Source organism: Botryllus schlosseri, chromosome 16 (genome assembly GCF_051294905.1).
Source record: "Botryllus schlosseri isolate E-star chromosome 16, Bs_hap1, whole genome shotgun sequence".
NCBI lineage: Eukaryota > Metazoa > Chordata > Ascidiacea > Stolidobranchia > Styelidae > Botryllus > Botryllus schlosseri.
Genome location: NC_137251.1, coordinates 10,684,102 through 10,828,280, shown reverse-complemented (window position 1 = coordinate 10,828,280; position 144,179 = coordinate 10,684,102). Strand labels below are relative to the sequence as shown.

At 39.8% G+C, this 144,179-nt stretch overlaps 7 protein-coding genes and 2 pseudogenes across 18 annotated transcripts; 3 read left to right on the top strand and 6 right to left on the bottom strand.

Annotated features, from left to right (window-relative positions):
• Window positions 1-10,260: 10,260 nt before the first annotated feature.
• On the bottom strand, window positions 10,261-14,572 carry LOC145458415 (putative helicase mov-10-B.1; annotated as a pseudogene).
• An 8,854-nt stretch (window positions 14,573-23,426) lies between these two features.
• Window positions 23,427-31,385, top strand: LOC145458425 (beta-1,3-galactosyltransferase 5-like). Of its 2 annotated transcripts, XM_080336789.1 has the most exons (4): window positions 23,428-23,647; window positions 25,892-26,103; window positions 28,284-28,512; window positions 29,972-31,385. In XM_080336789.1, exons 2-4 carry the CDS (start codon window positions 26,022-26,024, stop codon window positions 30,645-30,647), a joined length of 987 nt encoding a protein of 328 aa, XP_080192915.1. In that variant the 5' UTR covers window positions 23,428-23,647; window positions 25,892-26,021; the 3' UTR covers window positions 30,648-31,385. The 2 variants fall into 2 exon arrangements, with proteins under 2 accessions (XP_080192914.1, XP_080192915.1); XM_080336788.1 differs by having other exon boundaries at window positions 23,427-26,103.
• Window positions 31,386-37,535: 6,150 nt separating this feature from the next.
• Window positions 37,536-64,466, bottom strand: LOC145458426 (beta-1,3-galactosyltransferase 5-like). 3 transcript variants are annotated; one of them, XM_080336793.1, is made up of 4 exons: window positions 64,391-64,466; window positions 43,534-43,746; window positions 41,646-41,874; window positions 37,536-40,478 (listed from the first exon to the last, which is right to left on the bottom strand). In XM_080336793.1, exons 2-4 carry the CDS (start codon window positions 43,655-43,657, stop codon window positions 39,827-39,829), a joined length of 1,005 nt encoding a protein of 334 aa, XP_080192919.1. In that variant the 5' UTR covers window positions 43,658-43,746; window positions 64,391-64,466; the 3' UTR covers window positions 37,536-39,826. The 3 variants fall into 3 exon arrangements, with proteins under 3 accessions (XP_080192919.1, XP_080192918.1, XP_080192917.1); XM_080336792.1 differs by lacking the exon at window positions 64,391-64,466 and adding an exon at window positions 44,468-45,745 and having other exon boundaries at window positions 43,534-43,744; XM_080336791.1 differs by lacking the exon at window positions 64,391-64,466 and having other exon boundaries at window positions 43,534-44,444.
• On the bottom strand, window positions 45,902-63,985 carry LOC145458427 (lactosylceramide 1,3-N-acetyl-beta-D-glucosaminyltransferase A-like). The gene is made up of 3 exons (XM_080336794.1): window positions 63,109-63,985; window positions 61,299-61,527; window positions 45,902-60,203 (listed from the first exon to the last, which is right to left on the bottom strand). The coding sequence occupies exons 1-3, from the start codon at window positions 63,398-63,400 to the stop codon at window positions 59,552-59,554; spliced, it is 1,173 nt and encodes a 390-aa protein (XP_080192920.1). The 5' UTR covers window positions 63,401-63,985; the 3' UTR covers window positions 45,902-59,551.
• Window positions 64,467-82,803: 18,337 nt separating the features above from the next.
• LOC145459312 (aldose reductase-related protein 2 pseudogene) lies at window positions 82,804-83,956 on the bottom strand (annotated as a pseudogene). The gene has a single exon (XR_013921344.1). The product of XR_013921344.1 is annotated as an aldose reductase-related protein 2 pseudogene (transcript).
• Window positions 83,957-103,655: 19,699 nt separating this feature from the next.
• On the bottom strand, window positions 103,656-107,777 carry LOC145459090 (uncharacterized). 4 transcript variants are annotated; one of them, XM_080337687.1, is made up of 6 exons: window positions 106,671-107,777; window positions 106,292-106,450; window positions 106,187-106,232; window positions 106,068-106,126; window positions 105,498-105,665; window positions 103,656-105,399 (listed from the first exon to the last, which is right to left on the bottom strand). In XM_080337687.1, exons 2-6 carry the CDS (start codon window positions 106,403-106,405, stop codon window positions 105,205-105,207), a joined length of 582 nt encoding a protein of 193 aa, XP_080193813.1. In that variant the 5' UTR covers window positions 106,406-106,450; window positions 106,671-107,777; the 3' UTR covers window positions 103,656-105,204. The 4 variants fall into 4 exon arrangements, with proteins under 4 accessions (XP_080193813.1, XP_080193811.1, XP_080193812.1 ...); XM_080337685.1 differs by having other exon boundaries at window positions 106,068-106,232; XM_080337686.1 differs by having other exon boundaries at window positions 106,068-106,232; window positions 106,549-106,687.
• Window positions 107,778-109,072: 1,295 nt separating this feature from the next.
• Window positions 109,073-113,223, top strand: LOC145459117 (uncharacterized). Of its 4 annotated transcripts, XM_080337734.1 has the most exons (6): window positions 109,073-110,207; window positions 110,428-110,586; window positions 110,646-110,691; window positions 110,752-110,810; window positions 111,214-111,381; window positions 111,480-113,223. In XM_080337734.1, the coding sequence occupies exons 2-6, from the start codon at window positions 110,473-110,475 to the stop codon at window positions 111,672-111,674; spliced, it is 582 nt and encodes a 193-aa protein (XP_080193860.1). In that variant the 5' UTR covers window positions 109,073-110,207; window positions 110,428-110,472; the 3' UTR covers window positions 111,675-113,223. The 4 variants fall into 4 exon arrangements, with proteins under 4 accessions (XP_080193860.1, XP_080193857.1, XP_080193861.1 ...); XM_080337731.1 differs by having other exon boundaries at window positions 109,080-110,207; window positions 110,646-110,810; XM_080337733.1 differs by having other exon boundaries at window positions 110,191-110,329; window positions 110,646-110,810.
• A 3,042-nt stretch (window positions 113,224-116,265) lies between these two features.
• On the bottom strand, window positions 116,266-128,678 carry LOC145458675 (uncharacterized). Of its 2 annotated transcripts, XM_080337117.1 has the most exons (7): window positions 128,455-128,674; window positions 128,321-128,380; window positions 122,245-122,345; window positions 121,545-121,590; window positions 117,789-117,869; window positions 117,173-117,256; window positions 116,266-116,756 (listed from the first exon to the last, which is right to left on the bottom strand). In XM_080337117.1, the coding sequence occupies exons 1-7, from the start codon at window positions 128,543-128,545 to the stop codon at window positions 116,716-116,718; spliced, it is 504 nt and encodes a 167-aa protein (XP_080193243.1). In that variant the 5' UTR covers window positions 128,546-128,674; the 3' UTR covers window positions 116,266-116,715. The 2 variants fall into 2 exon arrangements, with proteins under 2 accessions (XP_080193243.1, XP_080193244.1); XM_080337118.1 differs by lacking the exon at window positions 128,321-128,380 and having other exon boundaries at window positions 128,455-128,678.
• A 305-nt stretch (window positions 128,679-128,983) lies between these two features.
• On the top strand, window positions 128,984-143,534 carry LOC145458674 (solute carrier family 2, facilitated glucose transporter member 8-like). Its single transcript, XM_080337116.1, has 11 exons — window positions 128,984-129,247; window positions 130,169-130,331; window positions 131,693-131,809; window positions 136,667-136,756; window positions 138,080-138,179; window positions 138,745-138,905; window positions 138,978-139,166; window positions 140,082-140,187; window positions 140,902-141,036; window positions 141,343-141,542; window positions 142,290-143,534. Exons 1-11 carry the CDS (start codon window positions 129,150-129,152, stop codon window positions 142,488-142,490), a joined length of 1,560 nt encoding a protein of 519 aa, XP_080193242.1. The 5' UTR covers window positions 128,984-129,149; the 3' UTR covers window positions 142,491-143,534.
• Window positions 143,535-144,179: the final 645 nt, after the last annotated feature.

Sequence of the window (144,179 nt, the reverse complement as noted above, 5' to 3'; positions counted from 1 at the left end):
GTCTTTGAAGAACTAAGGACAGCAGCCTCGGAACTTCGGTCTCGGAACAACATAGTACATTTTGGCCTTGAAACTGGAGATTGTGACGCAACACATACGGCTTACTGTCTGCTGCCAAATCGCCGTTGGAAAATATATTAATCAATAAATACATGAATGAAAGCCGTAAACTTAGCATACTGTTACATGAAATCATCGAGAAGTAGCATTCGCAATCTCATAACCCATTCCGGCATGGTACACTGTCAAAATCAATACAAACAGACGAACACCGAACTTTGAGTAAAATAGATCGAGGAATAGGCTGATCGAATGATCAGCTGTTAGCCGACATCGAAAATGAAATAGCTATCGCATTTGACAGGGGATTGTAAGCAAATGGTTTGAAGGCCACAATTTCATAGTGAAATGCACATTGGCGAACATAAAATTATGTGAATATTTGAATGCAAACCGAGAATCTTAGTTAGCTGTTTCATGCGATCATCGAGATATACCATTGGAAATATCGAAACGAAATAACTGCCTCAATCATTGAGCGTCAACTTTATGACTTGGCACCGCGTTCGATACTAAAATCAAGACATACCGTGCAAAAGCTCATGACAGATCTAGGTATGGAACATCGTTAAAATCAATAGAGACCAATACCGGCTTTTGAGTAAAATCTGTTTGCTGTACAATGTACATGATAGATCAGCACACACTGAACTTCGAAAACGAAATTACCACCCTTATCTGTGAGTAGCAAGCCTGAAACTTGGAGCAGTGCTAAATACTACCTTCACAACATATCGTACCAAGTTTCAAGAATTATCATGGTGCGAAACACCGTCAAAATCGACATATACCAGCAAAGGTCGAGTCAACGCATATCACGGTAACCGAGTTCATATATAGATACGATTGTTACATCACACCTTAAGGGCGACAGGCATAGTTGCCCCACTTGCTCGGCCATTTTACGAATAGGAGAGAGTAAATCACCGTTTCTTTATTGTGCGCGGCTTTGAGAGAATAGATAGTGAAAGCTTGTTATGAGCGCTACCGGGGCAAGCCCCGGCTAGGCATTCACAAAGCGAAAACACAGAAGAGAATTCGATTTTCGCAGAGACTTCGCTATGTATGGGCATTTGTTAGCGAAAGCACAAGAATAATGCGGGTTTCGCCGTGATCTCGGTATATACTGATTGCTGTGCGTCTATAAATGGTTAAATTGTTATTGAACAGAATTTTAGGTGGGGCAATGCCCCAGTTGCCCTATAGGACGAGCCGCCACTGGTAGAGTGACAACGGTGTCAAACACCAAAAAGCCCGGTATAGTTTTCTGGTCACAAATCTGTATTCTAGCATAGAATTGTAACTTAATGGCGGTCACACGAGTGCCATACAGTATAGTTCTTTTCATCCGGTGTGCCGTGAGATCTTTGTATAAGACAGTGGTTCTTACCCTTGCCTCCAGCGCCCCCAAGGGGCGCTGGCGATTTTCAAGTGGGCGGAAACGCTCAGGGGGCGATATGGGGGGCGCTGGGCTCAATGGGGCGGTAAGGGGGGCGCTGGAGCAAAATGACTTCGCAGTAGAGGATGTGGTGGTAGGACATATATTCCTAATGAGTATTCAGAGTCATTAACACCGAAAACTTCGTTATATATAGCCTACAAAAGAAATATAGGTTTAATTATTCATTGGCGCCTGGCAGGGAAAAATTATATGCAAGTGAAGAAATACCACTCTGAAACCGTGTGCGTCTTTTAGTTTAGTACGATTGAGCGACAGGGATATCTAAAACTAGATATTCCTGTTGGGCGATATCCCAGTTGGGCGATTCTGTATTTTTTGATATAGCAAACAGGAGATCACGAATATAACATCATGCAACGGAGTCATACCAACGGTTTCGCCCGTCAAATATGTTAAACTATCAGTTACGGGCCCTACAGTTTCCAAGACACCTCACACTGTCTAAGTTTTGATGAGTCTGCGCACAGTTTGCGCTGACCCTTGGACAACAGTGCGTAACGACTAAAAAAAGGTCATAACTTCGGATCTGTTGTGCGCAACGTAGATTTTCTGTGCGCAGCTTAGAGGGAACGTTGCACCTCACTCAGCTCTACCGGTAAATCTGGTAACGTGAGCAGAGAGGACAAGAAATTGATAGCAATATATATGCAATTCCGGATCTTACTGAGCGATTTTATTATGAATTATCAAAAATTTTCGCGCTTCGCACTGGCTCGCTAAACAGTACAGCTGATTTCTGGCAAAAGCGAACGACGTGATGGGGGGCGGTCGGTTTATCATCCTATGGGATTCCAAGACCCAAGTTTTTTCGGGGGGCCTGACGAAGTGTCGTTTCGTTCCTGCAAACGGGTATACGCCCGAAGATCTATAATTATTATTGAGGGGTCCTACCTTTTTAATCACACATCACTCAGCTTTACCGGTAAATCTGTTTACGCGAGCAGAGAGAGGATTAAAATTGATCTTAATATACATGCAATTCGCGACCATATTGACCAATTCAATCATTAATTAGTGAAATTTTTCGCGCTTCGTGCGTCTAGGCGAGAGTAGCTGCCTCAGTAAGTGGACACCCAATGTAGATGACTGGTTTCAGCAAATAGAGGATAGCCGAAGGGGGGTCTGGGGGCGAAGCCCCCCGTAAGTTTGGTTTATCGCCCGATGGGGGCCCAAGACCAACGGTTTTCATTTTGGGGGGGGGGTGGGAGCTGACGAAGTGCTATTACGCCCTGGTAACGAATTAATTGTACCTACGAGCACGCCCAAATATGTTTAATTATTAATTACCTGCCCTTTATTTTCCCATACAACAGCTCACTCAGCGCTACTGGTATAAAAAGTTTATAGCGACTTATATATTATGTAATTACCACCTATTTATTCATGCATTATTGAAAATTTTGGTACCTAGGGCGACCAGGCCACACAAACTTTGCTGACCATCGAAATCACGCTACGGGGTTCTTGGGGGCAGAGCCTTCAGATGTTTGGTTTATCACGCTATGGGTGCGCAAGTTAATCGTTTTCAAGGGGGTTGACGAAGTGCTGTTACGGCCCTCCCTCTTACTCATTGTCTTTATTACATTCCTTACAATATGAGGTTGGGGGCGCTGGAGCACGATAATTTTTGAAAGGGGGCGCTGGAGGAAAAAAGGTTAAGAACCAGTGGTATAAGGTGTGTCGCGACGATCAATTACCAAAGAAGTTTTTTCAGTCATATTTTTATTAGGATGATAATTTTACAAAATGTGCGGGGCGATACTATCGCGTCATGCATAAGGTTCATCACTTCAGAAAAGAATGAAACCGATGGCATGATGCCGATGACAACTCCGATCTTTTCATTGCTATGCGTCCCTAAATAAAAATTATAGGTTGATATTGGTAGAGCAAGGAATTATGTGTGTCACGGTCCCCACGTTTCCCTGTGGGACGAGCCGCCACAGTCTAGATCAGTGGTTCGCAACCTTTTTGCCTTCGCGGACCCCTTTTAGACCATCACGGATCCCTGCGGACCCCGTCGAGTTTCAGTTGAAATTTAGCTCGACTATCATGTAACTGTCATCTGTCGAAAGGAAATAATATCCATAGGCGAGTGATAAACAGCAACAGCATTACTTTTTCGTGGAAATAACATCATACTATGTGTAAATATTCGGTATCAGTAGGCAGTCATGTCTTGGACATCCACGCCTTCAATTTGACATAAACGATTGTCGGAATCTATTTCCATAAAGACAGGTGGTGGGCTGATGGCGAATGCAGATTTTTAATGAACGTTAAGCCCAGCCATTTCCATGTTTGTTTGTTTGTTTGTGGTATTCATGGTGTTTGTCAGCTACAATTGTAACTTACACCAGGCCCATCTTCTTCAATTTTGTTTCGTATCTGCCGACTTGTAGCACGACCCACTCACTTCTAGGCTTTTTGTAGATGCCGCTTATGCGTATCGCCCAACGAGGATGAGCCTAGATTCTGGAGTCGAGCTCGGTCTGACCCCAACCCGCAACCCATCGGTGTTGCAGTCGTGGATTTTACCACTACGCTATCTCGCCACCACCTTTCCATGTACCAGCTCAGAGCTCACCTTGAATTTATTCTGCAGATTAGCCTACAGATGAAATTGGATTCGTTGGCGAGGTTTCAGTCCCACAACTGGGCCAGATTAGGAATATAAACTTCTAGAATTTTTATTTGAAACGACTGTTCACTAATTTGCTGACACTGGCAATTTCAAATCCAAGATGATAACCTTTTGAAGTCACCCTGTTCGACCTTACTACTGTAGCTTGCTATTTTTTCCACAAACTCCATCACAACACTCATCAAAAACAACATATTTGTATCAGTAGGCTATTGAGACTTTGACAATTAATATGCGTCCGCATAGTAGGATGTTTAATCTCAGACGGCCATGCTTTTAATGTGAATCCTGAAGTTTTTGCGGGTATGGAACGAAACTGCATCGTGATTTCCCTATAATTAAAATTTACAAATCAGGTTATAAATAATTTTTCAAATTTAGAAGTTTCGCGGACCCCTACGGGTCCGCGGACCGCCGGTTGAGAACCACTGGTCTAGATATCATGCCACAGCCACTATTGGGGCATAACTAATAATCACGTCACTCTTATTGAATAACAATTGTAACCGCAGGTCGAAACTTGCGTTACAGGATGGATTGTAATAGTTGGTTACTTATATCCCCTTTCGGCACAGACTCGCTTTGTCGGTGCGTGTTTTCTATTAAAAATGAAACACAATAAACATTGGCACATATATACATCCTAAACTAATTGAAGCAAAGGTAGTGTTACTTGCAATGTGTCTTCCTGGTTTCTTAGTCCAATATATTTATAGATTTATTTTGACTGTGACAAGATTTTCAGAACAGTGATACAACGAATGATTTAACCTGACTAATCCTGTTCTAATAACAACCAAACTAATATCAAACCGATCCTGCCACTGACGCATGTGCACTAACGAATGAATGGCGCCATTGTACGTCATACCTATAGTAGTATAGTTACCTCTGTGATGCAGCTATGACACTGAGTTCATCGTACGGCAGCTACAACTGTAGACAACTAAGGTTTAATTTAGATATCTATACTACAACAGTACTGCGTTTGAGCAGGGGGAAGGTTATTCTTTAGTCACCTGTTCGCCACCCTGCTTACTGTACTGTCGTTGAACAATCAAAATTCATCCTCGCTTCTGTGTTCTATATTCGTTGTACCCCTTCCTCGACAATATCTCAATCCTGTAACTGTGCGTACGAGACGATGACTTAAATCAGTGGTTCTAAACCTTTTTGTCTTCGCGGACCGCCTTTGGACCGTCACGGACTCCCGCGGACCCCAAAATCTTAGTTCAAATATTCCTACATTGTCGTCCAACCACCATCTTCATTGTGCAATTATTAACTGCAGGCTAGTTATAAACAACAGCAAAATGATATTTCTTGAAAATAACATCATACTATTTATGTAGACTATTGGAAGACTTTTTATAATTTCAAAGCGAATTTTATACCTGCATTTCTTAAAATACGGGGCCATATCTTGAAAATCTGCGCTGTCGATTTGGTATGAACGAATGCTGAAAACCTATTTCGACATGGATACATGGTGGCGAACGTAATAATAACGCGTAATGCTTCCGACGAAACCTTTGGCCATGATCGCAACATACATGGACTAAAATAACGTTCAGCCAGCCTAGTCCATTTCTCTCCAAAAGCTCATCTTGAAGTTATTCTGCAATAGCGGTTATGTATATCATTGGAGAAAATCGATCTCTGCAACCAAATTATATCCAGAAACCCAACAAAACATCCCTAAACAGCAATATGTTAGTTTAAATAGCAGATATAGGGTTGTCGTGATTAGTGATCGTAATCGATTACGACGATTACAGCATTTTGAAGTAATCTTAATCGTAATCGATTATTTCGCATATCTAATCGATTTCTTTTTGAAGTAACGATTACTTTTTACATGTACAAGAACTATGACATGAACTGAACATTTGTGAACAAGTACCGGTAATAGTGCGTTATTATCTCTGGTAATTGATAGGACAGGGGTTCTCAACTCGCGGCCCGCGGCATCTGTCATTATGAACGCAATTGCTATACTCTGCCACGGGACTGTTATGGAAGACCGATGTGTCATATTTGTCGAAGTACAGTTGTTGTAACGAAGCGTAGAAGCTTAAAATGATACCACGGTAGGTGCTTCTGGAGTTATACATATCGCGTGATCTTAGAGAAAACGTTGCTTGGTAGGTGTCAAGCCCAACAATCCATATTTCGAGGTATTGGTAAAATTGCCGACGACGTTACAGACGTATTGTTCAAAATTGTTTGGAATATCGCTAAACCTAAGAATCTGCTAGAGAAGGTGTGACTTCAATAATACTTTAACATACTATGCAAATATTCGCTATTTCCGGAGCTTAGCAGCAAGGCCAACATCACCTGACAAATTTCGAAGCTACAGTTGTCTGATTCAACCGTCACCAGAAGAGTACCAGCAGTGTCGGTCGATCTTTTATCGCATGTTCTGAAACAGGTCGTCACGTAGACTACTTTAGCCTAGCATTGGACGAATCCACCGACTTGTCACATATTGCATAGGTAATTATCCAGGTGTGTTTTATCAGACTGGACATATTTCCAGAGGAATTGCTGACGGGGCAAACGTGGGGATGGGATAATATGTGAAAAACATCAACTTGACATAGCTGACTTCTGTAACTATAAGTGCAGGGCTCCAGTCGTGGAAGGAAAGGCAGAAGGGTTGATTGGTTTGCTTAGAAATGACCCTGAACCGCTAGACTTCTTTTGATATCACTGAGATCTCAAAGTGACAATGGCCTCTGTAACGAAAAAGTTACCTTAATTTTATACTTGCTCATTCAGGCATTAAAACAGAGATTTTGATTCTCTGGTGAAGGGGTTTGAAGGTGCATATACCATCTTGGCACCGAATGCAATGCACGCTCCATGAAGGGATTTACTTGCACCGCTGGAAGATGGATATTCTCACAAAAAAACTGCAACTGCAAACTTGCGAACGCTGTCCATTATTGCTTTAAAATGCATAAAAATGTACTAAATTCCCGTATAATGCTGGTAAATAGGCTGTAGTAGCCTAAATTTATTAGTAGCCCATAAGTACATGATGATAATGTTCTGCGTTCCACCGCGGCGTCTTTTGCTGTTAAAATGCGGCCCGTTAAACGAGGGAAGTTGAGAACCCCTGTGATAGGAGAATCACTCCGATTTTCCAACTTCGCTACTAATTATCCGTTCACAAGGATCGGTTTTGCTTGGCATTGCTCAATGAATTAGTCGCACGTTGCGAATCGACCGGTGGTTCTTCAAGCTTAACCGTTCTCGCAGGAACCACACGAGTTCTCTGAGTCAGTCTCGGTGATTCGCTGTAGGTCGAGGCACACGCTGACACATACATATCTTTTGCGATGACACATCCGTCTTTGCCATCATTGGTAGCAGGCAATTAGGCCAGATCAGCAGTCGAAATATTACTATTGTGGTGGACTGGTGTTATATATGTCGCGTGCAGTGCCGTACGCACGGGATTCAAAATCGAAAGCCCGTCCTTCTGCAATGCGAATTCTGTCTGCCATATTTATAAGTTCATTTGTAAATGAGCAATTGGTATCACGCTGTTGCGCTTCGACCCAACAATGCGGTGGTACTTTCAAAGGCAAATCCTCGCATTTCTGAAATGGTATCTCATTATTGCAAATCACGCTGATTTCCACTAAATACTAATTATAATGTTTTCGCTCTGTGCGAAAGTCATATGGTAATGTATTTGTTCTTTTACCACTCTCTTGCTGCACACTTGCGATGTTCATTTTGTGTATCAGTAATCTATAGCTGCATTAGATGCAGTGACGTGGGATGATGTTCTTCGTCAGTGAGGCATTGACGCTTTTGTAGTCAGATTTACAAATAAATAAATCCAACATGGTAGCTGATTCAGTTGGCGAAATGTTTCTTATCACTAGGGCGATTTTTTAATGTCAGAAATTGTAGCGTTAGGTCAAAACATGTTAACAAATTTTACAAAGTTGAAACATTTTTGCAACCTGCATTTCGTTTGTACCGTAGACTTTGCACTGGCGGTGAACCTATCAATTGACATTTAACAGCTTGTAGCCTACTGCATAGACCTGCCGTTGTAGACGGCCCATGGTCTGCTCATTGTGAATCATAAACATTCAAATGAAACAACTGGTTTTGTATGCATGATTTGAGTCTATAAACTGAGAAATCTGCTGGTATTACGGAATACCGTGAAAATCGTTCGTTCACTTTTCTCGACGAAGGACTTCGTTCCCTAGTTTCAACCTTGGAGTCGGAATTTCCGCATTTAATTTATTGATTCCTGACGAAATGATCAAGTTCGTGTTGGTTACGAACAGGGTTGTAATGACTCGAGTCCGACTCGAGTCACGATGTTCTAATGACTCGACTTGACTCGAGTCAATTTTTTCAAAATACTGAAATGACTCGACTCGACTCGACTCGACTCGAGTAATCTGTGTATTGACTCGACTTGGACTCGATCATTGCGCATGACTCGAACCAAGTCATATGACTCTAGAATCAGATGACCAAGACCTACATTTCATTGTAATTTTGAAGAATAGTAAATTAACCACCCTATTGGGATTTCACCTATTGCTACTGGTACTTGAAAATGCGATCAGAAACTACTAAAAGTGAGGAAAATTAGTATATTATAAATGGGAACCATTCGATATCACCAAACAAAGTTATAACAAGTGGGCTTAACAAGACTTTATCTAGGAACTGAGCACTGAGCAGTCAACATAATGACTTGGACTCGGACTCAAGTCATAATACCATGACTCGGACTCGACCCTCTGCTTGATGACTTGGACTCGGACTTGACTCGGTGGTGAATTGAAAATGACTCGACTTGACTCGAGTCAAAACTATAAGTGACATTGACTTGTGACTCGGAGCCTTGTAACTTGGTTACAACCCTGGTTACGATTGTGTGATTTTGGATTTATAGCTATATGGGAGATGTTGAAGTCGTCATCAGAGTCAGTTTCTGTATCCTTAAGCTCTGTCGAGTCTTTTGGAGCTTTTTTGTCGGATAGTTTGGGCAGTGAAAATTTACTGCAATACGGAACAGGTGCTCAAGAGTAGATGTCATTTTTAGTTATTCTGAACCTTGGAATGTCAACCAGAAATAACAGTCATCTATAAGGTTTCTAATTTCCCTTCAGCTCCTTTAATAACAAATGACATTGAATGCCGCTCTCCCTTTGGACATCGGCTCATATTTCATCTGGATGTATTGCAGATAACATGAAATGCCCAGTTTTTATCTTTGTCCCCAATCTTCATGCCAAAGTAAAGTTAATAAGCATAAAAACCTTACTTCTATCTATATTTTACGTCTAACTTGTTTCAAACTGATAGACAGACCACAGATATATTAAAATCAGCCAGCAGGCAGATTACATTTGTGATGTTGACATTGATGGTGAGATTATACTAACTAGATCCACAATCAGAACAACACGAAAAGGAATTTGATCTTGCTTGCTGTAGTCAATACTGACTAACTGAGACTGAGAAGATGATTGTTGCTAACAACCAACTATTATGAATTGAATGATGGATCAATGCGACGTCACAGTTAATAGGAAATTCGATAAAGGAGCTTGAGAAACATGGTGCGGGCAGTTAAAAAAGCTTAAAATGACATTATTAAACGACTCTTGAGGCAAACAAATGCCAGAAACATGTTTTACCAAGGAATATAGTATAGGAAATATCAAAATATCGGCTCAACTAAATTTTAGTTACATGGTGTACTGCGTAATGTAACTACTGGAACTCTTCATGGGGCCAGAAGTTTTTTCATGAAAAATTTATCAGTTTTTAAGGTAAAAAAGTACCAACCAGAAATGAAGATAAGTAGTACAACTCTAATATTGGAAAACACCTAATTTGCATAGGCTAGGTCAAATGTGGTCAAGAGTAAGATTGATCACATCCATGAAGTATAATCACCCCATGTATGATAAGTAGGCTATTGGCAATTCACAATTAAAATGAGTTTGCACACTCGAACAGCACCATTTTGTGATGGTGCATACCAGTCACTTCCTGCACTGTATAAGGGCTTTCATTTGAACACAATCTAACCAAACCAGGATTTGGAATTTACACGGAATGTCGTAACTTTATTCGAAAACTCAAATTAATCTCGAAATACAGCTTAGGATCATCATTGAAGTAAAAAACAACACGAAAATATACAGTCACACGAATCGTCCCATGAAAATCCACCGTGTACGGCCGCCGCACAAGACGCAATAAAAATCGTTGCAACTAGGGTTTGTTTTAAAAGTCTTTCCAAAAACGTCTCTCTAAATCGAACAAAATTCTTTTGTTTTCATCAGTTCTATAATTATGCTCTAATTGTTTAATTACTTTCGAATAAATAGGTAGCATGTGCTTACGGCAATTTACACCCGATGTAGTCGACGTGCACGTCAGAACCCTCGAAATCGTCGTCGGTTCAACAGTTAATAAGACGTATAGTTATAGATCATTGGTGTGTAGTGGATCTTTAGATGATGATGACCGCCGATCGTAAAAATGCTGCACTACAATGTAGACCTAGTTAAAGACATTTTTCGATCCGTTCAAGACCGCATTCGTAATCCTTTTTCGACAAAGGAGCCATATTTCCCTTATATTTTAAACTGTTAATGTCATTCCACTTTGACGTCACAATGAAGGATTCGTGACGCCATGGCTAATAAAAAAACATTAAAACCATGTTTTAGACAACGGCAATGTCCGTTTAAATAGATTTTTTAAAATAACAACTTCTGTTGCAACAGTACAAAGTCATGGTATTGACAAGAAATGGAATATAAAACGTCAAGCATGTCGCCAACTTCGCGTCATAAAAAGTACGGCATGAAAATTTTCAGAAAATATCACGGATCCAATATCAACCAGGGCCAGGTGTGCTGCTGCTCCCGTACGTGTCATGTAACTATAGTCGCAGGTAATAATGAGTCTGTTATGAACTACGTAGTATTGGTAGGTTGGTATTGCTAGGTTACTATGCTTCAGTTATAGTCAATAGAGTACTACGCTACTATATTAGGCTGGATCGCGGTAAAAATGTTAGCATTAAATTCTGATCGTGGACACGACCGTCCAAAGTTATGATTGCTGAACACTAAGTTGTCTAATGCTCAGTCCTCCAGAATGGAGCTGTGAAATCATCATCGTTTTCGAATTCAACCGCAGGATCGATTTCCATTTTACTGAACAACCGTTCTATCTCCTCCATATCGCTGGCGCCTCTAAAGTCCGCACTGGTGAACTTTGCGCCGCGATACGACTTGTTTTCCATGCAGTAAACAAGTAAAGATTTCCAATATTTATCGAGGCTCAGAAGTCGAGGATTTCCGACAATTATCAACAGGCCTTGCGCTCTGGTCAACGCTACGTTGAATCTCTTGGGATCACACAGAAAACCCTAATGATGTTTCGCGTCGTCTGACAGGCCTTCTTTACTGCTCCGCACGGTGCTGATGATAATCACAGGCCGCTCCTGGCCTTGAAATACCTCCACACTGCCTACGTCGATGCCTGGATATTTTTGAACAGATCTCCTGATTTTCTCACACTGTTTGCGGTACGGAGTGACGATGCCGATATCAGCTGGACTTTGCAATTTATGATTACCTTTCTGCACCGCCATTAGCTTGTCAACGTAGCCTTTCACGACTTTAACTTCATCCGGGTTGTAGTAAGACGGACTTGATTCGTCACGCGTCTGCTTCCCTTCAATGCCGTGAAAGATGATAGGAAAATTGGGATTTGACAGCCCATCCCAACTGCACATTCTCGTTCGTTTTAGTTCATCCGCGCATACCCTCAAATCACCGTCGTAAAAATGCTGATTGGATATCTTGAGGATGGTTTCGTGAGAACGGTAATTGTTCACCAATTTCGTTACGCACTGCGGATTATACTGGCCTGTCGCTTCATTCTTTCGATAAATGTGACAGGTGTCCATCAATCTCTGCAACAAAGATATTTGAAGGCCGTGTCTTATTGCCAGTGGTGATCTCACGATTGGACCGAGTTGCTTAGGATCGCCTGCTAAAATTAGCTTACCGTCTTTCGCTAAAATCTTAGACACGGCGACCAAGCATTCGGGTTCGAATGCCTGACCCGACTCGTCGATGAAGATACGTTTGAAGTGGTCTTTGGGTACTCCCATCGAAGCAATGCGCCCGGCCGTTACGAAAGTGCAAACAATCACCCGGTAATTCAGCAGTTCTTCGGCTGGCGGCATGTAGATCTCTCCATCTATGAAATTGGTGTTGCCTTCCTTGATGTCCTTCGGTACGCTGCTCCAACTTCGCGAGGCCGCGTACAATCTGATCATTTTATTCTTGTCAATATACTTTGTTAACTTCGATGCCAGCATGTCACATGCGTTGTTACACAAGGCACAGACGAGTATGTTGTAATTATGCTCCTTGTGTGTTTGATATATCGATTCCACCATCGTCACAGTTTTTCCAGTTCCGGGCGGACCAAAAATAACGTAAATAGGAGGCGTGTTCCCTAACACGATATTTTCCACTGCTGTCCGTTGTTCTTTGTTGGATTCGATGTGTCTCGCCCTCATTATCAGTTTCTTTTTGGGAGTATACGGTTTGGGAAAGTTCTTCGGAAAAAGCATTTCGCATAAACGGGAACTTCCCAAGTCATCCAAAGCCCTATGCATTAGTCGCAGCGGCCGTCGATTGAACGTGAATCTAACACTGAATTTCATGTTATTCTGAAAAGACTTGAAAAGTTTATCATTGAGCCCCAGGCCAACGTGCTGCTGCTCAATGCAATGAACATAACCTTCATATTCATCTCCATATTCATCGCCGCTGCTGTCCAATTTTACGGCATAAACGCGGTCGCCGACGAGCAATGACGGTCTATTTTCGGCCAATCCGGGAACATTCAAGCGCAGCAATTTGCTGTGCGGTTTCTTCTGCATAGACGCCGACGTCATAGTGTAGCTTTCAATCTCGGTATTGTACCGGAGCTCTTCAATGTAAAGGAGCAAATGAAATTTTTCCACGTAAGTATCTACCGACAACTCTTGCAAAAGCATTTCTGTACGTTTTAGGCTTCTGGCTAAGTGCTTCATTTCTATTTCAGCCGGTACAGAGTAGTTTGGTAGGGGCACAGTAACTTTCCATCCACCGGACATAAATTTCGGTCTAATCCCTTCCACAACATTTTTGCTTTGGCGTGCAGATCGAGGTTTCTGTCGATTAGTGCCGTTGCCTTGTCTAGCTGCGCGAGTCTTTCGAGGAGAGTTTTGTTCTTCATCCTTGTGAATTTGTGCATTTCCAACAGACTTGCTTTGTGGACTCGGTCGTGCCTGTGCACAGTACAGTACAGGCACAGTATGCAATTGTTCTTGTCGTTCGGTGGATCTTTGAGCAGAATGCGTGTGATTTTGAACCAGGCTTCTCACCGAATCCAAACCTTTATGTTTCGTGATGCGTCTTTCGACGCGGATTCCGGCTGATGGTTTAGGAGTTGTTGATTCATCTCCTTTTCTTGAAGCAGAGCCAGTAGTATGAAACATTTTAGCCGAACCCTGATTTACGACTAAATTTTGGTTTGTTGGGGATAAACCAATTTTTTTCCGTGCCTTATGGATAATTGGTGTGGCACGTTGACTAGGTTTTGTTCTACTTCTTAGCGGTTTTCCATCTTCTGCAGATACACTTGGCATAAGACGATTCGCTTGACGCTGAGATGCCAGCAAAAGGCGAACTGTAGACTTGTTACACCGTACTAATGGCGGTTTCGTGCGGGAACCTTTGTAAAGAAACGCTCCAAAAGAAAGCTTCGCACCCTGCCTGTGTTCCTTGAACGACAGATACCTTTCACGAAGGACAGTACGCCGCCATGCCACATTGACGCTGTTACCGCTTTGCGACAAATATATCCTGAAGTCTCTGTTAACTTGCTGTAATAGATCCGCCATCGCTGCCGCGTGAATACCAACTAAACTCCCGTGTTCGGTTCAATCAAGTAATAATTTCATTGTCAACGGAAGATCGGAATGCCTCGATTAAGCTCGCTCTCTCAACGCTATATATGCAGCTCGCGTGTAGAGAGTTACACCTAACGATTGCAGGTTGAGCGCTAGTTCTCGTACCGGGGTATTTCCGTCGTTTGCTTGAACAATTCGAAATATTCTTTGTCACATGGGCACGGTTTTAAGCGAGGATGAGGATTTCTATTTTTGGATTTTGAAATTCGAACACACATGTGGGTGTGCGTTACACGGTCCTCACTCTGCCATGCGTCACTCTCTTTAAATTTGACGCCCCCAGCCACGATTCCAACTCGTGACTGTGATGCGTTTCTCCAAAGGCACTGGCCAATATATGCTGGCTTTATCACCTATCAGAATACTAAAATACCATTCAGTCTTTTGATGACTACACCGCATTAGCCCTCAGGAGCTGAACATGGTGAACTAGATACCAAATTTCGACATTATTTTCATTTCTTCATAAATTGTTACATGATATCTGCTTTATATGTATGATTTCGAATTGTACAGCATGTAGCCAAATTCATGTCGACCAAGCGGATACCTATAACGGATACCACAAAACGTAACAACGTCGAGCCCTGAGTAGGCCAATAAGTGTTATTTTCGCGACTGACTGTTAGCGTTATCAATGCAGGGTTATTTATGCACAAATCTCATTGAAAACTGCATACGAAATAGTTTAGGGGAAGGATGTGTACTATATTTTTATGAAATATATTTTGCTTGCTATACCATTGCAGATATATCGTAAAGCAGAGAATGCTTGTAGCTTCTGTAATTTCCTGGCAGGATGCCAGTGCGCGTGCCAGACTCCGTGCTGTCTCAGTTTGAATTACATCATTCATATGCATTTCGCAATGCAAATAAACCTACGCCATGTACTTTCTTAGACTGCGATCTGCAAAGTAAACATAATATGACATTCTCTGTGAACCAAGTCGGCAATATTGATATTTGAGGTCGCAGGAATTCGATACTGCGGTATTTAGTTTCATTGATCGATATGAGGAGATTGTACAACACGGCATACGATTTGGTCCTTCTTACGAGTCCCTACTCGCCCGCTGAAATTTCCTCCGTAATATTCAAGATACACCTATAAACCCGCACTGTATAATCTACTGTTTGTGTATTTTTTGTAGAGAATTTTTCGATCCGCCCCGCACTATCTCGTTGTCCCATCATTATAATTTATGCTGGCAAAATCGAGTACCTGGATGATTGGACCCCAAGTATCGAGCCGAAACGAGTTTTCGAGTTCCGCCTACTATAACTAGATCCAGGCACAATGAGACTAATCGAGAAGTGAGCGACAAAAATTCTTGGGTACTGAAAGTACACGGACCTTTCTAAAAGTTGGTGTTAGAAATTTCTGTGATTGCGACTCTATATAGCTCTGGACTGCAGCGGCTCCGTTATGTGAGTAATACCGAAGTGAGAGATGGTTTGCATTCATTCCCATTAGAACAGAGGTCTCAAACACGCGGCCCGCCAGACCATTTTGTGCGGCCCGCGACGATATTTTAGATTTTTAATAATTTGAAAATGTTTTAGTGTCACATCTATCTTTTCATGTTATAAAGTCAAAATCCCCTCTTAAATTGTCCCGAAAGCCTGAAACAATTCATCAAACTTTACTATCACATCAATTGCAAACGCTACCATGCAGTGGAAGATTCACTGTTTCGCTACATTTCCAATTCATGATGACGAAACCTGACCCTTAGACGATTCGTGACTGAAATTTGTGAGTTGGACTTGGACGCGACCTTTCTTAGAATTACTCAGACTCGGGCTAACTCGGTGGCAAAATTAAGATGACTCGAGTGGACTCGGAGTGACGGGGAATGCCGTGAATTTGTTATAACCGTGGACGCAACAAACTAATCGCGTATCAGGGGAATAGTTATAGATCAGAAGGTCGCAGCTTGGTATTTCGCTAACTAAGCAAGTAGTTATGGCAACCATTGGCAATCTGTCAGCTGCATCTTTAGTCGCTGAATCATGTTATTAAGGCCACTTACAGGAACCGAGTACCGTAGTGGTACCATGGTGTCCCATATGGTGTCGACACAGGCAAATCTCACGCCTCAGTGAAATTGTATGACGTCACAATTTTTCATTGTTATGGAGATTGGCATCGGGACGCAACAATGCTGTCTGGCGAAACGAGAAAGTAGCTCAAGAGAAAAAGAGCTAGACAGCATTGTTGCGTCCCAGTGTCAATCTCTGTAACAATGAAAAATTCGAGGCTGATTGTGGAAGTTCCAGGGCCACGAGCGGAATAAAATTTATATTTTCGTAATCAGTGTAGAGTCAGCTTTCGATTGATACCCGTTTTACCAAATTTTATGATCGGCAAGCCGGTCAAAAATGACCGTAAATTGCCTGTAGCCAAATGGAAATTGTGACGTGATACAATTTCACTGAGGCGTGTGGTTTGCCTGTGTCGACACCATATAGGACACTATGGTGGTACGCTCCAACGATGTATCAAAAATGGGCCGTTCGGCGTTCCGACATTTCAATCACTAGGACACATTCATATTCATTCACACACATTCATTCACATTAATATATTTATATTATATTTATATTTGTTTCTGCTCCTATATTCGAAGATATTTGGCCATGAGATTAATGGCCTACATATCAGAAGTGAAGTCGAATCCTGGATTGGAATTACAATGCTCAACCTAAAAATATTTTGATATCAGATCAGTCTCTATTATCAATCTGTTAAATTCAAAATATTCATAGTATAGCTGCAAAATTATAACCCGATAGTTTTTATGATGGCATCATACATTTGTCCGGCCATATGGTGTCTATATGTTATAATTAATATATATCAAGTAGGCCTACAACAACAATTCTATTCAAATAGTTATAAATGTGATGATTCTTTTCTTGCCAGGCCTAAATTTATACAAGAGTAAATCACATTTTGACGATGTGTGTTTACTGATAGTCTGCTTGATCGGCTCACTTTCAATAGGACATTTCATTCCCGCCAAATAAAGCCTACTTGGAAAGACATAGAATACCCCTATAAATGCTGCGGCCCGTGGCGTCGTCAAAACGGGAAAACTGGCCCGCGAGCACATTTGAGTTTGAGACCTCTGCATTAGAAACAAGACTCCGTTAAAAGGAATATAAACCGTGCTGTTTCTCCAAGCCAAGTAGATTTGTTCTTGCGAGCGGAACATTATACGAGGCACAAAGATAACCGCAGCTAGAACGGAAGCTGTCTTTATGCCTCGTGTGTTGACATCCGATTAAAGTATGCAAGAAATTGTCATATTGTCTCAACGCCACTTAAGTTTTGTGTTAGCATTGGTAGACGTCGATTCCTGGACGAGGTCCTGGTAACGTGACACAAAGTTTCATAGTGTGAGAATATTACCTAGATGTGAGGTCTCAAGCACGCGAGCCGCGAGTTCATTTTGTGCGACCCACGTCGGCATTTTGGATTTTCAAGTATTCGACATTATTTAACAGCCACATATATATTTTTAGATTTGAGAGCTTGAAATCCACTCCAAACTGCTCAAAAACCCTTAACTACTCGTCAAACTTCGATGTTGCAACACTTTCAAAGGCTACCGTGCAGTGGCAGACCAGCTATTATGCCACATTACCTGTTCATGATGATAAAACATGACGCGTTGATGATTTGTGACTGAAAATTGTGATTTCAACGTATCCGCGATTTTCCGTAGAATTACTTGTACTCAGACATGGACGCAACGAAGTATCAAACTGTCATGACGAATACTAATATATAGGCCTAAGGAGGTCGTAGCCGGCATTGCGTAGCGTAGCTGATTTCGTTAAGTATAAGCAGGTCGGTATGGCAACCATTGGCATTATGTTGCCTCCTTGATATGTAGTTAGTTTCATCTCGGATATATCTTGGATCTCTATCTATGTTATTATCGCTAATTAAATGTGGCGACTAACAAAATAGTAAGTTCGACAGCTGTAACACCAATGGATTGTTAGGCGATTGGACAATTCATTACTATGACACAATAATTTTATGTTATTTATTTGCTATCCACTAGCTTCAAAATTGTAACGCGGCAGCTTTCACGATGTCATGATGCATTTGTACTCTTGCACTGGGTGTGTCCGTATCTCAATATTTTGACAAGTTATGCCAAGTACACCAACAATTGTATTCAAATATTTAAAACTGTGATTTTTATTCGTGCCAGGCATGAATATTGCGATCGTACATCACATTTTCACGATGTGTGTGGAATGCCAGCAGTCTACAAGGTCCCGTCAGATGGGGAATACTTGAAAATACATTGAATACCCTATGATTGATGCTGCGACCAGCGGCATCATTAAAAAAAACAGGAAATTGGCCCGCGAGCACATTTGAGTTTGAGACCTCTGACCTAGATAGAGTTTCCGGGCGATAAAAAAATATGTCATGTAGCGACCATATATATTTTTATTGGTTGGTCTGAATATACATTGGCATAACAATTTAATTTTTCTAATTGTGAATGTGATGTATAGATCACCGCATACTGTGACAGTTAACATGAATTGTTCTACTGACTTTGCATTGCGCCAGTGGATCCAAACCTCGGATAATTTCCTTCCTGGGGAGAATTCTATGACTCCAAGGGAAAATTCACAAAAAATGGAGTTTTTATTTCATTTATATCATTCTATTTTATTGTATATCTTCACAGTTGTTCATAGTCATTTCTTATGAATCATGGAGTAATAGTCCCTGTGTGTACAATGTACTAAGTAGCATATATGCGCCACTCAAATCCAACATATTAGCTTATTCAGTTGCTGGTGATCGAATCCCAGTTTTGTTGGAAAAGTTGCGTGCCCGGTCAATACCGAGAATGATATTACCGAGAAATGGACAATGGACATTATACCGAAAATACTATTACCGAGAATGTATATTACCGAGAAAGACACTACAGAGAATGTCTATTACCGAGAATACTATTACTGAGAATGAACATTACCGAGAGAGACACTACCAATAATGGACATTACCGAGAAAATACTTAACTCATTCAGCGACATTCAAAATGATGCAATTTAGATCACTCGCAAGACGCGACGCACGGTCAGTGCTGTCAGTTATTGTTCCCCACATTATTGTTGCGCTATTGATCGAATATCAGAGCAAAATGTCGGGCAGACGTTACTCTTCCAATCGAACAGAATGATCCCAAAATGTATCACGATATGTCAGATGCCGCCTATTGGTATCCATGAAATCGGGTTTTGACTGGTATGATATCGAGCCGAGGTCGACGAGATCTCATGCTCCGCTGTTTGTATGTCTACTTCGTCGCAACATGCATTCTGTAATGGTATCAATCTATCAATCGTCAGATACTATTTCCATCTGCCCAAGACACAAACACAATGTACAATGCGATATACAAGACACGCAATGTGATGTAATGAACAGATAGGGGGATGCCGAACGACCAACCAGTTTGGGTCTCTCGAACTAGCATCCACCTCGACCTATAGTGTCCGATGTAACAGTCTTCTTAGGTGTTATTCTTTCTTCGTCGGTCCTTTTCAAAAAGCTATTTCTTGCTCTTTTTCTTTCTTTATCGGGTATTTTTTTCTGGGCTGGGTGTAAAACCAGTTACGTAGGACACTGAACATGTATGTTATTAAAAGTGGGTTATGTATATGCGCAGTGCGCACGTAGTCGTTTATACTAGCAATTGTGTTGTCGTTACTCGATTTCGGTAATTATTAGTTCAGGCTAGCGAAGACATCTTGCGCACTGGGCCTATTGTAAATGCGATTGTTCAGGCCAGCGATGATATTGTGCGCACCAGGCCAGCTAAATTCATTAAAGTCAGTACTATAACACTGGTCAACACATATTTTTAGGCAGACAAAGCAAGAGTGGTTTTGGGGTTCTGAAGGGCGCTGATTCCGAATATTACCTTGTTTTTTTTTCGAATTGGCTCTTGTTTTGGAGATAACCCATGGGGCTATTTGACCAAAATCTCCCAGTTCCGTTGAAATGGCTAGATCAGTGGTTCTCAACCGGGGGTCCGCGAAGCATTTTCAGGGGGTCCGCGAGACATCTAAATTTGCAAAATGATTGGAAACGAATTTTTACCTTTTTTTGTTAATAGGGAGTTCACGAAGCAGCTTCGCTTCAAACTGCTAATGCTTCAGTAAGCACATCTACAGAATGTCCGTATGAGATTAAATATCCTACTGTGTAAACTAGGGGTGGCAAACTCAAATTACGTCGCGGGACGGATTCAAACCTTCCAAATGCTCGCTTTGCTTTTCACTTGAACACCTTATTACCAAGCATATATAGATAACAGTATATTACAATTGTATCACGGATCATGGGGGCTTTATTCTAGCAAGTAGGAACACTTTGATCGCGAACAATGTAATTGACGATGATGAGTGGCTGGTTGAATGCACTTATGAACCGCTGCTAAAACAGTGGCGGTAACGACGATACAAGTTCACTTATTTCTATGCTCTATTTACTTAAATCATAATCTGGCGTTAGCCGTATGTATGCGTTGTGAGGAATACAAGAGATTAAACTGTAAACGCAGATTTTTGAATTTGCTGTATTTTATTTGTATTATTAAATCACGATTCAGGTTTCTCCAGATTCCGGGGACCTTTCGAGTCACAAATGATACAGCACCGCGACCATGCATTGATATTTGAATTATAGTTTTTTGTAAATAATATATTATAAATGTAAAAACTTCATATAACGGTCCGGCATTGTCGTTTTCGCTTGTGTGAATAACTCATTTTTGGCACATTATCAAACTCACCTCACTGGGCACTTTTTTGCCTTTTCTAAATTGGGTGTCAATGTCACTGATTTGTTCCTATAGTGGTAACAAGTGTGAAACGAAAATACCGTAGTCTGGCTATTATAATGTGACCTACGAACAGACTCGACATTTGCTGTCTTGTGAGACTATTTAACGGAAGTATTTTATTCCAAGCAAATCAGCATTTGTAACAAATATGCTGGATAATACAAGCATTTTTCTATTTACTCGGAATGGCTTCGCGGGCCGGATAAAATCGTCTGGCGGGCCGTATGCTTGACAATCCTGGTGTAAACTCATTTTAATTTCCAAGTTGCCAATAGCCTATACTGATACAAACATATTGCTGTTTAAAGATCTTTTGTTGAGGTTTGTTAAAAACACTTTTTTTCATGTCTGTCTCGAAAAGGGATTAAAACTTCATCACGGAATCCATTTTCTCCTGTGTATACATATACATTATTCCAGAATATCTTGAAGATGAGCTGCTATATAGCAAGGAGTAGTCTGGAAGTGATAACTTCATTGAAAAATCTGTTTCTCAATCTTGATGCCATATATGTTGCAATCGTGCTCAAAGGTGTCGTCGAGAGCGTCAGGTGTTGACATTACACTCCAAATGGATTTTCGGGCACTCGTTCATATCAAATCAAACGCGTGAATTTTCAAAACGCGAACACCTATTTCAAGAAATAAGAGATGCAGCTGCGGAAGTTTCTTGGAAATAATGAAAGTCTATCCATATTTCCACGTATAGCATGATATTGCTTTCGAGAATTGTCATTTTGTTGCTGTTTATCACTAGCCTAGAGTTGATATTCGCACAAGACAGATGACGGTTGTACAATAACTGAGCTAAATTTGAAATAAAACTTGAGGGGGTCCGCGGGGTCCGTCAAGGTACAAAAGGGGTCCGCGAAGACAAAAAGGTTGAGAACCACTGGGCTAGACAGAAAATCGGCTTAGTCGTACTTTAAAGTTTAGAAATTTAATCTACTTGTTATTTTTGCACACAGAAGACTCTCTAAAATCAAAATACAGCAACAGCACTATATTTAGGGGTGTTAGATTCATCATAGTTACAGACTTTCCCGTATAAGATGTACATAAATAAACTCCAGTCATGTATAAAAGTATTTATCTAGATCAATGGTTTCCAACCTTTTCTTACCCGCGTCATTTCGAGGTTTTATGCAGTGCCCGCGTACAATCTACATGAGTTACCTGCGCTGACGGCGGTCAGAAATGTTTCCACCGTGTTGGGCTGTTGAAGGCAGCGAAACAGAAAATTTTCTGCCCATTTTAAAGCGCAGTATATGATTTCTGTAGTAGATCCATCTATAGTAATTCTAGGGGTCAAATATATTAAAACGGAATTTGGTTTAGGTAAGAATCCCAATGTTTTACAACTAGATCTCTTCTCCGTAGGCCAATAGTTCTCAAACTGGGGGTCGCGCAAAGCCGCGGTAAACTGAGAGGCTCTTTTCGCGCTCCGCACGATTTACCTCCATTTCGTAGTTATTGCTCTGTGTATAGGCCGGATTTCCTATTTGAGAATTCTCTCATCAACAATAACCTTCCCTGCCACCAAATTATCCGTTGGGATTGCTAGCTTCTGGTTAGATATTTTGATATGACGATAAGGGGGACGCGAAATTTGTTACTATCATATAGGGGTGTGTGACTATTAATTGAAGGTTCTTCATAGTTAATTATGTATTTATGCGCTGTATAAAATTAGAAAAAAAATTTCTTCCTGTCAAGTGAAATATTCAAGAGTGAATACAGTAATTTTGGGCTTTTTAAATGGTGTAAATATCTTCTGAACAAGAGCCAATCTGGCAAAACTAATGTGACATTCGTAATCAGCAACCTCGAGAACCCCAGAAACGGCTCTTAAATGTTCTGCCAATTTCTTTTTTCATTTTGTAGACCAGTGTTATCAATGACGCAAGCTCCATCTCAGTTTTTTGTTATATTTACTACCACCGTAACACAAGAAGTGACAATAAGACGACATTCAAGGAATTTTGATCACCGATGTTGCGATTACCGAAACCCTATGTGGGTATATTCGCTGTCAAACCTCGGGTATTGATCTTGTTCTCGGTAATGTCCATTGTCCATTCACGGTAATGTCTTTCTCGGTAATGTCTGCTCGTCCGTCTTTCTCGGTAATGTCCGTGTCAGTAATGTCAGTGATATACATTCTCGGCAATGTCCATTCTCCGTAATAGTATTCTCGGTAATGAACATCTCGGTAATAGCATTTTTGGTATTGCTTGGTATTATTGGTATTGCTTATTCGCTTGAATGCGTCGATGCGTTGAGTAACGGATAGTAAAATGTGTGATGCATGAGTTCCCACTTCCACACGCATACCCTATAGCAGAGTGGAGAGTTGCTTTAAAATATTCCGTCTATCGATTGTATAGGTTGTATTTGTAAGGGGGGACATCGGTAATCAGAAAATTACAAGCTCGAGTTAAAATTGTTGACGCTTGTCATGGAAAGCTTGTGTGCAAAGGCGTGAATCGTGATACCAGACTGTTTTAAGTAGACACTAGAAAGAATGAGCGACGCGGAATTGCGAACAGGTACGGCAAAGCTGATTTTCGGTGACAAAATTGTGGGTATATTTACTGGGAAAAATAAAATCAGTGGCGCATATCACTTTTATGTGTTGCACACCATGACAATAACATATCAATGTTAACGAGTCACTGCTGACAATATTAATAATATGCAACCATTTTGGTTATTCCGTGAAATTTAAGTCATTTTATTGTTGAAATTTAGTCCTTTCCAAATAGTCAATCTGATTACGCTCATGTGAAAAGTGTATGTATATAGTATAAGTCACCATTCAGTATTTCATTTAAGAGGGTTGGTTTTGAATAATATATTCATATTGAAATAAACCCAAATGTTTTCGGCTGACACTATTGCTTACCCCTGACGAGTGTAAACCGGAAATATTCGGAGTTATCCCAATATGAATGCATTATTCAATCGTATGTCAAAGTTCTGCACCTCCAAAAAGGATTGATTTCATTCGACGTATATAATTGACAGGCAATTCTAACTTTCCAAAAATCTAGTTGACCACTAGTTTGGGAACCCCTGATCTAAACACTTATGTTGTGCGCGCGAGGAGAGAAGAGAGGGATAGGTATGATGACCACTCTTTGTCACGGAGAAGGATCAGCTATGGCGTTTCATCGCCAAATAGTTTTTAATTACTCACTAGTGTTTACGGGAGCTGCGAATGACCACTTCTGAAATTGAGAAGTCAGACAGAGAGCAAACTTTTAGTGTCTACTGCCCAGTACACTGCACAGTCCACAGTGCACAATGAACATATAAAGAAATCATAACGTTTATTCTTCGCGGGAAAAAATCACCACGTCAAACCGAGTCAGTGTCATTTGCATCTCGGAATCTGTTACCCTATTGGTTTTTGTATTGCGTCGCAATTTCAGTCGATCGGAAAATTCACATGCCAACATCAAATATGTTGGTGGCTCGGCCTCGGTGCATAACATACGTAACGTATTTAGTGCAATATGCAATTTGGAAAGCGAAGAAAATTTCGCCTATCGTAACAGAAAGTCCCTTTGTAATCTCTCAGCCAATCGTGTCCGTAACATGCCAAACTGAGCTTGCGACATATAGGCGTTCAGGGTTAGCGCGACTTGGCAGATCATTGCTCAGGAACGGCATCTGATCCGCCTAAGCGGTGTCTTACGCATGGCGTAGAGCTAAAATAGTAGATCATAAATCGTAAATATGAACATCGGCCTGGTGTAAAAAGTCAATGGTATTCGAAACGCCGTGATTGCTAAAAATACGGGGTAGGGTCATTTATGCGGGACTCGTTGTGCGCTAGTCAACTTTCAAATATATGAAATATAATAACCACCCATAGATGGCATTGTCGTGTAACCGTTTCGGTGGTACATTTTCCACGTAAGCCCCGTCTCAGATCACTACACCGCGAGCTACTATTAAAGTCTGTCAGCGAGTCGATCACGAAGGGGTATTGGTAGATCACATGACGTCAGCCTGTCACCAAACCCGTCTTTTTAACTTTGCATGACATTGTCTCCTGGACAGAGTATGATACATTTCCAATTATTCCTGTGAATGTCCGCCGACCGTAAAAATGCAGCATGACGATGTAGTCCTGGTTAATAATATTCTTGATCCGTATATGGCAGGGGTTAGAAGCCTATTTCATCAAAGGAGCTATATTAACCCTATATTTTTAACTGTCAATATCAATCTACTATGGCGTCACAGTTAAATATTCGCGACGTCATGGCTTTAAAAAAACATGTTTTAAACAAGGACTTTGTTTAAAACATATTTGCATTAAACATACTTTTGTTTTAAATGCAACCCTAGTGGTAGGAATGGTGTTATCAACAAGAACTATAGTTTCACTCAAATACTTTAATTACACCAATAATGGAGCTATAATTGCGATAAACCTCGAATTATCACTGCGATTGTCAAAGCTATTCTATACATTTTCTAACGATTTAGTCAAGGTTACGCCACATTGGTTCGTGGAATTCACATTATTGCTCCGAAGAGCAAACGTGTTCGACATTCGGGTGGCGTCAAATGACACAAAATTTATCAGAATAAATGCATTTCTCACATATTTCAGGATAATGAGCCATGTTAAATAGGGGATTATGCAGTTTAGTGTTTAGTGGTCGAATTCGCAGCATGGTTACGGGGTCAAAGCAGATAGATACGGCTCTAAAACGAAAAATGGGTGCTGCCGCAGTGCTTGCCGTTGTTCTGTTTGCAATGTTTCTGACCCTGCACAGTGCACCAAACGATGCGAAAAGCGTTCTTCGATCTGAGCTCGAAACGGATGAGGATCGCGATGCGGCCAAAGCATCCGAAACGGCTGATGTGTTACGTCTCGCCCTTGAAGTTATTGATGCACCGGAATTCATGAAAAATATGGACGAACCACGGCAGAAATTCGACTTTATTATTGAGCCTTCAATATTGGAAGAAGCGTCCTCCGACACCGGTAACATACCAGTAAATTACGAAATTGAGATAGCAGTACAGAGGTACGCTACAATGTTCCATTGGTTGATTTTTTGCATTCGATGTCCTTTCTAGCGCCTCATTCAGCCTAGGAATGTTTACTCGACCTACATGAATGTCATTCACAAAGCCGTTTGTAACACAAGTTTCTTGTTTTGTAGTAGGGGAGACCGGGGACAAATGTAACACGGGACAAATGTAACAATCGACCTCACCGCTAGTAGGATGAAGAAATCGCCTTCATATTTTGAGTGCACATGCGGTAGTTATGTTTTCTAATATGCCTGAAGTGACGTTGAGCTACGACGCGAATCCCCGGAATAATTTCAACAAAAACGAAATTTTGGACCCTTGAGTAAATATTTTCTGGTCTGGAATAATTTGTTCTGAAGAAGAAAACCTTAACTGGTTACAATGCAATATATGTAGCTGGAACAATGTTACCATAGTCTACCGTGATGATAGGGAAACTAGGACTAGCGTCGCCGGGAAGGCACCATCCTGAGACATTAATCATGGTCGAGCGTGTCAGGGGAAAATGAAACACTCTGTTACTTCTGCCCCGTTATAATATCTTTTCAATGCTGAATATCTGCGTTCATACGTTGGTACCACCATTATCTACTGCAGATGAATCTTGCAACAGCCAGAAATTCAATACCAGAACAGACTCTACCTGGTCACACTATTCCTAACATGATACTCTGTCGGAACGGCCATACAAAAGTGGTGACGTGAATCTTAGGGTCCGGTTATTTCCGTGATTCTACTACCCTATCTCATGTTGATCGACTTTTGCTTTGTCGACCTTCAATGGTCACTTAAGAACTTGCCCATGACTGAATCATCATCCCCTGACATGGCCCACTTACATTTTGTCAACTGGTGTGAACAATTTATTTTAATTTTGTACAGAACAGAAGAATACCACTAGCTTTGATGCCCCACAATGTTGTTTCCTCGTTTTGCTACACAATCATCGGCCCCTTCAACAAAGATATTTTAGCCAGGTCGGTTTCGGACCTTCGCAGGTGACCGAATGCCCAACCCATTATGCACGCTGAACTACAGCACCTTGGTAGAAGAGGCCGTATATGTGTTGGGAGATGATGGAATGAATGCGTTTCTTGTATAATTTGAGCTCATGCAGAAGGTGCGAAAGATGATGATTTCTCCAGATGCAAAAATGCGATGGGGCGTAGCCTAGAAGCGTTCAAACTTCTCTTTTTTAGTTTAATTCAATAGTACAATTTGTGCTCCCATTATTGTTGTTCATTTCTGTTTGCTTTTAGTTATAAATATAACACTGTTACAATTGCCCCGCATGTTTGTTACAATTGCCCCGGGTACGGGGGCGATTGTAAAATTTGAGCGACGATTTTCGCGACCCAAAATTTCTATGATTGATTGAGTTCCATTTTAGTTTTTATAGCAACAATCGAGTTGTTGGCTTCTTTATATAAAAGTTTGGAAATGAAATATCCACGAGAAAAACACGTATTGTTCGAAAATACAAAAACTTTTACAATTGTCTCCGGTCCCCCCTAGTCCCAATGCATCTTCGAGTATCCGGATCAGACCGATCCAAATACACTGCTGCCTATATATAGGATAGCATTTAAAACAAATAATGTTTTAAAACATTGTATAATTATGCCATTATTGTGTAAATACTTTCGATAAAACATGTAGTGTGAGCCTACGGCGATTTGCACCCCATATAGCCGACGAACAATATGGAATGGTTAGAACCCTCGAAATCGGTGTTCTGATGATGATAATGATGATGACTGCCGACCGTAAAAAATGTTGCAAAGCGATGTAGACCTGGTTACAGATATTCTTTGCCCGTTTAATACAGCGGCCAGAAGCCTTTTTCGTCAAGGGGACATATTCACCCCCATGTTTTAAACATGCTTGCTTCAAATTGATTTTTGTATAAATTTTACCCTACTTCTATCCGGTATTAAGTCAGGTTCATTTCAGTACCTGCCAAGACACTCGTCCCGTGCTGTGCTTAAGTCAAGCACCGTGTTCGGAATATCATCGTTGACAGGCGATGCTTTGCGCAGCGGTATAAGATTGCATGTTTTGCACAGGAGGGCACGTAACAGCAAAAAAACATCACTATTTCAATTCCAATCACGAATTCTATTTCAGCACGGTGGACATCGGTGGTGCTTGTGAAGTCGGCGCAAGAAAATGTAGACCGACGGAATGCCATTCGAGAAACATGGGCAGATCTAGTTACTTACGACGGCTCGACATTCTTCACTGTGTTCGTCGTAGGATTGAAGCCCAGTGACGAAGGGAAGGAACCAGATTCCATCGTCGAAGAGCACAACGCAAACGGAGACATCTTGCTTGTCGATATCCTCGACACGGACGAGTGAGTGAAACTTTACCAATCCGACAAATGCATGCGTTCCGAAGGTTTAAGTCACCTAAAACATAGCGCGGTTATGCTTTGCTAAGCGCGACCTGTACGAAAGAATCATATGGCGGCGATGGCGCAGACGTAATTTCTGTCGAGCGTTTCTTAGTGGAGTCGATGGTAATTTTCTAGACGTTTTATTTCAAATGGTTAGTGGTCCATTTAATTGACACTTGCATTGGTCTTCACAAAATTTAAGTCTGATTTCATCTGTTTTGTCGCTGATGTAAACGGAGTTGTGTCTACATTCAACTTCCACGGCCCTCATCGGCTATCATGAAAACATTTAGGTGTTTAAGATCAAGTTTTGCAAGAATATTATATCCAGCACCCAGCAGAGGTGTAAGAGGGTTCATATCAGCCAGATAGATTCTGACCCTGATACGGAGCCATAGTTTGACTACCTTCGGTATCTATAGTTTGACACTGCGGCCATATGCAAGCTCCACAAAAATTTGCTTTCGATTCTAACCAAACGGAAATGCCAGGAACATTCCCTCGCATCTATATGTAGAATTTAGCCACATGAGAATTAGAACCAAATGTCGTAAATAACGAGACTGTTTATTGTCACCAAGCAAAACAAAATTTGCACAGTGCATATGGTAATGTAAGCTAAAATCCATAGATGATATATCCTCGAAGATTCTTCCAACTCGAAAGACCTATATAGTTTGACATCAATAATCGTCAGATTATATTTTTACGCGATCAAGACACACACAATGTACAATGCGATACACAAGACACAATGTAATGAACAGACAGGAGGATGCCGAATCGATCAGTTGCGGTCTCTTAATCTGGCATCCACCTCGGCTCAAGGCCTAAAGTCTCTGCCCGATGTTACAGTTTTTTCGATGTTAATCTTTAATCAGCAGTTCTTTCAGACGCTCTTTTGCTGCTCTTTCCTTTCTTTATGAATATGTTATGTATCGGGTCTTTTGGTGGACATTTTTGTCGCCTTGAGAACGGCAACACGGGGAAGAGAAGCCCATGCAGAAAACCTCTGACGGTGGGAATCGAACCCAGACCGTCGGCGTAAATGGCGTTGAAGCTCACCACTACGCAAAATTAATTTCAGAAATAACCCTGACAGACTATAGATAACTAACTTACGTACCTACCGTAGGTTAGTCATCTATAGTTCGACTAAATAAACACACTTCAAAAGGCAGCTGAGTTAGAAAATCATTCAGCTTAAGCGACGAAGTTACCTGGCCAATCAGTCCACACATGCGTGCATTGTACTGAGAGTCATCGTAGTAGACAACGGGATTGCTAGCGATTGCGTCGTACGTCGTATAGATGCACATAACGGGAGATAAATCAAATAAGTACTCTGTAATGAAAATATGCGTCTGGGAGGCCGGAGTTACTAATAGATTTCACTTTGGCGTAAATCTTTTTTCAGACATATCCCAGAGAAAACTCTCGCCAGCATGCAGTGGGCGGCGGACTCTCTTCCGGGCGATTGGATTTTTTCAAGCGCTACCGACGACATGGCGTTACACGTGCCGAATTTTGCGCGATACATCGACAACAGCATCAGCGAAACACTCGTAAAGGTGCAGAGCGCACCGTCAACTCGACATCTTCCCATTATGTGCGTGTATAGCTACAAAGAACGTGACCCTCCGGCGAGACGTCCCACCAGCGAGTGGTACATGTCGAAACTGAGGTATTCACCGGAGTATTGGCCTCCCTATTGTAGGGGTGGATGGTACTCCATGCCAGTTGAGCTGGCTGGAAAGCTCTTCCGGACCTCACGGCGAATGGAATACCTGATCTTGGACGATGTCTGGATCACCGGGTTGATGAGGATAAAATATTTGGCTGGGGTGCGATTAATGGGAAATCACATTGCAGCAGAAGCCATATTAAGACTTGCCTTGCACGCGGCCCCGCTAGCGTTACGAACGGATTGGGAATTGGGTAAAAACATGAACGAATCGGCGGCCCAAGTCATCGTGAGCCACGCGTGGGGAAATGTTGAAAACCGGGAGGTGAATGTTCCGCAAATGTTGAGAAACAATTGGGAGAAATGGTCCTGCTCTTTTCCTGAAGAAAAGGTCGATTCGCTCATGTGACGAGGTAGCGGCGATATATAATATACTATGTACTATTGGTAGTGACGTGCAATCGGGGGACGCAAGTGAGGCAGTAGGCCAACCTAATCTGTTGTCAGGATTAATAAAAGAAATTACAAAACCATATTGGTATTTTCTATCGATCTTCTTGAATGGCTAATTTGGAACATTTTACACCCCAAATCAAGCAATTTTCATGTGTATTCTTCAATAATATAACGTGGCAGGAGAGGTGACGCACAGATGATTCTATAGCCTCGTCTGTGATGGCGCAATTCACCGTAAACATCTCAGAGTTATTAGTATCAGTCGAATGCTATTGTCGCACTGATTCTGAAAATTGCAATATCAACAATGTCATAGCACTGGAACGCGTGAAATCTCCGAAATCCCCAAGGAATTTGAAATTAGCCTTTGTTATGTACAATGACCGCGCAGAGAAACAATAACCGATGAATTTGCTTGCTTCACCGAGTGTGGCGGACCGACGGTGTGGCATGAATGGTGGAGTTGCGACGGCCAACCGGCATAGTGCAGAGCAAATACTTTCCTTTATTGATGTATATCTGGCATGCATTTTCCATCAATACCTACCTTCAATTGTAGATATGCAGCAGTGTTGGTTCAATTACATTAAATCAGTTCAATTAAAATTACTCCATGCTAGATATATCAAATTACAATTACGATTACATGAAAAATATAATTGATTACATTCAGCTCAATTACAAATTACAATAGTATTGCTTCTTCTTTTTCGACGTCATCTTCAATCCAGCTGTTTCTAAATCGTGGATCAAGAGGAGATGCAAGTCTGTTGTCAGGAGAATTTGTATATGGCAACAATCTTTTCAAAACAGGGTCTTTAAGATTAGCTGTCAGTTTCTGGCAATAGTGGAGATTAGAGTTTTTAGTTATTCCATTGCTTTCAGTAAGCCAAGCTCTGCCGCACAAATGCTAGAGGATGTTGCAATATTTTCTCCTTCAACTTGCTGCATTGGTTCCTTGAAAGGCAGTAGCACATTCATAAGCTCACTCAATTCCAAATAATCTTGATTTGTTATTTTTTCCGTGAATGGATCAAGGTGAGAGCCGCATTGACTTCTTCGTGATCCTTTAAGACAGGGTTGTAACCAAGTCACAAGGCTTCGAGTCACAAGTCAAACTCACTATTATAGTTTTGACTCGAGTCAAGTCGAGTCATTTTCAATTCATCATCGAGTCAAGTCCGAGTCCAAGTCATCGAGCAGAGGGTCAAGTCCGAGTCATGGTGTTATGACTCGAGTCCGAGTCCAAGTCATTGTGTTGACTCCTCAGTTACCAGTTAAAGTCTTATTAAACTCACTCTTTGGTGATATCGAATGGTTAGCATTTATAATATACTAATTTCCCTCACTTTTAGAAGATTTTGGTCGCATTTTCAAGTACCTGTACCAATACACCAAATCCCATTACTTTGGTTACTTTACGATTCTTCGAATTTATAATGAAATGTCGGTCTTGGCCGTTTGAATCTCGAGTCATATGACTTGGTGCGAGTCATGAGCAATGACTCGAGTCCAAGTCGAGTCAATACACAGATTGACTCAAGTCGAGTCGAGTCATTTCCGTATTTTGAGAAAATGACTCGAGTCAAGTCGAGTCATCAGAAAATCGTGACTCGAGTCGAGTCATGCATGACTCGAATCATTACAACCCTGCTTTAAGACACTTTGCAACATAACAAGCTGCGAATTACATCTAATTGCACATTCTGTGCTTTTACCAATATTTTTTTAAGTTGCAAATAAGAGGTAGCATTAACAGACTTTCTTACTGAATATACAATTTTGGCCCCTTTTCCAGCTGCTTCACAACGTAAGACTTAGCAAACTCTTCTTCCAATTATTGAATAAGCGTTGGTATGATGGGAATTTCTAAATATGGAGCGGCTTGGTATTACATATCTTGGTTCAGCAGTCAACAGAGGTAGTCAGTAACGAAGTGCTTCTACTTCTTGGAAGTACTCAAGTAGTTTTCCTCTACTTCTGGTACTTACTCAAGTAGATCTGATTTTCTCTACTTCTACTTCGTAATATGTTGTGGTCTACTTACTTATTTTTCGCTATTTTCAGTTAGTCAAGTAGAAGTAGCTTAATCCCCTAATACGAAAGATAGCCTGAGGAATTTCGGGGCTGTTTTCACGGAGCACCAACTTTTAATATTCATAAAAGTCAAGTAAAGCGCAGAAATTTTGTTGCGCTTCCCGCACAGTAGTTATATGGAGTGACAAATATGTTTTCATGAAAGTATCAGTGAATATCATTTAGTTACCGGATTGCTTGATTCCGCTCACACCGCATCGTCGCCCATACCAAATATTTAATCACAGTAAATATGGGCATAAGATTTGAAACTACCGATTCGCACTCTAGCAATTACATATCATATCGTAATCCAGCAGCACATGACGTGTCGTGCTAATCTGGAAAATACGGCTTTTTTTAACGTTACACCTGTTTTAGCAGATCACCTTTGACGCTTTATGGACAAAAGACATGAAATATATTTCCCGCTTTTTAGAAGTGGCATTTATATTTCACTTTCAATTCTGAGTATCATACTTTCAGTTCTAATTACTTTCAGTTCTTTTGTCTGCAGAACATACATGCTGAAGCATAAAAGCAAGCGTATTTTTCGAAAATAAGCTAAACTAAATATAAATTTTACGATCCACAATAATTGTTATTAACGTAAACTAATCGCGCAAAGTGTTGAAACCGTATCCGATACAACTTATCCGTATTGCTCTTCGCCTAAACTTGGGGCCTTATAATATGGGGTAGGGCGCCATGCCATGATATTCTCTAAAACGGGAAATTCTAGTAAACAAAGGGTTAGTATCGCATTTGCATATCAATACTATAGTTTGCATCCCATGATGCGAAAGAATGCATATTCTGTCAAACATTGATACCTTCTGGGATGCATCAATACAAATCAAGCTCTCTGCACCTTACGCATAGCTCAATTTGCAGCTGTTGACAGTCCATGAGAACGAATTAAGACTGTTTTCAAAACTACTTACTTACTTGGGTAAATTTAAAGTCAGTCAATTCTACTTCTACCTCAAGTAGTTTTAGGTGGCTTACGGAAGAAAGTACTTCTACTCGTCCTTGAGTAGATTTTTTCGCCGCTACTTCTACTTCTACTTGAGTAGCTTTCTTGTCTACTTTGACCACCTCTGACAGCCAACAACAGATTTCTGAATTATTGACTATCTACAATACTTAATCGTAACTGATCACAAGCTATTGATCTGAGCAGAGCTTTTGTTAAAGGTCAACTGCATCTTCAAAATGACTTCACCTTATTTCGTACATTATGTGGTTAGGAATATGAATAAAATAATGAAAATTGAAATTACCTGATAGTTTTCAAGTAATTTGAATTACAAATCGAAATTCCGGAAAACGGAAACGAAATCACCCAGCCGTGAAATGACGTCAAGTAGTTGACACAACAAAAGTCCTTGTTATTTCTGTTGGCTGCTAGGTGGGATTATTGCTTAGATTTGCTGTGGATTTGGGTCTTTGAGTGGGATCATGAAAGCTGTGAAGGAGATAATTCATAGAGTCAGATGTTATGTCGCGTATGGTTGGTCGAATACGCAATATGCCGTACCTACAATGCATTGACATCGCCGCCAAAACCCATCCATATACCGACAGGCGACCGGACGCCATTAAGACCAAAAGTGCGGACTTATAGACAACCAAAGGCAGAGTCATTTTCAAATGCGAATCACTAACAAGTATCTTGCTTCAATGAAGTATCCGAGATACGCATCACGCAAGAAAACTGACTACTGAACACGGGCAACTCTTGCCGACGTACTGCAGTAGTGCCGTTCATACTTTATTTCCACGCACCAGTGAAATTGTGGTAATGTCAGAGGAACGCACTTCTAAAGCTATACAAAGTGTCCGAAATCGGTAAGTGAAAATGTACTGTGTCAGCTATAGTTTTGTAAGAGTGTAACTAACCGCTTATAGTATAGTATTGACTGTGGTATGGTAGTCATCGAAGTATTATTATTGTTTACACTCACGTGCATGTGCAAATAACTGAAATATGTATGCCTTGAAAAACTTGTAAGTAGAAGTGTACGTAGTCTGAAATAAAAACACTTGAAAATCAATTAAGGAAAAAAGATCTATAAATGCATTAGTTACTATAAAGGGAGTTCATAACCTGCTGACTTCATGACGTATAATGGTTATATATCGCTGACCTCCTATTAATGGAAGAGTTGCTATTACTTTTGAAAATACACTTCTTTTTGTGTACGGTACATGTGCGGTCATGTCATCATATTAGTTACTTTAGTTATTGAATGAGGAGTGTCACTGTCAGATATCTGTGACTGAACCTATCAATATTGACCGCTCAGTAAAAGATGAAAACTTTTCACTATCATCATAATAGTCGTAAAGTTAGGTAGGATGCAGTTGGCAATCCTTCATTTTTATGATACTTCCGAACAGCATTTAATATAGGCCTACTGCCTTCGATTCGACTTTGTTATAAAACTCTGTGATATTTTTACTCCTGCTCTAGATTCCTGCAATGATGAAGTTGACGCATTCATTAAAGCAAGACCAGAAACGGCCGAGTCGACCAAGTCTATTGTGATGATTCATCCTCATTCGACTAACGGCATCGTCAAAATTAGTTGAAAGAAGCTATTGCTTGACACAAAACTCTATATTTCTCTCCCCGACACAGTATATAGTACTATTGATGGATTGGTTATGTTGCATTTATCATTTTCAATACAACTATTCCTTCACGAAGCATTGTAAAATTGAAATCCTTTGAAAGTACTGGATTTAATCGGATGCGCAGACAGGATTTTTCGTTGGCTTTTGTTGCAGAATCCCAGTCCCAAGCAAACAAAATTTCCGTGTACAGTTTTTCTCAGCTTCCTGAAAAGCGCAATTGTTGTGTTACTGACGGGTAATTATTTGACACCCGACTCAACATTTCATGTAAATGAGACCAATGTTCCCTCTAAGCTGCGCACGTGCGCAAATGCGCAGTGCTTTCACGGTCTCTGCGCACAAAAAATCTAAGTTGCGCACAAAAAATCCGAAGTGATGACCTTTTTTTTAGTCGTTACTCACTGTTTTCCAAGGGTCTGCGCAGTGAGTTGATGAGTGTGCGCAGACCCGTCAAAAATTAGAGGGAACATTGAATGAGACTCATTCGCTCATGCATCAAACTGGATGCTATAATTATATGACAATATTCCTGTTGATATCTATAGCGAGACAATCTCCAATACATACTGCTGATTGAAATCCTGATAATGCTGTGATGCACTAATAATTCATTCGTTGCTCGATGGACCTGTTTGCAGCACTTCAACTCTCCCCTGATAGTTTGCATAAGTTGGCAACCTCCATCCTCTCAACTGTAATTGATAACACCAAGATTAATAACTGGAAGGAGGTTCTCCACCAAAATACACGTACCGGTGTATTTCATTTGGTCTAGACAAGCGGCTTAAGCTGAACAAGCTAGGCTGATCATACTATATATCACTAACATCCTTAGGTTAGTCATCAATAATCATACTCAAACGACCCCTCGTTTTCGGAGCAGCAAGAAGTTCCACTGATATGGGATCGAGCACATCAACACTTGAAACGTGTCCTCGTTTCAACATTACTTTCGTAAGTGAGAGGAAAAAGCATACTTACATTCGACATCTGAGTACTCGGACTCGCCTGGTGAATCCATTACAAGCGAAACCTCCGCCATAACTAACCAAAATAAGCGCCCTGCTACTGCAAGACCGCCATACCGCCATACATCTGCAGCGGCCAGAAGAGATGTCAACTACATGACGTCACAATGAACATTCCGCTTTTTCTGTAAACATACCAATATTGGGACTTTCGGTCCAAATTACGGCAATTTCCGATTAGTTTGAAATACGGAAAGTCGGCAATTTCGGTATGAAAAAAAAATCTGAACATGATTCCGCAAAGTTGTCTATGAAGATGCAGTTGACCTTTAATGCTTTTTGAGTGGCATGATATGAAGCAAATATGCTGGGAAGAAGTTTGAAAAAATGACTCGATATGTGGTTGTGGTCGAGTCTGGTCTGCCTTTGTCTTCTTCGTGTTTTCCTGGTGTTTTCTTTTGAGCTTTATATATTTAGGATAAAGATTGGGAGAACATCTCTTCAAATGCGTGATCAAGTTTGATAAAGCCTTGGTTGAAAACTTGAATGCAATTGTTGCAATTGTTGCAGCAAGCCTCAGTACCGGTGAAACATTAAAAAAAAAACTCTGACAGTGATGTAGGAAATTGTTCAAAATTTTGAAATGGAGGGTTCCGAGTCCGTAAGAGGCCCTGGATATGCCACTCTTTGACCCCACAAAGACGTTGTTTCAGTTACCACAAGCATAAAAATTCCGGTCGTTATGAAAATTTACAAATTCAGCAATAATGATAAATAAGATGCGAATTAAGTGGCAAATTAGGAATTTATCAAAAAGTCATATTATATCATCAAAAGAGCCATATAGGCTCCCGACCCGTGATTTATAATATATTGTTATTTACCAAGTTTTCTGTTGCTACTGAAGTATGGGAAACAGTTTAGCATGGTTGAATTATCTAGTTAACGAGTCACACATAGCACACCTTTGTAAATATGCCTAATTCTTTTATGTTGTGCTTGTCAGGTATCACCGCTTTATCACCTGATGAAGAAGAGCTCCGAAAGCTCGTGTAACTATAATAAACTTATAATCATACAAGTGACGTTAAATAGGGTGAGGAAGCTATCAAGGTCTTACGTTTATATATACCGTCTGCTATCGGCACAACAACGTATTCAAAAATATATTGTAATTGAAACTGAACTTCGGCAATTTTTTTTTCAGATTACAATTACAATTACACAAAATAGAAATGCTTCAATTACAATTAAAATTACATGAAAAAATGTAATAATTACATTTAGCTCAATTACAAATTACACTTGATCCAACTCTGATATGCAGTACCTTCTTACGCAACGTGCGTGTGAAGGGTTCTGATGTGAAAAGAAAAAGTCGCTAACCCTTGGGTTCATATATTTGTAAATCGGACCCTAAAGTGGTCAGTGCATCAGCAACCACATATCTCACCACACGTCACTTTGTTGGTGTTGTCGTTGTCAGTCCTATTTACGAGATATTGTATCAACTATCGGCCAAACTTTAGGTGACGGGAAAGAGATGCGATGGTCATAGCGTAACAATTAATTTCCAACTCAAACATTCTTGGATGATAGAGCAGTGGTTCTCCTTCTTTTTCAGCTTGTGGACCGGTTGAATTTGCAGGCGAATTTTGCGCACCAATGAACTTTAAAAAAAATTAATCCAAAACCTAATTACTACAAATTTATGCAACTCACAACCAAATATTGTGAACTTAAACTTAATAAGAAATTTTCTAACATTGCATACGTTCTTTTATTGAATTTTCTGCTGTAGGCACATTCGTGTTAAAAATCACTATCTTGATTTTGATTGTTCGGTTTCATGTGAAACTGCGACTTTGCTATTTGGTAATCTTTATTGTACTGACAAATGTCGCTAAATTATACAATCGAAATATATTTTATTGTTAAATTAATGGACAAGAGTCCAAATTATTGAATTGTGCCTTTTAGATATAAAATTGTCATATATATGGCGGGCCGGCAAGGAAGATGGTACGGACCGGTGGTTGAGAACCCCTTTGATAGGGCATTCGATAAAAAATCAAATTGAGAAGTGAACACTGCGATGTGGCACGGGCATTTGGAGCGACTACCTATGAAAAACACGATATACTGTTTGCCGACAAGTTCATCATTTCATCTAACATTCATGTATATAGGTTCTGGCACCTACACCAGAGGACAAAGTTGTTCTAATATTCCCCTTGCTCTGATGTTCCGTCTCGAATGGTCGATGCAACTCAATTTATTGCATGAATTGTCACCATGAGAAGGAATTAAGGTTCCCTCGATAGGGTATATTTTTGGATTTACTCAACTATACGGTTTCGAAGGATAGCATTTTACCCTAGCGTCTCGACACCTCTACAGTATCAATAAGAAACTCTCAAAGGCCCCTCTAACATGACACAGGTTGAAAAGTACTGCTCTATAGGACTTGTGTAACAGCAATGGGATAGTCACATTTTGCTGTCGTAATAAGCCATTTTGACAAAGAAATTGGCGCGCGTACAGTAAGAGCAACAATCTCTCCGAACGCAATGGGGCATGACAGCTGCAAGCCACAATGTCCTCCGCTCGATGAAAAAGGCAAAGAGAGAGGGAGGTCGTTGGATTCAAACATTACCGGAGTGATCATAACTGGGCGACAACAAAATCGGCAAATTATTTTCGTTTTTTTGGCTGAAACGTATAGTGGACAATTCAAGATAAAAATGATCAATATTAGTCCTGTATACAGGAAAGTAAATGCACCTTATATTCATGGATTTAGAATTTGCTGAAATCAAAATGATTTCCTGGACAGAGAAATTACGAAAATCACTTTTATTGACGCATTACAAAACGGGAGAATATCCAAAATACGGGAGGGTTCCGTACAAAGTTGCATAAATACGCAGAGGCTAATTCGTAAGCCCGCAAGCAATATATTATTGCTTCACTCGAGTAGAAAAAAAACGAGTAAATGAATAGTATATATATATATAACATATTTCATAAGAACTGATAAATCTAGTGATATTGACAATTTAATATTATAATATAATAGTATATATATATATATAAATATAACATATTTCATATGAACTGATAAATCTAGTGATACTAACAATTTAATATTATAATATAATAGTATATATATATATAACATATTTCATATGAACTGATAAATCTAGTGGTACTGACAATTTAATATTATAATATAATAGTATATATATATATAACATATTTCATATGAACTGATAAATCTAGTGATACTAACAATTTTCTAGTGTGAGAGTCGTTGGAATTTCGAAACCTAACAACTTCAACCCGAAAGTCGAAATGCCATTCCAAACATCAGTTGACAATGCATACACATTTCGATTGGAAGTACTAGAATTGTATCAGACATGGGATGTCCGGGTTAGTATAGGATTTATCCCTGGTCGTTGACTTCGAATAAAGGTGACCATTCCTTCCAATTTTGCCGCAGTTTTTGCACCACGTCTACCTTTCTGCCCGCGATATTACCCCATGCGTGACTAACAATCACATTGGCGGGAGTTTCATTCACGTTTTTTACGAGTTCAGTATCGTTTCTTAACGACAGAGGCGCCGCATCTAGCAATGTACTTATCAGCGTGTCACGGTCCCTTGAAGCAGCGGCGTACTTAATTCTCATTAACCCAGTAATCCAAACATCGTCCAGATGTAAGTATTCCATCCACCTGGATATGGCGTATAAGTTCCCAGCAAGCTCAACGGGCATGGCGTACCACCCGCCTCGGCAGTAGGGAGGCCAGTAGCGAAGGGGGTATCTCTTTTTCGGCATGTGCCATTTGCTAGTCGGCTTTCTGGCTGGCGGGTCAGCGACTTGATAACTGTAGACGCACATAATCGGGATGCTTCGCACTACGTACTTGCGGTGCTCCGCGGCACGAAGCTTTCTTCTGACGACTGTATCGATGTAGCGTACAAAGTTTGGGACGTGTAGCGACATATCGTCGTCGGCTGTTGAATATATCCAGTCGAGGGGTAGCGAATCCGTGGCCCATTGCATACCGGCGAGGGTTTTCTCTGGAACATGTCTGGAACGATTTTGTTGACATTCTATTCTATGCACTGGGTCGTAAGTGTTGTACAGGAGTGGCCAATGTATTAGTTGCAATTGGCACTCAAAAAGTATAAGCAACATCGTACATCTTTACCCAAGTTCAAATGCAAGTAGCAATTTCCAAGTACATGAAAAAGTGAGCATTATTGGCCTATAGTTTTGCAAAGAAAGAACTAAAACTGGTATGGAACTACTCTAAAATCATGACACTCGAGCAGGTGGCAGGCAGTGCAAAAGGCAAAACCTAATTGAGTATTTCGAAAGGGTAGAAGTAATTCGTTACTGACCATCTCTATTGTCGCACCAATATAGTAATCACTGTGAGTCAGCTCATCAACATTACAACAGCAATGGGTTGCTATCCACTAGTGACATGAGTCAAACAAAGAACGACAAAAATATATGAAAGCACGACAACGTCTTGCTCCAAGTGAGTTGCAATTATTTTGCGTTTCCATAACCATGTTTACAGATCTCGGTTACAGTGTAATTCAAGTTGTTGTTGTTGTTGCTGCTATTGTTCATTAAACAAAAATTTAGGCGCTTATCGCCCGTTGGTCTTTTGCACCACAGTCAATAATGGTGTACGAAAATGGATTTGTAAGAATGAATATTTCAGCACCATAAGAACAAAACAAGGCTCAAAAATCATAAACGACGGTTATGGGACGGCATGAATTCAATGGGGAATGGGAAAATATTTTGGTCACTAAGGAGGCTCGTAAGACAAAAATTGAAATGCAATTAGGCACATTTTGCAATAAGGAATCTACGACGAAAATCACACATAAGGCAACGGAGTAAAACAAATTTATTGTTGGTTCTTTCGGTGTTTATGCATTCATGTTTTTACTATAAAAATGGACGTCTAAAAAGGTCAACTCAGCGGAAAGTAGACGCGGAAACCGGTTTTCTGGGAACCTACTCAAAAAAATGACCTTTTTTTCAGTTAATTCACCAGCGATCAAAGTTACGTGAATATATTTCCCGTCTATATGTCCTCTATTTCGAATCCGTTAAATTTGTGTCGAGCTTGATCAGGGGGAGATGAGTCGAAAAAGGCTGGGAACAACTGGGTTAGAATAAACGGGCAATGAAGCAGGTCGGGTTCGCAGCGTACAGTAGCATAAATCCGACTCACTCTCCGTCGTCCGGCATGTCCACCATGAGTATGTCTCTGTGCGCCTTGTGTTCGGCGCGAATCTTGTCGAAGCCTTGGGCAGGTGACTTCGGCGGTTGTCCGATAAGGAACACCGTTATGAATTGGGCACCATCAAATCTATCGCAGCTGCCCCAAGTGTCTCGAATTGCAGCCCGTCGATCTCTGTTACCGTAGGCTGACTTAACGATTGTTACTGAAGTCCAGCGGCCTAGAAAAGCGAATAACAACACTACAAAACAAGTTAACCTTGGTTGGGATTGTTACCTAGCTAATTACGAAAAGACGTCTCAAATTTCTCCGTTATAATAATGACAAGGGTACACGCGACAGACTCAGGATGGCGGATCTGTCCATGAACCATCTATCTATACCAGTGGGTAGTAACCTAAACCAATCTGCAAGCCTTCGACGAACCTCAAATTTTCGCTGAGTCATAAAAACCAAAACCTAGTACAATCGACATCAACTACACATCTGACACATCTAATACATTACTATATAGATTATAGCTGTACAACATAAACTGTGCATGTGCATCAACAGAGTGTTAAACGAACAAAACCATTAAACTATAATATTCACATGAAACGAAAAATTATTTGAATATCCATTGCAAATCAGTGTAGTGTGTTTTCTGTTGTTCCTTTTCAGTTAACAGTTCAGAAATGCGAGGCTTCACGTTGAAAGGTTCCATCGTATAATTTGGTCGGAAGGCAACAGCGTGATGATATAAACTGCTTGATTACAAATGAGCTTATAGATATTGGAGATTAAATTGACATTTCAGAGAGACGGGGTTTCGATTTCGAGCCCCCAACCTCCCCTGCGTAGGCCTACTCCCCTGCACACGACATAGGCTACCACTACAAGAGTCACAATCGAGTATACTGACCGGGTGATCATATATCCATGGGTGGAGTGTGGGTCTTGACCTCTAGGGTGACCCTGACACTGACTTAGGGAACCACTAGTGTTCCATGGAACCACTGACCGATATGATATACCTGTAAGTAAGATGACGTATTATCGAGTTCCGGCGACCACGCAACAGCCTAGACTGGTAAGTGCATCTGCTATCAGTCTGGATACCAGGTTAGTTTTCAGTGCACCCATTTACCCCTCTCCGAACCTCCCCAAAACTTATCGTTTCCTGATATTCGCCAGCAGGGTGCAACCAAGTCACAATGTTTCGAGTCACAAGTCAATCTCACTTTTATTGTTTTGACTCGATTCAAGTTGAGTCATTTTCAATCCACCACCCAGTCAAGTCCGAGTCCAAGTCGTCGTGTTGACTGTTCAGTCCAGAATTAATGTCATGTGAAACCCACTTTTTTCAACTCTGCTCGGTGATATCGAATGCTTTGCATTCATAATATACTAATTTTTTCACTTTTAACAGTTTCTGGTAGTATTTTCAAGTACCAGTACTTACAGAGGAAAAAATAATAGTGTGATAACTTCACTATTCTTCGAAATTACAATGAAATGCCTGTCTTTGTATACCCAGTCTCAAGTCATATGACTTGGTCCGAGTCATGCGCGATGATTCGAGTACAAGTCGAGTCAATACACAAATATACTCGAGTCGAGTCGAGTCATTTTTCATTTTTAAGAAAATGACTCGAGTCAAGTCTAGTCTCCAAAAAGTGCGACTTGAGTCATTACAAACCTGTTCACCAGGGTGTACATAATTGGTGATAGTGTTTAGGATAGGTCTACGTTCTACCAAACCTGAGGATCGGAAAAGGTTACAGATACCAGTGCAGCGAAAGCATTGGAAGTGTCGAAATATGCTCAAATGATCACCGTCGAAAAATCCATTTGATTAAGATGTTCTTATCAACCATGCCTCAGTCCGCCTTCTCACCTTCGCGCGAAGCGATTTGACGCTTTATCTTGTCAGCGATCGCGGGTTCCAGTACGAACTTGTACCGTGATCGCGGTTGAAGCATTACGTTCGCATAGGCGGGCGCTTTTTCTAGATTAGCCATCGCTAGTTTCTTGTTGTCCGTTATCGTGATTTCGCGAGGAGGCGATTGATCCAGCGATCGAATATCTTTCTTTATAATGCGTTGGCTCTCTTCATGTCGAAATATGAGTACGGTCAAGACTATGAATAGTAATCCGAAGACAAGAAGACTTCTTCCATTTCTGCGCATATTCTTGTCAATAATTCACTTAAGTCTATGAAAGCGAGATGTGTATGAGATCGGAACAGATATGATAATCTCCCATACTGCACATCTATGGATACCATACGTCCTCTTTTTTGAGAATTTGACCTCTTTTTTGAAAATTTTGGTTAAATGTATGTGAAAATTCGACTGAGATATAGGAACTTAATAATCAAGTAACGTTCCGGCGAGTATTACGGAAAGTTGACCTTTTTTTAGTCAACCAACTATACACACTCGGAATAAATTCACCACCTATTTTACTCCGGTATTGTAAGTCTGGAAATTTTGAAAAAGTGTCCTCTTATCAGATTCCCAAAATATGGTAACCCATTCACATCTAACTACATTACGGACGTGGATTCGATTCCGAACACCAACTTCGCATGCATATGACACCGCACACCGCGCACCACCGCCGCAGTAACGATTCGATTACTGCTCTGCCTAATTAGTAATTACCTGCAACCAATGATACGGACAAGACAAGCATGTGATAACAAATCAGCCTCGCGTATTGAGCTGTATCAGCACAATGATAACATAACTAGTTACAGACTTTCTACATGTGCACCACAATTTTTTGACCTGATTATGGCTTCCTGGTGCCAGTAGCAATTTGCCAACCTATAGGAGCTGTGTTGATCATTTTGGCGCAATAGTTCCGCGAACAATCCGGGGGTTCTAGGACGGCTCTGATGGACTGTCAGCACTAACTCTCTGCAAATATCATTACTATCTAAATAGTAAATATAAAAAATTGAATTCAGAGAAGAATTAAACCATATAGTTCAAATACTAATGATAGTGAATTACCCTAAGCAGCTATGGTAGTCGGACAAGGTGAACTAAATCATTCACAAAACTTTCGAGATTTGGACGTCCAGAATATTGTCAACGAGATATGCAGAATAATACCGAAACGGGAACTACGCGCGCGTGGTATGGGGTGGTAGATTCAAATATTGATTCTATATGCATATGTCGAAACACTGTTGCGATACACTTTGTTCAAAATAGCAAAAACATCGTCGCATGGGCTGGGCGATGACCGCGCGGATGCTGGCAAGAAAAATGTGGACATGGACATATATACATATGACCTGGGCCGTAAGAGCAATTTGTCCAACACCCTAACGCTGTTCTTGCCACCTCTCGCGGACGCCTTTGTTATACGGGTCTTTCCATCACCACCCGTCATGGATAGCATTTGATAGTATTTGATGCAGGAGTGGACAATTATTTTTCCTGGCGGGCCAAATGAGAAGAAAAATCAGTTTAGCGGGCCGAGCCGAAAGTTAAGCTATTATTGCGGTGCGGTATAGTTTTATTTTATTTTATTTTTTAATTGGAGGTAGTAAATAACTTTGTTAAGACAGGCGGCTAACTGGATGTCATATAGTAATGGGAAAGTAAGGGTTCATTTACAACAAATATTTATACAGTGTCTCATTACAAAATTACAAAATCTTTGATTATCACTAGGGCGATTTTCTCACCTAAAAAACAGAAGATTTTGACCTTAAAAATTAAAATTTTAACATTTTTTGACTTTAATAAACCTAATTTTGGCAAAATTTTGCGCTCGTGTATGTAAATTAGGCGTTTTCGCACATAATGTTAGAATGGTACTACGCCGTAGGCGCCGACTTTTAATTTTTTAGGAGGTGGCGAGGTCTTGTGCCGTCATAATTGTTCCATATCGATGACGTCATCGTCACACCAAAACGCACTTTACTACATGCCGCTGGTGTACGTGCAGTCGTGCAATTGTGCAGCGTTAGACCCTTCGTGTGACGTTTAAATAGGGTTACCATACGTCCTCTTTTAAGAGGATTTGTCCTCTTTTTTGACTTTTTTGAAAGTGTCCTCGGAGGACGCCCTTATGCCCTCTTTTTTGAAAATTTAGGTGACATTCAGAGCAAAATGCGAGTGATATGCCGTAAATTAGCACAGGAGTGACGCTCCGGCAGGTATTTCGGAGTGAAAAACGGTGATTTCAGCTCTGAGCGAAAATTTGACCTTTTTTTTTTAGTCAACCGATCACTAAGTGGGAAAAATTCACCTATTTTTGAGAATTCTTCTCCGGTTTTGCAAGTCTCAAATTTCTGAAAAAGTGTCCTCTTTTTAGATTTCCAAAATATGGTAAGCCTACGTTTAAAGCCTCGCCGCACTCATTAATATCAAACCGTGCAGCCGAGTTCTTAAATGGAATCTTAAGACGGCACGATTATTGCGCGCTACCAGTCTGTCCAACGGAATGCATCGAACAAAAATCAGAAATTACGTCACTGGGGATTTGGAGTTGCATCAATGTTATTCATGCGCAATGCGCCGTGTGAGTAACGAAGTACACTCCGCCTGGTCTGGCAAGTTCGCAAGTCGCACGACAACTCTTGAGTACGAAGTTTCAAGCGGCCTATAAGAATGATTACAAACTCGAAATCGCCAGACAATTAATAATTGCCTCTTGCGGTTTCTGGCTTCGCGTTGAGTAGCTCGCATCGCGGCAATTCTTTGCAGATTAAAACAGCGATTTTGCGGCATAGGTGCATTCCCCGTTATACGTTAGCGAAGCATTTTTGGAGTACATCGTTGTACATGCCGCAAAGAAAATTTTAAGATTAATTACCGTAAAATCTTTCAAATTCGGGAATCAATTCGTAAATTCAATTTGCATGTCGCCGGTCGCCAAAGCATACTAATTGAATTACGTGTTGACGGCCGGACAAATTTCCTTCTACGGCCGTAGGTTGACCACCCCTGGGCTAGAATTAATTCCACTTCAGGGCGCATGCCGCGATCTTATCAATAGAAATCCAGCCTCTACCAAATGCCGAACAGTTCAACATACGATATTGTTGTTCTCGATACAAGTACGTCCAGCAGTCAAGTTTATCGGAATATAGAAGGTTCCCCGTTCAAACGAATCGAATAAATTAAGAATTGGTGCCTCCCAGAATCTCGTGATGTATCAATATGTGATAATGGCATGACCTACTGCACGTTCATAACGAAAGGAAGACTGAAATTAACATTCTGCGACAATTTCGGAGTACGATTGTATCAAGCAGACAATAAGAAATATAGATGATGGTGAACGAGAAAGCGTGGTTTCTAATCAGTATCATTACGAACGGGTTTTGAGTCTGACACGGTGTTGAGTAGCTTGCGTCGCGACGATTGCTTTCTCATTATATCGATGCAGAAACCAATGCCGATCTACAGGGACGCGCCAACAGACCCTCCAATTTTGCGCTCCGATTACCTATACTGTCAAAAAGCTAGCTAGCTCAAGAATGGTTTTATAAATGAATATCAGCGCAAACAATTTAAATTCTAGGAAAGCAGAACGTCTAATTGGGTGCCAACTCGGGAGAAGAGATCCAGGATGGTGCTTCTCAGCACACGTTAGACGCGTTGCCAGTCGGAAAATAGAGGGCTAGGATGTTTTTCATATTTACCAATATAGCATCAAGTCAATTGGGGTTAAGTACATGTGTAAATGACTGTCATATAATATCTTCGTGTTGACGATTTTAGGTGTATGATAAGCTGGTCAAAGAGTCCGGAAGTGCTATCAATTAGCGAGTCCCTGACAGACTTGGACAACTAGAAAATTTTCAGCTTTTTCAAATTAGATTAGAATTAGAATTAGAGCTACACAGTTTTTTCAAATTTAGATTAGAATTAGAGCTACACATTTTTTCAAATTAGAATTAGAGTTACACAATTTTTCCCAAATTAGATTAGTATTAGAATTAGAGATACACAGTTCTTTCAAAATTAGATTAGAATTAGAATTAGAGTTACACATTTTTCCGAATTAGATTAGAATTAGAATTAGAGCTACAGTTTTTTTCCAAAATATATTAGAATTAGAATTTCTGAATTCGCAAAAACTTGGAAATCGAATGAAATTGTGAATGAAAAATAAATACAGCAAAAATCAAGCTAACTTCATATCAAATCACAGTGCATTCCTATAAGCATGAGAATAGTTAACGTCTGTACATCAAGCTTGTCTCGTTTTGCACTATACCAGGGGTCACCAACACGCAGCCACGGCCACATGCAACCGACGATCTGGTTTGTGATTTTGGAAGAATGTGATAAAGCATTTTGAAATCTGAAATCGATTGCAGTATGAAATTGGTGTAATTGTTTCAAAATAAGCTATTCGCCTGTAGGTACCCAACATCACTATTCCTCACCAGCTGAAAAGACTTCAGCCATGGAAACATCGATGAAGCGTAAGCTGGTATGAGCATATTGCCTTGACGTACAATGACCCAGACACTATCAGGGGCGAGGCGCATTGAAAACGGCCTAGGGATTTCCTACGAGATCAATCTTTAGGATGAGCTAGTCTTTCAGCTGTAGTAACATGTCTGCCTATCCCTAATATCGATTCGTTAGTCACTGAAAAGTCTGGTCAGGTATCGTGCGCAGCTCATAGTTCAAAATTTAAATGAAGTTTATGATCATGATATTTCGAGTTTTATATGTACTTACTTAATAGAATATTACTCCTTTTGTGGTAACCATGCCAATCGCCCATGTTGGTGAGCACGGCGTTGTACTAACGTAAAGTTTTGATAGCATGGTTGCGCAACTGTGTTGGCTATTTTGTTTCAATTATGCATGATCGAGGCCCGCGGCCTCTACGAAATTCCAAAAGTGGCCCGCGACCCGTTTTGAGTTGGCCACCCCTGCAGTTCTCTTGCATGGCTGAAAATTCGTTCCGACGGAGCTAATGTTGCAGTCATGCCTACGAGTTCTTGAGCAGATGCCTTAACATGAGGATAACGGTTTTCTCTTTTCCAGTAACTCAAAACATCGCAGTCCATGCTCTCACGCTCTGCTTCGATCTCTTTCCACTTCATTCTCTAATATATTTTCATTGGTTAGATCTAAAGCGATCATCCTCTTTTTTCTTGATGTAGTTAAGGGCATGAAAGTGAACAAGCCTGTGTTAACTCCTGTGTTAACTATCTCTTTTCCTTCGCTGCTGTTCTGTTTGTGATCGAAACTAGAATGATATTCGCAGACTACACGCTATACTATGCCAGCATGGCTATTATCCGTCACAATTACTCCTATGACTACGGTGTAGGCCAGGGGCGGGCAACTTCTCGAGTCGGCGGGCCGGATATAGGAAAATTAAGTACTTGGCGGGCCGGATTGCTGAATCGATACAATATTCGCCCATTCATCCACATTCCACATATACAAGGAATAAATCGCATTTAATGAATACATTTTAACGACAGCAATGTCACTTCAAAGCCATTTCTCGCCGATAATGACGAAGACAATGTGGATTTGAGAAGAGCATTGTCATACAGGCGCCGCCATGTCTGCTTCTATCTGATCAATCAACACACGGTGCAATCCTCAATTAAGATTTCAAGGAGTTTGATAACCCCGGTACCCCTAATTTACCAACACATATATTCGTTAGGGTTGAGTAGGTGACGAGATAGCATCGTTGTTCAACTGTGTGGCCTGAGAAATCTCGATAATGAATTCATGCGGTCCGCAACCTCTACGAAATTTGAAAAGTGGCCCGCGACCCGTTTTGAGTTGGCGACCCCTGGTATAAGCAGTGTTTTCGTCTTACAAAAGCCTAGAAGTGTGCCGTGCTACAAGTCGGCGGTTACAGAATGAAAAATAAGAAATATCAGCCTGGTGTAATTGACCATTGTAGTCGACAAACACCATGATTACCACAAACGACATTAGGGTTGAGTACATCGCAAATGCCGATAATGCAAGTCTTCTCGCTTCGACGAAATTACGCGTAAGCTCCACTCTAGCACGCTGCGCATATGCGTATATAATAACATGCATTATGCAGTCACTAAAATTTGACGTTGCAACCAAGCAGTGGGAAATCTCGGCAGACTAGGGCCGCGGGCCACATTATCATGTAAAACGGAAAACTGTCCGCGGGCCGGACAAAATCCCTTCGCGGGCCGGATCCGGCCCGCGGGCCGTATGTTGCCCACCCCTGGTGTAGGCGTATGTAAATAATGCTTTGGCTGCTTGGCACTGTATTTCCTTGTGTGAGACGGATATTCTTGTTAACTCGCTGCAAAATACCGCGGACTAAGAGGGATTTTCAGGAAAACAACAAATTAGATTAGAACTAAAATTAGAGCATAGGAACATTCGACAAATTATATAAGAATTAGAATTAGAGCATAGGAACATTTCACAAATTAGATTAGAATTAGATTACTGGCATTTCGCTCTAATTTAGTGAAATTAGACTACTAGAATTTTCTATGGGATTAGCAAATACGTTGCCGTTTCATGCTATGAAGCGACAACAAATCTGCGACTGTAGCAACACTCGGCCGTGAACCACGTGATGCGCATCTATCCGTTGGTTAGTTATCTATAGTAGGACCAGAGAATTTGTCGATCCACTTCGCACTAGCGACCGTGCGTCTGCTGGTTGACCACCTCTGTCTGGGCTGTTGAAATAAGTATGAGCAAGGCCGCAACGTATTGGAAATGCTAAATACTAATCAGGGCTCGATGTTACCGATCCACAATCTAGCACAATCGTTTTCAACCTCGAGCCCTCGAGACTACCTGGCATCGCCCCTGCAATTATGTACACTGCACTATTTATAAACATCTTGCAGAAAGTGCCGATGGAAAATGTCTGAGCTCTCGCGGCGGTTTCGTCAAGAATCATTATAGACAGATATTGCAAGCTTAACACATGTCAACTCCATCCTGCTCTACTCCAAAATGAACTAATAAGTGCATTACCCAACGTGTAAATGATGAGGAGAAGCATTTGCTTATGACTTTCAAAGGAATGTAATATACAAACTGCGTACAGTTGATATGAACATTGTACGATATTGCATACCCGGTGAACATGTTCTGTAGTATAAACGTGCTTATTTATTGTGATAGCTAGTCATCGGTCCATTGTAATGCGGATGTGGTAGACCCCTGTACACCCCATTTGGTACACCGTGGGGTGTACGATACACCCGGTTGAAGAGCCCTACGCTACATCACAATTTTTCATCACGCGATTCTTGAGATAAGAACCAATGCCCACGCAGTCTTGCTTCAGTTAGGATATTGCGATAATACATTCGATACATGATACATTCGATAATTTAAAAACACCATGTCAACCTATTTGTTTCATTTGACCGTTTATGATTCACAATGAGCAGACAATGGGTCGTTTACAACGGCAGACATGTGAAACGACATGTGAAATGTCAACTGATAAGTTCACCGACAGTGTATACATCTACGATACAAACGAAGCGCAGGTTGCAAAATAATTTTGACTTTGTAAACAATTTTGACAATTTTATGACCTAACGCTATGATTTTGATAAAATTTTGATTTTTTTGCTCTATCAAGAAAATCGCTATATAGTAGCCTAAATCACACTTTTTTCTACTTACTGAGACACCATAGGATGTATTTCAAATATCACGAACAAGATATATCAGATTTTAATTGTAAAATGTAAAGTAGACTGAAATGAAATCATATGTTGGTGTCCCCTTCGTTTTATTTTGGATGTGCTTCGAATCTGAATCACGCTCACGTAAGCCACTTACACAAGGTAGCCTACAAAAATAAACTCGCATCATGGAAACACATTTCCGGTTCAGTTTATACATGCTACGGGTTTAGTTCACCTTTTATCATTTAAAAGTATGCCTCATGTTCTAAATTCCAAGCAACTTGTTGCGGGCCGCTCAGAGTCCCGCCGCAGTTTGCCCATGCCTGATTTAATGTATAAATATTGCGCCTGCGTAAGTATTACTGATATTTCAAAGCGGAACCTTCATTTATCAACTCAGTACGTACTTGAGATTATGGAAAAGAAGGATACTTCAAGATGGAAAGTTGGCCGGTACAATTATAGATTCCGCAATAGTGACAATACATATTTCATCATATTCAGTTATTTTAATCGATTTAATACGGATTGCTCAACGAAAAGGATGAAAACGAAACCAAGAAATATTTTATTTATGGTCTTAATTTCGGTTTTATATTTTCTGTTGTCCTGTTCGCGTCTAAACTCGTTTTTAACAAGATCGAAACGGACACTGTATCAGCAAAACTAAATATGTCACTCACTAACATCAAACTTAAATGGTTCCAAATATCATTCAGACTGTGGAACATCAGGGTTATATCCAGGATTGGGGATGTAGATTGCCTTAGAATTGGATTCGCAAATATATAAACCTAAAAGGTTAGCTAATTAAGTTGGCGACCTGTTTCTTATCACATTAACCATCTTCACACGCAGACTATCTAGGCCCCTTCTCGCCATCTGATGAGCGTATAAGCTGTGCCTAACAAAATCGTAAAAGTGGGCCGTGCTACAAGTCGGCAGATATGGAACCAAATAGCATGGAATATAGACCTGGTGTAAACGACTCTTGATGTCGAAACACCATAAAGGCCACAAACAACGACAACGCAGGCTATATAACAGTGGTCGGGAACCTTTTTAGCCCGAAGAGCCATATTGGCCTTATTTATTTCGTTTTACCTCCCAAAGAGCCATACATGTCAATCAGCTGTTACGTCACAATTGAAAATTCCTAACGTCATGGTAGCACTAATTCGGACTCACTACACGGTACTCGTCGTGTGCGCCATATTTTCTCTGTAAAAACTCGAACTAATCATGCTGGTTGCCACTTGAGAATGCGAAACTTGAGCTACGAGAACGTAGGTTCGCCGTGATGCTCCCTTCAAATGCGAGAACCCATCATCACATACATAGGTGGAGCCAAACATGGTCACTACAATAATCTATGTAGGCCTTCCCACTCTAATCTGTTAACGAAAATTTTGAAACTTTCAATTATTATTGGTATTTTCTATCGATGTTCATGAATTACTAGATTTTGAACATTTTCTCACAAATTCACACAATATGCGTTTTATTGTTGAAATGAAGCGCGAAACGAGAGGTAAGGCACAGACGGGTCAAGCATCACCATTGATAACGCAATTCATCTTAAATAGCTTATAATTTATTATAGCTGATATTGATCCAATGTAAACGTCGCACTGATTCCGAAAATCTAAATACTGATCGACTTCTCAATTCTCAAAGTATTCGGCGGTAACATATAACGTTGCGCTACACGCCCATTTTAGCGCCGGTAGAGCTACTTACCAATCAAGAACAGGGATAACTATGGCGTTGTTAGTAGTTCGAGTTTGTAATTTGAATGTCACTTCCACGGCAGTTGATTTCGTGCCCTAGATCAGGAAGACAATGTGTATTTGAAAACTGCGTTGTCATATTGGTGTCGCCATGTCTGCTATTCTCTTTGATCTTTCGCGCAATCCAAGATTTCGAGTCGGGTTGGCCTACATCGAATTCGCGAATGATATAGGTCGCCGGTGCGACAATAACTTAAATTTGAGGATTTTGGAAAGAGTTATTCGGGTAGGCCTACATCGAATTCGCGAGTGATATTGGTTGCCGGCGCGACAGTAACTTAAATTTAAGGATTTTGAAAAGGGTTCGAGCCCCTAAACCTGAATACGGCATTGCCTTTACCTCTCAAAGACATGGGTATACTGCCACGAGAATAATTATTCTGTTCGTAATGAAAATCTACTAATAAGTCGCTGCAATATCGATCAATTCAGTACAAAAATAAAAATTTGGCAAAGAGCCATATCTTATACCCAAAAGAGCCATATATGGCTCGCGAGCCATAGGTTCCCGACCACTGCTATATAAGTAGCTATCACTTACCCAAATTTACGGTAGGTATGGATGGAATATATATAACAGCTACATTGGTAAGGAAATGCATTTGCTCCGCATTACGTATTGGCCGTTGCTACTATACAATTCATACAGCAGTGATTTCACGTGTCGTCATATTGCTAATTCCAACCCTACATTTCAGTGAAGTGATATATTAATGTACAACACGATACCTAGCGACGACTTGGCCACATTATGCCACAACGCTGAAATATATACTGACTTTTTAAACGTCGCCCAACGTATCTACTGGAGCAATCAAATGATATAATAATCCCATAAAATCAATATATTCCGTTGCTTTGCCAACAATCTCGACAAAGATTTGCAAGGGAATATAAGTTTACGATTTAACGGTCTAGGACAGACCGCAATACGTATTCGGCGTCTGAGTATCGTTACATTGATATTGAGCAGAGTGTAAAAAGAGTTTCTATACTTGCTACCGATATTATCCCATTAACAATTTATATCGGAGTAGCCAACACCCCAATCGCGAGGATATGGTTTTTTTTATGATACAGTAAATATCAAATTAAGGATGGACTCCGGTCGCCTTCTAGACTTTTTACATTAGATAACGATGTACGCTTATATGAATTTCATTGATTGGTTGAATAAGCATCATTCGCTGACTACCTACATGTAGCGTATTTCGCTCTTGATATTGTGTGAGTGCCGGTCAAGCTCACAGCAGAGACGCCTGAGAGTCACTAAATATTCACAAATGGAAAACTGGATATTTCGAGCAAACTTTTGTAACGAAGCATGTAAATTTTTTTAGATTGTCAAGGTGCATGCTCGTTTAGTGCTGATTTTTTTGAAGCCGCCAGAGTGGATAGAGTGGCCCGCAGTTGAAATGCAATGAATTTTAATTAAAGATGTTATAATGACGTGGAAAATTGTAATATATGAAAAAGGTTCACAGTGCAGAACCTACCAAGGTTCGCTTGTGAAAGTGAGCCTCTAAATTTCTGAGGTTCACACACAGAACGCAAACGTGAACTTCACGTTCACACCATCCCTAGACTTCCAATGCTCTACGATTGTTCATTTTCGGAATCGGTGCGGCAATGGCATTTGATTGGCACCAGTTATTACGAATTTTGATCTATTTATGGTGAATTGCATTGTCGCAGGTGAGGCACGACCCGCTTCGTATTGTGTCGTAAACTCCTGATAAGAGGCGCACGAAGTCTTCGAGTTAATACATTCTTCACTGCAATGAAGGTCGTTGTAAAAGCAATACTCCAGTTCAGTACCTCCACCCATATTTTCAAGTCTTAGATTAGTAAGATCATGATGTCGTGCAATGCACGTTAATCAGTTCGCCGTTGTCGATGGATTTCGCTGTTATTGTAAGTTGTAACGGCAGAGTCATAAGAGACTGTTCCACTATTAAAATGAGAGGCCTTCATTTAATACTGACTGCCAGGTCGCAGAAAGTTAGTTCATAGGGCAACTCATTGGAACTGTTGTCTTACAATTCTAAACGTTTTAGGACTTTAATGCTTTAATCAGTTGGTTATCATCAGCATCAGCACATTCGAATATACCCTAAAAGTCAGGATTGGCAGTCTATTTTTCGACTCAACATACCGGTCACATTATCCCATTCCCAGATAAAAGTGATTATCCCAGAATTAATCAATCGGAAGCTACTATCAATTTGGTCAGGTCACTGAAAATACCCGAAAATCACCCACAGACATGAGGATTGGAATTGTTCTGAGTATTGGCGAGCACCTATTGCGTTATAGCAACGCGTCGAGAGCAAATCGAGATATTATTGTTGGATTTGCATTGCTTACCGAGCAAAATCCATTTTTGGAACTGCGAGAATTTCAATATCAAGTGCTAAAACTTACTTCCATGACTGCAGGACTGTAATTAATGACTGTCAGTTTCCACTTTCACTGCTATTGCATAGAAATTTGAGTGAAATACAGGATCTGGATTTTCTGGGTTTATTTACGGCCATATCTGGTTTTTTCCGAAATACCCCAGCGGCATCCCTGCATGTAACCCTATACGACATTGCGTGACTGAAAGTAACTGCCTCGTCAAGTTTGCGATCAGCCTTGACACAGTGACTAAATTCGCTTAAAACGCTGGCATACCGGTACTGATGCTGTTGGTGGAAAATGGTGTGCAACAGCATTCACTCCGCATGTTCCCACATACTAATACATGCAGAAGAGCAATACACTACACTGAATTACGGACTACTAAATAATTTAAAATTCGCTGACTAGTTACGGCATCTAATTAATAGTATCTACCGATTCTAACCGAGACCTACCAGCATGAGATACACTGTGCTGATAAAGAACAATTGAAAGAACTTCATACATACGACACGGTTCACATTCGTACTTTATGACAGAATAATATCGTGTGACATCGAAATATACCATCGCAGTGGCACTTGAATTTGTTATTGTGCGATTGAGATATACAATAAAGATTCAATAATCAACAGTAATATTCCAAGGAGCTTCTCTGATCCTGCATGACTTCGCATTTCAGAGACACATTCAACGTACTAGTGGCGAGATAGCGTGGTGGTATAATCCACAGCTGCAACACCAATGGGTTGGGGGTTCGAGTCCGACTATAGATTACTAACCTCCGTAGGTTAGTAATCTATAGTCCGACGGAGGTCGACTCCAGAATTCCTACCTGAGTGTTGGAGGTTCATCTAGGCTCCTCCTCGCCATATTATCCGTGTAAGCGGTGTCTTATAAAGGCCTAGAAATGGGCCGTGATACAAAATTATATAACGCTGGCGGCACACCTATACACAGGAGGACAAAAGTTGCTCCAAAAACATATTTTAACGTGTTAATACAGTAGGCACGCTTGTTTTATTCCAGCAAATTTATACAAATTTTTAGGCGAAGTCAATATCTTACCCTAGCCCAGTGGTTGGGAACCTATGTCTCGCGAGCCATACATGGCTCTTTTGGGTATAATATATGGCTCTTTGCCAAATATTTATTTTTGGACTGAATTGATCAATATCGCAGAGACTTGTTGGTAAATTTTCATCACGGCCAGAATAATTAGTCTCGTGGCAGCATAAACATGTCTTTGAGAGGTAATGACAATGCCGTCTTCAGGTTTAGGGGCTCGGACCACCTCTTTTCAAAATCCTCAAATTTAAATTTCTGTCACGCCGGCGGCCAATATCACTCGCAAATTCTATGTAGGGCCTACTCGACTCGAAATCTTTAATTGTGCGATACGTCGATTAATCAAAGAGCATAGCATACATGGCGACGCCCATTTCAAAATGCAGTTTTCAAATACACATTGTCTTCCTGGTCTACGGCGCAAAATGAACTGTTGTGGATGTGTCATTCTTAATTACAAAATTGAATTACAAACAACTCCATAGCTATCCACGTTCTTGATTGGTAAGTAAAGCTCTGTGTATTATACCCTACCGGTAATAAAGTGTAGGCGTGTAGCGCAACGTTATGTTACCACCGAATACTTTGAGAAGTGAGAAGTCGATAAGTATTAAGATTTTCCGAATCATTGTGACAGTCACATTCGATTAATATCAGTTATAATAAATTCTAAGCTACTTACGATGGATTGCGTTATCAATGGCGAGGCTTGGCCCGTCAGTGCCTTACCTCTCGTTTCAAGCTTTATTTTCGAACAATATATACCAGTTTTTGCAGAGAAAAGATGGCGTACACGAGGAATCCCATATAGTGAGTTCGAATTAGTGCTACCATGACGTCATGAATTTTCAATTGTGACGTAACAGTTGATTGGAATGTATGGCTCTTTGGTAGTGGAGATGAAAAAAATAGGGGGAATATGGGTCTTCGGACAAAATGAAGGTTATTCCTTATGTGTCTGCCGGTACAATGAGTTTCTTGATAAGAATCGCCATGTTCTCTTTCGGATGGTCGATGCAATCCAATATATCGCAATCCCCTGATCGCAAAGGGGCATGAGATAGGGCTGGGCAAAATCGAGTGCCTGAGTGATTCGATTCTGAATCCCGTATTACGCTTCGAGTCGAGTCGAGTATTCGAGTATCACTCATTATGACGCCAGAACATAATGTACTATATCAAAGTTCAAATATGTTCCTTTTATGCCACCACAAAGAACATAATGCCTGTTATCAGTCACATTAAAGATACTTTGATATTTTTTCGACCATACCGATTTCCTTGCACTACTTAATAATCTGGTGGGATCCTAATGACTTCGTAAATGTGTTATTTCCAGTAACGTTCGTAGCTTTGTACTATATGTCTCGCAGGATGCAACGCGGCCAATCAAGGTTTCAATGGTTCCTCAGTGGAGAATAGTATCCTAACTATAATTCTCGTTGGTAAATTAACTTTCAGTTACGTGGAGCGTATAATGTCAGTACTCGAAAAAATCGTATTTTACTACTCGACTCGAATCATTAAAATTAATACTCGATTCAGATTCGAGTACTCGAATCATTGTGCCCAGCCCTACATGTGAGCTGCAAGCCACAATGTCCTTCGCTTGATGAAAAAGAGAAAGCTGGGCAACAACGAAACCGGCAAATTATTTTCGTTTTGATTGTGGCTGAAACATAAAGGACCAATTCAAGACAAAAACCATCAATATGAGTCCTGTAGCCTATATAGCAGGGGTGGGCAGACCTGCTTCATGCGTCAGCCGCATATCAGTATATTCTTAGCTTTAAAAGAGCCACAACACATAAATTCGAAAGTACGAATATATGACGTCACAATGAAATGTACGCTAATGAATGAAGTTTATTATTGTGTGGTGATGGTGATACGGTGCGTCTCCACACGAGCTGCAACTGCAAGGTGTTCGAAATCAGCCTGACATGACGTGTAAGCACTAAGCAGTGCAGAGCAGTTCCTTCAAGTGCTGATGAGAGTTCAAGGAAGATCTCAGCTCGGTAATCTCGACATTTTCTTGGCCAAGCTAGACAGTTACTGCTAGTCTTTACAATACAAATGGAAGAGCCGCATACACCATTGCTATAGGCGGGAAATGATTGTGACCTACGCTGACGTAATTAATTATCAAGTAGATTGTTGAGCACAATTATATATCATTGATTGATGACCAGACATCCATTATTTGGGGTGGAACGTTTATGTGAACTCGATTCGAGAGTTCAATTGCAAATTTCTAACCCTTCTAAACTCTACAAGTCTTGCGTAAACCATAAGGAAAGAAACAACACAAAACAATTCGCATATTGTCAATACGCGATAAATGAATCAATCTGATGAAACCTCTCAAGCAAAATGGAGAAACGTATGTGCTGTGCAATAGGGCTGTTCAAAAATAACTTCTTTTTCTGGATTCCAGGCACTCAGTGATTAAATTGTCAGGTTACCCTAAAAAATTAAAATTTGAATTAATTCTAACAAGTATAAGGCTCCACAGATCCAATTAAAAATTTTAATTTTTCATGAAAATTATTTTAAAAAAAATTTTGAATTTTTCTGTCAACTCCATGAATTTATTGAGCTGTCTTCAGAGACGATGCAAAAAAAATTTGACTCAATTCGGACTAGTAGAAGCGGAGTTATTTCAATTTTTCATTGATAATTCTCGGATTATCCTTGAGTTGCATAAGTACGCAGAGGCTAATTCGTCAGTCTGCAAGCAATATTTTGCGTCACTCGAGTATAAAAAAACATGTAAATGTGTATAAATAGTATATATAAAACATATTTCATATAAACTGAGGACTCTGCTAATAATTTTGATGCTGACAATTTTCTTACGAGAGAGTGATTGGAATTTAAAAACCAAACAACTTCGACTCGAAACGCCATTCTAGATATAAGTTGACAATACATACATACTTCGATGGAAAGTTCAAGAAATTGTATCAAACATGGGATGTCCGGGTTAGTAGGATTTATCTCTGGTCGTTGAATTTGACTAAAGGTGTCCATTGCTTCCAATTTTGCCGCAGTTTTTGCACCACGTCTACCTTTCTGCCCGCGATATTACCCCATGCGTGACTAACAATCACATCGGCGGGAGTTTCATTCGCGTTTTTTACGAGTTCTGTATCGTTTCTTAACGACAGAGGCGCCGCATCTAGCAATGTACTTATCAGCGTGTCACGATCCCTTGAAGCAGCGGCGTACTTAATTCTCATTAACCCAGTAATCCAAACATCGTCCAGATGTAAGTATTCCATCCACCTGGATATGGCGTATAAGTTCCCAGCAAGCTCAACGGGCATGGAGTACCACCCGCCTCGGCAGTAGGGAGGCCAGTAGCTAAGGGGGTATCTCTTTTTCGGCATGTGCCATTTGCTAGTCGGCTTTCTGGCTGGCGGGTCAGCGACTTGATAACTGTAGACGCACATAATCGGGATGCTTCGGACTACGTACTTGCGGTGTTCCGTGGCACGAAGATTATTTCTGACGACTGTATCGACGTAGCGTAAAAAGTTTGGGACGTGTAACGACATATCGTCATCGGCTGTTGAATATATCCAGTTGAGGGGTAGCGTATCTGTGGCCCATTGCATACCGGCGAGGGTTTTCTCTGGAACATGTCTGGAACGAATTAGTTGTTATTCTACTCAATGGATGGCGTTGTAAGTGTTGTACGGAGGTGCTTGATGTACTAGTTGTCGTTGGCTCTCAAGAAGAAGTATTAGTAACATCGTAAATCTTTACACAAGTACAAATGAAGGTAGTCATTTCCAAGAAAGTGAAAAAGTGAGTATTTTTGACCTAGGTTTCCTAAATAACTAAAACTGGTGTGGAACTAGTCTAAAACAATAACCACTCGATCAGGTAGTGCAAGAGAAATAAACTCAATAAGTATCTCGGAAGGGTAGAAGTAATTCGTTACTGGCCACCTCTGTTTTCGCGCCAATTGTCATCACTTTGAATCAGCTATTAATTTGCTATCCACTAATGACATGAGGCAAACAAAAAACGACAAAAATATGTCAGAGCACGACAACGTCTTGCTCCAAGTAAGTTACAATTATTTTGCATTTCCATAACCATGTTAACAAATCTTGGTTACAGTGTAATTCAAGTTGCTGCTGTTGTTACTGCTATTGCTAATTAAACAAAAATGTAGGTGCCTATAAGCCATTGGTCTATTGCACCACGATCAATAATGGTGTACAAAAATGGAATTGCAAGAATTAATATCTCAGCGCAATAAGAACAAAAACAAGGCTCAAAAATCATAAATGACGGTTATGGGAGAGTACGAATTCAATGGCGAATGGGAAAATATTTTGGTCACCAAGGAGGCTCGTAAGACAAAAATTGAAATGCAATTCGGCACATCCCACAATAAGGAATCTACGACGAAAATCACACTTAGGGCAACGGAATAAAAAATATTTAATGTTGGTTCTTTAGGTGTTTATTACGCGGTAACAGGTTTTCCGAGCACCCACTCGGAAAAATGACCCTTTTTTAATTTACCAGCGATCACAGTGAGGTGAATAAATTTCCCATTTATAAGTCCTCTTTTTTGAATCCGTAAATATAGGGGAAGCAAATTTGTGTCGACCTTGATCAGGGGGCTTCAAGTCGAAAAAGGCTGGGAACCAGTGGGTTAGAATAAACAGACAATGAAACAGGCCGGGGTCGTAGTGTAGGCCTAGTTGAATAAATCCGACTCACTCTCCGTCATCCGGCATGTCCACCATGAGTATGTCTCCGTGCGCCTTATGTTCGGCGCGAATCTTGTCATCGCCTTGCGCAATTGACTTCGGCGGTTGTCCGATAAGGAACACCGTTATGAATTGGGCACCATCAAATCTGTCGCAGCTGCCCCAAGTGTCTCTTATTGCATCTCGTCGATCTCTGTTACCGTAGGCTGACTTAACGATTGTTACTGAAGTCCAACGGCCTAGAACAGCGAATAACGACACTACAAAGCAAGTAACCGTGGTTGAGAATGTTACCTAGCTAATTGCGAAAATACGTCTCAAATTTCTCAGTCATAATATGACAAGGGTGCACGCGACAGTCTCCGGATGGCGGATCTGTCCATGAACCATCTATCTATACCTGTGGGTATTTACCTATACAGATCTGCAAGCCTTCGACGAACCTCAAATTTTCGCTGAGTCATATAAAAACAAATCTAGTACAATAGAGATCAAACTACACATCAGACACATCTAATACATTACTATAGATATACAGCTGCAGAACATAAACTGTGCATGTGCATCAACGCGTTAACGGAACAAAACCATTGAACTATAATATTCACATATCACGAAATATTATTTGAATATTCATTGCAAATCAGTGAAGTGTGACTTCTGTTATTCCCTTTCCGATAACAGTTTAAAAATGCGAGGCTTCATCTTGAAAGGTGTAATCGTGTTGTTTGGTCGAAAGGCAACAGCGTGATGATATCAACTGCTTGATTACAAATGAGCTTATAGATATTGGGGATTGAATTGGCATTTCATTAGGACGGGGTGTCGATTTCGAACCCCACCTCCCCTGCGTATTCCACTGCACATGACGTATAGGCTACTACCACCACAAGAGTCACAATTTACTACTGATCGTGTATGGGTAGAGTATGTGTCTTGACCTTCATGGACACCCTGAGATTTACTTACTTACCACTGGTGTTCCATGGAGCACCGGTTAAGAACCACTGACGGTACGATATATTTGAAGTAATACGAAGTATTATCGAGTTCAGGCGACCACTCAACAGCCCAGACTAGCAAGTGCATCTGCTATCAGCCTGGTTACCAGGTTAGTTTTCACTACACGCATCGCATTTACCCATCTCCTGGACCTACCCAAAAGTCATCGGTTCTTGATATTCACCAGGGTATACATAATCGGTGATCGCGTTAAGGATAGGCCCACGTTCTACCAAACGTGAGGATCTGAAAAGGTTACAGTAGGGTTGCATTTAAAACAAATATAAATTAAAAACAAACATGTTTAAAACAACGCTCTTGTTTAAAACATGTTTTTTATTGTTTTTTTAAGCCACGACGTCACGAATATTTAATTGTGACGTCATAGTAGACTGACATTGACAATTGAGAATATAGGGTAAACATTATTCATTTGACGAAATATCTGTACTATAGCTGTTGAACCGACTATTTTGAGGGTTCCAACCATCCCATATCAATATACGTCGGCTATATCGGGTGACAATTGTCCGTATAGGCTAATACTACATGTTCTGCGAAAGTATTTACAGAATTATGGCATAATTTAACAAATTGAAGAAAATTCATTTTTTTTAAAGGCCTTTGTTCAAAACACCGTTTAAAACATGTTTTAAACAAAGTCTTTTAAACAACCATTTGTTTTAAATGCAACCCTAGGTTCCAGATACCAGTGCAGCGAAAGCATTGGAAGTGTCAAAATACCCTAAAATGATCACCGTCGAAAAATTTTTGATTAAGAGGTTCTTAATCAACCATGCCTCACTTTCCCTTCTTACCTTCACGCGTAGCGATTTGACGCTTTATCTTGTCAGCGATCGCGGGTTCCAGTACGAACTTGTACCGTGATCGCGGTTGAATCATTACGTTCGCATAGGCGGGCGCTTTTTCTAGATTAGCCATCGCCAGTTTATTGCTGTCCGTTTTCGCGATTTCGCGAGGAGGCAATTGATCCGGTGATCGAATCTCTTTCTTCATGATACGTTGATTCTCTTGGTGTCGAAATATAAGTACGGTCAAGGTTATGAATGGTAAGACGATGACAAGGAGAGTTCTTCCATTTCTGCGCATATTGTTGTCATGAATTAACTAAAGCCTATGGAAGCAAGATGTGTATGAGAACGGAACAGTTACGGTAATCGGAAATCTACCGTAGTACACATCTAACCAGAACAAAACCTTTAAAATATAATTTTCACGCAAAACGGAAACATTGTAATGAATACTTATAGCAAAGCAGTGTGATTTTAGCTGCCCCCTTTTAGATACCAGCTCAGAAATGTGAGCCTTCAACTTTGAACTTGTCATCGTATTGTTCGGTCGAAATGCAACAGCGTGATACTAATTTCTTACTTTCAAATTATCTCATGAACACTGAAAATAGAATTGTCATTACGGAAGGACGGGGATTCGATTTGGAACCCCAACCTCCCATGCATATGCATATACAACCAATGATGGACAAGACGAGCAAGTGATCACAACTGAGTCTCATCTAGTAAGGTATATCAGCACAATGATAACAAAACTAATTACTAGAGTTGCATTTAAAACAAAAATCAATTAAAAACAAACATGTTTAAAACAAGGTTCTAATTTAAAATATCTCTTTTATTTTTGCTTTTTAAGCCACTACGTCACGAACATTCAATTGTGACGTCATAGTAGATTGACTTTGACAGTCGAAAATATAGAGTAAATATTGCTCCTTTGACGAATTATATGTAGGCCTACTATTACTGTTGAACCTACTATTTTGTGGGTTCCAACCATCCCATATTGATACACGTCGGCTATATCGGGGGGTAATTGTCCGTAGGCCCATATAGAACATGTTTTTTGGAAAGTACTTACACAATTATGGCATAATTTTACAACTTGAAAAAAAAAATTTTTTTTAGAGGCCTTTGCATAAAACACAGTTTGAAACATGTTTTAGACAAAGTGTTCTAAAACACCGTTTCTTTTAAATGCAATCCTACTAATTACAGTCTTCTACATGTACACCGCAATTTCTTGACCCGATTATTGGCTTCCTGATATTTTTAGCAATTTGTCAACCTAGGAATGGTGTCGGTTATTTTGGCGCAATATTTCCGTGAACACTCCGGGGGTTCTAGAACGTCTCTGATCGACATGTCAGCACTAACACTCTTCAAAAATCATTACCACCAAAATAGTAAATATAACTTTAATACGGAGAAAAATACAACCATATTTAAGATACTACAGATGGTGAATTCCTACTGCAACTGAAACTATGGTAATCGGACAATGTGAATTAAATCATGCACAAAACGTTCGCGATTTGGGCGTCCAAAAGACAGTCAACGCGATACGCACAATACTTTCAAATCAACCGGGAAACAAACTACGCGCGAATGGTATTAGTGGTAGATACAAATATTGCTTCTATGCATATGCCGAAACACTGTTGAATTAGGGTTGCATTTTAAACAAAGTCCTTTAAAAAAATTAAGTTGTTTAATTATGCCATAATTGTGTAAATATTTTGCAAAACATGTTGTATGAGCCTACGGACGACGATTACCACACGATATAGCCGAAGTATACGATATCGGATGATTCGAACCCTCGAAATATAATCTATTCAAAAGCTATAGTACGTAGATGTAGGTAGATCATTGGACGGAATGAATGTTCTGATGATGATGACCGTGGACCGTAAAAATGCTGCAAGACGATGTAGTCCTGGTTAAAGAAATTTTCGGTCCGTATATAGGGGTTGGAAGCCTATTTCGTCAAATGAGCAATATTTACCCTATATTTTCATCGTGAATATAAACCCACTATGAAATCACAATTGAAAATGCGTGGCGTCATGACTTAGAAAAAAAAATGTAAAACATGTTTAAAACAAGAGTCTTGTTTTAAATTGATTTTCGTTTTAAACACAACCTTAGTTGAAATACACTCTGCTTGAAATAGCAAAAACATCGCCGCATGGACGATGGCCGCGCGGATGCTGACAAGCAGAATGTGGACAGGACATATATACACCACACATAACCAGGGCCGTAAGAGCACTTTGTCAGATACTCCTAACGCTGTTTCTGCCCCCTCCCCCGGACCCTTTCTTATACGGTTTATTCCATCACCACCCGTCATGGATACGATTTGCTAGTATTGAATGCAGGAATATTGCGCCTGCGTAAGTAGTACTGATATTTCAAAGCGGAACGTTCATTTATCATATATCAACTTGTTACTAACTTGGCGTTATGAAAAAAGGCTACTTCAAGATTGGGGAGAATAATAGCCCAAATCTAAGGTGGTACGGTTAGGGTTGCATTTAAAACAAACGGTGTTTTAAAACACTTTATTTAAAACATGTTTTAAACAGTGTTTTAAACAAAGGCTATTTTTTAAAAAATGTTTTTTTTTCAAGTTGTAAAATTATGCCATAATTGTGTAAACACCTTATAAAAACATGTTGTATGAGCCTACGGACAATTACCACCCGATTTAGCCGACGTATAACGATATGGGATGGTTGGAACCTCCAAAACAGTCGGTTCAACAGTTATAGTACAGATATTTCGTCAAATGAGCTATATTTTCAATTGTCAGGTTCAATCCATTACGACATCACAATCGAATATTCGTGACGTCATGACGTCCTCTTTTCAGATTTCCGAAATATGATAACCCTACGATATGAACATGAACTTTGTTGGATGCACTACGCTATAAATATGATGCGTGGTCTCAAGCTAAACTTTGAGGTGTGAAAAACAATTTAGCAGCAGCCATTTTCTCCGGAAAGCCACCGTGTTCGAACTGCAGCTAAAGGCTAGAACCCTATCCTATAAAAATTGGGTCAGTTCTGAATCTGAGACTGATTCAAGTTGAGAACTGTAAAAACTATGTGTCCAAATCTTTAACACTACATTTGGTAGTATGCTAAATGCAGTAAAGCGGTCGGACTAGATTCGAATCCAAATCGAGAATACATCCCACTAGCGAAGATGAACAGTGAACTTGAACACCGACCTGGACTAGATGTTGAAAAATAGATTTGAAAATTTGGAATCGGACTTACGGAATTTCTAATAATTTCCATAAACTAAAACAGGGGTGGCCGACCTGTGAGAACACTGTACATTATTTTGTTCGGTTTTGCAGCAAAGAACCTTCCCTTACAATTTGGACTAAAATGACTATTACTTCGTCGTTCCTCACACTGACAAACCACCAGCTCGTCTTTATGTACTCTATCACCATAGTGTCCTATATGGGGCGGACACGAACAAAAATCTCACGGGTCAGTGAAATTGGTTTGCGTCACACTTTCCATTTGGCTAAAGGCAATTTGACGGTAATTTCTGACCGGCTTGCCGTGCGCGAAATTTGATAAAACTGATATCAATCGAAAGCTACCGCGGTACCGATTGCGAAAATATAAATTTTATTCTGCTGGTAGCCCTGGAACCCCCCCTTAAAAATATCCTCGAATGTTGCATTGTAACGGAGATTGGTATTGTGACGCAATCATGCCATGTCTACCGCTCCCCACCACTGGCATCTGGGGTAACTAGATTCAAGATAACTGAGAAAGCTATTTTGCATCGGGCTGTTGACTCCTGCACGAGACGTAACACTTCCATAACACTATTCGTACCAAATTCTATCGTGGTTCAACGGAGATTGAGGTTCAAAGGTAATGCCAGATAAGTGAAAAAGAATAAAAATTTCGACGCGGAGTTTCGACACTAACACAAGATGTAATAATGACCTTTAATGGGATTTGATTATCCACCACACAAACAAAACAAAAATGAAATTACGAGTTTCTTGCGTGCTGCCGTATAACTGTATAACATTCTTCATTGATTATTAACATGATTATTAACTGATATCTCATTGATCAGATGGTTGGATAGGGTGATAAAAACATATAATTGAATGGTCAGCGGCTACTAAGTATTGATATGAGCTTACCAGGTTGGCCCTCCTATTAGTTTCAAAAGTTAACTTCGCTACTTACAGTGACCGGCAAACCGATGGAAGTCATGTCGAGTTCAAGTACTCCCGCGCACTTAAGAGAAGGCAAGCCCCTTTCCGCAATTACTGACATAGGCCTACTTATCGCTTCACGTATTCACTGTAGCGGACAGCTAGTCCTTTAAACGCCAGGTCCCTAGCTAACATTTATCTGTATGAAGGAAATGTAATCTTTTAGTAGCAATAAACTCATCACGTGACCGACCTACGATTTTACCGAATCACGACAACTGCTCAAACTTCACTAATCTCTTTAGGTGTTGCGCAAGCTTCAGTTTCGCAAACTTCACAAATTCCTTTTCTTATTATCCCAAGCTTCGTAACCGTTGTTACGCAGAACAGACGTTCTAGCTAAATATCCCTGCCTTTTTCTTATTGGGGAAACTTTACATGCCCGTTTTGTTATTGACCCAAACTTTACAAGCATTGTTATGCATCCCCTCGTATCTTTCTTGAGACTCTATTACGCAACTCCGACGTACGCATCCGAAAATATATCTGTTGGGTTAAGAAGTCACAAACCTCAGGATAGCAAGTCGCCATTCAGGTACGTTATTTCTCCAGACACGACAAGCCGTCAGTTACATCACGGATGCATCGAGCAAGGCACCTCTATATCTAGGATGCTTTTTACCAGAGATGAGCGGATTTGAAATTTCGATGTCCTAATCCAATCCAAATCCGAAGTTTCAAATCCTAATCCTAAACCTAATCCAGAAACATTGTATATTCCAATCCTAATCCTGATCGTGATCCCATTTAAACTTGGAATTCCTCTTAGAAAGCCTACATCTTATGCATATAAGTCTGTATAAAGAAATAGAGTGCCAAAATGCATGAAGCAACTTTGGTAGGACGAGAATCGTTGTCGCCATACGCCACAGGATATCAATCATCCGAAAATCGGTAAATCCAATCCTAATCCTAATCCATTCATAAAAAATCTCAAATCCTAATCCAATCCAAATCCGCTAAAATTTCCCAAATCCGGTTTTCCCAAATCCTAATCCTAATTCATACTCATCTCTGCTTTTTACCTCAAATTTCGTGTTACGACTATATAGTGAGGGGTTACGACTACAATGACTGACATGAATCTTGCGTATTATGAGCCAGAAATATGATAAGTGGCATTTTAGCGAGTCTATTAACATATAGCTGATAAGAATGTACGGATTTTCTGGTTCAATTTGACAATTTTAGGAGTTATAATGCAGATTTAGCGACTTTTCTAGCAATGTTGTTTCTAGATTTAGCGACATCTAGCGATTTTCAACACCGGTTTTTAGCGATTTTGGTCACACATCGTCAAGTACGTATATGCAGCTTCCACCACAGAATTCTCTGTTTCAATCGTGGGCAAGTATCAAATTACGGTAACTGTTTTGTCACAGTGGCCATTGTCACTTTGAGCTCCACCTCTCAAACAAAATACAGTGATATTAGACGAAGTCTGAGGTTTCGGATTCTCTTTTGAGCAAACCAATCAACCAGTCTTCCTTTCCTACCATGGCTGGAGCCCCATTAACAATTACAGGAGTCAGCTTTTTGATGTTTTTTGGTGGCCTTCGATAAAAGTTTGTCATTGCAGGTTGCAGAACAACTGAGCCCTCTACCAGCATTTACTATGCAAATGTATCCGCTCTGAGAGAATGCACCCAGATTATTCGCTAAGTAATGTCCGTGGAGTCGATGGATTCGAATGATGCTAGGCTAAAGTAACCTACGCGTTAAGTTGCTTCAGAATTTGCGATAAAATATCGACTGACATTGCTATCACTCATTTGAACACTGTTGAATTAGACAACTTTACCTTCAAGATTTGCCAGGTGATGCTGTCATTGTTGCTAAATTCCGAAAAAGGGGAATTCGCACAGTCTGCTAAAGTTTTTTCAAATCCAATCTCTTCAAGCTGACCTCATGGCTTTGCAATATTCCGAACAATTTTGAACTATACCTCTGTGAAGTTGTCGGCAATTTTACCAATGCCTCGAAATATGAATTGATGGGCTTGACACTTAGCCAGCAACGTTTTATCCTAAGAAAAGGTGGATGTGTATTTTCGAACTCCGGATGAAACAGTTTGTGATGTCGTTTTAAACTTCCTCGCATCGTTGCGACAACTTTTCTTAGGCAAATAAGACACATCGGTTTTCCATCTATCACTGTGAAACCTAATTTATTGTTCCACACTGGGTTGAAAACTCCGTTTTCTCGTTTTCATTTCCCTTTCCTTGTCGTGATCTGTTCAAGTCAGTGGTGGTGGGTGTAACACTCTGTAAAAGTGTTCTACCCAGCGGGATTCTATTAAACGAGAGTCCATCAGATGATTACCAATTTTCAAAACAGTACCAATTTTAACTTGAGCATATCAAAAAACCAGAATAAGTCATCAAAAAAAAAACAGAGATGGTGCGATGAAAGATCTATACGTAGCTAAACGAATATGCAACAAAACCACATTAGTAGCAACAGCTTTCATAAATCATAATCGAAGATGTTGCGGGCCGCAAAATAAACGTATGCGGGCCGTGTGTACTTGCCCTAGGGTGTACCATAATTTTAAGGGTGTATCTGATACTGGAGCTGGTAAAGTAGGATATTCCCTGTCAAACGGCCATTATGTTGATGTGAGCCCTGAACTTTCAGCAGTTATGAATACAAAACTAAACTGTTTCATTGATCTACCCTCAGGACCATAACTGCCACACCCCAAACCCCTCGATAGGGGAGGGGCGAGCTCGAAGGGGCCCCAAATTATTTCATGAATTAACACAAATTATGGAGTATTTTTTGGAAATTCATGCAACTTTTTCAGAAGATTTTCGCGCTATTTCGCGCGATTTAATGTTGCCAAATATCTTCCTTTTGGGTACCCTTCCGACAAGAAATGGGCATTTCGGCGTCGGCTATTACCGCGCCACCACACACAGAGACTTATGAAGTTTTAGGCCATGTAACACGTGACTCCTAGATGTGTGCCAGAACGATCGGCAGAGAGAAAACGGCCGAAAAGGACTGCCCTCATATACTGACCGAAAACTTCGATATATATGCATTAATGTTTAATTGGTCATAGGCGCCTAAATTGCTGACGCCGAATGTTCCTGTCCTGGCAATTTGAACCCCGCAAGACAAATACCGTCCCGCAGTGAAAAATCATTTGCCAGTGAAGAAATACCAATTTGGATTCGTGTGCGTCTTTTAGTTTGGTACGTTTGGGCGTTTCAATATCTTTTGACATAGCAGACAGGAAAGGACGTAAGAAAGGACGTAGTTTATTTTTGTCCTTGATGTTTTTTGCGGCATATACACCGACTCATGATACACATACACACAATCTGTGCATATGCTTACCATGAGTGCATGATGTGCATGTGCCGCTGGACAAGGAAGTGCAGATATAGCCTTTACGGCTTTCCAAGTCATGCACCACCCCTCCATGCTATCCCAGTAATGCATGAGCGTCAAGCAGGGAAGCCATGGATACCAGTGTTACTAATCAGGTCTTTGATCTGACCCGGTCGGGGATCGAACCCACGACCTACCGATCAAGAAGCCGGACGCTTCACCATTACGCTATCTTGGTCACGGAGGTCACGAAATAACATCATGTAACGAAGTCTTTGTACCAACGGGTCCTCGCGAAGATGATTAATTATTATTTACGGACCTACACTTTCCAAGACACGTCACGTCACTCAGCTCTACCGGTAAATCTGATTACATTAACAGAGAGAGGATAAAAAATTGATAGCAATATATATGCAATTCCCGATCATATTGACCGATTCAATCTAGAATTATAGATTTTATTGCGCTTCGCTCGTTCAGGAGGAATAAGCTGACTCAACAAAACAACAAAACTCACTGATAAGTAGCGGCAAGGTATAGCCTGATGAAGGATCTGGGGGTGGGGTCAAGCCCCTCCAGAAGTTGTGTTTATCATCCTATGAGGGCAGATTGCGAGAATCATTGTGGCAGATTTATGCCCGCTAATATCAGGCGATGATTAGTATTAAGTATTAGCATTTCCTATACCAGCCTTATTTATCCTGATTCGAATTGGGATTACTGCGGATTCGGTGTATTATTTGAACTGGGGTGTACAGGGTTTGAGTAGAAGATAAAAGGGTGTACCATTCCGAAAAAGGTTGAACAGTACTGCCCTAATGCCTAACATAAATCATCGCAGCTCAGCAGTTACTGATATCAATCGTATAAATAACATAATCAGAGAATTCTTTGTTGTTAATCGTAACGGCCACGCTATCGGTGGTATATGGATTATAAGTAGCGGAATTTCGTATCTAAAATAGGGTTACCATATTTTTGTCCCCCCCCCCCCAATTCCAGACACTCTCTAACGCCCACTAGTGGATTTCAAAATGAGTTATGAGCACATTGTGTGTCAATACGACGTCACACTAGCAAAGCTTTGCCTATCGACCATAGGCGGTCACCATCTGGTTCAAGAGTATGTGGCTGTGTGTTATAACCAGGACCGGAACCATATTTTTTCAGCCTCTTCCCCCAAAACTAACACTGATCTTGGGCCCACCATAGGGTCATCGATGCAACTTTTGGGGGGCTTGCTAATGCTATATGCATCTGGTCGTTAATTTTTGTGACTGAATACTGTCAATAATATTCGTTTTTCTATATATTACTATGTAGTTTCGATCCTCTCTCCGACCACGTGATCGAGGATGATCACTTCGAAAATGCAGGGAGCGTAATTCGACATCGTTAACTCATGTTCATGTCACGCCGATTACATTATTTATCAGCCTAATGCCGGTACGCACCACTGAGCTCTGAGCGGTGGTTTCCAGCCTTTTATGGTCGCGACTCCATTTCCAATTTGAAAATGTACCATGGTCCACGTCAAAACTTGATAAGCTGATTACTAAAAAAGGTCAGCAGTCGGCACCCTTTCCCAGACTTACTCACGGTCTATCTTGGAAGCTGATTACGTTCAACATATTCGCGAACCCCAGATAAAGGCAAACGACCCCCCGGTTTAGAACCACTTTATTTGAATAAAGCATTTAAACGGCATTAACTGGCTAGGAATTAACCGTAGCCTACTCCTATGATTGCGATTACAATTAGACTTATTTCAGTTTTTGTGAGGGTGGTAGTCCCTGTATTAAAATCAATAAATGTGATAATAAATCGCGCGCAGCGCGAAGAACAATTTCATGTTGGATAAATCAGCCCAAAAATATAATTTTTTTATGTTGATTTACGAAAAAATTATGAGCCTACTTCAAAATTCCTGACTTTTGGGCATATTTTAGAAATTTCTCCCGGACGCAGTTTAAACAGTGAAATTCCGGACATGTCCGGGAAATTCCGGACGTATGGCAACCCTAATCTAAAACCTCTTTTGCTTATCCTTTTAAGCGAATACCCATCATCATTTCACCATTCTGTATAGTCACAATTTGAATCTGCCCTCAGTCCCTTCCTCATTACATGTTCGTATGTGGTAGTAACTGGAAGGAATATTGGTGTAACGACACATCGACACCAGTAAAGGTGTCGCAGGATTGTGGGTTTTCAATTGATACACAAATTAATTTGGTGGCATAGACTGCTGGGTTGGTGAATTACAGTAATTGCGTGGACTCAAGAACAGACAAATTAAGTAATACCGACCCTTTGCCTGAACCTATCCTCATGATAGATGGCAGCACATGTTCGGTTGTCAAGCAAGTGCTTACCGCTGGAAGAGTCATGAGCTGGCCTAATTTGTGTCAAAAGTCAACGGACTAATTTACAGGATTTGATTAAGGGTGGAATATTTTGTTTTACACGTTCCTGTACACGCTGTAACCGCTGGGTCATTATGTCCACTTATCCTATAATAATCACAATGACACATGACTTCATACATTAGGTTACTGTTATGAAGCCGGGTGAACGTCCTTCATTCATCTTTCATCAACATTGCAGTCATTTTTAAAAACAACATCGGTTTTCACCGTTGGAAAATAAGTGTGAACAGGTTAACTCAGTTGTTTCTCAAATCGCCGAACCTATCCAATGAAGGTGGATCCCTAGACGATGAACTTCTGACGTATTTTTTTGGAAGTTTGATGTGATTTTCATTCATTCGAATGACAAAACATTTTATAACTTGCCCGTTTGGTGAGATGCTAAGGATCTCCAAATTTCCTGAATATGGCCTAGTTCTGACTTCAATTAATCGTCGGATCGAATCCTCAGTACCCTGTAAACCGAACTGCCGACCCAATTAACTGGCATTGACCAGTGAATAAGGTTGAATTTCTGTAAACTACAGTCTTGAAGTGACTCGAGTCATTACTGCAGTTGAATTATACTTGAGTCACATTTATGTTACTAAGAACTAAAGTTAGTCCTTTCTTAGCCATTTCGACGAAATTTAAGCGTAACAAATTTCTCACACGCTCAAACATGACTTTTCCTCTATACATATCAGCTTGGCACTGCCTACCGCCATCATGCAACATTCCAGTCAATATCCGCCACTTTATTGTATTATACTACAATAGGTTAGCATGGAGTATGTCCCATGAGCAACATTTCCGCAAATTACCGGAAAATCCGGTGATTCGTCTTAGTAGCTTATAACCACCGCGATGTATCGTCAGCAGAGCGACGGTAGAACATACGACTTACTGCAAAGAAATAATTTTTCTGCGCGTGACCCTTATGGTGTAACGATTCATCAAGCACGCAATTACGACGGCTTGACCACGATCTGCTCTTTCTAGGTTTCTCAAATTAATGCGTATTGCTATATGAAATCTTGCAACCTCTCGATAGCGAGATATAGGCTAGTCGGCCTGCACAATCCACTTAGTTCAAATAAAATATATTACAATACAGCAAACCAGGAAAACCAAGTCGAATAAAAATAAGTCGGTACAGATAAGGAATAAGTTACAGTGTATACGATTCACAACTATAGGTAACTACTTAGCTCTCAATGCGGAATGAATGAGTAGAATCGCTTGAACCGATGATATGACCCTCAAGTACACACTTAGGTTGGAATTCTGGAGTCGACCTCGGTCGGACTCGAGTCCGCAACCCATTGATGTGGCAACATGCGGATTATATACCACTCAACTATCTCGCCACAGCAGATCTTGGGTAGGCCTATATGCAGTGAAAATAGTTGCGGAAGATCACGTCGTACATGATAAGTTATTTCAACGGAGCAAACCGATGGTCTCATCAGTTTGTTAAAAATAGCTCTTGAAAGGGGGCGGAGTTAGCGATTGTAGAGTGATCAGAGCGAATATCTGCCGTTTCTTTTAGTGGCACATTAGTGAAAGTGCTATTAAAAATGATCGTAATAATCGTAGGCTTTTACATTTTCATCAGTTCATGGCACACAATGCATTCTATACAATGGGATACACAGGACAAAGTGCGATGCAGTGAACAGATATCACCTCGGCCCAGTGTTCGATGTAGCAGTGGTCCATCTTCAACTTTCGTCTGTCTTTCCTTACCCGCTTTTCCATGTTCGTAACCCTTTTCATTCGGTCCCTTGTATACTTCCTTCATCAGTCTTTTCCTGGACTTTGCTTGTAAAGACGAGTAACACGTTGGAGGAGGATCCCAGATTAAGCTACAGCGTTTCGAACTGTACTGCTACCGAGAACCGGGATCTCTCACGACGACTTTGGTGTATTTACCGCAGGGTTGTAATGACTCGAGTAGCGATTTTGGATGACTCGACTTGACTCGAGTCATTTTCTTTAAATACGGACAATGACTCGACTCGACTTAAGTCAATTGTGTATTGACTATAGAAGTGTACTCAAGTCATTGTGCATGACTCGACCAAGTCATATGATTATAGAGACTATTATAGGAATGGTGTGAGCGTGAGGTTCACGTTCGCGTTCTGTGTTGGAACCTCTGAAATTTGAAGGTTCACGTTCGCAAACGAACCTTGCACTGTGACGCTTTTTCATATATTACAGTGTTTGGTTGAAAGTCGTTGCATTTCAACTTGGGACCACTCTCCGCGTGGCAGCATGACAATATATTCAGCACTAAACGAGCATGCACCTTGCCAATTTCAAAAATCATTTACTTTGATTGAAAAATTTATCGAAATATTCAGCTTTTCGTTTGTGAATATTTAGTGACTCTCTGCAGTGAGCTTTGCCAGCAATCACATAACAGCAGGAACGAAATACACTACATGTAGCCTAGATAGTAAGCTAATTGTGCTTAATCAACCAATCAATTACACTGGGCAACAATTTTGAACGAAAAATTTGTTGACTTTGATTTTGTACTTGATTTAGGCTAATTTTGGCGTGCTGAGTCTAACAAAATGCCGCTAGGTTTCTTCTGTCACGTCAAGTTTTTGCTCTACGACATATGTCCAAAATATGCAAATTTTCGCGAATTTAGCCATATTACTTTTTCATACTATACAGAAATCCACACTTTTATCATATAATAAGTTATATAGCGAAGCGATCAATTGAATTATTAAGAAAAAAGGTACTTGTATCGATCTACGCTGATGCTTTCACCCATTTTTGGTTAGAGGATGCAGTCATAAGAGGATGTTTCAGACACATATTTGATGCAAACTGCAGGATATGGCAAGAAAAATAAGCATTTCATTTGCTATCAGCTGTAGGTCCAATGCCCCTTTCAGCTTCCCAGTGTACCTTGAAATTCCTATACGCTCGATAATTTGGATCAAGATGAAGATCGTAGGGACAGCAAGCCTATTGATGAAGATTTTGAAGTCGACGATGATTCAGAACGTGGAGTAATCCTTCAACACAAGTTAAATGATCTGCCATAGACTTTGGGACATGGAATAGAAGTTTTCAGAACTTTTCAATCCTTGCGAATTGAGAAAGGATTACTTGGCAAGAGAGAGAAGATATCTCATTTTCGACTATAAGAAACGGCGTTTTCATCGTAGGGATACTTTCGGTAGCTTTGTGTATTGCCGTGATACTGGCATTGGCATAATATCGTTACCATGGGTTGCTGGAGGAGTTAGGAATCCCGATTTACAACTCAAGTGAATGGAAAAGGTCTATTGGTAGCTCAGAGAGGATCCTAAAGAGTGGCAGTCAATAAAATGGCACGCTCAGTTAGTCTTCTGGAATAATACAGAAACACTGAACTGTTGCAATATCACTAGCACGATTGGATCATATGTGTCAGCTTTGCAATATTGTGTAGGCCTATTCTTAGTGGTCAGACAAGATGGATGCACATGTTAGCCTGATCCACATATGCCACTGCGCTGCCATATGTTTATGTCGGACAGAAGACATTCGAAAAAGCTAAAACATCTAAATAATTTCCCGGAAAACCTTGGCATAGTCAGCGATGGGCAAGGAGAAAGTATCCCCCAATATCTGAAGATGATGGGGTTAAGATACCAGAGTAGATTGGAGCCTACATATGTTAGCTGACTATTGCTCGAGTATCAAACGAGACAACCCACAGAATTGAGTTCTTAGCGTAAATTTGGCCCTGAAACTCACACTTTATTTGTCCGTCAGAAGTAATATCAGTTTAAACCAACCAAATAAAGCAGTGCAAATGTTTATTTGGAGTCTATTGATTTACTTTCGACTGCTTGTGGTTTTTGAAACGTTTTATACAACAAACACAAAATAATAAAAGTAGTACTTTTATGTGGATTATGAGGCAATGTGGTGGGTACCTAACCCAAAAACTTGACGTGCTAGAGCAGAACTGGGCAAAGTGCGGATGCGGACCGTGGGCCAAATGCGACCCGCAAAGCTATTCTGTGCGGCCCGCGAAAGGTTGCGTGGACTTCAAAACATTAAACTTAATTTTTGAATGACTAAGACCATATAGGCTGTATCAACTGAACAAGAAGTTCGTTTACTTTGAAGCCTGTTCAATAATATGCCACGATTACGCTGCCTACAGGTATACGTACCTCGCATGCGTAATCCAGATTCAAAATAAAGACAATCTGTCATGGTATGAGGAGCAATCAAAGTCACAGGAAATCACTCTTTCCGTATAGTTTAGTTCAAACCTCCTTTGTTGCGATTGTCACATTGCGCATTATACGGTATGTGTTTCAAATTGTTACATGATATGTTTCCAAATCCCTAATTCGTAACACAAGTCAATCAGTGCTCGCGATTACTTATGACTCACCATATCTATCACCCATAAAGGTTTAACGGGCATGCCAAAAAAAGAAATCCGATAACTGAAATTCAAATAAGGTTTAGACGTTAGAGCACTAAATATTTGTATACTGGAGTCTGGGGTAAACCCATCCTTTTAGTTTTTGCCGAGCATATCGCTGAGACTAAATATTTTGATCAAAGTCGGTCTTATGACAAAAACACGAAAAACTCGGTCAAGGTAGGCCAATGTTCAGAAAAACTGCAAGCTTAGTTCAACATCAAGGCTATTTAAGCTGCACACTGCTCGGAAGGTTGTGGCCAAGGAAATATTCTTTGTACTATTGCATATACATTTCAGCGTAGTGGTTCTCGAATTGAGGGGCGTGAAAGCATCAGAAGGGGGCGCGAAGCCGGAGTTTAATGGAAAACAATCGCGCTTCGCGTGATTTACCGCCAGTTTATAGTTATTGCTATGTGTATTGTCCGATTTTAATATTTCAGAAGTCTCTCATCAACAGCCATAACTTTCCGTGCCGTCTATCCATCCGTTGGGATTGGTAGCATTCTAGTCGCAGTTTTTAATATTTTGTGATATCATGATAAGGGGCGCGCAAAATTTTTCACGATCATAAAGGAAGGCGTGCCTAAAAAGTTTGAGAACCACTGTTTTAGAGTCTTAATAGAAGAACGTGGATAGGGGTTTAAAGAGAGTTAAGAATGTATCATGTTTAACATTGTTTCGAATCATGACGGCAAATAGATATTTTTTTAACTATCCGCCACTTTCTCATTCATTGCCCAACATCAACACATTCCTTGAGCAGCATTCATTAACAATGTAATTTAGAAATAAAATTAAAATACACTGGAAATTATAGCTCAAAATTTTCAGTCGGCTCGCCAACGTATTTTCCACTTCTCATTTGGCCCGCAGATGAAAATAATTGCCTACTCCTGTGCTCGAGAATAAACGGAAGTCATTTTTGAATTCAGCGCCCAAAAGTTAATCGAAATACATTTTTTGATCAAAGTCAACAAAAATTGTGATTGCCAGTGTTATCGACATCAACAAAATTGATAGTGTTGGCAAAACGACGGAAGATATTTATTGTATTGCATTATCATAGCATTTGACAGTGTCAGCTGGTACATTTGGTGATGTTTGAAAAGTGAGCTGTTACTTCAGCATCGTTGCATAGCGTGGTAACGTGTTGGCTACATAAATATATTACTTTACGGAAATGTAGGATTGGAATTAGTAATATGAAGCCGCGTGACGTCATAGGTTCACGTTCGCGTTCACACCGAACCTTTCAGCGGCTCACACCATCCCTGCTATAGAGACCGGGACGGTCAAAACAGGCATTTCATTGTAACTTTGTCGAGTATAGTAAAGCTTTACCACATTATTCGTATATTTCGCCTATCAGTACTGATACTTGCGAGTAGGACCGAAGACTGTTAAAAGTGAGGAAATTAGTATATTACACTGGGCAACAATTTTGTGCGAAAAATTTGTTGACTTTGATTTTGCACTTGATTTACAGTAATTTTGGCGTGCTGATTCCAAAAATGCCGCTGGTTTTCTTCCATCACGTCAAGTTTTTGCTCTACGATATATGCCCAAAATAGGCAAATTGTCACGAATTTAGCCGTATTTTTTTTCCATAACATATAAAAATCCACACTTTTACCATATGATAAGTTATATAGCCAAGCGCTCGATTGAATTATTAGGATAAAAGGTACTGGTATCGATCTAGGCCGATGCTTTAACCAATTTTTGGTTTGAGGATGCAATCATCCGAGGATATTTGACACACATTTTTGATGCAAACTGCAGGATATGACAAGAAAAATAAACTATACATTTACTATCAGCTATAGGCCCAATGCCCCATTCAGCTTATCCAGTGTAATTTGAAACTCCTATACTCTCGATAATTTGGATCAAGATGAAGATCTTAGGGATAGCAGGCCTAATGATGAAGATTTTGAAATCGAAGATGATTCAGAACGTAGAGTAGTCCATCAACACGAGTTATTGATCTGACATAAGCTTTGGGACTTGGAATGGAAATCTTCGGAACTTTTAACATCCTTACGAAGTGAGAAAAGATTACTTGGCAAGGTAGAGAAGGTAGGCTATCTCACTTTCGATCAGGAGAAACAGCCTTTTCTTCGCAAGCCTACTTTCGGTAGCTTTTTGTATTGCCGTGATACTGGCATTGGCGTGATGCTGTCAGACATGGGGTAATCGCGATTAGTAATAGTAATCGATTACGACGATTACAGCATTTTCAAGTAAACGTAATCGCAATCGATTACATTCTAGAAAAATCCGAAGTAATCGTAATCGTAATCGACTACTTCCTATATTTAATCGATTTCCTAGAGGAAGGACGATTACTTTTAATCTGTACGTAGAAGAACTATGACATAAACTGAACATTCGTGAACAAGGAAGAGATATTATACCAGGTTGAGGTTAGTGATAGCACAAACGTCTGACTTCCAATCGTCACTGCTCATTAATACGTCAGAATTAGCTTCGCTCGTCATTGCGTAAGAAGTATCTACATATAATATAGAATGAATGCTTTGTTGCGCCGATAACAGACGATCAGTGGCGGCTCGTGACAATATCGGGTGGTGGGGCAAGGGCCGCAAGCGACTTGTTATCAATATGACGTCACAGTAGCGTTTTTCAACGTTCATGATGGTCACATGAATTTCCCGTAAACAATGATTTTTGGATTTTTGGTGCGCTTTCACACGCTCTGACAAATGCTTCAGATCGCGATAACCAATTTTGTTCCAACAAGAGCCACTGCTTCCGGTACCGGCACTGTCGAATAAAAGACAGTAAAAGCAAAACAAGGCGTTTTTATCCTCGCTATAAGTAAGCCATTCATTTTTATCGAAATGCGCTGAAGAAAAGGCACGAGTGCGTTTTCCTCCGGCGTACGATTGGACCAATGGGCAATTTCTAGGCTGATACGGACCTAGTCGCTTTACCTCTAATTTTTGCTCTAAAGGCAGCTGGCTAAACGGCGTACGGAGCAAAGATTCAACACGATTCATGTTCGCACTTGACCTGACTACTTATCTGCAGAAATGGAAATGACTATAAATCGAGAGATTGCGTATGCCTTACTGGAAAGGTCAACGAGTTCGGACACATACGCAATTGTTATCTCATAGATTGGACAAGGGAATGTCATATTGAATCCAAAACATCATTCTGAAGAACTACGGATAGCAGCCTCGGAAATTCGGTCCCGGTACAGCTTGGGAGATTTTGACCTTGAGGCTGGAGATTGTCACACGACACATACGACTTACGGTCTATAGTGTCTACTGTCTATATGTCTGCTGCAAAATCGCCTTCGGAAAATATATTACCGAATAAATACGTGGATGAAAGCCGAAAACTTGGTAAACTGTTACATGAAATCATCGAGAAGTAGCCTCATGACCGTTTTCGGTATGGTACACTGTCAAAATTAATACGAATTGATCAACGCCGAATTTTGCGTAAAATTTACTGAGGAATAGGCTGATCAAGCGATAAGCTGTTAGCCGCCATCGAAAACGAAACAGCTATCGCGCTTGACAGGGGTTGTAATTGTGAGCAAATGGCCCGAAGGCCACCATTCCACGGTGAAATTGACATTGGAGAATATAAAATAAAACTAAATATTTGAATGCAAACCGAGGATGTTAGTAAACTGTTTCATGTTATCATCATCTCATCACCTATCTCAGTATGGAACACAGATACACCGGCTTTTGCGTGAAATCCGCAATGCGTTAGGTAGGCCAAGTGTCAGATCAGCGCACATCTCTACCATACTCGAACTTGATAACGAAATTTCTGCCCTAATCATTGAGTGCCAACCTTGAGACTTGGCACAGCGTTCGATACTAAAATCAAGACATACCATGTAAAAGCTCATGACGGATCTAGCTAAGGAGCATCGTTAAAATTAATGGAGACCAATACCGGCTTTGCGTGAAATATGTTTGCGATACATGACGGATCAGCACACACTCGACTTTGGAAACGGAATTACTACCCTAAACTTTGAGTAGAAACCCTGAAACTTAGGACAGTGTTAAATACCACCATCACGACATGACATACCAAGTTTCAAGAATTATCATGGTGTGAAACACCATCAAAATCGACCTATACCAGCAAAGGTCGACTCAACGCATATCACGGTATCCGAGTTCAGATATAGATACGATTGTTACATCACACCTTAGGGGCGACAGGCATATATGCCCCGGTTGCTCGGCCATTTTACGAATAGGAGAGAGTATATCACCGTTTCTTAATTGTGCGCGGCTTTGAGAGAATAGATAGTGAAAGCTTGTTATGAGCGCTACCGGGGCAAGCCCCGGCTAGGCATTCACAAAGCGAAAACACAGAAGAGAATTCGATTTTCGCAGAGACTTCTCTATGTATGGGCATTTGCAAGCGAAAGCACAAGAAGAACGCGGGTTTCGCTGTGATCTCGGTATATATTGAGCGCTGTGCGTCTATAAATGGTTAAATTGTTATTGAACAGAATTTTAGGTGGGGCAATGCCCCAGTTGCCCTATAGGACGAGCCGCCACTGCAGACGATATATATATAAACCTAAGACCTTGGTAGCTTTCACATCCTATTTAACGTCCACTTGCGAATGAATATAACTTTATTAGTTACACATAATATATAGATATTTGATGTAGGCCTACATTGTAGTGTAGTTGTAAGCATCACTCCTCATAATCATACACCCACCCACCCTAAGCCCCCATGCCGACTGCGAATCGGCCCACACCTACACCAAATTACAATTAGTTTATGGTGTAAGATTTAAGTCTGCATCACTAATTCACGGGATATGCACAAACCCGAGCATGTAAGAATGAAGTGTACTGTACGATCTCTAGCCTACTCAATAACTTACAAGTCGGGCATATATGACTTTGGCCTCAACTCAAACCTAAACTTGGTATCATATCCATCCACCTGCTCGACAGAACATATATGGACTGATCACGTTGTTGCGGTATCACAGCAATTGAGTTCTGTGAGATTTCTCGGAATTTCTTATGAGTTATTTAACGACCCCCAAGCAGCAAATGTGAAGATACTGGTCAAAGTACAAAGAAGACTGTGCAGTGTGCATATGGGCTACTTAATAGCTAGACTATAAACAATGATAGTCGTTGACCCAGAACTCACAGTCCCGCCTCAATGACCAGCAGGCCTATATATTCACAATCACTACTGTATGTATCACATTCGCAAATTTATTTTGATATACGTTGCCTTTTGAAATAATGTACAATCTCGACTACCTAATTAGTAATTACGTGGCTGAAGCTAGCAGTTTTTCATTCCGAATAACTGGGTCGAAACGGGTAATACTTGTGGTGATCGCACTTGTCAAACGCGATGGCTCTCCAGTTTCGCTCAATACCCTTCACAGCAGCCATGTCCTCATCGGTCAATGCGAAGTCCATTACTGAGATATTGCTTTGGATTCTAGAAGGCGTCACGCTCTTCGGTATTACGATCAGACCGCGCTGTATCAAATATCGCAGGATCACGTGAGCCGGGGTTCTATCACGTCGCTTCGCCACCTCAGCCAGGACAGGATCGTCCAACAAAACTGGATCATCGTCTTTGCGCGCTGGGCGATCGGGTGAAGCAAACGGACTATAGCCTGTCACAGCAATTCCTTTCGACTTGCAAAAGGAAAACAAATCATCCTGGCCAAGATATGGATGACATTCGTACTGGTTCATTGCGGGTACGACCTTCGCGTTTTCCAACAGCTTGTTCAGCTGATAAGTATTGAAATTGCTAACACCGATTGCCTTGGCTTGCCCCCTTTCGTAAATCTTTTCCATTTCCTTCCACACTTCAGTGTAGTGGATGCTTTCGTCTTTCACTGTTTTTCCGTCTTTCAGTGGGAAAAGCTGTTTTTCTGGACCACCATCGAGAGCAAACGGCCAGTGCATTAAATATAGATCAACGTAGTCCAACTGTAAAGATTTGAGACTTGATTGAATACCTTCGCTAATGCGACCATTGTAATATGTCGTCCACAGCTTCGTTGTGATGAAAAGATCATCTCTTTTTACTGCGCCTTCCTTGATTTTTGTTGCGATACCTTCGCCGACCTCATTTTCATTCCCATAGATCAGGGCACAGTCAATGTGTCGGTATCCTGCGTCAATTGCTGCCTCTACCGCTGCTTTCACTTCTCCTGGTTTTGATTTCCATGTGCCTAAGCCTACGGTCGGTATCTTCGCTCCGGTATTCAAAATCTGGTGAGTTTTCGACATGATGACAGTCAGTTTTTACGCTTCTATCCGAATGTGTGCTATACAGACACGGCGTGGGTAGTAACTACATTGTTTCGTTAATGTTTGACCGGCTATGTTCGATCGATACCTCGTCAAACACGAGGATATCATGCTTTGTCATTTAATGAATTCGCCTTATGGGAAGGATCGCCACAGCAATTGAGCGTCCAGTGTAGCATGACGTAAATATTAAACGCAATACATTCATAACTAGAGCCCGACCGACATTGAATTTTTCGATAAAACCGATATCTAACACCTTCACCGATAACACCGATATATTCAGCCGATATTCAAATAAGGGGGAATCTACCTCGAAAGGGGCATTTTCAAAATTCAGAGCATTTATTTCAACAGCTCTACAGCCATTGTATACTTGAACATGAAATAAACTAGAAAGGCTGCATCTGCACACCTTGAAAGTGTAAGCTATATAGAATATAGCAATATTCCCAGTCTAGCGGTCAAGGAATATATATTTCTGTCTTGATACCATCATGTTGTGACGTCACGAAAATTGCCGATATTTTTTAATCTCCAATGGCCGATACCGAAATTCTTTCAAAGTCTAATATCGACTCGATATTATCGGTGAACCGATAATAATTGGTCGGGCTCTATTCATAACAGCCTAGAATCACATATTTCCACATGATAAAGCTGTAGCATTTTATATTTCATTGATGACGCAATAGCCCGACCTCGAGTCGCGGCCCATGCATTTTGAAAAGTTTCAATTGCTAAATATCACAGAAAGTGAAACGTACATGACTTAATTCGGACCAAGGGTGTGATTTTAGATTGGCAACACGAGCAAGTTTATTACTTTTGGTGCTGTACTTAGAAAAACCGAGTGTGTTAGATAGATTCGTTCTTTATATGTGTGAATTTATAATATTTATATATTGCAGAAATGTGTTTAAACGTATCATGGTTATGATGCTGCCGGCATCGTGTATCCTGGAGTTAAGCCAAAATTACAATCAGCAAATCTATGAACAGATAGCTGCTCACGGACTCAAAAATCCACATTCAGTTCTAAAAATAGGGACAACCGACTTTCGTCCCTAATTTTGACAACGAGGACGACCAGCTTAGTAGCTTTTCAATTGTTGCCAATGTTTCTGACGCGTGTACGTTATCATCAAATCAATGTTTGGTTTGTTTTAATTATAGAAATACATATACATACATCATTTTCATGTCATCAGTCACTATATAATCAAATAACAATATTGAATTCTGGCTTAGCATCCCAATTTTATATAATGCGGCCCGCAAATGGATTCAAATGTTGAATGCGGCCCGCGAGCTCAAAAGTTTGCCCACCCCTGCGTCTATGTCCATTTCCGGAAAAAACAATACAAAATAAACTAAAAAATTAAAGCAAATTGAAAAATAAACAGCGACGTAATGTCTGTAGATGACGTCACAGAGGAGAAACTGGTCTTCGGCCTTTCGCTATACACCGGAAACCTATGACTCGCGAGCCATATATGGCTCTTTTCATGATAAATTATGACTCTTTGTTAAATTCCTAGTTTAGCACTTCATTCGCATCTCATCTATCAAATTGCTGATTGGCAAATCTTCATAACGATCGGAATCATTATACCTGTGGCAGCTGAGACAATGATTTGTAGGGTCAAAAGTGGCATGTCCAGGGATTTAGGTTCGCGCAAGCCCCCTTTTCAAAATCGTGAAATTTATCTCAAATATTGCCGACTAGTAGTTGTTTATTGTCTCGGATGCTCAAATGTAACGGCGTAATAACATCGCATCATTGTTTACTCAGAAAACATGACGCACATCACGAATCCTATGTAGTTATCCTAGACACCACTGGTGGCTGGTTCGAACCCCAGTTCTGGCTAGTTTCTGTGTGTCAGAGGTTATCTGGGCTCCTCATCGCTGATCCCGCTGCACTAACAGTGTCTTCAACAGCTCAGATACACAGTAAGCCACGCAGTAAGAAGTCGACACCAGAGACCCGCTGGACAGGGTTACCATACGTCCTCTTGGTCCTCTCTTTTTACCTTTTGGAAAGTGTCCTCGGAGTACGCCCAAATGTCCTCTTTTTTGGAGAATGTGTCCTCATTTTTGAGAACTTATCCTCTTTTTTGAGAATTTCGGATAAATATAGGGTAAAATTCGACTGAGATACAGTAAATCATTACTGAAGTAACGCTCCGTCGGAAAATTGACCTTTTTTTCTTCAGTCAACCAACGGAGAATTCAAGAACGGTGTCAATTTCTGGAGCCGAGTTGGACAAATGGCATTTTTTTAGTCAACCAACCACAAAGTCGAGAAAAATATACCAATTTTTCCGGATTTTACTCCATTATTGTAGGTCTGAAAATTTTGAAAATGTATCCTCTTTTCAGATTTCCAAAATATGGTAACCCTATACTCTTGGATGCATGCGAGAGTCTGTGACTGAAGAATGAAAGGGAACGATTGAAGCGCCTGCAATCGAATGAAGATACGAAGTCATTGAAACTGAACTGCTGTAACAATATCAATGTCGTGATGCAAAAGGCCAAATATGGCGATAAGCGTACACTGAAATGTCGTGAATTAATATTAATAATACGAATGTAGCTAACTTTGGTTCCTTCAATGACGTCACCAATCCTCGAATGTAACGTAACGGGTGGCATCGATGGTGGGTCTTTGGGAATTAAAATTGAAAATTTAGGGTCAATATGACTCTTTTTTTTAAAAAGGTTCCCGGCATCTGCTATATATCAATGATTGTATAGGTCGAAGTGGATACGTCTGATTGCTTGACTTCACCGGAAAGAGAATTTACGGTAAGGAAAGTTGAAGGTCTGGGCGGAGAAAAAGCTACAATTACGTAGGGTGTCGGATACATTGAAATGTAGTGAACACATTAGACATCACAATTTCCAAGTCAAAATTCATGCCATCGCAGACTTTCGCTGATGGACGCGAGCTGGTCTCATCTGCTTGTGGTGTCCAGGAACATCTAGATAGGAAGTTTAGATGGGAATTCTATAGAAATATCCCTGGTGGTATCGCCGCGTTCATTCGATGGTTCGAAATGCCAAAGATTGAATAACGGTGTCACGAACGAAGACGATCTAAATCGAATAAAGTCAGGCTACATTCATTTGTATGTGGGCGTTAATTGAGATGTGAAAGCTACCAAGGTCTTGTTTGAGTCACGATAATGATATCTATTAGCATTTGACCAAATTCGTTACAGGTCAACGAACTGAAAATTGGTAATTGGAGGTATAGAACTAGCCTAAAATCATAACCAATTATTTACTGACTTGAGTAATTGGTGTAAGTATAAGGAAAAGCCAACTCAAAGAGTAGTACCGTTTTTGTTACCGGCCACCTCAGTTTACAGGCACTCAAATTCAGCCTTTCTAGTACAGTATTTATTGTTCAAGCATAACAATGACTGCAAACCTGCATCGTGTATATACAAATGTTGCGAATTTCTGGAAATGCGTCTTAAGCGACATGCGATATTTTTAAATGTCGGCTTAATATATGGGGTTATCGGTATCCGTTCAAAAATCCGATATCGGTCGAGTTCTAATTGAGCAATTGAGCATAAATGATGCCGCGATTGCTAAACGCGGGAGTATTTGATACGTATAGTACTGCATTGCTTTATAGATATTTGTAAAGCGCGTTTATCCAGTCACCGTAAAAGTTGTATTGTGTGCCTCGTGCCTTTCATATTTGTCCAACTGGCTCACGGACGAAGGCTGGTCCGTGCGCGTCGAACTACGCTCTAGAAAATACCGCAAGTATGACATTGCAATGAAACCTTCATGAACCGCGGATTATCGGAAAGTACAATCAATGAACCCTTACTTACTACAGAACCCTCCGAACGATACAATTGTGACTACTCAACAATATGAAGCGATGGATATGAACGAACTCCTGCAAGCGAAATGACTTGACTTAGTTGAACGATGAACATTGAGCACAGCAATACGCATGTTGAACGCTGTCCATGAAAATGTAACCACCCGGCACAGTACGATTGACGCGAATATATGACCAGCCTTTTCTCTTTCCGTAGTAATGCAGCGCTAAAGGTAATCAATTAGAGAAAGGCTTTTATGATCGCAGTTGTGCAATGTGCAGTTTTGATTCGATTCTCCAACCGGAGCAGATTAAGACAACTAGAAAACTTTAGGCTTTTCCAAATTAGATTAGAATTAGAATTACAACTACACACTTTTTCCAAATTGGATTTTAATTAGAATTACTGAATTCGTGAAAATTGAAGTTCAGTTCGTAACATCATCATCATCATTTTAACAATATTTTTAACAAATCAATACACCACAAGATTGCGATATAATGAAAAGATAGGAGGGCGCCGAAACGACTTGAAGTAGTATTTTAATTACACACCCAAACAGCCACCTTGGCATACAGCATGCAAACCAGAGGAATCCACACTGGATTTAAGAATGGCTAACATTAAAGGAAGCGACAAAAATGAATGCTGCATGTGTCGGTAGGCGAGGTCGATAAGTCAGATTATGTGGTCCGGTAATCTTTCATCTAGCAGCACATCTTGAAGTTGTCCTCGGAAAATGGATTTTTACAAACATTTGAAGTCACGCTGATTGACCTTACTATTCCAACTTTTTTTTCCACAAACCCCAACAAAACATCTCTAAACGACAATGTGTTTTTATCAGTAAGCTATGGGCAATTTGGCAATTAAAATGAGTTTGAACAGTAAGATATTTTCATCTCAGACGGCCATTATGTTGATGTGGGTCATGAAGTTGTAGCAACTGCTTCGTAATAATCAATCATTTTGCGAGTTTAGAGGCTTCGCGGACCCCCTGAAAATGCATAACATGAATGGAGTCAGAACATAGCAACAATGCAGAGTATAGCAACGGTGGCGTCAAACAGTAATGCGATGGTGAGACACAAATGATATGATTAACGTAGCAAATGATGAGTGACAGTGACACGCGAAAAGTTCTTCGGGTTTCAATAAACGTTTACAATGAACATAATTTTGAAAGCGGTATTCAGATTGTGCACCACCAACCAGTTATTCATTTAATATAATAGTTTAATCTGAGTTCCACCGTACAAATGCGAACCGCGGAGGAAAATGATGCAACCCATGAAGAAATACCGAATCGGAATCGCGAACGCCTCACGAATGAAAGTTCTTCTCTTACGTTATCCGATTCCAGTGTAAATTTCGACTATTACAATCCTGATAGGAAATCAAAAATAACAACATGCAATAAAATGATTAATAAAAACCGGTGCGAAGCTCCCAGTAGCCCATTTAACATGAGTATATCACGTCCAGACGGGTCAGGACGACTCTCCGCCGGAATGCGACCGTATGCTATCTATTGAATCGAAGCACGGCCGTGGATAGCAAGGAGCCTGAACTCCCCTGGATTAGGCTTAGGCCTACTATACGGATGAATCAGTGAGTTATCTGGTCAAGTGTGTACGAGTTTCGAGTAAACGTTGAAAGGGTGTATCACGACGAAAAAGGTTGAAGAGCACTGGTCTTATTGGTTTCTTTTGGAAGAATGAAAAAATATGTGACAGTAATAATATGAAACAACGAGTATTATCGATGAAATTAATTTTGCAGGTGGAAATTTTTTTCGTGCGACTACAGCGTGTACCACGACGAAAAAGATTGAAGAGCACTGTAATAGAGGCTCCAGTAAAGAGCAAACTCGCGCTTCTTTCATGGGTGCCGAACAATCACGATCGGGTTAGTGATCTTTAACAGGACTTCGCGAGCTTCTCCTTGCAGAAACTTCAATAGAACCACATATAAATATCTAGTATCACAAAGAGAACATTAAATGAAGTTTCCAATATTACATTTATGTTGTGTGCATTTGTCCTAAATGAATTTAGAGTGAATTTTGATTTTTGAAAGTTTCCCTGTCCGGAACGTTTGTTTTGAAGTTATACCGGTCCACGAGATCAAAAGGGTTGAGAACCACGGAATCAGACAACTGGAATTATCTTGTCCCAGTCTGACCAGGAGCTTCATATAATTTCACTGGATCTTATTTCGACGTTGCTCATTTCTAGAAAATAGAATGAATAACCGGAAGTTTCCGAATAGTGCGCACCATAATTGGTAGTTACAATCCCCTGGCGAGCGAGCTTTGTCAGTCATGGCGAATATAGTAATATATACAGGGTTCAAGGTGTCCTGCTCTTGATAAAATGAGATGTATAGCCATCACTCGGATTATTAGTACACACTTTCAGACGCTCAATTCACTTCAACTTCAAATTTCAGTCATTTCACTGCGTTCAATCCGTCGTCATGTGCAACGGGACCCTGATATATATAGGGAGTTGTCACTGCCAGAAGTCTCTCTACGAGGTGGCAGTAGGGCTCTCCCTATGGCAATCAGAATATCGACAGATCAGTTATAGCTATGGCCATGAGAACAGTACAGCATTGTTGTAATATAGTTTTGCCGTATAGGTAAACCGTCGACTATACCCAACAGTTTGAAAATATTTGCTGCAAGCAGTATCACAAGGAAGTGCGTAGTGAAGTGGTTCTTAACATGTAGGTAAATTATTCCGTAGTAATTCGACAAAAAATCCAATACCCTGAAAGAACTTTCCCCGTGTAGGCAGATTTTCTACCAAGTCTATACTTGATCATAAAGGTTACAGTCGGATAACAGATTCGCAATGAAATCCTCAACTTACGTTAGTAGTAAGCCTATTTACCGAACTAGTTTTGTATCTCTAACTATACCCTGCATTCTAGTCTATATTCAGTGTAAGAGCTAAGATTATTATAACGTTTGAAAATATAAGAAACTCCAAGAAATATCTGATGCATTTCGGTTGAAGAAGTAAGTAGGTAAAAAATCGCTAAGGAATACGAAGCACTAAACGGAACAAAATTCGCAGGCGAAGGCATTGTCCTGTTCAGGAAATCGCTTTCTATTGAAACCCCTCATTATATATTCCTTATTCCAGATTATAACATATTAGATGTAAAACAGCCCGTGATTTCGTCGTCAGCTGTATGTTCTGATTGTATGTAGGACTACAGCTGTATGTAATGTTCTGTGGGATATTTATCGAATCTTTGAATCTGTTCATAACAGCTTGGGATTACTCGATTTTTTTTTGTTACTGCAAATATATGTCACAATGAGAGGTCTGCTCAAATGCATGCATGACGGACTCACGTACCCAACATGATGAGAGTGAAGCTGAGTTAAAGTGAAAAAAAACATGTTATGACTTGGGTCGCGTTTGCGACGCAGAATAATGTTAATGACTATTGGATTTGATATCGAATCGATTTTAACATTGGATTTCATGCGATGTCTGCTCAATATCAATTCAGTACCAGATGCGACCTTGGGTTTGGACACGACACACGATACACGATACACCTCAGCAATTGTAAGATTGTTTCACTCATCCTCCGCTTACCTGTATGTTTGATTTGATTTTACTTTTCGACTGCTATTTCTGCTATTTCCACTTACCCGTATGTTTCATTTGGTTTTACTTTTCAACTGCTATTTCTGCTGTGTCACTAACATGTCCATCGGTTAATTAGTTTATGCTCTGCTTAGACTGGACTATACCCGTCTCGCAAATCAACACCAATTATTTTTTCTTGATGAAGTGAAACAAGAATATCGATTTAATGCTACTGTTGGGGTACAATATCATCTTCTCGTAAACATAATTACGTAACAGTTATGATTCTCCGTGTGTGTTAGTGAATGTGTATTGCAGATTCTCTCTTATTATTCACAGCTCCGAAGCGAGGTGTAAAGTCTATATTTCGCAATCACTATAATTTTAGGTCTGTCTGCATTGTAAGGCTTCAGGGGCATGCCACCTTTCGTATGCAGCGTGACAAAATCAGGGTTCCGAGCTCCGACCTTCGAGTCACAAGTCATTCCCACTTTTATGATTTTGACTCGAGTCAAGTCGAGTCATTTTCAATTCACCACCGAGTCAAGTCCGAGTCCAAGTCATCGAGCAGAGGTGCGAGTCCGAGTCATGGTATTATGACTCGAGTCCGAGTCCAAGTCATTGTGTTGACTGCTCAATTTCCAGTTAAAGTCTGGTTAAACCCACTCTTATAACTCTGTTTGGTGATATCGAATGGTTCGCATTTATAATATACTGATTTTCCTCACTTTTAAAAGTTTCTGGTCCCATTTTCAAGTACCAGTAGTCCAGTACCAATTGACGTAATCCCAATAGCGTGGTTACTTTACAGTTCTTCGAAATTACAATGAAATGTCGGTCTTGGCCGGCTGAGTCTCGAGTCATATGACTTGCTTCGAGTCATGCGCAATGACTCGAGTCCAAGTCGAGTCAATACACAGATTGACTCGAGTCGAGTCGAGTCATTTCCGTATTTTGAGAAATTGACTCGAGTCAAGTCGAGTCATCAAAAAATCGTTACAACTCTGAACAAAATATGTCAATATATCTAAATATTACCAATTGGGGTGCCAAACATTTTAGTTTTGTCATATTTATCGTCAAGAGCTAGGAATCCCACCAACCACTTGTCTGAAGCTGACAAGGGTATCGGATACGTCAGTGGTTCTCAAAGTAAGGGTCGTGAAGGGTACAAATTTTGGTCGCTCCCGCACCTGAGTTATTATTTAATTTAGGTAATATTTGCGTAATTTATTGCAGAAACCCCGGCCAGTTCGTTGCCTGGACTTATCAATATCGACCGTAATGGCCAACATGCGGCAGTTGTTTCATAACAAGATTTATCGACACCGTTCATTCATAATTGCTAATACGGTCGGGCTCATTTCTGTAGATTATGCATTGTTTTTCTTCATGTTATTATATTTCAAGAAATTCATGAAATTCGGTTCCCCTAAATCGCGTGAATATATATATCGACTTTTTAATTAAATAAAAAGGGTAAAAGTAAACAGGAAACAAAAGAACATGAAGAGATTCAGTTTTGCGCTCGTGTTATGCGCCTCCAGCGTAGGCGGTCGTGGGCGTCTTCAACCGACAGCCACCGTTGTGCTAAATCAGTCTCCATTGTCGAGCACCATGTTAATGTTCGATTCCAGCCACCTCTGCGCCATGTCTCCGTGGGCATGTGATTGATGACGGCGTTGCTCGTCTTGATGCCGCACTAGATGACCGATTAGGCGGAAACGTCGTTCAGCTGCCAGCAAGCGGCATGGGACTGTTCCAGTGAGTCCGCGCCATGCATTTATGGATATGTGCTCCGGCTGGTGTGAATGCCGAGTGCATAGCGGAGGACTGCATCGTAGCCTTAGCTAGCTTCTCTGTAGGCTAAACGTTAGTGCCTCATTTCCGTAGAGAAGAACTTGCTCCACAGTGGCACGGAAAATACGTGTCTTGAGCTCAGGTGAGGCATCTACGGAGCCGTCTTGCCGTCTTGCCGTCTCGCGCGCCTCGCCTTGAGCGCTTTTCCAGAGTCCACGACGTCAATTCCGAGTTATTTAAAACTCGGTACATTCTTGAGAAGCGCGGAGAAAAATTTGAAGATATATAAAATTTGTCCCAAATGACTCTGCCCTATCTAGATATAAGAAATAATTTTAGGGCACCTTCGAGCTTTTTCTATATTAAAAACTTCTGTTTTACTTTTTACAACAAACATGGTTACAAAATCTCGTTTGCCTCAAATTATTTAGCGCGCCATGAAAAATCATCTCGCATGCCACTTTCGGCACGCCAGGGGTTGCCGACCCCTGCATTTGACCTAGTGCTAAAGGTCGACCGATTATCAACCTTGCCGATTATCGAGACCAATATTTGGAACCTTCCCGATTATCGATATAGGCCTATGAAGCCCGACATTGCGGCCGATATTTATACATAAATAATTCAAATATATTGGAAATTCAATGCTCCGTGTTCCCAATCTCAAGAAATCGACGACCCAAAGGGTGATACGTGACAGATTTACACCTGCAGGACGAGCTTAACTGGGTGAGCAATGAGCATGCAAAGAAACTATGCTTCCTGAATTACAACAGTGTTGGGATCAAGTCACTACCTTCGAGTCACGAGTCATTTCGAGTCATTGCACATTTTGACTCGAGTCAAGTCAAGTCAAGTCACTCGATTTTTGGAGGTGACTCGAGTCAAGTCGAGTCAAGTCAAGTCAAGTCACGAGTCAAGTCACAATTCAAGTCAAAAGTTCCCTTTTCGAAGTATGAGGCATGGTTACGTCATTGCATTTTGCTAGCTGTCTAAAATACAGATTTTGTGGTCATTGATTTTGAACCGATGAACGAATATAGAGTTAAATATAACCGCAAGAAGCCGCTATATTGCTCACATATATGTAGAACTGCTAAACTACGTAATTGCATAGCCTCAGTTTATAGTCACCAGCCAAAATAGAGAATAGAGAAACGAATTGATGAGATGCAATACATTTACCCATTTACAAATTGATAAGATACAATTCGAGCCAGTGCCAATGGCCGAGGACTATATAGAACTATATTCGAATTCAATTTCAATAAAACAAGAGGTTTGGTTAAGGTAAGAACAGAGAACAGAAATAGACATTTTGCTATTAAATAACTTTACTAACCTAATTTACGACAACGTAAGCGTTTGCGGTCATTTTATTTGTGAGAGAACAATAGAGGCTCAGTAGAACGCACGATCATTGAATGATTGGTCGCTCTCACGGGTTACACCAGCGTTTCGCGAACAATCCGAACGTATGCAAGATACAATGATTTTTGTCGACACCGATTACTTGATGACTTGAAATTGACACGTGAATTTTGCTCCGAGTCACGAGTCAATCCTCATTTCTGATACGCCGAGTCAAGTCAAGTCAAGTCATTTTAGCAGAGTGACTCGAGTCAAATCAAGTCATACCAAAAAGGTGACTCGAGTCATCCCAACACTGCATTACAATTCACCTCTACTGGACTAATCTTCAATTCTGTATCACGTTTTTCTTTTGGGGTTATCCCAAATTTCAATGAATGTGCACAATTAAGCAATAGTTCTTTTTAATTTCAGTTTTCTCGTTTGTTGTTCAGCTTTCTGTGGCATGTACAAGTGCCATCTTGCCTAATATATAATGTTTTTGGGGAAATGGTTCTCTGCTTCTTCCATATTAATATCGGCCCTCTGAGTGTGCCGATAACACTGGTCTACAAAATGAAAAAAATCAGCAGAACAGCTAGGATAGGTTTACCATATTTTGGAAATCCGAAAAGAGGACACTTTTCCAAATTTTCAGCCTTGCAATACGGCCGTAAACCAAACTTTACGCTGATTGGTCGAGAGACAATGGCCATGGATACGACGCAGCAACGGAGGACGCTGCATTTACCTAAACCTATAGTCGGCACTACGATGTATTCCTATAGCCGTGTAGACTGTATAAAAACGACAAGATTACAGTCAAATGTTTATTTCTTTATCCGTAATAAAATTAGGAAAGGAAATAAAATATTTAATAACATATACTGAAATATAATGCCGAAATACTGCTGTGTTTATGAATGCCGTGCCACCAATGACAATGAACTGGGGAAGAACAGATCTTTCCATTCATTTTCTTCCAACGTAAAGGACAGGAAGGCTTGGGAATGCAGAGTATAAGAAGGCCGGACTATTTGTGACATACATTTGGACCTGAATTTGATGCCAATAAGAGTGATTTACTTGTAATTATCTAGCAGCAGTCAAATATAAACTAATTTTCTGTGATTTCTGCCCAAGTTCAAATTTCGTGAGCTCATCGCATGTGCTGTTACGATACCTCAAGCACACCAGTGCGGATGAGGTCTGCTCAGCTAGAATCACTCTACCATGTGAAGCACCCAGATATCCATATGGAAAAAGAACAAGACCGATCTTTGCTACATTCACATGAGTGATGCTTAGTAGTCTTGAATGGCCCTTTCTTCGTGCAATAACCCCCACGATATTGAATACCTGTTTATACTGTACTGTCCTTGAAGTGATTTGAAAAGAGATGTTGCATATGGAGTAGGCTACCTGCTGTCTTGTTCCCCTCAAAGCACTCCAAAACCCTACCAAAATTGCTACTTGTGAGTCCAAGAGCCCTATGTATTTACCCCATTCTGCACATCATCTCTGTTCTGATGTCCTCTGGGCTTAGGTAGCTAATCTGCATATGACTGACTTCGTTGGCTTCTAACCCTAAGATTCAGGTGATGGATTTGAAGATTCCATTTCAAGACTACACGATGGCGATTCTAAATCATGATCACCCGATAACAATGTAAGATTTGCATGTGCAGCATCCGCAACATTGGAGGAAGACAGTTGACACGGCATGGAGTTCAGGGTCCGCCTCTTTGCAATGCGCATATCTTCTGCTTCACCACGGAGATTGCGACTGGGAATCGCACCTCTCTTTAGACGTGACTGTATTGGTGTATCTATAATGCACTAGCAGCAGAATCTTCCTTGCAAAAGTGGTGGGAGCAAATTATTATTATTATTATTATTGTACACAACAGTGGTGCTTTTAGTCTGTTTAAGGCTTTGTGTTCCACGACATGACAGTATTTGAACTGATCAATGCATTTATTCTTGTCTTTGACATTCTTTCCACTCTCTCACGCATCGGCTCGCGATTCATCGGGTCGTTAGCTGCCGACTTGTATCTTGGCTCCCTGTGATTTCTGGGCTTTTTAAGTCACTGCAACTGCAGTGAGGTCGGCGATGAGGAGCAAATGAAGCTTGTGGAAGTAGGATTGAAATCCTGCCTTCTTACTCTGCATTCCCAAGCCTTCCTGACCTTTGCGTTGGAAGGAAATGAATGCCGGAGGAAAATCTTGGAAAAATGGTAAATTTTTCCCACTTAACAAAAAGGTCAGCTTTCCGGCTCAGATCCAGATGTAGCCGCCGGAGCGTTAATTCAGTGCCGATTTACTGTGTCTCGGTCGAAATTTGCCCTATATTTCACCAAAATTCACAAAAAAAAAGAGGACAAAATCTCAAAAAAGAGGACAAAATCTCAAAAAAGAGGACATTTGGGCGTCCTCCGAGGACACTTTCAAAAAGTCATCTTGATATATTTTCTGATATTATTGTTGATTAGAGGGAATACAAAGGGTTCACCAATACATCAAAACAACAAAAGAAAGATATCAGTGCCGATGCAACAAACATATTATGGCAGACTAATGCTGAAACCTTTCGAAAATTTTGCTTTGAGATAAGTTATTAATACTATATTTCAACTGATTATTTTGAATTTAAAATAGGTGGTTGACATAAAACTGATTCAATTACTGTAACATTATTTGAGTATCTAGGTCAGGGGTGGGCAAACTTTTGAGGTGGCGGGCTGCATCCAACATTCGAATCCATTCGCGGGCCGCACTATATAAAATGGGATTATGAACCGAAACGCAATATTGGTATTTGATTATATAGCGAGGACATGGAGATAATATATGTGCTTTTTAAAACAAACCAAACATTGCTTTGATGATATCGTACACGCGTCAGAAAGATAGTGGCGAGATTGCATAGGCTGGTCGACGTCAATAACCAATTTGTCAAAACTATAGAGATGAATGTCGGTTGTCCCGATTCTTAGAACAGGTTAGAAATTTAAATCTGTGAGCAGCGATCTGTTCATGGATTAACTAATACCCTGAAATATAACTCTGTTGATGTATTTTGATTTAAAACCGCGTGTTCAGTTCATTGTTCATTGTTCTTGTCCATGTCAAATTAAGCGTGTCAAAATAACAAGTATTGGTTTGTTTTGGGGTATTCATGGTGTTTGTCGACTACTATGGTCATTTACACCAGGCCGATATTCTTCTTATTTTCCGTAACTGCCGACTTATAGCACGGCCCACCTCTAGGCTTTTTGTAAGACACCGCTGACGCGGATGAGGTGGCGAGGAGGAGCCTAGGTAAACCTCCAACACTTAGGCATCGGAATTCGGAAGTCGACCTCGGTCGGACTCGAACCCGCACCCATTGGTGTTGCAGCCGCGGATTATACCTCTGCGCTATCTCGCCAAAATAACAAGTAGTTTATAACAGTGTTGGGATCAAGACACTACCGTCGAGTCACGAGTCATTTCGAGTCATTGCACATTTTGACTCGAGTCAAGTCAAGTCACTCGATCTTTGGAGGTGACTCGAGTCAAGTCGAGTCAAGTCAAGTCAAGTCACGAGTCAAGTCACAATTCAAGTCAAGTTGCATTTTCGAAGCATGGGGCATGATTACGTCACTGTATTTTGCTAGCTCTCTGAAATACAGATTGAGTGGTCATTGATTCTGAACCGATGAACGAATCTAGAGTTAAATATACAGTACACGAAGAAGAGGTTGTGTCGCTCTTAAATATGTAGAACTGTTAAACTACGTAAATAATTCCATAGCATTTTCAGAATAGATAATAGAGAAGCGAATTGATCAGATGCAATACATTACCCACTTACAAATTGATATGAAACAATTCGAGCCCCCGCCAATGGTTGAGAACTATACAGACTATATTCGAATTCAATTTCAATAAAACAAGAAGTTTGGTTAAGGTAAGAACAGACATTTTACTGTTAAATTATTTTACTATTCTAGTTTACGACAACGTAAGCTGTAAGTTTTGATCACTTCGCTCACTTCGCTTGCGGTCAATTTATTTGTGAGAGAGCAATGGAGGCTCAGTAAAACGCACGATCATTAAATGATTGCCAGCGTTTCGCGAGCAATCCTACCATATGCAAGATATACAGTGATTTTTATCGACACCGATTACTGTATGACTTGAAATTGACTCGTGAATTTTGCTCCGAGTCTTGAGTCAATCCGCATTTCTGATACGCCGAGTCAAGTCAAGTCAAGTCATTTTATCAAAGTGACTCGAGTCAAGTCAAGTCATATGAGAAAGGCGACTCGAGTCAACACTGGTTTATAAAACGACTGAACCGATTTTTTTATCTGGCCCTTACAGCAAAAATATGAGATTTTAGTTAAAATAGCGCCATGGATTATCTATCAAAATGGAGCCAGTTTGAAAAAACTAAGGTCATATTCAATGTTCCTACTAATTTTTCACGAGTCTGCGCAAACACGCCAACTCACTGCGCAAGCACTTCGACAACAGTGCGCCCCCCAGAAGTTAGTTTTATCGCCCTATGGGGAGGTGGTGCACTGTTGTCCAAGTGCTTGCGCAGTGAGTTGGCGTGTTTGCGCAGACTCGTGAAAAATTAGAGGGAACATTGACCAGAACCCCCCTCAAAATCACTAAGGAATGTTACATTCGGCTTTATTACAGACAATGCCATCGTTGAGAAACAATAGCCAGGTGCTTCGCCCCCCAGACCCCCCGGGCTGTTATAGCCTCTCTTCGTGGGCTAGTATAGCCTCTTTTCTCGGTCCTTATCGTCTCCATTGGGGGCCATTTAGTGGTTGTGTGGCCTGAACGCGCTAAGCGCGAAAAATTTATATAATTCATGATTGCATCGCGCAATATCATCGGGAATTGCATATATATTGCTATGAATTTTTATCCTCTCCCTGCTCACATAATCAGATTTACCGGTAGAGTTGATCGAGTGAGGTGTGTTGGAATAGATAGGCCCTTTAAAAAATAACAAAACATCTTTGGACGTACCCGTTGGTATAATGACTTCGTTACATGATGCTATTTCGTGACCTATATGCTATGTTAAAATATATTGAAATCGCCCAAACGTACTAAACTAAAAGACGTAGCCTACACCATTCCAAATTGGTATTTCTTTACTGGAAAATAATGTTCCCTCGATATGGCATTTGTCTTGTTGAGGGACTCGGATCGCCGGGAAAGGAACATCCGGCGCCAGCCATCTAGGCGCCTGTGGACATAGACAATTAAATAAATATGTATATATATCTAAGTTTTCGGTCAGCACAAACAAGGGCAGTCGTTTTCAGCCAAGGATTTCTCGCTGCTGATCGTTCTGGCGCACTTCTCGGAGTCGCATGTTACACAATCTCCAACTTCATATGTCTTGGCGCGTCATGGTGCGGTAATGGCCGACGCCCAAGTGCCCATTTTTGTAAATCACGCGTATTTTTGTTGGGAAAACGTAACCTACCCAATAATCAAGATATCCGACAATATTATATCGCGCATAGCGCGAAAAAATTCCGGAAAATACCAAAAAAATACACCATGATTTATGTTAATTCACGAACTAATTTTGGGCCCTCGTCGAGCTCGGCTCCTTCAATTGGGGGGTTTGGGGTGCGACTGTGCGGCCTGAGTAAATCTTACACAATGCCACGCGGAGAAGATATTAGTTAGTTTCTCGCAGATTAACGTCAAGCTAGCCCATTGTTATTTATAACTTTGAAACCATGTCATATTTCGCCATTCCCAGAAAATAATGCGCTATTGAAATGATATCAGTATCGTATCGCTCACGCTCACGCGTATGAGACCATACTAAAAACAATCTCTTCCATGAGGCGCACGTGATTGTAAATTCTCATTTCTTAACGGAGCGCAATATTTACCTTTGCGGGCCGCACATGTATAGGCTACCTCTGTTTCAGACTTCAGTTATAACACTATTTGGCCCTGACAATGTTACATCTAATTTTTCACGAGTTTGCGCGCCTGTGTGGTCCATTGGACAACAGTGCGCAACGACGAAAAAAAAACATCACTTTTGATTTTTTGTGCGCAGCTTAGATTTTCTGTGCGCAGAGACCGTCTCAGCACTGCGCATTGGCGCAGCTTAAAGGGAACATTGGTCATATTCGTAATGAGTGTCCTTCAGAACCCCCAAAACCACTCTTACTTTGTCTGCCTAAAATATGTGTTGACCAGTGTAATCGGTATCGGTATCGGTCTGCAAAAATCAATATCGGTCGACCTGTAACTAGTACCCGATCGATATAAGAATTTAATGCCGATGTCGATGTCACAGATGTAACATGTCTTTGGCAATAAGTCAATATTTTTTACCGATGTCAAAATTACATCCCCCCATATATTTACAATCAAATGAGTAAGTAGTAGGCCTACCCCCTGGTCAAACAGGCGTAAGTAGTATTATACACGGGGTTTATACGCCGACCAATAGTCATCGAGTATTTGATCACGTGACATCTGTTATCCAATCAGAACGCAGCGCAATGTGGGCGTGGTTCCAATACGAGAGATGTTTTGGTTGTGTGAGAGATGGCATAGTTCCAGTCCAATAACGCTGATGATTACGTCATTATGATTGGCTTAGGGTTGCACATGATGATTGCGTAGTACGAGAGCGAGAAATGACGTTGTCTCAGTCGGCAATTAACATAATAACGTAATTATTACATTTACCGCCGCCGCCGCAGCCACGCCGCTATTAATAAATTGTCGCGACGCACCGCCCGCCCGCGCGCTAATTTGTCGCGTCATTGCCACCCAGTTGTAAACATTTTCATGATTATTAAAATTTCTTTAGTTTATAGATTATCTTGTGTTGTTCATGAATTAGTTTGAAGACGTTCACTGTTTCACTGTTTCACTGTTTCATTGTTTGAAGACGTTCACTGTAATTTATATGATTTCAATGTTTAATAAAAATAGTTTAAATAAATCTCACAAAGTAATAAGATAAAAATTATTTAATATTGCGAATATCTAATCATTGTGAAATTAGCAATTATCTCATGTTGTTAATGAAAATGATCAGCTTACGTTGTTGCACCAAAACAGGATTAAAATAATTTTTAGAGATTGCAGTTTTTAAATATTATTACTTTGTTTCTAACTTTGGAATAATATTTATTATATTTTTATTCATTGAAATCATTGTAGCTTATAACGGGTGAACACCTTTTTAATAATATTGTTGCTTTGTGAATATCTTATTGAGTTTAGTTAAATTATCGATTATCTATTTCGTGAGTTGAGACATCTATGCCTTGGTCAGAAATATGTGCATGCGTCTTGAAAAGCTAATTATTGGGAATAATTAATAAAAAAATTTAGTTTATTGAATATCTTGTGTTGTTGATGAATTTGTTTGAAGACGTTCACTGTTATAATCTACATGATTTCAATGATTAATAAAAATAATTGAAATAAATCTCACAAAGTAATAATATAAAAATTGGCTAATATTGTGAATATCTAATCATTGTGAAAATAGCAAGTATCGCATGTTGATGAAAAAAATCAGCCTACGTTGTTAAAGCACCAAAACATGATTTAAATATGTTTTAAATATTCCAGTTTTTAAAAATATTTTTACATTGGTTCTTACTTTGAAATAATAATTATTATATTTTTTTCATTATTCATTGAAATCATTGTCGGTGAACGGTGAATATCTTTTTAATAATATTGTTGCTTTGTAAATATCCTATTGATTTTAGTTAAATTATCGATAATCTTGTGTTGTTGATGAATTAGTTTGTACAAAAGACGTTCACTGTTATAATCTACATGATTTGAATTTTAATAAAACAATTTTCGGTTTATTCGCAATCATATGCTCATGTATGCGAAACTGGTATTGCTTTTACGTCGCAAATCAAAAAAGGGATTCTAATATCGAGAAAGTCTGCCAGGATCTCAAGGGAGCTCTATGCGTTGTTCTGAACGATTAGTAAATGTCGAGAAAGTATGCCAGGATCTCAAGGGAGCTCTACGCGTTGTTTTGTTGTGAATATGTTATCATTGTGAAATTAGCAATTATCTCGTGTTGTTGATGAAAATATTCAGCTTACGTTGTTATAAGCAGCAAAACATGATTTAAATATGCTTAAAATATTCCATTTTTCAAATAATATTACTTTGGTTCTAACTTTCGAATAATAATAAATATTATTAATAATATTTTTTCATTATTCATTGAAGTCATTGTAGCTTATAACGGTGAACATCTTTTGTACAACAAGCTCCAAGTTTAATTAGAATTAGAGCAACACAAAATTCAAACACCTTGCAACTCTCATGAAAGTGCATCGTATCATTACACAATATTAAACTTCATTCAATAATCAACATTTTATTGTGACTTCATAAATTCGTATTTTGAATTTTTTGTGATGAGATGAGATTGTTTGATATGCAAGTCGCGCATGAAGCAGATCTGTCCACCCTGTACTATAGTAATGTGTTAAATGTGTACTCAAATGTATATTGTGAATAAGACTAGTTACGGTCCAGCTACCGTGTTTGTTAACCCATTGTGAAATGTCTGACGCCATATCTTCACCGTCACACTTGTACTCAACGCGAACGCTATATTGTAGCTTAATTTCTTTACGTAGTACGTGCAAACATATGATGTGTCTCTCTCAATTTACTTTCAAAATTCATATGATACAACAGCATGGACTCAGAATGCCACTTGCAACATATGTATATGTATTTGTATGATAATATTAGAAACAGCTGGCCTCTATAGGGAATTAACTGAATACATTCTTTGCCGATGGATAGTGTCGCAGTACCTTACCGTATGCACTACAAAACGCTATCATTTTACGGTATTAATGAGACACAAACCGAAGTAAAATTATCAAAAAATTGACTAATATTATGAATATCTTATAATTTTGCGTTAAATTAGCCATTTTCTTGTGTTGTTATTGTTTCACCATCACTGATTATTCTAATAATATTGTTGCTTTGTGAATATCTTATCAATTTTTTGTTAAATTATCAATTATCTTGTGTTGTTGATGAAAATAATTCGCTTGTATAAAATACGTTCACTATTATAATCTCCACGATTTCAATGATTATTAAAAAATAAGCTAATGCAAGTTTCCAGAATGCTGATGCTGGCTATGCTATTGGAGCCTTTTCAAATAGAATACGCAGTACGATTATCGATGGTGGATGCAAAACAATCCTAATTCTCAACAAATTTTAATTGTCTCGGAATCATACCTATTGCGATATCAACTCTCCGCATTTTGTTGTATTTAGGGCTATTGCACAAGCTATCTCTAATATGCTGCAATATAGACAGGTTCGAACTTGTCTAGGGTATTCACTTCCCGTCAACTAGCTTTTCAAGACTCATTAATAAGCGCGCGTATTTAATTACCTAATCGTTGGATGAATATTCCTGACGGGCATAGATGTCCCCAGGGAACCGAGCTAACTTCGCTTCTATTCTTTTTACATTGTTTGCAAAGCACGGTATTTTGTAATTCCATTAGACTTCAATGGTTCTAGAATACTAAATTAATGAGAGTTGAATAAACCCTCAATTAATTTAGCATAAAGTATATGATATTTATATTACTTACGTCGTTGAACAACCCTGATATGATCATACAGCGAAAGTATAGCCCTAAATAGCGGCAATATCTCCCAAGCATAAAAATAACGTGGTCGAAATGTACGTTTTATTGCAAATTTATCTCTAACCAGAATGATCTGTAGCTTGTCACATTCGAATTACTGAGCGGAATTGACATAGAACTATTAAGCAAAGCTGAAACATCTTCACTTCAGTTATCATTCCCTTGAGACTACTAGTTATAGCAGAGGCGGGCAAATTGCGATTTGCGGTTGTAGCACACGATATTGCATTGCGTATCCACTCCTGGATATAAGATATCTGTGATGTCTTCGTGTGGAATTGACACAGTTAGGGTATTGCTCTCAGGAAAACATTTTACTGCTACATCGGGGTTGATACTTTCTATGGTTTTTAACATGGCGTAGAGCGAGTCATATTGTCCAATTTTCAGGCGGAATCGTCTAAAGCTTTGTTCGATACCCATAATTTGGAATCCGAAAGAAGCTTGCGAATCGATACGTTTTTCAAAATCTCTTGGAAAACTGATCTCCGTCAGCGCGACTTCATTTCTCTCTACATTTCTTGCCGTCTGCATTTCATTGACATATTCTGCGGTTGTATTGCCAGGAAACATGTCCATAGAAGCATTGGAAAATAACGTAACATAACTCATAGTTTAGGTATTTTTGGAGCTGGTAACATATAACCCACACACGACGATAATAACGATACCCAAAGCTCCTTGTTTTCTTGAACGATTGTTAAATTGTAGAGTGAAAATATCACTATGATCAATATAACCACGACTTGAGCGATGAATTGATAAAAGTTACGGTTTGACGATATCTTTTTGATCGATCCAGGAATTGAATTCTGGTCCATATCCTAGCCATTTCACTAAATACTGACGGTGTTTGCCGCGTTGACGTCTCTTTATAATCTTTATGCTCAAATTATATCAAATATTGCATGGAATATGGCAAATGAACACGCCAAGTATTATCAAGTGAAGGAAAACGAACGCCTAATTCCCTCTAGATACATATTTATTCGGAAAATATCCCATTACAGGGTGAGTACAGTTGATTTCTCAAGGTCTTCCTATCTTCCCCACTCAAGCGCGATAAGACTAGTTTGACTTCGCGGCATTCAGGATTATATCTCACGAAGCTCTGAATGGAATTCACGTATTCCACGTCGACTATCGTTCTGTTGCTATCACTGAGGTCGATTGCCTTTAGCTGTTCATTGAATAATAGGCGATTTAGATCAATTTAAAAAATACAGAAACGAACTGCATCGCTACATCGGGATCTACTATTAAGCAGAAAGATCTTACTGTAGCGCATCGCTTTCCCGTCTCTTCGCTCAGATTCCTGATTTGCACGGAAAGCATCTTGCAATTACTCAGATTAAATTCTTCCACACGGGAATTGCACAGGACTTTAGTTAGTGTTTCGTAGCAGGATGAAATACCAGGATTCCTACTTAAATCCAGCGAGTGCAGCTAAAACATGGTGTAATGTTCAAATATTTTACGAGACTACAAACGACTCGACACCTGTAATAGATTAGTCATAATATTATTTATCAACAGTTGAGCAATTTTTGCGATTTCTGCTCCTAATAGCAAAACTGATGCAACACCGAAGACAATAATGAAGCTCGAAAGGTTATTGAAGAAACCATCCAAATTAGATTTAAAATGAATGAACGATTGAAAAAACCTCTTGCTTAGAAGCAGTGATAGTATTTTTTTTCAGATGTGATCAGAAACACTTTATTGATGATAAAAGTTCTATCGATCGATGAGATGTCATGCTTGAATATGACTAAAACTCACATAAGCATGACACTGTGATTGATTATTTCAGTTACAAAACATGACGGTTCTAGTTCAAATGATCACCTCATGAATTCCGAGACCTTTATTTAATGAGATTAGTGAGTCTTCGTCCAATTCGCAAGCTGAAAGTCGAACGTTTTTCGTGTTATGCTTTCTTACAAAGCATCCAACTTCTTTCAAACCTGTCGGTTCCATATCCGTATTATAACTTAGATCAAGGTTTTCGACCTACAATTACAGTAATTTATTTCAAAATGACACACAAAACTATAGAAACGAGTGAGTACCTCGATAGAAGCAAAACTTTCAAAAGCGCGCATTTCCTCTGGTGTAATGTCACACCCCTTCATGATAAGAGTAACCGCTTTGTCTTTACAAAGTAAGGCAGGCAGCGCGGTCATACACTCTTCATCCAGCTGATTGTAGCTGATGTCAAGATATTGGAGCTGAACAAATATAGGAAACTGTCAATTTACGATCAGCATTGATCAGATATAAAACATTTCAAACTGATAACAGGAAAAAATGTTGATTAGCTACTCACGTCATAATATACACGAAATGTGCTAAGAGGAAACTAGAATTTCCTCTATCCATCCATCTCTGTACAATCGCTCATACAGAATGTGATCATTAACGACTATACCCAGCAATAATCGCACATACCTTACTGTTTTTGAGCTGTAGAGCAACGAAATCTTTTGACTGCAAGTGCGAGTTCACAAGTGACAAATAGGTTAGATCGTTCGAAATAATAGTCGCGAGTTGCGTAAAGTTAATGTTTTCCCTGTAGCTGAGATTGAGGTTTCGTAATTTCACCTATGGGAATGAGGTATTAGGAAATCTCACTTCGAGAGGTTCTATACCAGATTAGCGCCTAGCTTTTCCCATCATCAATACCTGATGCCGCCTGATAAGTTGATCCAAAATGATTAGAAAATCTTCGGATCCATCACTTTCTTCCAGATTGAGCTCCGTCGAACCACACTCCTTCATCAACTCGCATATTACTGGGAGGAGGTTTTCAATGTCGTCGTGTGCTGTAACGCTGAGTTTTCTTATTTCGACCTGAACGAGCGCAAAACTTAACGCATAAAACGCTAAATGAGCTATGAATAGTTTAACACTGATCAACTTTGGCTATAGCCTATCTAATAAGGCTATTGCGACTGATTCCTATACAAGTAGCAATTGAGCATTGTTCGCTACGTTACCTTCAATTCTCGCCTTAACACATTAGTAATAGGGAACAACGCGATTACGATAAAAGTTTTTTTAAAGTCGTATCTGAATATTATACAGATAACATACTTATATTGAACGTGAATTTATAATGATCAGTGACTACGAGTGAATGTGTGAAGGCGTTTACCACAAATTCAAATCCACGAATTTTATCCAGTAGAATCTTTACGAGGTTTTCATTGAGATCGCATTGACGAAATTCTAACTCATACACGCGACATTGCTGAATAAGACCATTCGCGATATTATGTATATCCAATTCAGTCGTAGTTTGGTGATAGAGCCCATAAGGAATATTCACGTCATCATGATCCGTAAGTACTAATTGATGGTACATCCTCTTTTCAGCTTAAGGATGTAAACTATAAAATGTTGTATGCCGCCCTGATGAGTTTAATTATAATATACTTATAATGTTACAGTGATTTTTCAATAACGAAACTCTTTTACAGCATGAGCAGAATAATTTCATAATAAACAGAAAATACCTGCTGTCGATGATTTGTACTAATTTGCGGCGTGTTCAATTAACTCATGCGGCACTACAATATAGTCATGTTGCAGTGTTTTTTAATAACGAAACTCTTTTACAGCATAAACCAAATAATTTCATAATGAACACAAGCTAATTGAATGAATTTACTCAAATGTAGTATGCCGCACTGATAAGATTAATTATAATATACTTATCGTGCTATAATGATTTTTCAATAACGAAACTCTTTTACAGCACAAGCAAAGTAATTTCATAATAAGCATAAGATACCCAGTGTCGTTAATTTGTACTTATTTGTGGGCGATATTATTTATATCCAATTAAGTCGTAGTTTGATGGTTGAGCCCATAAGAAATTGTCTCTTCATCATGATTGGTAAGTACTAATTGATGGTACATCCTCTTTTCAGCTTGAAGATGTGAACTATAAAATGTTGTATGCCGCCCTGATGAGTTTAATTATAATATACTTATCATGTTACAGTGATTTTTCAATAACGAAACTCTTTTACAGCATGAGCAGAATAATTTCATAATAAACAGAAAATACCTGCTGTCGATGATTTGTACTAATTTGCGGCGCGTTCAATTAACTCATGCGGCTCAAAAATATAGTAAGCAGGGCAATGGGTATTCGTTGAGTTGAATAAACATTAGAAAAGTAGATTTCCGCGCCCTTAGGTTGTAGGGTGGGGAGGAATTAGGTTTAGAAGGGCGCGGAAATCTATTTTTCTAATGTTTATTCAACTCAACGAATACCCATCGCCCTGCTTACTATATTTTTGAGCCGCATGAGTTAATTGAACGCGCCGCAAATTAGTACAAATCATCGACAGCAGGTATTTTCTGTTTATTATGAAATTATTCTGCTCATGCTGTAAAAGAGTTTCGTTATTGAAAAATCACTGTAACATGATAAGTATATTATAATTAAACTCATCAGGGCGGCATACAACATTTTATAGTTCACATCTTCAAGCTGAAAAGAGGATGTACCATCAATTAGTACTTACCAATCATGATGAAGAGACAATTTCTTATGGGCTCAACCATCAAACTACGACTTAATTGGATATAAATAATATCGCCCACAAATAAGTACAAATTAACGACACTGGGTATCTTATGCTTATTATGAAATTACTTTGCTTGTGCTGTAAAAGAGTTTCGTTATTGAAAAATCATTATAGCACGATAAGTATATTATAATTAATCTTATCAGTGCGGCATACTACATTTGAGTAAATTCATTCAATTAGCTTGTGTTCATTATGAAATTATTTGGTTTATGCTGTAAAAGAGTTTCGTTATTAAAAAACACTGCAACATGACTATATTGTAGAGCCGCATGAGTTAATTGAACACGCCGCAAATTAGTACAAATCATCGACAGCAGGTATTTTCTGTTTATTATGAAATTATTCTGCTCATGCTGTAAAAGAGTTTCGTTATTGAAAAATCACTGTAACATTATAAGTATATTATAATTAAACTCATCAGGGCGGCATACAACATTTTATAGTTTACATCCTTAAGCTGAAAAGAGGATGTACCATCAATTAGTACTTACGGATCATGATGACGTGAATATTCCTTATGGGCTCTATCACCAAACTACGACTGAATTGGATATACATAATATCGCGAATGGTCTTATTCAGCAATGTCGCGTGTATGAGTTAGAATTTCGTCAATGCGATCTCAATGAAAACCTCGTAAAGATTCTACTGGATAAAATTCGTGGATTTGAATTTGTGGTAAACGCCTTCACACATTCACTCGTAGTCACTGATCATTATAAATTCACGTTCAATATAAGTATGTTATCTGTATAATATTCAGATACGACTTTAAAAAAACTTTTATCGTAATCGCGTTGTTCCCTATTACTAATGTGTTAAGGCGAGAATTGAAGGTAACGTAGCGAACAATGCTCAATTGCTACTTGTATAGGAATCAGTCGCAATAGCCTTATTAGATAGGCTATAGCCAAAGTTGATCAGTGTTAAACTATTCATAGCTCATTTAGCGTTTTATGCGTTAAGTTTTGCGCTCGTTCAGGTCGAAATAAGAAAACTCAGCGTTACAGCACACGACGACATTGAAAACCTCCTCCCAGTAATATGCGAGTTGATGAAGGAGTGTGGTTCGACGGAGCTCAATCTGGAAGAAAGTGATGGATCCGAAGATTTTCTAATCATTTTGGATCAACTTATCAGGCGGCATCAGGTATTGATGATGGGAAAAGCTAGGCGCTAATCTGGTATAGAACCTCTCGAAGTGAGATTTCCTAATACCTCATTCCCATAGGTGAAATTACGAAACCTCAATCTCAGCTACAGGGAAAACATTAACTTTACGCAACTCGCGACTATTATTTCGAACGATCTAACCTATTTGTCACTTGTGAACTCGCACTTGCAGTCAAAAGATTTCGTTGCTCTACAGCTCAAAAACAGTAAGGTATGTGCGATTATTGCTGGGTATAGTCGTTAATGATCACATTCTGTATGAGCGATTGTACAGAGATGGATGGATAGAGGAAATTCTAGTTTCCTCTTAGCACATTTCGTGTATATTATGACGTGAGTAGCTAATCAACATTTTTTCCTGTTATCAGTTTGAAATGTTTTATATCTGATCAATGCTGATCGTAAATTGACAGTTTCCTATATTTGTTCAGCTCCAATATCTTGACATCAGCTACAATCAGCTGGATGAAGAGTGTATGACCGCGCTGCCTGCCTTACTTTGTAAAGACAAAGCGGTTACTCTTATCATGAAGGGGTGTGACATTACACCAGAGGAAATGCGCGCTTTTGAAAGTTTTGCTTCTATCGAGGTACTCACTCGTTTCTATAGTTTTGTGTGTCATTTTGAAATAAATTACTGTAATTGTAGGTCGAAAACCTTGATCTAAGTTATAATACGGATATGGAACCGACAGGTTTGAAAGAAGTTGGATGCTTTGTAAGAAAGCATAACACGAAAAACGTTCGACTTTCAGCTTGCGAATTGGACGAAGACTCACTAATCTCATTAAATAAAGGTCTCGGAATTCATGAGGTGATCATTTGAACTAGAACCGTTATGTTTTGTAACTGAAATAATCAATCACAGTGTCATGCTTATGTGAGTTTTAGTCATATTCAAGCATGACATCTCATCGATCGATAGAACTTTTATCATCAATAAAGTGTTTCTGATCACATCTGAAAAAAAAATACTATCACTGCTTCTAAGCAAGAGGTTTTTTCAATCGTTCATTCATTTTAAATCTAATTTGGATGGTTTCTTCAATAACCTTTCGAGCTTCATTATTGTCTTCGGTGTTGCATCAGTTTTGCTATTAGGAGCAGAAATCGCAAAAATTGCTCAACTGTTGATAAATAATATTATGACTAATCTATTACAGGTGTCGAGTCGTTTGTAGTCTCGTAAAATATTTGAACATTACACCATGTTTTAGCTGCACTCGCTGGATTTAAGTAGGAATCCTGGTATTTCATCCTGCTACGAAACACTAACTAAAGTCCTGTGCAATTCCCGTGTGGAAGAATTTAATCTGAGTAATTGCAAGATGCTTTCCGTGCAAATCAGGAATCTGAGCGAAGAGACGGGAAAGCGATGCGCTACAGTAAGATCTTTCTGCTTAATAGTAGATCCCGATGTAGCGATGCAGTTCGTTTCTGTATTTTTTAAATTGATCTAAATCGCCTATTATTCAATGAACAGCTAAAGGCAATCGACCTCAGTGATAGCAACAGAACGATAGTCGACGTGGAATACGTGAATTCCATTCAGAGCTTCGTGAGATATAATCCTGAATGCCGCGAAGTCAAACTAGTCTTATCGCGCTTGAGTGGGGAAGATAGGAAGACCTTGAGAAATCAACTGTACTCACCCTGTAATGGGATATTTTCCGAATAAATATGTATCTAGAGGGAATTAGGCGTTCGTTTTCCTTCACTTGATAATACTTGGCGTGTTCATTTGCCATATTCCATGCAATATTTGATATAATTTGAGCATAAAGATTATAAAGAGACGTCAACGCGGCAAACACCGTCAGTATTTAGTGAAATGGCTAGGATATGGACCAGAATTCAATTCCTGGATCGATCAAAAAGATATCGTCAAACCGTAACTTTTATCAATTCATCGCTCAAGTCGTGGTTATATTGATCATAGTGATATTTTCACTCTACAATTTAACAATCGTTCAAGAAAACAAGGAGCTTTGGGTATCGTTATTATCGTCGTGTGTGGGTTATATGTTACCAGCTCCAAAAATACCTAAACTATGAGTTATGTTACGTTATTTTCCAATGCTTCTATGGACATGTTTCCTGGCAATACAACCGCAGAATATGTCAATGAAATGCAGACGGCAAGAAATGTAGAGAGAAATGAAGTCGCGCTGACGGAGATCAGTTTTCCAAGAGATTTTGAAAAACGTATCGATTCGCAAGCTTCTTTCGGATTCCAAATTATGGGTATCGAACAAAGCTTTAGACGATTCCGCCTGAAAATTGGACAATATGACTCGCTCTACGCCATGTTAAAAACCATAGAAAGTATCAACCCCGATGTAGCAGTAAAATGTTTTCCTGAGAGCAATACCCTAACTGTGTCAATTCCACACGAAGACATCACAGATATCTTATATCCAGGAGTGGATACGCAATGCAATATCGTGTGCTACAACCGCAAATCGCAATTTGCCCGCCTCTGCTATAACTAGTAGTCTCAAGGGAATGATAACTGAAGTGAAGATGTTTCAGCTTTGCTTAATAGTTCTATGTCAATTCCGCTCAGTAATTCGAATGTGACAAGCTACAGATCATTCTGGTTAGAGATAAATTTGCAATAAAACGTACATTTCGACCACGTTATTTTTATGCTTGGGAGATATTGCCGCTATTTAGGGCTATACTTTCGCTGTATGATCATATCAGGGTTGTTCAACGACGTAAGTAATATAAATATCATATACTTTATGCTAAATTAATTGAGGGTTTATTCAACTCTCATTAATTTAGTATTCTAGAACCATTGAAGTCTAATGGAATTACAAAATACCGTGCTTTGCAAACAATGTAAAAAGAATAGAAGCGAAGTTAGCTCGGTTCCCTGGGGACATCTATGCCCGTCAGGAATATTCATCCAACGATTAGGTAATTAAATACGCGCGCTTATTAATGAGTCTTGAAAAGCTAGTTGACGGGAAGTGAATACCCTAGACAAGTTCGAACCTGTCTATATTGCAGCATATTAGAGATAGCTTGTGCAATAGCCCTAAATACAACAAAATGCGGAGAGTTGATATCGCAATAGGTATGATTCCGAGACAATTAAAATTTGTTGAGAATTAGGATTGTTTTGCATCCACCATCGATAATCGTACTGCGTATTCTATTTGAAAAGGCTCCAATAGCATAGCCAGCATCAGCATTCTGGAAACTTGCATTAGCTTATTTTTTAATAATCATTGAAATCGTGGAGATTATAATAGTGAACGTATTTTATACAAGCGAATTATTTTCATCAACAACACAAGATAATTGATAATTTAACAAAAAATTGATAAGATATTCACAAAGCAACAATATTATTAGAATAATCAGTGATGGTGAAACAATAACAACACAAGAAAATGGCTAATTTAACGCAAAATTATAAGATATTCATAATATTAGTCAATTTTTTGATAATTTTACTTCGGTTTGTGTCTCATTAATACCGTAAAATGATAGCGTTTTGTAGTGCATACGGTAAGGTACTGCGACACTATCCATCGGCAAAGAATGTATTCAGTTAATTCCCTATAGAGGCCAGCTGTTTCTAATATTATCATACAAATACATATACATATGTTGCAAGTGGCATTCTGAGTCCATGCTGTTGTATCATATGAATTTTGAAAGTAAATTGAGAGAGACACATCATATGTTTGCACGTACTACGTAAAGAAATTAAGCTACAATATAGCGTTCGCGTTGAGTACAAGTGTGACGGTGAAGATATGGCGTCAGACATTTCACAATGGGTTAACAAACACGGTAGCTGGACCGTAACTAGTCTTATTCACAATATACATTTGAGTACACATTTAACACATTACTATAGTACAGGGTGGACAGATCTGCTTCATGCGCGACTTGCATATCAAACAATCTCATCTCATCACAAAAAATTCAAAATACGAATTTATGAAGTCACAATAAAATGTTGATCATTGAATGAAGTTTAATATTGTGTAATGATACGATGCACTTTCATGAGAGTTGCAAGGTGTTTGAATTTTGTGTTGCTCTAATTCTAATTAAACTTGGAGCTTGTTGTACAAAAGATGTTCACCGTTATAAGCTACAATGACTTCAATGAATAATGAAAAAATATTATTAATAATATTTATTATTATTCGAAAGTTAGAACCAAAGTAATATTATTTGAAAAATGGAATATTTTAAGCATATTTAAATCATGTTTTGCTGCTTATAACAACGTAAGCTGAATATTTTCATCAACAACACGAGATAATTGCTAATTTCACAATGATAACATATTCACAACAAAACAACGCGTAGAGCTCCCTTGAGATCCTGGCATACTTTCTCGACATTTACTAATCGTTCAGAACAACGCATAGAGCTCCCTTGAGATCCTGGCAGACTTTCTCGATATTAGAATCCCTTTTTTGATTTGCGACGTAAAAGCAATACCAGTTTCGCATACATGAGCATATGATTGCGAATAAACCGAAAATTGTTTTATTAAAATTCAAATCATGTAGATTATAACAGTGAACGTCTTTTGTACAAACTAATTCATCAACAACACAAGATTATCGATAATTTAACTAAAATCAATAGGATATTTACAAAGCAACAATATTATTAAAAAGATATTCACCGTTCACCGACAATGATTTCAATGAATAATGAAAAAAATATAATAATTATTATTTCAAAGTAAGAACCAATGTAAAAATATTTTTAAAAACTGGAATATTTAAAACATATTTAAATCATGTTTTGGTGCTTTAACAACGTAGGCTGATTTTTTTCATCAACATGCGATACTTGCTATTTTCACAATGATTAGATATTCACAATATTAGCCAATTTTTATATTATTACTTTGTGAGATTTATTTCAATTATTTTTATTAATCATTGAAATCATGTAGATTATAACAGTGAACGTCTTCAAACAAATTCATCAACAACACAAGATATTCAATAAACTAAATTTTTTTATTAATTATTCCCAATAATTAGCTTTTCAAGACGCATGCACATATTTCTGACCAAGGCATAGATGTCTCAACTCACGAAATAGATAATCGATAATTTAACTAAACTCAATAAGATATTCACAAAGCAACAATATTATTAAAAAGGTGTTCACCCGTTATAAGCTACAATGATTTCAATGAATAAAAATATAATAAATATTATTCCAAAGTTAGAAACAAAGTAATAATATTTAAAAACTGCAATCTCTAAAAATTATTTTAATCCTGTTTTGGTGCAACAACGTAAGCTGATCATTTTCATTAACAACATGAGATAATTGCTAATTTCACAATGATTAGATATTCGCAATATTAAATAATTTTTATCTTATTACTTTGTGAGATTTATTTAAACTATTTTTATTAAACATTGAAATCATATAAATTACAGTGAACGTCTTCAAACAATGAAACAGTGAAACAGTGAAACAGTGAACGTCTTCAAACTAATTCATGAACAACACAAGATAATCTATAAACTAAAGAAATTTTAATAATCATGAAAATGTTTACAACTGGGTGGCAATGACGCGACAAATTAGCGCGCGGGCGGGCGGTGCGTCGCGACAATTTATTAATAGCGGCGTGGCTGCGGCGGCGGCGGTAAATGTAATAATTACGTTATTATGTTAATTGCCGACTGAGACAACGTCATTTCTCGCTCTCGTACTACGCAATCATCATGTGCAACCCTAAGCCAATCATAATGACGTAATCATCAGCGTTATTGGACTGGAACTATGCCATCTCTCACACAACCAAAACATCTCTCGTATTGGAACCACGCCCACATTGCGCTGCGTTCTGATTGGATAACAGATGTCACGTGATCAAATACTCGATGACTATTGGTCGGCGTATAAACCCCGTGTATTATACTACTGGCGTACTTGTAGTTCAGGAAACTCAACTTGTAAGTGTTGTCACCAACGACGTTTGTTTTTGTTTGTGGTATTCATGGTGTTTGTCGACTACTATGGTCATTTACACCAGGCCGATATTGTTCATACTTTCCGTAACTGCCGACTTATAGCACGGCCCACCTATAGGCTTTTTGTAAGACACCGCTTACGCGGATGAGGTGGCGAGGAGGAGCCTAGGTAAACCTCCAACACTTAGGTATCGGAATTATTAAGTCGACCTCGATCGGACTCGAACCCGCACCCATTGGTGATGCAGCCGCGGATTATGCCACACTCACCAACGAAGTGAACTCATACGGTCCTCATAAATCAATCCAACAGTGTTGATTAAAATTTTGGAGTGATTGCATTATTGGAGATGCAGACAAATTTAGAGCGGAGTTGGTCGATGCCGATATTTCTACGGATACAGATATCGGTAGGCATCTACAACTAACCAACATAAAAGGTTTATTGCGTAATTAATAATAGCTTACAGCGCAGTCGCGTGTGAAGGCCGGTCCGTCCACGTTGTCCTATAACTACACAGTAATGTTACTAGAAAGCTCTTCATGAAACAAGGTTTGTGAAATGATAAGATATATGCAGTGATTGAATGAGCGATCCATATGTGACATATAAAGGCCGAAGCCAGTCAAGTACAATTGACCCGGATGTACTGCTTGTCTTTTCTCTCATTAGCATAAAAGTATGATATGTCCCTCCTTAGCACAGTCATCTCATGGATAACGGCGACTGCAATCAGAAATCTATACGTGTTCGTTCGATTCTGCAGTGATGTTCTGTATTTCTAAAAAAAAAATAGGAAGATTTTTTACTTCTCAAAGCCAGAACGATTGTCGCTTTGAATTTTCTAAAATAATCGGTGATCTGTTAATAAAATCTGTTAGAAAAATATGATCGGGATGGTACAAGTAATGAAGCGCTTGCAATATAATGCAATGACAATATACGTTTAAAGTACATCTTTGTATATTGCGTACATGTATGGGGCGTAAACCCCATATTACGTTACATATGCGGTTGGAAATTTAGGTTTTCATCAATTTTGGGCAAATGTGGACCACAATGCGGGTAAATAGAAAACAGAAAACGTTGACAACACACAGTTAAAGTATGGACTATGGTCTTTTCCCGTGACTGCGAAAATTAGAAGGGCATGAACTCATTTTCAAATAAAATGAAACAAAAGTATGATTTCATTACCAGATTGTAGTTCCGTGAGACTAGTTATGAAGAACTGTACCAGATCCTTGACCTCGGAGATGGTAGAGGTCTCGTTCATCAATTCTGCAGTAAGAATCATCGCAGTTAAGCTTTAGGACCAACTAAATGCCTGTCGTATCCCCCATGAAGCTGCTTCGCTACCACTTAACGATAGGCCAACTCGGACATCGAAAATCACGGGTAATGACATCAGATAACTGAACAACACAACATATTTGTCAATATTCATTGCCGGCAGTTACATGGTCCGGCGATGATCTTATGACTTGAAAGTATCGTCAATCAATTATTAGATTGTGACTTCAAAACTGGATTTCGAGGAGATACTGGCGGTGCTGGTATAATCGAAGATGCCGCAGAGCTGTCGAACTAAAAAATATAAGACTGCGGAGGAAACTCGGCGTAACTATGACATGAATATCCATTCCCCGACTGTGTATATAGCTATTCAGGCTGAGCGAAATTCAGACGTGATTACTCCGGCGATCCTACGCGATAGTCGCAAAATATGTTGTATTTTGCTGCGAAAATGAGATTACTGGGCAGTGAACAAAAACACAGTCATGAACATAATACATGATCGAACATTACTCACTTCTTTCGAGATTCTCGTCGATTCTCGCCAATGATCGTGTAAGATTGAGAATTTGCGTATCCAAGTCGTCCATTTGTACCGCTGGAAATGCAATTGGCAACTGGAATTAGACATATGACAACCATAATAATTGAGTTGTATAAACACATAGCGTCATTTCATTTGTATATCACTATAAATTGTGTCTCAAGAGAGTGTATCTATATTGCTGAAATACATCCGCTTATTATTATAATTTGTCATAAAGTCTTCGTCTTCAAAGCCTGACTAATTTTGGATTTCCAGAGGTGAAAATAACCTACTCATTCAGTCCAAAACTTGTGTTCTGTGTACTGCATTTAAAAACAACTGTCAACTTCGCCCAGATGCATTATTATTACCGAACAATCTAAGCACAGTGTCAATGCCTCGTTGTTTCACAGAGCTGCAACTGTTCGAAGAAATGCATATTTTTATCTTTTAGGGTAATTTTAAGAGGGTTTGAGTGCCCTTACTAGATTGCAATTTACATGTTCTGAATCAGAATGAGTGGAGCTTAAATTCAAAAACCAATTTAATTATTTTCTTCGTGGATAGTCAACTATAAGATTACCGAACCAAGTACATTTTATTTTTCCATCTGTGAAGGGTGTCTTCGGTACCTTCCAAAAGGTTATACACCCAAAATGAACTAAATTATAGCGGCTCAGGAAAATGGAACATGGACACGAGTGGCGGTATGATGATCGACAGTTGCAACACCAATAGGTTACTGATTTGAGTCTGGCAGAGGTCGACGACAGTGTTCCGAAGTGTGGGAGGTTTATCTAGGCTCCTCCTTGTCATCTAATCCGGCAAGCGTTTTCTTTAAAAAAAAACTAGATGTGGGCTGTGCTACAAGTCAGCAGATGTGCATGTGCATTCAAAATAAAGAATACGGGTCTGATGTAAATGATCCCTGTAGTTGAAAAACACCATGAATACCATAAAAACAACAAACAACCATGAAATGCCAAATCACAATGACAGCACTTAAATTTGCACACCTTTGGCGTAGCGGTTACTGAGTAATTACAATATACCTATTGTGAACCGCAACTGCGCGTGGTGTGGACTTCCTGAGGCAAATCATGAGGTCATAGATACTGCCAAAATTGTAACTTCTTTCAAACATGAATCGCTACCACGTATCACGTACCAGTGTCCAGTGTGCAAGTTGGTGTTGTTACGGTTGGCTGAGCCTTTCGGTTGATCAATTTCTCTTCTCACATTATAGCACGCAAATACGGCACGACGTAAATACATTATGAAACAAGTTTCTTTCGTGCTATGCGTCGCTTACTTATGAGTATCGAACATCGCCTCAGTGTTGCTGATAATGGACATATGCAGGCTACATATGCAAGCTACAACTTATATAGCAGTGATTAGTCAGAGTTGTGAATGTACTGTTGACCTGCACAAAAATACTACGGCAATGATCATGCCTTGTGTGTGTGCATGGGAATTGTGCACTGTCCATGTGCAGAGCACGCATATTAAAATCAATTGGGTTAAGGCCCAAATTCATTCCTTTTGGTGGCTTGCGGGCAGGATCAGTCAATGATGCCCGCATGTTACCTCCTAATCACTTGTTATTCAGTGGAACACTTCGTTACCAAGCCTATAAAGTATAAATATATTAACTTGAGGATCACCATTAACACCTTTATTCGCAAACAAAGGAATTGGTAAAAGCACGATAATTGACCTATCGTCCTATCTAACACACTTAATTTATAACAGTGACTCTAAACCGGCTAGTCTCGATATTATATGTTGATATATTTCAATGCTCCAATATAATTTTATTCGTGATTTGGTGTTGTCCCTATACGTAATTGTTTTATGCCCTTTTATTTATGTTGCCCTTTTATTTAATTGAAAGCCGATATATAGAATTGTTTTATCCGTTATTTTTTTCGTTGAGGAATACAAGAGATTTAGCTGTAAACGCGGACGCTTCTTATTTGGTTCGTCATTATATTAAATCGCTATTCGAGTTTCCACGGAAACAATTTTTGGTCGCGGCAAAATCAAGTTATAGAAATACTGCACTGAACCAACTTAACACACCGTAGAGAATGGGAGTTGTGAAAGAAATATTTTTACAGCGAATGATGTACATATTTGCATTATATTCTTTGAACGCTGTAACATATGCATACAGCATTCTGCCCATTAATTCCGTGAAAAGTCTGCGGTCCGCAAGCATTTTGTGCAGGGATATCTAGAACTCGGGGTAGGGTAGCCTACTTTGTGTATGACGTCACACGCATCGAGCCAATTAGGGCAATGTTGTGTTGCTTACTAATAAATATGTTCCAAAGAGGTGTCCTGGATGGACAAGTACATGATTTCAGCACTATCGCCCTTCGACGGGTGTCCTTGAAATAGACGCCGGAGTCACCAACCTTTTTGAGCTATACTACTTGGATACTGACTTACGAGAAGAGCTAGCAGTTACTACCGCTGTATATCCCTGCTAGGTTGAATTTCTTCACTTGTACATTCAGAGAACTGGGCAGGGTTCCGCTCCTTATCAAGAAAAGACAACTCTCTCTATGTGACTCACGCCAGCGTGCATTGCACTGCGCGATGAATCGCCACTCCTGGAATACCTAGATTCCCGGAATACCTGGATTCCCGTTAGGCCTCCGCGAGGGCGAAGACTAGCAATGCCCGGATCGAAAACTGCGTTCTGGTGCTCCTTAGGGTCGACTGACCCATAGTCAACTGCTGTTCACGTGGGACCCTTCTCCACTTCGACCTTCCAAGCCCTCATTTGCACATTTGCTACTGCGACACATCCTGTCCTGACAGGCGGCCTGGCGCCCGCGGTCACCGCGTTGGTAACCCCTGAAGTGTAGAGCGTCCAGAATTCTAGATATGCCCAACTCTGTGCCGTTATTAGAATTGGGTGTCAGTGTCACATGAAGGGTTTCATTTGAAACAAATGGTTGTTTAAAACACTTTATTTATAACATGTTTGAAACCAAGGCCTTTTTTTCAAATGTGTTTTTCAAGTTGTATAATTATGCAATATTTTGTGAATTTTTTCCAAAAAAAATTGTTGTACGAGCCTACGGACGATTACCACCCGATATAGCCGACGTATATGATATGAGATGGTTGGAACCATCAAAATAGTCGTCTCAATATCTATAGTACGTAGCTATCTCGTCAAAGGGTCTATATTTACCCTATATTTTCAATTGTCAATGCCTATCCACTATGACGTCATGGCTTAAAAAACATGTTTTTTAAACAAGGGCCTTGTTTTAAACATGTTTGCTTTACATTGATTTTTGTTTAAAATGCAACCCAAGTCACACGACGGGTCAATGACTTGTTAATGAATACGGTCAGAGTCAGACTCCAGACGCAACATTTCCATTGGACGATAATAATGTGACCTGTATGAACAATGGAATATGGTTGCAATTTGATATCTTCAGGGAATAATTTGCATGGAAGTATTTAGAAGTATATTGGCCTGTAAGGCCAAGCGCATGACGGACTTCAAGAGGTGGTGGTTAGCCTATATGAAATTAGAGACATTTAATTTTACAACGCGGTACAGTCGATAATACAGTGTCAGTATCCTGTTTTACTATTCGATCCGGCGCAATATTTCACAAATCACATAAGTGTAGTGACGTTACCAAGACATATGCCAGCAGGTCACGTAGTTTCTACACTTTCGCTTGAGAAACACATTGAAAGATTTCATCGTACCTGCATCAGTCAACCTCGTTTCAAGTGAGTTCCCATGACTGTTCGACTGAAAAATATATAATGATTATAATAATAATAGCTCGCAGCAGCTTAGGCATGTATTGTGTAGGGAAAACTCGATGCGGTTTACGAATGATTGCGCGGGTCACTTGAGTAAGTGTTGACAACCTTTGTCTAGTCAGCTAGATTGTTAAGAATCAATATAACGTGGACTGGGCGAAATTGACGAATTTTTAGTCGCGCAAAGTGCGAAAATGTTTCAAAATAATGCTCGACATTTGGTGTCTCGCGGTGTTATTTAATGGGTATAGGCCTATTTTATACTAAAGATTCCAACATTTATTAAAAATGTGTTAGCGATAATACAAGCATTTTTTAATCTACTTAAAATTCTTTCGCGGCTGACGGGCTGGATACGGCCCGTGGGACGTATGTTTGGCATCCCTGTTATAGGCCTACATTGTTTCTGTTAAGAATTCGATGTTGGGGGATGAATTTTATATATTTACAAAGAAGCTTTTGCAGTTTAATTCATAAATATTAACTCGGCGACATCACAGTCATATTTGGTAATCTGATACGAAGACGGCTCGTATTGATTGAAGACTACAACACAACAAATGACTTGCGGTTCACATATCAATCTGTTTCGAATTGTAAATTGTTAGATCCTGCAGCCGAAAGTTGAAACCATTCTCACCTGCGCTATCATGATCAACGATGCGACGGAAAGTATAAGAGACAGAATGGTAACGACGTAAAATATGATGGTTATCACATTCCGAGAACAGCGTTTCGTATCTGAAAATGGGGAATATATACGGCCCAATACAGGGTTGTAATGACTCGAGTCATGACTCGACTCGAGTCAGACTCGAGTCACGTTTTTTTTTGTGACTCGACTTGACTCGAGTCATTTTCTTGAAATGGGAAAATGACTCGACTCGACTCGAGTCAATATTTGGATTGACTCGACTTGTACTCGAGTCATTACGCATGACTCGTCTCAAGTCATTGACTCGGCTTATTTTATATGACTTGAAGATGAAGAAATTTGCGAATCGTAATGGTTAGATCAACGCATCCGACGAATTATGCCGACATCGCTATTTGTCACCACTGCTTTCGTTGCATTCGTCTGATATCAGATATGCCGCCGAATAAAACAAAGACAATGGTACATAGTAGCAATGCATTGTACAAAATCATCCAGTGATAAAGAGGTAATAGGTCCTCCGCAATAAAAGTACTCAAGACTTTTCAATTATACAAGCCATGCCAACGTTTTTACCAAAAATAATAGTAATAATTATACAAGCAAACAATCGAAGCAAAGTTCAATTAGAGCCAATGAAATGACTCAGATGGTCTAGTACTTGGAAGATACAGATAAGCTCATGTGTAGATTTGAAGGCGATGATTCTTTGCATTTTTGGGCGACTAGAAAGAATAAGTATCCAATGCTCTTCAGTGTGGTTCAAAAATACTTGTCAATTCCTGCATCTAGTGCATCAGTGGAACGTGTATTCAGTAGATGTGGATGTATTCTAACGCCATGCCACTTTAACATGTCTGAGGATCTCCTTTCGACTTAAGCATTTTTGAAGTGTAACTCATTGGTTTGATCTGCTGTCTGTGAAAACACACTATACCCTCCGTCCATTTGACGTTTTGTTAAGTATATGCATTGTGCAAGTGAGTAATAATGAATGGCTAATGTTGTGTGATGTGTGTACAATAGGGATGTTCAGAAATAACTTGCTACTTTATGAAATTGTTATGTTGCATAAAAAGAACACTGAATCTGGTTTGATTTTTAAAAAGTAGAATCAATGATATGAGAGGAGAAATTTTTGGATTTGAAAATAAATGGAGTATTTTCAGAGAGAAATTCTTTCATATAATATAATTACATAGGACTACTAGTAGTAAGCCGACTATATTTTCATATCCAAAATATTCCACTCTAATAAGTTCGCTTCTTCTGGTTGGAATTGAGCCAAATTTGCTGCGAATCATATTTTTACACAATCTAACAATATCATGAGGTATAGCCGGTAAAATTCGAAAGTCTCTATTTGTAATTAATCCAAAATTTTCTCACATAGCATTGCTTTCTATTGGTTGGAATTTAGCCAAGTTTAAGTTATTTCAGGCAATATAACAATTTTAAGTAGCCTCCTATTTGAGATTTTGTCCTTTTTTGAGAATTTTTGGTAAATGTAGCTCAAGTTCGACTAAGATAGGCCTACAGTAAATCCCTCCGGCGGCTATTTCTCGAGCTGAACAGGAGAGTTGACCATTTGTTTAGTCAACCACCTGATAATGTAAAAAATAACTGTACCTCTGCATAAACATGCATCTGTTGATTCTCTATCAGCTGGTATCTAGATGTGAATTCGTTGGTTCTCTATCAGATAGTATGTAAACGTGAATTCGTTGGTTCTCTATCAGATAGTATGTAAACGTGAATTTGTTGGTTCTCTATAAGATATTTGTCAGCTGTCGTCGATGTGCTCGTAATAAAAACTCAATGCTTCTATTTGTGATGTATCAGACTGACCAGACAGATATTTGATTTAAAGTTCTAAGATTAGTAAAGTTATCATATTGGCGGCTTGTCTCGTCTATCTGTAGCATCGGTAAATGAGGCCAGGAACTGTCCGTTATCTGTCTAAATAAACATATGCCAAGACTCCGAATGGGTCAAAATAATCATGTTTGGCAAGCACGGAATTCGATATCACCCAAGCATAATTGAAAACATAAGTTGAACATGACTTCAATACTGTGACTTGGACTCGGACTCGAGTCATAACACTATGACTCGGACTTGAGCCTTTAAACCAGTGATTCCCAAGTGCGGCCCTGAGGGCCGCATGCGGCCCCCAGCTAGCCTTCTTGCGGCCCCCAAAAAATATTACGAAATCGTGTTATGACAAAAAATTAAATTTATATTTATAAAATACACTAGCTTGGCTTAGAGTCTGGAGTTTTTAATTAAGATTGCAGGAAAGTCGTGAGTAGACTGCTATCGTTACGTCCAGTAGAACGAGCAGTAGCTATAGATATAGATAAAGACAGGACTATTAATGCCGCACGCCAAACCCCCAATGAAGGGTGGCGAGCTCGAACGGGGCTCAAAATTATTTCGTGAATTAGCATAAATTATAGAGTATTTTTTGGAAAATTTACGCATCTTTTTCAAGTTTTTTGGCTGTAGGCGTGATTTCATGCTGCCAAATATCCTGATTTTTGGGTACTCATCCCCAAGAAAAAATGCGCAAGATTTATAGAAATGGGCATTAGACATATCGGCGTTAGCCTTTACCGCGCCACGACGCACCAAGCGAGAAAACCTTGGCCGAACAGGACTGCCCTTATGTTGACCGAAAACGTCGTTATATATACAAAATACTGTCTTGGCAATCTTAACCTCACGAGACAAATACCATCCGGCAGGGAAAAATTATATTCCAGTGAAGAAATACCAATTTGAAATCGTGTACGTCACTTAGTGTAGTGAATCGAGTATTTATTTTAATGATTCGAGTCGAGTAGTAAAAGACGATATCTTCGAGTACTGAAATTATACGCTTCTCGCCACTGAAAGTTTATTTATCAACGAGAATTATAGTTTTGATACTATTTTTTACTGAGGAAGCCTTGAAACCTTGATTGGCCGTGTCGCAGCATAACGAGACGTGATACAAGCTACGAACGTTACTGGATATAACACATATCCGGAGTCATCATCATCCCACAACTTTGTGAACAAGTGCAATGATATCGGAATGGTCGAAAAAATACCAAAGTATTTATAATGTGACGGATAATAGGCATTATGTTCTTTGTGGTCGCATAAAATATGCATATTTGAACTTTGACATAATACATTATGTAGTGACGTCATAATGAGTGATACTCGAATACTCGACTCGACTCGAAGCGTAATACGTGATTCAGAATCGAATCACTCAGGTACTCGGTTTTGCCCAGCCCTACTAATGGGCCCTACAGTTTCCAAGACACCTCACTCATCTCTACCGGTAAATCTGATTACGTGAGCAGCGAGGACAAGAAATTGATATCAATATATATGCAATTGACCGATTTATCATGAATTATCGAAGATTTTCGCGCTTCGCGCTGGCTCACTTAACAGTACAACTAGTTTCGTGGCAAAAACGAACAAGGTGATAGGGATAGGTTTACCACCCTATGGGAGCTCCATACCCAAGTTTACTATTTTTTTTGGGGGGGGGGCTGATGAAGTGCTGTTTCGTTCCTGCCAACGGGTATATACGCTTGAAGATGTTTAATTATTATTAAGGGGCCCTACCTTTTCAAACACACTTCCCTCGGCTCTATACCTGTAAAACTGATTACGTGAGAAGAGAGAGGATAAAAATTGATGGCAATATATATGCAATTCCCGATCATATTGACCGATTCAATCATGAATTACAGAACATTTTTGCGCTTGGCGCGTCCAGGCGATAAAACCTGAGTCACTAAATCGCCCCGAAAGCAGCATAATTGGTAGTCCTATAGCTCACGACCGAAGCATCCGCATAATTTATCGAAAGCTAGTTTCGCACTGATTCCACAAATGCAAATTGAAATCTCGCCAGGGCAATAAAACTACTCCGAAATAGCCTCCAAAGGTCGATTGTTCTGAACAATGGGAGCGCAGCAACACAATGACCATACCAATGGTCAATGGCGTCAAGTGATTGATTGGAACAATGCCAATTTTCATATTTTGATGACATTTTGGGTCCGTTTAATTGCCCTGGTATTCGTGCGGCCCCGACCGTGCTCTGAAATTCTAAATTTGGCCCTGACACCGAAAAAGTTTGGGAACCACTGCTTTAAACGGTGACTTGGACTCGGACTCGAGTCGGTGATGAATTGAAAATGACTCGACTTGACTCGAGTCAAAACGACAAAAGTAAGATTGACTGGTGACTCGGAACCATGTGACTTGGTTACAACCCTGGCCCAATATTTCTACAGTCTCATAGGCATATATTAGGTTAGTCCTTGTATATGCAGGCATTTCATATGCCAGAGGCGCCGTAAAAGAGTTGAACGCGCCACGAATTCGTGGTATATAGCCTACCAGCGGTGGGGAACTGGTGGTCCGTGGACTGAGTCCGGTCCACGAGGAGCTTGTTACTTATCCGCAAAAGTTTGGTATACTTTTGCAAGTTAAAGGGGCACTGCACTCTAAAAATGATGTGGTCTCAAATTGAAGGGCAAAACGAAAGAAAAATTTTGGCAGCAGCCGTTTTTTTCAGAACGCCACCGTAATGGAGCTGTAATGAATTGAAATTTCCATAGTTGCAGCACGCTCCAGCAGTCACGCAGAGATCGAACTATATATAGTTGTCAGCCGATGTTATGAAGGAAATAGAATACACTAGGCCCGATTTTGACATAAATCTCCTGACTGGACATCTTCCGTTGAACGCGGTATCTAAACCACCTTGGCGTGTACGACATATTTCCTTCATAACATCGGCTGACAACTATATAAAGTTCGATCTCTGCGTGACTGCTGGAGCGTGCTGCAACTATGTAAATTTCAATTCATTACAGCTCCATTACGGTGGCGTTCTGAAAAAAACGGCTGCTGCCAAAATTTTTCTTTCGTTTTGCCCTTCAATCTGAGACCACATCATTTTTAGAGTGCAGTGCCCCTTTAAGTGAAGCTTTAAAATTATAGTGGTCAGCATGATGATCTCTTTAATCGAATTATGTGTGTTACTGCCTCATTGGTACCCTTTGCTGACTTTATTTACTTGTCCACGTTTAACATTTGTGTTTTCTGAAGATCGGTCCGCAAAGAAACCAGTCCGCAGAGCAAAAAAATGTTGCCGGCGCGGGCATGGATTATAGAGGATAAAATGTTTACTTTCACTTCTTATCAACCCTTCATAACTAATTAAAAGTTACCTAGGGTTACCATATAGTTTGCGAGTTTGTAGTTGCTTTTTGACAAAAAAAAGTCATTCTTTCTGGCCCAACGCCCGAGAGACCCCCGGGACCGTTACTTGAGTACTGATTTCCTATATCTCAGTTGAATTTTATCATACATTTAACCAAACTTTTCAAAAAAGAGGACTATAATTCTCAAAAAAGATGACATTTGGGCGTCCTCCGAAGACACTTTCAAAAATATAAAAAAGGAGGACAAATCCTCTTAGAATAGGACGTATGGTAACCAATGTTCCCTCTAATTTTTAACGAGTGTGCCCACACTCACCAACTCACTGCGCAGACCCTTGGATAACGGTGCGTAACGTAACGACTAAAGAAAAGGTCATCACTTCGGATTTTTTGTGCGCAACTTAGATTTTCTGTGCGAAGAGACCGTCTCAGCACTGCGCATTTGCGCACGTGCGCAGCTTACAGGGAACATTGATGGTAACCCTAAAGTTACTTAAAATATTAGTGAGAAAAAAATGACCAAATAATTGTCGAACAAAAGTAAAGTCCAGTGCCTCCGACGGTATACTACAATATGAATCAAATATGTGAGTTATGTCAAATCATATGATATCACGTGGAATAACTAAGCTCCTGAACTTTGTAATTTATCTTCTTGTGAATTTCAAAAAGAATGCGCTCTGTCGACTGTCTGCTTTCATGTTAATTGTTAAATTCTATTTGGAATAGTCAAATGATAAATTACCATACACCTAAATATACGCAATATATAATATAGTAGTTCACCATGTACAATTTGCAAGACGTCGCATATAACTTACGATGAATTTCTGTTATATTTTCACCAGATCGTGCCGCACCCTCCACCTCCATGCAATAAACTGAAAACCAAAAATGTTGAGGCCTAGTAGCTGCGATACCTTCCGCGAACGGAACATGATAGCTCTCAACTCACCATGCTCTGGTTCATGCTCAAGATTCTGGTCTAAACCGCGATAGTCTAATTGCTCCATTGCAACAGTATATTCACCAGAATCAAATTCCATATTCCACAAGTATATATATTTCTAGTTTTAATAGTAACAAGAAATAGGCTACTGATTCTGATGAAGAATCACCAGAAAAGGCCTAACAACACTGCATTTCAAAGTCCTTACAATGAGAGTCACTCCACAGTCCATATTTCAAGTAATGCAATGTATTTATAGTAAATGTGTTGTGACTCAGAGCCAGTGCTTTATTATCGCCGCATGTTGTTGCTATACACCGCGACATTTTTTTTATTGTCGCAATTCCTTGATGAATTTATTTCCTTGTAGCGCTGTCTGAAAAAGAATTATTGAAACTACTTAATCGTTCATTTTACATTACCGCAAGCGGTTATAGGATGGTTATTTAATAAAAGAATAAAGGAAAGCATAGTGATACACTCTTATCACTCTAGCGATACAGAATGTCCCCAGTCGTTACTGCTAGGTGTCACTCAAGGGGTATTGTTTTTGTTGTGTTTGTTGTGTGCTGTCACATTCTTCGTACTTCGTAGTAAACGTACTTTCTCGCAGTGGAGACTACTTACTTGCAGTTGCAGGCTGGACTTGAGACGATTCGATATTCTGACGCTTGAATGTGTGTGTGGTGCATTTGATCATTATGATGGAGCCGGATCATAGCGACTCGGGAGATGAGGAACAGCCTTTACTAGGCCCAAAAGGCTCCGCAAATGTTACTGTCAATGCGTCTTTGCCCAGGTATGGTATAACGGCGCCTATGCATCTTGAAAATATATTGGCTTGATCTGACAGGGCTGCGGGTGGCTGAAAATTCCACGCATATTGCTTTTCTCAGTTATTCTGTTGGAAGTGATTATAGATCACCTTATTAACGCCGCCCATTGGTAATATAATATTGTTAATTGAATGGATTTTGCCTCTTCTTCTGTGATGAAGACTTGTGTTCTCTCTTAAATGGTAACAATAGTTTAACACTGGCGTTATAGGACACGAGTAATATAATATACTGAATCCGTAACAGATGTTTGTGAACTGGACACTTATTTTATTGAAATGATCTCACGTGAATTAAGCTCTGAATGATTTTCATAGTAGCCTAGTCGCCAGTGCCACACAATCTGAAATCCTACTCCAGTACTAATGCATGTAGAGAAATCACACCCACCACCTTCATTCACATATATTTGGCAACATGTGATGGGATGTACCGTCCCTGTCAGGGTCATCATCATCATGCCTTTGAAATTGGAGTCTTGTGTACACCGAGGGCTCTACTCAGTTCTCATATGGTGTGACACTGGGAACTTTCATGGCTCATCAAATATATTTTGCAAAACGTACCAATCCAAGTGATTATCCATGACCATTGGCCATATTCGATCCTTCGTCATGAGATATTATAAACAGCATAGCAGGAGCTATTGTAACTGTGAGAGTATGTCTCATTTTATTAGGACTTGGTACCTACCTTCCATCAACACTGTTTTAGCCCATTATATAGTGTCATAAAGCGGCTCATGTATCTGGTATTTGTATTACAAGACGGAAATATATAGAATGAATTCTTTCGACCGATAATATAAGATACTTTTGTGCTAAGTTTGTGCATTTGTATGCAGTACGCGGTTGATATACACTATACTTTTTTGCACAATACAGATCAAGCAATCGTAATCTCTTCCTGGCCAGTGGCGCGATGCTTCTCGGCTCGCTCTGTCTCGGCATCACGTTGGGAATGTCATCTCCGATGATCCCCGACATTATGAACGACACCTCGGTCAACGCTTTGACTTTGTCAGAATCGGACATATCTTGGTTTGGGGTTGGTATTATTCTGTGTACTATGTTGCACTGTCCTGCTGAAATGTTTTCAATTAACTCGTTATCATAGGTCACATATCAAGAATACGTTAGCGAAATTGCTTCAAGTCCAGTTTGTCAATAATATCATCATTTCAAAACGCCACGCATATGCGATAAAATAAAAAAGATTAGAAGCAGTCTGAACGACTTGTAGTCTTTTAATCAGGCACTCAACTGGACATAGAACATGTAATTTTGGAGGCTTTCACATTTGCACAACTGAATGGACAGTAACAGAATATACTATAAAACAGTGGTTCCAAACCTGGGGTCCATAATTACCTTGATGAATATTTTTTTTTAAATCAAAAAGCGATATTTTTGCTTTTATATATCTCTCTTTAAATGCACATGTATCAGGCTCAGGCATGCGAGAATAAACTTACCGGTATGCATTGAAATAAGTTGATGCTGCTATTCACAGCTGACCAAACGTTAACCTTACACTACAATACTACATCTACCATAACGCTTGTCGATTACAGCCAAATCAGGATTGTTTCGTCTATTACGTAATAGAAAGCATGCGGTTTAGTACAGAAAGGCAACAATTGTCCTTTCTTGAAATTTTTTGGCATATGGCACTTTGGGTCACCTTTTTAAAAATGTATATCCCTGAGGAAAACCGCTTGGCGAATGGCAACTAAGTCCTAACGGTGAGAGTGCGAGGTTCAACTCCTGCTAAAATCCTCTGGCTATCTTCCCCTGCTGCGCGGATGTAGTGAGTTGTTCATCAGCCAATCTTGTCTTTTTTCATAGATTTTCCCCTCTCTTTTTCTAGTTTCTTTATTTTAGCATTAGGCCTATGTCAATTGTCCATTTCATTTTATGCCAATTGTGTATTCAACTTTTGTTCTTTCGTCCGTTCTATTGTTTTTCCATCAACAACAACAACACAGTACATTAGCTGGGTAGCATAATTATTACAATATCAATAGCATGTTAATTGAGTTTCAGGCAAAAATTAACCAGAAGTCTGCAGAATTAATAATAATTTATCTAAATGGGTCCTTGACAACAAAAAGGTAGGGAACCACTTCTGTAAAAGAACAATCAATAAAAATGAAGTGACGTGTGTCTGTAGGTGAATTCAATGATCGTGGTCAATGTCTTGTGCAGACTTCATACTATGAAAAGTCACTACTGTTTTGTTGTATTTCTTTGTTAACTGCATACTTCTGTACCGCGTCAGTTTGAAGCTCATTGGTCAGTATTCTGCTCGGTGTCCGGCAGCAAGGTTACAAATGATTGACTCTTTTGAAATACCGGTCTATGGCTGGTTAGCAATTGTCGAATGTCACACAAGTCTTGTTTCTGCAGAGTATCATCACGCTCGGCGCGATGACTGGGGGTTTACTCGGGGGGTTTTTTATACAATTTTTCGGGAGAAAGCTAACCGCGATGATTTGCGGGATTCCGTTCGTCGGCGGAATGTTGGTGAGTGCCGATTGAATATGTTTTTGCGATACCATTAGAATATAGACTACGCCTACCTGAACTGAAATATCTCCCAATCCATGTTTACGCCTATATCTGGTTTATAGCAATGTCATTTATATTCAAAAGTAAAACATTGAACATCGTGGAAATTCGGGTTGCCAAAAATCATATCCAATTCTGGTGAAATCCCAAAAAATCTGTTTTTCTAAATCAAAATTCATGCTTGGACTTGTGAGTTGGTTAAATGTATGGTCGAATTAAAATGGAACTGTCATGGTGATTAGAAGGGCCGAGGCGTTGTAGGCCTGCAATTTTGTTGAGTGTGGAGCTCAAGTAAAAATAACCACATTAATTTTAAATAATAAAAACTGAATAGGTAATTATATCCATGCTGCGATAACTCTGCTATTTTTATGTAATATCAATGTTTACTTTTGAGTAACTCCAAGTCGAGTTGACCAGAAAAACGGAAAAATGTCACCAATTTCCCAGGTTTTCATGAAAATTGGCATGCTTACAAAACTTCATTTTCTGATTTCAGAAAAATACATTTCATCAAAATTGATTAACTAGAATCGAAGATATGGCCGTTCAAAAATTGCTGTTTTAAAAAATGTGTAAAATTTATACATGTAATTTGAATTTGCCTTATTTGCGTCAAATTTAAATGTATTAGACCTACGAGTGATAGGCCTACTTTCAAACTTGGTCGTTTACATGATACTTCATACTATTACCCCTTTTTTTGATATATGGGGCTGCGTACTTTGACCTCTGACCCCATGATTTTGCTCGCACCTTCAGAAATCACTCGTGCGTGACGTCATTTTCAATTGCAAATATGTCTTGCTGGCCAGGTGGTATCACCAAGTGTGAGGTGTCGTTGGAAAGCTCTCGTAAAGGACAATAATATTAGCGGGGAATTATTCGAAACATTTAAAACATTCGTTGTAAAACAGTCTTCAAAAAATAGTCGAGTTGTTGAAAATTGTTACAATTTTACTTAGCATAACAGGTGTAAGTCTCATATTTGTACCATGAATATTTGTAAAATAAGTTCTGTTTTGGAAGCTGGTTGTCACAGAAGGTCTTCCATGACCAAAAGCAAAAATCATCAATAATTCAAAATATGTTATATTAATTAAAAATGGTATTGAACAAAAAAATTTAAAAAAAGTAATCTCAATTATTAAGCAAAGGTTGTCAAGTTTAATTAGTAGAGCCAGCTAAAGTGAAAATGGAAATGAAGTGGCATGGAAAAAAAACAGAAAAAATCAGTACCGTAACCCAAGCTCAACACGATCTCAAGAAATTCCAGTCCTAACATTGGTCAAGAAGGAAATTCTCTCAATTTTTGGAGTAAGTGAAACGAGAATGAGAGATGTCAAAGAGTTAAGAAAAAGACAACGGATATTCTTTGCCACCACCACGAAAACGAAGAAAGAATTCAAGAAATTATAATTTTTTTTAAAACAACGAACATAGTAGGATGATGATAGGGATGAAAGACCAAGTTGGCATTAAAAAGAATGTGTATCAAGAAAAACATCAACTTCTACGTACTCTGAAAGAAATAAAGGCCCTGTTTAAACAAATAAACCCAGATTTAAAGATTGGATTAGGTCAAAATTTTGTCAATTAGGATCAAAATCGTGAGTTAGTGTAGGACAGTGGTTCTTAACCTTGCCTCCAGCGCTCCCCAGGGGGCGCTGGCGAATTTGAAAGGGGGCGGAAACGCTCAGGGGGCGATATGGGGGGCGCTGGGCTCAGGGGGCGGTATGGGGGGCGCTGGAGAAAAATGGCTTCGCAGTAGATGATGTGGTGGTAGGACATATCCTTAATGAGTATTCAGAAAAAATGAACACCGAAAACTTCGTTATATATATTCTACAAAAGACATATAGGTTTAATTGTCCATGGGCGCCTAAATGACTGGCACCGAATATTCCTGTGTTGGCAATCTGAACCCCAGAAGACGAATTCCATCCGGCAGGGAAAAATTATATGCCAGTGAAGAAATACCAATTTGAAATCGTGTTCGTCTTTTAGTTTAGTACGATTGGGCGGCAGGGATATCTAAAACTAGATATTCTTGTTGGGCGATATCCCTGTTGGGCGATTCTATATATTTTGATATAGCAGACAGGAGGTCACGAAATAACATCATGCAACGAAGTCATAACAACGGGTTCGCCCGCCCGAATATGTTTAATTATTAGTTACGGGCCCAACAGTTTCCAAGACACCTCAGATTGTTCGCTCCACGTTTTGATGAGTCTGCGCACACTCAATAAACTCACTGCGCAGACCCTTGGACAACAGTGCGTAACGACTAAAAAAGGGTCAAAACTTCGGATTAGTTGTGCGCAACGTAGATTTTCTGGGCACAGATACCATGTCAGCACTGCGCACGTGAGCAGCTTAGACGGAACATTGCACCTCACTCAGCTCTACCGGTAAATCTGGTAACGTGAGCAGAGAGGACAAGAAATTAATAGCAATATATATGCAATTCCCGATCTTACTGACCGATTTTATCATGAATTATCGAAAGTTTTCGCACTTCGCACTGGCTCGCTAAACAGTACAGCTGATTTCGTGGCAAAACGAACAACGTGATGGGGGCGGTCGGTTTATCACCCTATGGGAGCCCAAGACCCAAGGTTTTTCGGGGGGCCTGACGAAGTGCCGTTTCGTTCCTGCCAACGGGTATACGCCCGAAGATGTGTAATTATTATTGAGGGGTCCTACCTTTTCAATCACACATCACTCAGCTCTACCGGTAAATTTGTTTACGTGAGCAGAGAGAGGATAAAATTTGATATCAATATACATGCAATTCCCGATCATATTTACCAATTCAATCATTAATTATTGAAATTTTTCGCGCTTCGCGCGTCTAGGCGGGAATACCTGACTCAGTAAATGGACACCCAATGTAGATGACTAGTATCAGCAAATAGTGGATAGCCGAAAGGGGGTCTGGGGGCGAAGCCCCCCAGAAGTTTGGTTTATCACCCGATGGGGGGGGGGGGCTAAGACCAACGTTTTTGGGGGGGCTGACGAAGTGCTGTTACGGCCCTGGTAACGAATTAATTGTACCTACGGGCACGCCCGAATATGTTTAATTATTAATTACGTGCCCTCCATCTTCCCATACAACAGCTCAATCAGCGCTACTGGTAAATCTGATTACGTGGGCTGAGAGGATAAAAAGTTTATAGCGACTTATATATGTAATTACCACCTATTCATTCATGCATTATAGAAAATTTTGTTACCTAGGGCGACCATGCCACACAAACTTTGCTGACCATCGAAATCACGCAACGGGGTTCTTGGGGGCGAAGCCCTCGGAAGTTTGGTTTATCACGCTATGGGTGCGCAAGGCAATCATTTTTAGGGGGGATGACGAACTGCTGTTACGGCCCTCCCTCTTACTCATTGTCTTTATTACATTCCTTACAATATGCGGTTGGGGGGCGCTGGAACACGATAATTTTTGAAAGGGGGCGCTGGAGAAAAAAAGGTTAAGAACCACTGGTGTAGGAGCATCTATGACACATGTATTCAGTATTCTGATATCTGCTTCCAAAGTATTGTACATTCAACTCAAACTGTGCAGCTAAATTCCCTTACGTTTTTAAAAATCTCTTTTAAATTATTGCCAACACAATCTATGTGAGCAATTATCTGTCTGAATTATGCCGATTACCCTCCATACAAAACAATTGGCATATAGAATAAAAGTAAAATTAGTTATTCTACAGAGTTTGTAAGATGATAATTTGGATTGAAACATGTTATATGCATGTTAGTTCCTAGTTTCTTCTGAAAGCTACTTTCCTTTGCTTGGTAGTGACAAATAACAGACTTCATCGTCTTTTTCTCACACTTTGGCATCTCTCACCAACTGTTTGATTGCTCCAAAAATTTGTGAGATTTTCTGGAGCCATTGTTAGGACTGTAATGATTTGAGCTCTTGGTGAATTTGGGTTAATGATTATTTTTATATTATATTTTTGAAAATTGTTTCATTTTAATTTTTCACTTTATCGGTCTGCCGTCTCTACTAATTCTAGTATCTCATCACCTTGAAAAACCTTGGCATGCTTTGCTTTAACATTGAGATTAAATTTTTATTTTACCATATCCAATTTTCAATTAATAAAATATAATATATTTTCAATTTTTGTTTTTGGTAGTGGAAAACCTTTTTGTGACAACCAGCTTCGAAATGAAATCCCTACAAATATTATTGTTGATTTCAAAAGTCCTTTACAAGAGCTTTCCAACCGCACCTCACACTTGGTGATGCCACCTGGTTATCAAGAGATATTTGCAATTGAAATTAGCATTACGCGTGAGTGATTTCTGAAGGTGCGAACAAAATCGTGAGCTCACAGGTCAGACTATGCAACCCCGGGTTTCGAACAAGGGGTATAAGTACGAAGTTGGGTGTAAATGTCCAAGTTTTGAAAGTATCACCCGCAACACCCTTAATTCGACCAAAATATGGCAAATGTCTAAATTTTTGACACTTTTTCTGCTTGAGCGATTACAAAAACAGCAATTTTTGAATGGCCATATCTTCGATTCTAGTCAACCGATTTTAATGATTTTTTTTTTCCGAGATCAGAAAATGTAGTTTTGTAAGCATGCCAACTTCATAAAAATTTGAGATGGTGGGTTACAATGGCCTGGTTTAGTTGACATGTTTTGACACTTTTGCTAACTCTGCACACTATGGCCTGTTTGATAGAGATCGTCCATGATTTCTTAATAATTCGTGTCCCAGTCTCATTGTAGCTAATGGGCCTACTTTATATTTGTAACATCGAATATATATTTTAGTTGATGTCATATGCGAACAGCGTTTCAATGTTACTAGCTGGACGGGCGATTACTGGATTTGCGGGCGGTGTGGCCTCACTTGTTGTTCCTGTGAGTGTTTCCATTAATACCGTATCTAAGATAACTCATTTACTGTTAAGTCATCTTCGACTTTAGGTACGTCACATGATCTCTGATGGTTCGAACAGTTGTATCTATACATCCAAGTGACATGTATTTTCGACTCACGGGCTTTGCACATAAAGCCGTACATATTTATCGATCTAAGAATATATACTTTGCAAGTATCTCGAGAGTTAGTTCACGCTTTGTTGTGAATTATGCATTGACAAATATATTTAGCATTTCATTCATATACTTGTCCCTTGATAAGCTAATAATTGTTTACTGTAATGATGGATGTGAAATTGTGCAATCAATCATTAATATCCTTTTTCATGTTGACGCTATTGGTCATGGTCCTAAGGAATAATTCACACTGGAATTGACGAAATGATGTATAGATTTGTATTGTCATTGAAAACATTTTGTTGATAATATGAGAACCAATTATAACGCTTCCTGCTATTCAAAATCTACCTATTCACCCCTCAAAGGATAATTTTATAGGCCTAATCACTTTGTCCATAAGAATTCGTAATGCAAGGTGTTGGGTCCAGCAGTACATGATATTGATTTAAATTCATCAAATGGTAATTTGGCATCTTGGCTATACGTCGATGCTAAAATTATCTGCTACTTCTACGGAGTGTATTTTCTAGTGACCAATATATTTCTGGACACTGATTTCTAATTGTAATGGCATATTTGATATGTGGAACAGTGTAAGTCACGCTTTTGATTCCAGAAAGGGCAATAGCCCTAATCAAATAACTCATCCACGTGTGACACAGAGTGATTCATCCAATTCCTTCGTGCCAACTTCTGATTGGCAATTGAGAGAAGTTGTTGAACCAGTTTTGTGTTATTGTTAGCACATTGTGCTTAGTAAATACAATGTGAGGAGATGGACTCTGTTCTATGAAAATTGGACGTTTGAACCCTGCAGGCGTTTAATAAACTGCATTCTTTCAACTAAAGGACATTGCACAAGGGATTATGTATGGGCAGATGTTGAATTTTGATTCAATATCACGTACCAGACTGGGTGGAGTAACCTATCTGGAACAAATGAAGATAATAAATATGATTAAGTGATAAATATGGTATGTGTGCGTCTAATATCATTTAGGGAGGCATTGGCTGACCTCTTTATTCAGATATATTTAGATACTCGGGTACCAATTAAATCGAACGTATAAAATTTGGTCAGTGAGCAATTCACATAAAATTGCGACATGACATGCCACTCTGCTCACGAGTTTTGCTAAAGTTGAATTCGGCCTATAATATATTCTGATGCTCCATTACCAGACTTACATCAGTGAGACGTCCACCCCGTCTCTTCGTGGACTGCTGGGCTCCGCAAATCAATTGAGTATCGCCATTGGGATTTTATTGTCATATACATTTGGTGAGTGCTACCAATTCATTTATATTCATTGATTTTTTGAATTGTGTGTTGTCTTGGTAGGCTGGTAATGGGCCTATATTTCCCAGCAATACCAGCAGTTATCTCTGTTAGTGTGTCAACTGGAGCAAAAAATTCTAGGCTCATAGCTTTTATACAGCACCAGTCTTCCTACTCTCCTTATCAATTCTATGATGTCATTTTATTAGTTGTTTTATCTAGCTCTATTCGTGTGATATATATATTAACAAATAGCAGCCATACAATAGATTTTTATCATTGGCCAAGAGAGTGTGTGTAAGCACATGCATCTTAGTTTTGTTGCACATGATTTTTTGATTAACAAAGTTTAAATAGTGGAATTATATGATTATACTTATTGCCTACTTGTTTAGTGTTGAAATTAAACTACAACATTCATTAGAGCAACATAAGAGCGAAGTGAATTGTTTCTTATTTTCTTTATTAATTTTGAACCAAGTGCATTTATATTATTAGCTCAAATCCTTGGCCGTCTTTATAAGATGCCTACGGTGCAACTAGCGTGGCTTGAAACTCTTGTGTTCAGGTGTCTTTCTAACATGGAGATGGCTCGCTTTGGCTGCAGCTTTTCCGTGTGCCATGCTCACCCTTTGCACAGCGTTTATCCCGGAGACGCCCCGATTCTTGCTGGCGCAGCGTAAAAGAAGGGAGTCGAGACATTCTCTTGCCTTTCTCCGGGGCAAACATGTAAGAGTGCTGTCTATTTCGGCTGAGTTATCATACATCGTGATCCAGTGATGTAGAAGCAATTCCTTCCAGGCCGACATTGAAAGCGAGTTGAGACAGCTCGAGGATATCATGGGAAAATCCACGGGCACCGCTTCGTGGTCGGACGTTTTCGTCAAGAGGGAAATCCGTGTCCCGCTGTTTCTCAGCCTTGGCGTTATGTTCTTTCAGCAGTTCAGCGGAGTTAACTGCGTCATGTTTTACTCTGAAACAATTTTCCGGGTGAGTGTCATCCCGCAGACATTGTCTCTTTGCCGTAGTCGAGTCACATGACTGTCTGCCTGCATTCAAGTGCCAGTACCAGAAAAAGCTGAAAATATGAGTCGATTTTGAATGAATAAACTGACTTGAAGGAGCTCTGCGCTCTAAATATGATGGGGTCTCAAATTGAAGTGGGAAAAAAATTTGGCAACCATTTTTCATCTGAAAGCCAACGTATTCGAACTACAGATTTTCACATCACACTTCATCAATCTCTGTGGTATCGAGGTCAACCTGTATTCCTTCTTAATCCGTTGTGAACTTTCTGGCACGCATTACTTCGCCTTTGTATGTTTAAGCACAATTTAGATAACTGGCAGCCGATATTATGCAGTTGCTCAACTGGGTTAAGTAGGCACATTTTAAGAATCGATGACTTGTGATCTCGATACCACAGAGATTAATCGAGTGTGATAAGACCACTCCTGAAAATCTTTTAGCTGCAGCTCGAATACTGTGGCCTTTCGAAGAAAATTGAGCTCTGTGACCTTAATCATATTCTTTAGTTGTGAAATCGCTTGGATACAGATGGTGGGGCCTGAAACATGTCGGCGTGATGTTGAGAGGTTTCTGCGATGTTTTATCCGGGAAATATCCCTCCAAACATCAATTTGGCTATTTTCTGAAATTATGAATAGAAGCTGACGATACTGATTTTTCGATTGCAATTCGTTAAATTTTGTTGTGTTCTTAATTATTAGCGAGGCGGTGTTAGTTTTCATTCATTGTGTATGCCTCTTATTTTCATGTTCTAGGCCTGGTCGTTTAGACACCATCTTCTCTGTTCACTCTATCGCGATCCTGTGATGTTTTGAACTGATGTAATTTCTTAATGTACGAACAAACAAACCATCTCGAATTTTCATCGCTTTACAGAACGCTGGGTTTAAATCGGAAACCTTGCTCAATGTCGCTTTGATCATGTTGGCTCTCGTGCAAGCTCTGTTCACTGCAATATCCTGCGTCATCATGGACAAGGCTGGTATGACTTTTATGTTGACTTTATATCTCAATTTGATTAGCTATAACACGGATTTTGATGAAGCGTGATGAATTTGGTTGGGTAATAACCGATGTACTAATCTATTGTGCGGGATGGAATACACATCACCTTGTGTAATTTTTTGCAGAAATTTATATCTATGAAGTTCACCAGGTGATTCAACCATCTATATTCTATTGTATCACATCATTGGACACAAGAATGCTGCAATTTTTCAGTGATAACGTCCAACACACTCTGTATGCAAGACGGGACTTGAGATATGAGTAAACCAATCCAAAACTGATAATTTGCTGAGATGTGATAATCTGGCTTGCTTTTTGCTGGTCAAAGTGTGCTTCAGAAGGATTGGCATGCAGCAACTGCTGTCTGGGTTTGACTAATTCTTGTGAAAATGAGATGGTGTCTGATGTACATAAGCAAGTATCATCAACAATAACAACCGTCTATCACAAGAAAATGCATCCAACAAAAAAGTAATCGTAAGATTGATTCCAGAATATCTTCATGATTAGCGACATGGAATATATCACATTCACAATCACATCCATCATGTTGTCACACTCACAGCCTTGCGCACAACCAAATTTCACGAAGCTGGTGTCAACTCCTGCCCTTTTTGACCTAGTTTTAATCATTTTCAATCTCCTATGAGATTAGGCGGGACAAAATCTCGTGCTTTCGATTTTGCAGGAAGAAAAGTGCTGCTGTGCTTTTCCGGGGCTGTTATGGCGGTGAGCTCCGGGACATTCGGGCTGTATTTCCAATTGACTGAGACCAAGAATTCGACTGGTCCGGGGCTCGTGCTGGAAGTGGTATCTTCCACCGGTAAGTACGCGACGAAACGTGTCAGTACTCAGTAACGCATGACTTCTACTTTTTCGAAGTACTCGAGTAGGTATGCTACATGTCCACTGTCCATTTCACAGACCCGTCATCGTCTTCATTGGTTTGAAACATGATATTAAATTTGGTTAGAGGTGATAGTACAGAGAGACGTGAAAAAGCGCAATGTTAGCATCATACAGCTTACCGACAGTGTGATTTTTTTCTTCGTGCTATCCTGTCATCACTTGATTCCGCATTAGATAGTAGCCTTGTCGTGAAGTTCTAATCGCAGTTCTTGTAATTCAGACGCGGCACAGTTGAGTTGGCTCGCGCTGACGAGCCTGCTGGTTTACATGGCAGCGTTTTCGATGGGGCTCGGGCCGATACCTTGGCTTCTGTTGGCCGAAGTGATTCCCGTCCAAGCGCGCGGCAAAGCAAGCGGACTGTCGACCGCCACGAATTGGGCGCTCGCTTTTCTGATTACGAAGGAATTCAACGATCTTCAGGTAGCGGATTTTATGAAGGGGAGTAGGATTGTGTAAAAATATATTCCTGGATATTTTCGTCTGAAACTCGTCAGGCGTGATCCTCAACAACTAGCGGAGACTTCAAAAAAACATTGTACATCATCGATCGTATCACCAAATGCGACGTGATACGATTGTTGATGAAGATATAATACTAGTTGCTGACAAAGGTCAACCGAAAATATTCGATATTATTTCAATATGAATATGCTATTCAATTTTGTAAGGTTCACTACCGCCTATTGCTGGTGCTGAGAGAAGGGATTCACAGATTAAACTAGAGCTCTGCACTGGCCAATTTCCAAACCCGCGATATTAGTAGGCTATTGTTATACGAAATTTCACTCTGCTGCAGGTAAAAGTCGCGATTGTTGAAGCAGATCGAAACTACTTCAAAACTGTAACACCCGTTCGTTGACTAGGCAGAATGAATCATGATACTATGAATGATTGTTACGAGTTCCCCAATAAGGGGATAACGCAAATCTATCCCAAATAAAGTTTTAGTTGTAGTGGATGTGAAAGCTAAACGACTCGTGTAAGTAATGTGGTAGACAACCATACTAGAGCACATGGAAATAGTAGAAATTAATTCTTTGCTGATCATCTGCACATGATTATACTGTTATCAAGATTATCCCTGGTCTTTATCTACAGGCCTGCGCAGTGCATGCAGTATATTAGTTTGTAGTAGTGAGGATATCCAAAACTGAATTTTAATTCTAGCACGCAATCACCACCAAAGGCGCGTTCTGGATGTTTTCCGGCATATGCCTGGTGGGAGTGTTCTATCACTGGCTCCTACTGCCAGAAACAAAGGGAAAGACGTTGGAGCAAATATCTGCACATTTCAAGGGACGCAGCCTCTCAAATGTATCTCATGAACGTGATGACGAAGAAGATGATGATAGCGATTTGGATGCGTGATAAAATTACCTCATTTTCGATTATTAGCTGCATAGCCGGCGGAGCTCTCCTGTAACCCATGCAAGCTTCAGGGTTTTCTATACTCTATATTTATCGTCTGCATCCCCGCGAGTCCGATAGTACATCCATTCCTCTCATTTTTGGTATCACGATATACTGGGAAGATCCCAGCCGTGCTGTTAGAAATCCTATGTTTGCGGGAACTTACACGTTTACTTTGAATATTGCGAAATTGTTTTGTGCGAACAGCTTATTACCTCATCACCCGTGCAATACTCAATCAGAGATCGTGTTCTGTATTACTTTATCGAACTGTCCCTAGCCAATGAAAAACAGCTTACATATGCAATTGAAATTGATTTGTTTCTCAGTGGTTGGCGTGTTAAATCAGCTTTGTTGTGTTTTCACTTGCCCGACATGTGAGCATGTGACTTCTTGAAACTGACCCTAACCCCAACATCAACTTTTACCCTTAACTCCATCCCGAATGCTCAAGTGGTACATGCGCGATGCTCTTCCACGGACCCTTTTTTCCATGCGGCATTATTTATGATGTATGTTCATTGTTTCGCCTATGTGCAGGACCGTGTTCTGCGTTTATGCCATTTTGTGTGCCTAGGATTCTTCGAATAATAACTTCTACAGCATCAGTTCGCCAAGTTATGTTTCTTGAAGTACTTGTGTGAATTTTCTTCCATAACTGAAGCATTATCTTCGTTGCATGTGTACTTTAGTACCTGGGTAACATCCGATAACCGTCTTACTCATGATGCATTGGTAGTCCTGGATACTATATTTAGGATTTGTTATGCAACGTTTTATTGGCAGATTTTGTCTGGAAGAACATGACTGTGATTAAACTGATGTTAAAATTGAATTGTGGGCATATTTCTAGAATAGTTTTCCACGCAATTTGTGGTACGGTATAATTTACCAATTCTGGCGAGTGACGACGGTCTAAGCGTCTTCGAGACCGTACAGACCTGTACCAATGCTTGAATCAAATTGCTGCTATAAGTATTGAATAAACTTATGTTTGACGAACTTCGCTTGTGAGCATTAGTCCATGATGCAAAATTAGTTTACTGATATAGTCAGTTAAACCTGTTGCTGATGTCTTGTGGGAGATGGGGTGAAGTACACAGCAATCGCATAGCTAAGCATCGCTTCATTTTTACAGCAGGGTCTGTCTGTCGTTCGCAAAGTATGCTTTTACAAGCCTAGTAGCAGTTGTGTTCATTTCGATCGTGATCTGAGCGACACAAATAGATGTGAATAGCCCATGAGTTGTAATTGTCGATTGCGGTTAATTTAGGACATGGGTGTCAATCTTACAGCCCGCGAAGCAATTCTGAATAGCTTAAAAAGGGCTTGTATTATCCAGCACATTTGTCACAAATGTTGACTTTTTTTGTAGGAAATACGTCCTTTAGATAATCCCTCAAGACAGCAAATGCGGAGCATATTCAATGTGCTCACTGGTCACACCCGACTGCGATGTTGCGGTTTCTCCCTAGTTACCATAAGGAACAGAAGTCGTCGTCATTTTATTAAAATGTTTATCAAATCGATACACCACAAGATTGCGATATAATGAAAAGATAGAATGGTACCGAAACGACTTGGATTGGTCTTTTAATCGGGCACCCACCTTGACCTACAGCCTGTAAATAAGAAGCATGCACTGCA

What these genes read in the sequence shown, in the direction of transcription:
- LOC145459117 (XM_080337731.1), top strand. Translation starts at nt 110,473, where the DNA reads ATGACCGCGCTGCCTGCCTTACTTTGTAAAGACAAAGCGGTTACTCTT. An exon ending in AAGGTCTCGGAATTCATGAG is followed by an intron (nt 110,811 to 111,213) that starts GTGATCATTTGA and finishes ACCATGTTTTAG; the next exon opens with CTGCACTCGCTGGATTTAAG. An exon ending in CGGGAAAGCGATGCGCTACA is followed by an intron (nt 111,382 to 111,479) that starts GTAAGATCTTTC and finishes TTCAATGAACAG; the next exon opens with CTAAAGGCAATCGACCTCAG.
- LOC145458425 (XM_080336788.1), top strand. Translation starts at nt 25,737, where the DNA reads ATGTTAAATAGGGGATTATGCAGTTTAGTGTTTAGTGGTCGAATTCGC. An exon ending in AGAAGCGTCCTCCGACACCG is followed by an intron (nt 26,104 to 28,283) that starts GTAACATACCAG and finishes ATTCTATTTCAG; the next exon opens with CACGGTGGACATCGGTGGTG. An exon ending in GATATCCTCGACACGGACGA is followed by an intron (nt 28,513 to 29,971) that starts GTGAGTGAAACT and finishes ATCTTTTTTCAG; the next exon opens with ACATATCCCAGAGAAAACTC.
- LOC145458675 (XM_080337117.1), bottom strand. Translation starts at nt 128,545, where the DNA reads ATGGAATTTGATTCTGGTGAATATACTGTTGCAATGGAGCAATTAGAC. An exon ending in TGAGCATGAACCAGAGCATG is followed by an intron (nt 128,381 to 128,454) that starts GTGAGTTGAGAG and finishes TTTGGTTTTCAG; the next exon opens with TTTATTGCATGGAGGTGGAG. An exon ending in AAATATAACAGAAATTCATC is followed by an intron (nt 122,346 to 128,320) that starts GTAAGTTATATG and finishes CCCCATTTTCAG; the next exon opens with ATACGAAACGCTGTTCTCGG.
- LOC145458426 (XM_080336791.1), bottom strand. Translation starts at nt 43,825, where the DNA reads ATGCGCAGAAATGGAAGAAGTCTTCTTGTCTTCGGATTACTATTCATA. An exon ending in TCAAATCGCTTCGCGCGAAG is followed by an intron (nt 41,875 to 43,533) that starts GTGAGAAGGCGG and finishes TCGCTTTTCTAG; the next exon opens with GCCGCTGGACTTCAGTAACA. An exon ending in GACATGCCGGACGACGGAGA is followed by an intron (nt 40,479 to 41,645) that starts GTGAGTCGGATT and finishes AAATCGTTCCAG; the next exon opens with ACATGTTCCAGAGAAAACCC.
- LOC145459090 (XM_080337685.1), bottom strand. Translation starts at nt 106,405, where the DNA reads ATGACCGCGCTGCCTGCCTTACTTTGTAAAGACAAAGCGGTTACTCTT. An exon ending in AAAGTTTTGCTTCTATCGAG is followed by an intron (nt 106,233 to 106,291) that starts GTACTCACTCGT and finishes CTGTAATTGTAG; the next exon opens with GTCGAAAACCTTGATCTAAG. An exon ending in CGGGAAAGCGATGCGCTACA is followed by an intron (nt 105,400 to 105,497) that starts GTAAGATCTTTC and finishes TTCAATGAACAG; the next exon opens with CTAAAGGCAATCGACCTCAG.
- LOC145458427 (XM_080336794.1), bottom strand. Translation starts at nt 63,400, where the DNA reads ATGCGCAGAAATGGAAGAACTCTCCTTGTCATCGTCTTACCATTCATA. An exon ending in TCAAATCGCTACGCGTGAAG is followed by an intron (nt 61,528 to 63,108) that starts GTAAGAAGGGAA and finishes TCGCTGTTCTAG; the next exon opens with GCCGTTGGACTTCAGTAACA. An exon ending in GACATGCCGGATGACGGAGA is followed by an intron (nt 60,204 to 61,298) that starts GTGAGTCGGATT and finishes AATTCGTTCCAG; the next exon opens with ACATGTTCCAGAGAAAACCC.
- LOC145458674 (XM_080337116.1), top strand. Translation starts at nt 129,150, where the DNA reads ATGATGGAGCCGGATCATAGCGACTCGGGAGATGAGGAACAGCCTTTA. An exon ending in GTCAATGCGTCTTTGCCCAG is followed by an intron (nt 129,248 to 130,168) that starts GTATGGTATAAC and finishes TGCACAATACAG; the next exon opens with ATCAAGCAATCGTAATCTCT. An exon ending in CGGACATATCTTGGTTTGGG is followed by an intron (nt 130,332 to 131,692) that starts GTTGGTATTATT and finishes TTGTTTCTGCAG; the next exon opens with AGTATCATCACGCTCGGCGC.